Genomic DNA, 124,183 nt, shown 5'->3' on the forward strand with positions numbered 1-124,183 from the left:
TAGCAACGGCATTGAAGACGGATAGCAAAGAAAAGGTGAGCGAATCCCGCGACAAAGGTGTTGTGCGATAGCAGCCGCTGTGCTCCGTCATAATCAAGCGGCGGGACACCGGGTCTCGTACAAAGACACACTGCGGCGGAAGAAAACCTACAAGCCACGCCATACTGATAGCTCGGCGAGCGCAGTTCATCAATGGCATGAAGTTCAGTCGAGGAAGAGCACTAGCAACCGGGCAACAGTGTGGTCCCGGCTCGGTAAGGAACACGCCAACATTCATGGCGGTAGGCTCGGAGGAGGAAGCGTACGGGGGCGACTTCAACCACGCCCACGGGAAGGACATCTTCCCGTGCTGCTGAAAGCTAAAGCAGGGAGACGCTGCTTCAACTGCTTTGCACCGGACCACCAAATAGCGCAGTGTAGAGATCCTCCCAAGTGTCTCTTGTGCTTGAGGTTCGGCCACAAAGCAAGATCCTGCAAAGCTGCGCCTTCGAGGGAGACCAAGAGCAGGGGTAAGGAGCCGGCGAGTTCATCTGCCTCAGGTGAACAGAAGCAAGCGCAACAAGGACGGAAGGTGATGGATTTTCCTGAGTTCGTGTCAGGCGCGTCGGAGAACCGCCCGCGGTGGGTGGTGGCGTGCGCGGCGAGAACGTAGGACATCAGAGAGGCGGAGCGCCAACGCGAGATTAACGCTCTCGTCGGCGTACAGATTGATGCCAGGGTGCCGATAGGCGCCGGGCAGGTGGCCCGGGATGTTCGACAGCAGCTACACATCCCGGACCACGCTCTAGAAGCTCAGACCATGGGGCCAACAACGTTCCTCCTCCGCTTTGGATCGCCGGAACTGCGGAACTCCGTCCTGGCGATGCGCGCATTGCCGACGGGCAACACTGGGCTTCGCCTCATGCCATGGAGCAAGCGAGCTCGCGCCACAGTGGGCTCTCTGCGGTACAGAGCGCGCGTTTGCCTAGAGGGAGTGCCCAGCCACGCATGTCATCCTGACACGGTAAAGCAACTGTTCAACTCTCCTTCATTCATAGACGAGATTGATTATGAGGTGGTTCGTGATGTGGAGAGATCTTGCTTCAACCTCTGGGTATGGATGGCTGACCCCAACGGATTGACAAAACAAGCAATCCTCAAGATTGAAGAACCTTATGTGAGAGTAGGTCCATCCGGCTTGCCCATTGTGCGCAATGAGGCTGCGCGCACATTGGACTATAAACTGCTCATTCACCTGGATCGTGTGCTGGATTACGCCCCTCTCCCCAACAGCCCATCGCACGCAAGTTATGAGAGTGATATCAGCGGAATCCCTGATGAGGAACCGGAAGAGGAGTGGCCGGTGTGTCACCACTTTGCTTGGTACCCAGGCGTCCCGGATGGTGAGCGGCTGCCAATCATGGGCGACCGTGTTTCAGTGCACGCCAGGCTTGGGGGCACCGAGATCGCTCGCCGCCGGGAGGTGGAGGTTCAGGCAGTTTTGGAGGCCGGCCATTCCAACAGATGTCGCCCGCCACTTGGCGCGACGTGCCCGGAAGTCAAGGTCCTGCTGGTCAACGGCGAGGTGCAGCCGGCAGTCATGGTGGTCGCTGGCATGACTCCGGCGAAGGCCAATGGATGGGCAGCCAGCAGCCAACCCCACAGCATGGGCCGGGTGGTGACACTGTGGACACACTCTCGGTGAGCGCTGGGAAAGAAGTCCATCCGCCTTTACAAGATGCAGAAGACAGTTTCCTATTTGGTGAAACACTGTCGGGTCAGCATACAATGGACCCTATGCAAGATGAAGCAGCAGGGTCAGGCCGTGCAGCAGGTTGGGGGTGCTTGAGAGCCAAACAACTGTCGCACAGAAGAGATTGAGTATACACTTGCTCATAGATTTGAAACCCAGTGTCAGTACATGGACCCAATGGTCGTGGAAGTCAACAAGGTGCTACAGGATGAGAAAGTGAGGACAAATGTGGTGTAGAATAGCCCAGAACCTGACAAGAGCGAGGGAACGGTTGTAGTGCAGGAGGAGGCACCAATTTCAAATGGGCAGCCCGTTTTCGGACAGCCTACAGTGCTGGAGTTCCAAACTGTTGAAACTCAGATTACATATAAGCTGCAGATTAATTCAGAAAGGGAGGGGAGCTTGGAAGATGCAAATTGGGTGGTTGATGAAAATGGGCAGGAGCTACAGATGGATCCTCGTTTATCATCCCTACAAAATGAAAACCTGCAAGCAGACTGCCCACCGGTTCAGAGGAAACTTATATGTGCAAAGAAACTGCCAGAACCTTTGCTCCAGCAGCAGGTGGCCACAGAAGAAACCAGGGCTGACACTCAGAGCAAAGATAGTAAACTGAAGAGTAAACCTGCTCAAACACCATCCTCAAGGAAAAGTGCAAGAATTGCTAGCAAGGGAAAGTCAGACCTCACAATGGAGGAACAGGCCACTGCACTATTGATGAGGAAGTGTGGTTTCCTGCAGGAGAATAAGATGCCAGATTCTGAAACACAAGCCAAATTCAGTTCGAAGTTTGCTGAACCCCTTGAGTAGCAGACAGTTGGTAACTTCAGGGAGACCTTTGGCCTGAATGAGGGAGGTGGTGCTGATCTTTTGGGCACCATTGCAATTGATGCAGAAGCCTGAATCTGTGGTGAAACCTGGGATGTGGGGATGTTGTGTTATGTTGCTGTCATTGTGTTGGCTTCTCTGGCTCAGCCTGTGTTTGTGCAATCCTGTTGGTGTGTGCCTGTCTTTTATTTCGAGTTTGTGTTTGATCCCCACATTCCGGACTGAGTGTTTCAGTAGGTGTTCATCGTATCTGTGGGCTACTCTTCCTGATGTCTGTAACTGGAAGAGGGTTGTGTTGGAGATGTTGTAGTTTTTACTATGAATAGTCAAAATTGTGTTGTGTTAAATTGGAATGTAAGGGGGCTAAACAACCCAGTGAGGAGAGTGGTTAGAGACCTAGCTTATGACACAAGATGCTCCATAGCTTGTCTTCAAGAAACCAAACTTTAGAATGTTGATTTAGAGGTGATAAATGACACATTGGGCTATCAATTCCAGCAACACTTTGTGTTTCTGCCAGCCCAGCAAACTAGAGGTGGAGCCCTGTTGGCAGTGCATCAAGATTTTTACAGAACAGTTGACTCTATAATTGCAACCCGCACAGTGTCAGCAAAGATCCAGGCCACAACCACACTTGCAGAATGGTGGGTGACAGTGGTTTATGGTCCACTGGGAGACAGTGAGAAACTGCAATTCTTACGAGAGCTAAGGTAAATTAAGCAACAAATGTCTGATAATTGGCTACTCATTGGTGATTTCAACATGATCCTAGCTGCTGAAGATAAGAGCAATACCAACCTGAACAGAAGGTTAATGGGGGAATTCAGAACTCTGGTCAATGATCTGGAATTAAAAGAAGTAAAGAACTGAAGCTCAGAGGGAGGAAATTTACATGGTCCAATGACATCACACAAACAAGAATAGATAAGGCCCTTTGCATAGTAGAATGGGACATTATGCTTCCAAATTGTACCCTACAAGCTGCCTCATCATCAGTTTCAGATCACTGTCCACTACTGCTTGTGGGGAATTCCATAGTAAAAAAATACAGAGGTCTTCGTTTTGAATCTTTCTGGCCAAGACTACAGGGATTCAGGGAGGTGGTGATGGAAGTATGGGGAAGGCAAGTCCAAGTTCAGAACCCTTTTCTAAGGCTTCATATTAAGATGGAAAGATTGGGGAAAGCACACAGGAAATGGTCAAGAGGAAAAGTAGGCAACAACAGGTTACTGCTATGTGCTGCAAGCCTGCAAAACAGTTGGTAGCAATACTGGATGTGGTGCAAGACTTCAGACACCTGACTGAGCTAGAGGTGGCACTGAAAAGAGACTTAAAAGCAAGGATTCTAGGAATGACAGCCATTGAAAAAATTAGAGCCAAACAACAATCTAGGCTGGCACACATCAGAGCAGCAGAAGCACAAGCCAAGCTTTTCCATGTGCATTTAAATGGCAGAAGAAGAAAAATATTTATCCAATCCTTGGATACAGGAGACATGACCATACATCTTCATGAGGAAAAGGAGGAATATATCTTTCAACATTTCAGTAACCAATTTGGGCATGTCACACAAAGATCCCACATCTTAGATTGGGACCTCATTCAGTTAAATAGGCTCCAAGAGAATAATCTGGAAGATGATTTCACTGAGGAGGAAGTGTGGGATATGATAAAAAATATGGCATCTGAAAAGGAGCTCCAGGACCAGACGGATATATAGGAGTGTTCTTTAAATCTGCCTGGGACATTGTTAAACAGGATGTCATAACTACAATCTCATACTTCCATAGGCAACATGGACAACACTTTGGGCAGATAAATAAAGCTCATTCGGTTCTTATCCCAAAAACTGAAGATGCAAGGTGTCTGAGCAGCTACAGACCTATAAGTTTGACCCACAGTGTGACAGAAATCATATCCAAGCTTCTAGATAACAGATTGGCCCCACACTTGCAGTATTTGGTCTCAAGAACACAAAGTGCCTTCATAAAAAATAGAAGTATACAGGACAACTTCCTCTTCACCCAGAATCTTGTCAAACATCTACACAGAGCAAAAAAACCAACAATCTTCCTGAAGCTAGACATTAAGAAGGCCTTTGACAGTGTGAGGTGGGATTTCTTGATAGAAGTTCTGCAAGAAATGGGGTTTGGGCCGAGATGGAGAGCATGGGTGACAATCCTCCTCTCTACAACAACCACTTCAGTGTTACTGAATGGAGCAAGAGGGCCTTGGTTCAGGCATAAAATTGGTTTATGCTAAGGGTATCCTTTGAGTCCTTTGCTTTTCATCCTTGCAATAGAACCACTACACAAGATGTTGTCAATTGCAGAAGCAGAAGGCCTGTTGTCGCCAATACAACATAGTTCCACCACAGCAAGAATAAGCATGTATGTCGATGATGTTGCTCTTTTTCTGAAACCCAACAGTGCAGAAATGAAAGTAATAAGTGATGTGCTGCATGAATTTGGCATGGCTTCTGGGCTAGTGACGAATACGACCAAGAGTGCAGCATATCCCATTCGCTGTACTGGTCTGAACTTAGAAGAGGTGTTGCAGAATTTCCAATGCCCTATCAAATCTTTTCCCTGTACTTACTTGGGACTGCCTTTGCACACAAGAGCCCTCAGACGGGTGGATGTGCAACCTCTAATTGATAAAGTAGCAAAGAGGCTACCCTCATGGAAAGGCAGGCTGCTTAACAAGTCAGGAAGATTAACACTTGTCAATTCAGTTCTATCTGCAATCCCAACGTACTTCCTCATAGTCTTTGCTCCAAAAAAATGGACTATCAAGAGAATTGATAAAATTAGAAGAAGCTTCCTATGGAAGGGAGCCGATGATGTTAATGGTGGCCACTGCTTGTTGAGATGGACTAATATACAAAAGCCTAAGAAGCTTGGGGGGCTAGGAATTCTTGATCTTGAACGTTTCAGCAGAGCCTAAGACTCAGGTGGGTGTGGTACAAATGGGAAGAGCCTGATCGGCCATGGGTGGGAAATGAAGCGCCTGTGCATGAAACTAACTTGCAACTCTTTAGAGCCAATACACGAGTAAACGTTGGAAATGGCCAAACAACAGAATTTTGGAACTCTACATGGCTAAATGGTCAGGCACCTAGAGATATTGCCCCCAACCTCTATAAGCTCGCCTGGAGAAAGCACAGATCGGTTCAACAAGAGGTACAAGACCATAGTTGGACAAGGGGACTTTTGAGAATGAGCACAGCAACTGAAATGGCTGAATTTGTACAACTGTGAGACTTGGTGCAGCACATAACACTCACTGATTTGCCAGATGACATTGTGTGGAAATGGATAGTAGATGGGAATTACACCGCCAAAACTGCTTACCTGGCCCAATTCAAAGGATCGTATTGTTCTTTTCAAGCACATGATGTATGGAGGGTAGAAGTGGAAGGCAAACATAGGTTCTTTGCATGGCTGTTGCTTCAAAGGAAAATTCTGACTGCTGATAAACTTATGGCAAGAAATTGACCTTGCAATCCAGTTTGCCCATTATGTAACAATGAGTCTGAAACTACTACCCATATATGTGTTCACTGCCCTTTTGCATTGCTGGTCTGGAGCAAGGTTGCTAGCTGGACCGTTGGAATGATTTCTGTGCCAATGGCGAACATGAACCATCATGATTGGTGGTCATCTTCAATCAACACCGTCAGAAAAGAAAAGAGGAGGGGCAACGGCAGCAATATTAATTTACACAACTTGGAATCTCTGGAAGGAACGGAATCAAAGAATATTTGAAGGAATCCGGCGTTCACCGCCAGAAGTGTTCAACCTGATCAAGGAAGAGGTTGGTTTATGGCAAAGTGCTTGCGGCGCACCGAGCGTATAATAGTGTTTCTTTAGTGCAAACATGTGTCATGAGCTACGCGTTTTAATTGTTTTTCATGTAATCTAAATTATGTAAGACAAACAATCTCTCTTGTCTTATATATGGCAGTGCTCCTGCCCTTTTACGTTTCAAAAAAACCGTAGAACGAACATGGCAGAGGCAGGCTTCTAAACTCCCTTATGCCTGAATTTTTCAGAGATCTTCTGGCATTTCCCGATGACCGATGGCCGGACCCTGCTACTCCGCATCCCCGCAGCTGCGCGAAGGCCCTCTGCTCCACGGACGAGACGAAACAGTGTTGGCCCCGGACTCGATGACAGGCGGGCGGCGGCGGCACGCCAGTGCAATAAACAGGCCCCGACGATCTTCACAGCTAGCATGTGGGCAGGCTAGAAAAATTGTGCGCATGGACGGATCGGCGTTTCTTCCCTCAACCTCCGCGATTCTGTTCCATGCTCACAATATCACTAGATTCTTCCTGGAAGATCAGCAGAACAACACCACCGATCCACCTGCAAGGACGCAGCCAGGCTCCTCCGGATGGTGTACAGGACTACAGGTACACGCAGATGCAGCGATTGCAAGATACCAGAGGTACAGATCAAGGAAAGCAGGCACTGCAATTTTCATGCAGGACAACACAGACAATACAAGACAGGAAATCCTCATTCAGGCAGTACATATACAATGCCCGGTGCGTCAAGCACTTCTGCATGTTGGCGAATTCAGCCTCATCTCTGAAAACTGCCTATGATTTGGAATAACATCCTGAGTATTAAAAGAAAACCATCTTTGCAAGTTGGTTCAAGATACTACAAGAAAGGCCACATCAAGACACAAACTAGCTAGTAACTATACTTTGCAATACATTCATCATTAATGAAATCTTCTTCACGGTTGAACAATCGGTATGTGTTATGGTTTAGCGTACCACTTCACTATGATGAAAGTGAGACCATGATGTAAGGCATCTTAACAAATTCATCAAGGTTGTGTCGCTACTCGCTAGGGCCAATCATCAAAGGAACATTGTACAAGATATAACTGCCATTTTAGCATGTGAGCATGAACCACGAAGGAAAAGGTTAACAGTCAAAATTAAGTGTCCATATAGAATCTGTGTAACTCTCTGCCATTGCATATTCTGATGTTCCAGAGATGCAGATAAAAATAATGTAAGACTAATGTTAGGGTCTTACGGATATCAAGCAAAAGGCAAGTCTTATCAACCTTATAGACAAATGAAGTCACCGAGTGTCGAACTATTCATCAATTAAGCTTAACAATAGATATAACCTCTGAAACTGGCTTAAAAGCACAAGCTAACAATGCACCTCTAAGGGCAGCCACAATGTTGCAAGAAGTTAGCAGTAGGCAATAAATCTAAGCAAAGTTATAGGAAAAACAAACTGAATCCAATAATGAAGTAAAGAAGCACGTACCTGTATTCTGCACAGTGTTTTTATGACAGCAACCATCGGAGTTCCCTTTTAACAGCGAATTACAAGGAGTTCCCTTTTCATATGGTTCCTTAAAAATAAGTCTTGCTAACAAAAGATAATCTGGCTAAACGGAATTGGAACGGATGTCAAAAGTGTTGCTTTTGTGACTCAATGGAGTCCGTTGAACACTTGTTTTTATCATGTCCTTTGGCTTGCATTATTTGGCGTATAGTTTACTTCACTTATAATATACCACCCCCTTCCAATATTAAAAATATGTTCGGAAATTGGCTTAACGGGGTAGATAAGAAAAATAAGGCTAGGATACGTATTAGAGTGTCAGCTTTATGTTGGTCCATTTGGAACTGCAGGAATAACTTTATCTTTAACAAACAAACAGGTACTAATTTTTTGCAGCTTATTCGTATGGCGGTGCACTGGATACAATTATGGTCCCACCTCCTCCCGACGGATCAGCGGGAGCCTATGGTTACTGGATGCAAACCTGCTGACGGTTGCACAGTTCCAGGTTACTAGGTGGCAACACACTAGGAGAATTGCAAATGGATAGCTATTTGTTGCTTTTCATTTTTAGATGGTTGATTCATACCTCAACCTTAACTGATTCATGATTGTAATATTTGAAATCTTCTGAACTATGCAATAAAAAAGGCTGTGTGCATCAATTGATCCAGAGGCCAGGGTAATCCCCATTTTGAAGAAAAAAACAAGGATTGACAACTAGAACTAGGAAGTGTAGTTAGCTAAGTCCATTCCCCATTTCATCGATTTTGGAACTCTTGTGTTGCCATGAGTTGATCAGCCACGTTAACAAAAAGAAAATATGCTCACCAGCAAGGAAACAATGACAATGTACTACCTTGCTCTTCTTGTGCTTATGCACATCCGCCGAATCCTCATTTCCCTCATGCTTCCTCTTCTGATACAATTCGTGGGCATTGCCCGTCATAAGGTACATAGTTTGACAGGATGGATAAAGACTTGGAGCTATAACAATCAGTAAATGAACCCACCTTATCATGATGTTTCTTTGAATGATTGCCTGCAGAATCAAGATGCCCACTTTTATCTTTTTCTTATCCTTGTCCTTGTCTTTATCTTTGTCCTTACTCCGATCTTTATGCCAATGTTTATGCTTCTTATGCTCCTTGTCTTTATCCCGGTCTTTGTCTTTGTGCTTTTTATGTTTCTTCTCTTTGTCCTTGGACTCACTTTTCGGTTTACCTGAAATAGTAGGTATACCCTTTCGGACTTTTTTTTATTTTTAACCCTTTTTTATTTATTTTTAAAAATAACCTCACCCGGACTTTATTAGCGCGGCGTAACCCTTTTGGCCGTGCCAGACCGCCTGGCGCGGCAGGAACATGCTGCCGCGCCGCATGCACTGGCGCGGCGGTCCCTGCCACGCTGGCGCGGCGAGTCGCGGCGCCAGGTGGGCGCTGACGTGGGCGGGCGTTCGCCGCGCCAGCCCTCCTGGCGCGGCAGCGTTGACGCGCCAGCCCGCCTGGCGCGGCAGGGCCAGCACTAAATCCGCGCGCCGGCTCCCTTCCTCCTCCCTCCCTCCTTTCTTCCTCCTCCAGACACCCGAGACCGAGCTCCCTGCGCCGCCCCCCGCCGCCCCACCCTCAAATCCACCCAAAATCCGGCGTTTTCGGTGGGGGAAAGTAGTGGAAATCGATCCCTGCTTCGTGTGGAAGGTATTCCCCTACTTATTCTCATGTTTTACCGTTGCATTTGGTAGATCGGAGGATGTTTAGGTGACTTAGGGTTAGGTTGGTGATTTGAATTTTGAATGAAATGCAATGGTGTTTTGTGTTAGATGATACGTAGTTCATACGTAATTGAGTCTCTGCCCGCGATATTGACGTGTAGAACTTGTCGATTTAGGTATATATTCATTGAATCGTATAGTGCAATGTATATGTGTATTTTTTGTTTGCAATTTGTCCAATATATGTAATGTGTGTAGTTGATATGTTGAATATGTGCAATGTGTAGTGTATATGACATGGTGAAATGTTTGTATTTTGTAGATGGATCGTTTAGTTCGATTTTTTGATGGTGGTGTTGTGAAACAAAATGGGGAGTTAGAGAATATGAATGAGTCAATTGAATTCTTCGATGGTCCTCCAAGTTTTAGTGATTTAGTTGACCGTGTAATGAGGAAGTATGGATGTAGAGTGGATGAGATCAGTTTGAGAGGTCGTTTTGATTGTGGGAAAGCTAGAGCTCATTATGTTCTCATGAAGTTAGCATCCGATGCGAATTGGAAGCACTATAAGGATGTTGTGCATGAAGCTAATGTTGCATGTTTGGAGGTTATAGTCGAAATTGTTCGTATGCCTGGCCCAAATGTTGTCATGAGGGAGGAAGTGGCGGTAGTGAACCATAATGGTACCCAGGAGTCAGAAATGTTGCATCACGTGTTAGGTGAAACAGAACGTGATTTTGACTTGGCTATTGCCAATGATGATTTTCCCAATAACATTTTTGAGAGGGATGAAGCAAATATAGATGTTGATAATGTCTCTATGGGTTCCGAAGATTGTGAATTGGAGGAAGATGGGGTAGTAGGTGTGGAGGTAGAGGAGGAATCACTATTTGAGAGTGGTGGGTATGAATATGAGAACGTCGGGGTAGAAAATGAAGAGGATGGACCGCAATTTGACACCGCAACCGTGCATGATGTAGAAGGCATTCGTCGTATGGACGATTGTTTTTCTTACATCCAGTATGAGTTGCGGTTGTTAAAAGAACGAGATGTCGAACTGCCATCCGTTCCCAATGATAAGGATATAAGTATGGTTCACAAAGCAATATGTGAATCTAGTATGGTGAATACCGAAGGGACGTCCATTGGTGAGAGTCCAGTGATTAAGAAGGGGATGAAGTTCAATAGTCTTGAGGAGCTGAAGTTTTTCTTGGCTGACTATGCGGTGAGATTACATAGACCTTTTAGCGTAGTTCACTCTGACAAGAACTTAAGATACAATGTGATGTGCAAGCAAGGATGCCATTGGCGTGTATGGTCTCGGCTAATATCAAGCACCGGACAATGGAGAATTTCAAATGTTGTGCAACCGCATACTTGTCGGTCGTCACAGCCGAAGCGAGAGCATGTACAGTGCCCAGCAAAGTACCTTGGACGGCGTATCCTAGGCATTATCCGTAAAGACAACGAGACATCGGTGCCATCACTCGTGGAGTCCATCTTCATCTTTAGTGGGTATCGTGTGAAGTATTCGAAGGCTTGGCGGGCGAAGCAACATGCTGTTGCCCTGCTTTGGGGCGACTGGAAGGAGTCGTACGGCATGGTTCCTAGGGTACTCTCAGCTATGACCTACTACAATCCCGGAGTTAAATGGTGCATCGACTCATGTGGCATGATGCTTCCTGACAATGGAGTTTTGAAGCATATACTGCAAAGGGTATTTTGGTGCTTCCCTCAATGTAGTGAGGCATTTCAACATTGCCGTCCTGTGATACTTGTGGACGGTACATTCTTGACTGGCAAGTACAAGGGTACATTAATGATGGCAGTTGCTGTAGATCCAGAACAACAGCTTGTGCCTCTTGCTTTTGCCTTGGTCGAGAGTGAGAATAATGAGAGTTGGTTATGGTTTATGAAACTTCTTCGGGTACATGTTCTTGGACCTTCACGGATAGTGTGTATGATATCAGATAGGCATCATGGGCTCCTAAATTGTACGAAGGACCACATTGATGGTTTTCCACCGCTTGTGCATAGGTGGTGCACGAGGCACTTTGCTGCCAACATGTCGCGTCGGCAGAAGAGCAATCGTGTGATTAGGAAATTGAAATTATTATGCAAGGTTCATACAGAGAGAGAATTTTGTGAGAAGTTAGAAGATCTAGTGAAGGACTTGAACGACGACGCAAAAGAATGGTTGAAGGGTGAAATGGAGGACAAGGATAAATGGGCGCAGGCTTTCGATGAGGGAGGGATGCGTTGGGGTATTATGACCACGAACTACTCGGAATCACTCAACGGAGTTTTCAAAGGCATCCGAAGTAGGCCCGTCGCTGGAATTATTGAATACACATTCGAAAAATGCAACGCCTACTTTGTGAACCGATGGCGAAAGGCACGTGAAATGTTGGATCAAGGCTATAGAATTGGGCAAGTTGCAGATGATTATTTATCAGAGGCTGAGCTTAGATCCGTGCACCACTTAGCGGAACCGTACGGGCCAGAAAGGATGGTGTATTCTATAAGAAGTTACGGTACGACTAACATTGGGGGTGAGAGTCATGGAGGCCGACACTACAGAGTGGATCTGCACGAAGTTTCGTGCACCTGCAATGTTCCTTAATTGTTGCACCTTTCATGTTCACACTTCATTACAGCTTGCAAGGCAAGAGGTCTTAACTTTGAAAGCCCCTTGTACATGTCACCGTTGTACTCTAGGGAGCACACCATCAAAATATGGGAATCAAGCTTTCAACCTTACCTAGATCCTTCACAATGGCTGGCATATGTAGGGGCAGGGTACGTGCCTAACCCCAGTTTAATGAGAAATAAAGTAGGAAGGAGGCAGAAGAAGCGTTTCACAGGCGACATGGACGTGTCGGAAGGGAGGCTTTCTGCATATTATGATACTGGTGATTTTGATATTGACAAGTCGGAAAATCGTTGCTCCAAGTGCCACAAGATCATTAGGAATTGCACGTGTCGCAGTAGAAAATCAAAAGGCACTAAATCTAGAGCGAGCAGTAATAGGCCGCGTACTTCGAACAATTGGGTATGTGCGTTGCTTGTATTTTGCATGGCTATTATTTTATCTTTTTTATAGTAGTACATTATCATAGTTACCGTACTTATCATATAATGAAGCTTTTTACTAACGATCATTTTTGTTGTTTCTTTAGGATGGCGGCCCCGGGGTACCCTCTTCTTGAGGCTGCTTACGACTTGCAGCACCGTGCCCACCACCTCGCGGACCTAAATGAGGTATAACAATGGTTGCTAATTTTTGCTGATGAATGCATACCTTAGGATGAGAATTGCAAGATTTTCGTATGAAATGTTCTTATAAATTGAGGATGTGCCTATCGTTACTATTCGCTTGTGTACAGTGTAAACAATTTCATACTGCAAATGTCATTTGTATCATATTTGTGTTACTTACCACTTTAGTAGCCCGTTATTCACAATTGGATTGACTTCTCATTTTTTTAATAATCTTATAATGTTTTGCAGAATTTGACACCACTCAGGGCTAGGGTGCACTCACCACTTAGGTGGGATGAGCAGTACGCCCAGTACCTGCAGAGAGCAGGTTTCTTGGATATAGCTGTTCAGGTCGTGGGGGGTCTCCCTCCAATGGACGGACCGCTGTTGACCGCTATGGTCGACAGGTGGCGTCCGGAGACTCACACGTTCCACCTGCCCTTCGGAGAAATGACCATCACAATGCAGGATGCGGCTATGATACTCGGCCTTCCACTGGATGGGCAGCCAGTGACGGGTATTATACAGAATGAGAATTGGCATGATATGGTCGAGATGCATATTGGGATTAGGCCACCAGAGCCAGAGGGCGGAGATAGCTCGAAGAAGACGTCCGGTGTCAGCTCGGCATGGTTGAGGGAGCACTTCGATGTGTGTCCTCCGGGAGCAAATGACGAGGTCGTGCAGCGCTATGCTCGAGTGTGGCTATGGCACTTTGTCAGTACATTCCTCCTTCTAGATGCAGCTGGGAACACAGTTTCGTGGATGGTTCTCCCCATTCTAGGTTAGGTTTGGGAAAACATAGCCGTTTACAGTTGGGGCTCAGCGGCTCTTGCCTGGCTGTACAGACAGCTATGTGAGGCTTGCAGGCGCACAGCGAGAGATTCCAATGTTGGAGGGTGCACTTATATGCTCCAGATTTGGATTTGGGAGCGAATGCCCGTGGGTCGACCTTCTCGCCTCCGTGTCGATGTAAGTCACAACGGCTAATTCCTTTTTCTACTTTAATGTTCGAAAAACTATTGTATCATGTGACCAATTGGACTTACTTGCAATTTCAGCCATGGCATCGAGACGATGCTCGTCCCACGTTCTATCATGTGTGGAAGCATGTGCGGCCCGTTGTGGCAATCCGGATAGGCGCTACAGGGCCTACACAAACGAGTTTGATGTTCTCACGCAGCACCAGGTAATTTGCTCACCATAGTTTTTTAAGCTAACTTCCGTATAATGGTAGATGAAATAAGTATTGCGTGAACATTTTTGAAGGTGGAATGGAAACCGTATGAACGTGAGCAGCTTAGCCATATCGTCTTTTCACCGACGTGCTACAGAGACAGAGAGCTGTGGAGGTGCACGACCCCACTGATATTGTACTACGTGGTAGAGTTTCATATGCCGCATAGGGTGATGCGGCAGTTTGGGAGGATGCAACCGTGCCCTCCTTTTGAATTATCGACTTCGCAGCAGCTGCACAGGTACGCAGGAATAAATAACTATTGGAGGCTATTCAATTAACGCACTTAACAAGTTATACTAATACTTCACTAATTTCTGATACAGTATCGACCGCAGAAAGCGGTACAAGGAGAATGATTGGAGGTTGAAGCATGGCCAGTACCTCCTCCTGTGGCAGAACAAGCAAGGATGCGATCCTGAAGGTGGACCGTACTGGCGACCAAACAATGAGTACATACGATGGTACTGTACTTCGACGAGAACCAAAGTGAAACCATCTTGGACTAATGTGCCCATTGAGGATGCACCGTCTGAGGATGACGCTGACATAGCTGACGTGTACGACACGGTGACACGCTATGGGACACAGCCTGAGCGTGCACCTCTCCACGACTACATGGTAAGATTTCGGTTTGTAATTATAGTATCGTAACATTGATCACTCATGGAATGAAAACTCCTGCGTACAGGGACAGCAGCTTGCAAGGCTCTCAAACGAGGCGGGCGTGATTATGGAGCACGCCATCGGGGAAGGTGATGGTCTGCTTCGTGCTTTTGCAGAGGTAGAAGCCCAAACTAATTTCCACTTATACTCGTACTACCTTTGTAACCATCAATAACATAGTCGTGAATATATGCTGCTTACATGTGGCAGAGGGTTCGCAAAAGCTGCAGGCGAATGGCCATGAGGATGAACTGCATGACGTCCTCAGATGTGCACCACGGGGGCAATGGCCAGGGTACTTCTTCGGGATCACGTCGAACTCCATTGGCGACTACCCCCAGGGCTGCAACACCGTCCACTGCTGCAGGTCCTAGCAGGAGATCACGAGGCAAGGAACCCGCATCCCCTCAGGAAAGCGAGGACTCTGAAGGTGAGCAGTCTGAGGATGACGACCCTACATATGGTGAGGAACTGGAGATTTCTCACGATGCTCCACCTGTGACTCAGACGCAGGGAGAGTCCAGCCAGGTATATTCACAAGTTTCTCCAAATTCAATTATAGATTTTAATGTTCACTCCTGAAGTGTCATACAAATTTTATGCTTTGTGCCCAATTATTCCATAGGAACCTGCACCTCGTACCCGGTTGCCACGCCGGCGTCGTCGTTCCCGGGACCACACAGACGTTGGCAGCGCCAATGTGCTGCCCACGCATCCAAGGAGGGAGCGTCGCCCAAGAGATCCTTTTAGCCCTCCGGATGAGCGGCGGTCACGACACTGAACCTAGCATGTCTCAAGACTTTTGGAACCGTCACGTGTGTAAAAGACTAAGTTGGTTGTTAGGTTTATTCATGTCACGTTTGTAAAAGACTACGTTGGTTGTTAGGTTTTTTTCTGTCCGTACAATGTTATATATTTGCTCCATGATGTACTTGTATTTCGTGTATTTTTTCGTAAATGTTCAGAATAAAAATACGTTTCGGATTGTGCAGCGCGCTCCTGACGCCCCACCCCCCTTGCCCGAAACCTACTGAAAGGTTACTAAAATTGGCGCGGTAGAGGACCCCTGCCGCGCCAGGCGGCCTGGCGCGGCAAGGCCCTCCCCCGGCCGGAAACCTACTGAAAGTGTGTTTTAGTTGGCGCGACAGCTCACTCCTGCCGCGCCAGGCCGCCTGGCGCGGCAAGACCTTCCCCCGGCCGCAAACCTACTGAAAGTTCATTTCGTTTGGCGCGGCAGCGCACTCCTGCCGCGCCAGGCGTATTGGCACGGCAAGGCCCCACCAACCCCACTAACCGTACTGAAAGTTCGGTTCGTTTGGCGCGGCAAGCCCCCTCCCCTACTAATAAATATTATTCTCTATCATAACCATGGGCTTGCTGCGCCACTACGCCTGGCGAAGCAGAAATGCGCTGGTGGTAGGGGAGGGGGCTTGCCGCGCCAAACGAACCGAACTTTCAGTACGGTTAGTGGGGTTGGTGGGGCCTTGCCGTGCCAATACGCCTGGCGCGGCAGGAGTGCGCTGCCGCGCCAAACGAAATGAACTTTCAGTAGGTTTGCGGCCGGGGGAAGGTCTTGCCGCGCCAGGCGGCCTGGCGCGGCAGGAGTGAGCTGCCGCGCCAACTAAAACACACTTTCAGTAGGTTTCCGGCCGGGGGAGGGCCTTGCCGCGCCAGGCCGCCTGGCGCGGCAGGGGTCCTCTACCGCGCCAATTTTAGTAACCTTTCAGTAGGTTTCGGGCAAGGGGGGTGGGGCGTCAGGAGCGCGCTGCACAATCCGAAACGTATTTTTATTCTGAACATTTACGAAAAAATACACGAAATACAAGTACATCATGGAGCAAATATATAACATTGTACGGACAGAAAAAAACCTAACAACCAACGTAGTCTTTTACAAACGTGACATGAATAAACCTAACAACCAACTTAGTCTTTTACACACGTGACGGTTCCAAAAGTCTTGAGACATGCTAGGTTCAGTGTCGTGACCGCCGCTCATCCGGAGGGCTAAAAGGATCTCTTGGGCGACGCTCCCTCCTTGGATGCGTGGGCAGCACATTGGCGCTGCCAACGTCTGTGTGGTCCCGGGAACGACGACGCCGGCGTGGCAACCGGGTACGAGGTGCAGGTTCCTATGGAATAATTGGGCACAAAGCATAAAATTTGTATGACACTTCAGGAGTGAACATTAAAATCTATAATTGAATTTGGAGAAACTTGTGAATATACCTGGCTGGACTCTCCCTGCGTCTGAGTCACAGGTGGAGCATCGTGAGAAATCTCCAGTTCCTCACCATATGTAGGGTCGTCATCCTCAGACTGCTCACCTTCAGAGTCCTCGCTTTCCTGAGGGGATGCGGGTTCCTTGCCTCGTGATCTCCTGCTAGGACCTGCAGCAGTGGACGGTGTTGCAGCCCTGGGGGTAGTCGCCAATGGAGTTCGACGTGATCCCGAAGAAGTACCCTGGCCATTGCCCCCGTGGTGCACATCTGAGGACGTCATGCAGTTCATCCTCATGGCCATTCGCCTGCAGCTTTTGCGAACCCTCTGCCACATGTAAGCAGCATATATTCACGACTATGTTATTGATGGTTACAAAGGTAGTACGAGTATAAGTGGAAATTAGTTTGGGCTTCTACCTCTGCAAAAGCACGAAGCAGACCATCACCTTCCCCGATGGCGTGCTCCATAATCACGCCCGCCTCGTTTGAGAGCCTTGCAAGCTGCTGTCCCTGTACGCAGGAGTTTTCATTCCATGAGTGATCAATGTTACGATACTATAATTACAAACCGAAATCTTACCATGTAGTCGTGGAGAGGTGCACGCTCAGGCTGTGTCCCATAGCGTGTCACCGTGTCGTACACGTCAGCTATGTCAGCGTCATCCTCAGACGGTGCATCCTCAATGGGCACATTAGTCCAAGATGGTTTCACTTTGGTTCTCGTCGAAGTACAGTACCATCGTATGTACTCATTGTTTGGTCGCCAGTACGGTCCACCTTCAGGATCGCATCCTTGCTTGTTCTGCCACAGGAGGAGGTACTGGCCATGCTTCAACCTCCAATCATTCTCCTTGTACCGCTTTCTGCGGTCGATACTGTATCAGAAATTAGTGAAGTATTAGTATAACTTGTTAAGTGCGTTAATTGAATAGCCTCCAATAGTTATTTATTCCTGCGTACCTGTGCAGCTGCTGCGAAGTCGATAATTCAAAAGGAGGGCACGGTTGCATCCTCCCAAACTGCCGCATCACCCTATGCGGCATATGAAACTCTACCACGTAGTACAATATCAGTGGGGTCGTGCACCTCCACAGCTCTCTGTCTCTGTAGCACGTCGGTGAAAAGACGATATGGCTAAGCTGCTCACGTTCATACGGTTTCCATTCCACCTTCAAAAATGTTCACGCAATACTTATTTCATCTACCATTATACGGAAGTTAGCTTAAAAAACTATGGTGAGCAAATTACCTGGTGCTGCGTGAGAACATCAAACTCGTTTGTGTAGGCCCTGTAGCGCCTATCCGGATTGCCACAACGGGCCGCACATGCTTCCACACATGATAGAACGTGGGACGAGCATCGTCTCGATGCCATGGCTGAAATTGCAAGTAAGTCCAATTGGTCACATGATACAATAGTTTTTCGAACATTAAAGTAGAAAAAGGAATTAGCCGTTGTGACTTACATCGACACGGAGGCGAGAAGGTCGACCCACGGGCATTCGCTCCCAAATCCAAATCTGGAGCATATAAGTGCACCCTCCAACATTGGAATCTCTCGCTGTGCGCCTGCAAGCCTCACATAGCTGTCTGTACAGCCAGGCAAGAGCCGCTGAGCCCCAACTGTAAACGGCTATGTTTTCCCAAACCTGACCTAGAATGGGGAGAACCATCCACGAAACTGTGTTCCCAGCTGCATCTAGAAGGAGGAATGTACTGACAAAGTGCCATAGCCACACTCGAGCATAGCGCTGCACGACCTCGTCATTTGCTCCCGGAGGACACACATCGAAGTGCTCCCTCAACCATGCCGAGCTGACACCGGACGTCTTCTTCGAGCTATCTCCGCCCTCTGGCTCTGGCGGCCTAATCCCAATATGCATCTCGACCATATCACGCCAATTCTCATTCTGTATAATACCCGTCACTGGCTGCCCATCCAGTGGAAGGCCGAGTATCATAGCCGCATCCTGCATTGTGATGGTCATTTCTCCGAAGGGCAGGTGGAACGTGTGAGTCTCCGGACGCCACCTGTCGACCATAGCGGTCAACAGCGGTCCGTCCATTGGAGGGAGACCCCCCACGACCTGAACAGCTATATCCAAGAAACCTGCTCTCTGCAGGTACTAGGCGTACCGCTCATCCCACCTAAGTGGTGAGTGCACCCTAGCCCTGAGTGGTGTCAAATTCTGCAAAACATTATAAGATTATTAAAAAATGAGAAGTCAATCCAATTGTGAATAACGGGCTACTAAAGTGGTAAGTAACACAAATATGATACAAATGACATTTGCAGTATGAAATTGTTTACACTGTACACAAGCGAATAGTAACGATAGGCACATCCTCAATTTATAAGAACATTTCATACGAAAATCTTGCAATTCTCATCCTAAGGTATGCATTCATCAGCAAAAATTAGCAACCATTGTTATACCTCATTTAGGTCCGCGAGGTGGTGGGCACGGTGCTGCAAGTCGTAAGCAGCCTCAAGAAGAGGGTACCCCGGGGCCGCCATCCTAAAGAAACAACAAAAATGATCGTTAGTAAAAAGCTTCATTATATGATAAGTACGGTAACTATGATAATGTACTACTATAAAAAAGATAAAATAATAGCCATGCAAAATACAAGCAACGCACATACCCAATTGTTCGAAGTACGCGGCCTATTACTGCTCGCTCTAGATTTAGTGCCTTTTGATTTTCTACTGCGACACGTGCAATTCCTAATGATCTTGTGGCACTTGGAGCAACGATTTTCCGACTTGTCAATATCAAAATCACCAGTATCATAATATGCAGAAAGCCTCCCTTCCGACACGTCCATGTCGCCTGTGAAACGCTTCTTCTGCCTCCTTCCTACTTTATTTCTCATTAAACTGGGGTTAGGCACGTACCCTGCCCCTACATATGCCAGCCATTGTGAAGGATCTAGGTAAGGTTGAAAGCTTGATTCCCATATTTTGATGGTGTGCTCCCTAGAGTACAACGGTGACATGTACAAGGGGCTTTCAAAGTTAAGACCTCTTGCCTTGCAAGCTGTAATGAAGTGTGAACATGAAAGGTGCAACAATTAAGGAACATTGCAGGTGCACGAAACTTCGTGCAGATCCACTCTGTAGTGTCGGCCTCCATGACTCTCACCCCCAATGTTAGTCGTACCGTAACTTCTTATAGAATACACCATCCTTTCTGGCCCGTACGGTTCCGCTAAGTGGTGCACGGATCTAAGCTCAGCCTCTGATAAATAATCATCTGCAACTTGCCCAATTCTATAGCCTTGATCCAACATTTCACGTGCCTTTCGCCATCGGTTCACAAAGTAGGCGTTGCATTTTTCGAATGTGTATTCAATAATTCCAGCGACGGGCCTACTTCGGATGCCTTTGAAAACTCCGTTGAGTGATTCCGAGTAGTTCGTGGTCATAATACCCCAACGCATCCCTCCCTCATCGAAAGCCTGCGCCCATTTATCCTTGTCCTCCATTTCACCCTTCAACCATTCTTTTGCGTCGTCGTTCAAGTCCTTCACTAGATCTTCTAACTTCTCACAAAATTCTCTCTCTGTATGAACCTTGCATAATAATTTCAATTTCCTAATCACACGATTGCTCTTCTGCCGACGCGACATGTTGGCAGCAAAGTGCCTCGTGCACCACCTATGCACAAGCGGTGGAAAACCATCAATGTGGTCCTTCGCACAATTTAGGAGCCCATGATGCCTATCTGATATCATACACACTATCCGTGAAGGTCCAAGAACATGTACCCGAACAAGTTTCATAAACCATAACCAACTCTCATTATTCTCACTCTCGACCAAGGCAAAAGCAAGAGGCACAAGCTGTTGTTCTGGATCTACAGCAACTGCCATCATTAATGTACCCTTGTACTTGCCAGTCAAGAATGTACCGTCCACAAGTATCACAGGACGGCAATGTTGAAATGCCTCACTACATTGAGGGAAGCACCAAAATACCCTTTGCAGTATATGCTTCAAAACTCCATTGTCAGGAAGCATCATGCCACATGAGTCGATGCACCATTTAACTCCGGGATTGTAGTAGGTCATAGCTGAGAGTACCCTAGGAACCATGCCGTACGACTCCTTCCAGTCGCCCCAAAGCAGGGCAACAGCATGTTGCTTCGCCCGCCAAGCCTTCGAATACTTCACACGATACCCACTAAAGATGAAGATGGACTCCACGAGTGATGGCACCGATGTCTCGTTGTCTTTACGGATAATGCCTAGGATACGCCATCCAAGGTACTTTGCTGTGCACTATACATGCTCTCGCTTCGGCTGTGACGACCGACAAGTATGTGATTGCACAACATTTGAAATTCTTCATTGTCCGGTGCTTGATATGAGCCGAGACCATACACGCCAATGGCATCCTTGCTTGCACATCACATTGTATCTTAAGTTCTTGTCAGAGTGAACTACGCTAAAAGGTCTATGTAATCTCACCGCGTAGTCAGCCAAGAAAAACTTCAGCTCCTCAAGACTATTGAACTTCATCCCCTTCTTAATCACTGGACTCTCACCAATGGACGTCCCTTCGGTATTCACCATACTAGATTCACATATTGCTTTGTGAACCATACTTATATCCTTATCATTGGGAACGGATGGCAGTTCGACATCACGTTCTTTTAACAACCGCAACTCATACTGGGTGTAAGAAAAACAATCATCCATACGACGAATGCCTTCTACATCATGCACGGTTGCGGTGTCAAATTGCGGTCCATCCTCTTCATTTTCTACCCCGACATTCTCATATTCATGCCCACCACTCTCAAATAGTGATTCCTCCTCTACCTCCACACCTACTACCCCATCTTCCTCCAATTCACAATCTTCGGAACCCATAGAGACATTATCAACATCTATATTTGCTTCATCCCTCTCAAAAATGTTATTGGGAAAATCATCATTAGCAATAGCCAAGTCAAAATCACGTTCTGTTTCACCTAACACGTGATGCAACATTTCTGACTCCTGGGTACCATTATGGTTCACTACCGCCACTTCCTCCCTCATGACAACATTTGGGCTAGGCATACGAACAATTTCGACTATAACCTCCAAACATGCAACATTAGCTTCATGCACAACATCCTTATAGTGCTTCCAATTCGCATCGGATGCTAACTTCATGAGAACATAATGAGCTCTAGCTTTCCCACAATCAAAACGACCTCTCAAACTGATCTCATCCACTCTACATCCATACTTCCTCATTACACGGTCAACTAAATCACTAAAACTTGGAGGACCATCGAAGAATTCAATTGACTCATTCATATTCTCTAACTCCCCATTTTGTTTCACAACACCACCATCAAAAAATCGAACTAAACGATCCATCTACAAAATACAAACATTTCACCATGTCATATACACTACACATTGCACATATTCAACATATCAACTACACACATTACATATATTGGACAAATTGCAAACAAAAAATACACATATACATTGCACTATACGATTCAATGAATATATACCTAAATCGACAAGTTCTACACGTCAATATCGCGGGCAGAGACTCAATTACGTATGAACTACGTATCATCTAACACAAAACACCATTGCATTTCATTCAAAATTCAAATCACTAACCTAACCCTAAGTCACCTAAACATCCTCCGATCTACCAAATGCAACGGTAAAACACGAGAATAAGTAGGGGAATACCTTCCACACGAAGCAGGGATCGATTTCCACTACTTTCCCCCACCGAAAACGCCGGATTTTGGGTGGATTTGAGGGTGGGGTGGCGGGGGGCGGCGCAGGGAGCTCGGTCTCGGGTGTCTGGAGGAGGAAGAAAGGAGGGAGGGAGGAGGAAGGGAGCCGGCGCGCGGATTTAGTGCTGGCCCTGCCGCGCCAGGCGGGCTGGCGCGTCAACGCTGCCGCGCCCGGAGGGCTGGCACGGCGAACGCCCGCCCACGTCAGCGCCCACCTGGCGCCGCGACTCGCCGCGCCAGCGTGGCAGGGACCGCCGCGCCAGTGCATGCGGCGCGGCAGCATGTTCCTGCCGCGCCAGGCGGTCTGGCGCGGTCAAAAGGGTTACGCCGCGCTAATAAAGTCCGGGTGAGGTTATTTTTAAAAATAAATAAAAAAAGGGTTAAAAATAAAAAAAAAGTCCTCTCCTTTGCGAATTTCAGTGTCTCCCACAACATTGTGAAGATAATGTGTATCTGAGATTGCCGGTGGCAAAGGTTTCTTGCAAAAGAAATCATGGTGCGGGAAAGTATAACCAGCCAATTCTGGTCCATAATACCAGTCCCACAATCAGAATTTTCGGGATGGTGCCACTTGGTCGTGTGAAAGTGGTAATGACAACTGGGAGGCAGTTTGTGCCAGCTGAGGACAGGCATTTTTCCATTTTGTAATCTATGGTTAGAACTTAGGTCTTATCATATCGCTTATGCACGAGCTCAGGAGTCAGGAACCCAAAAAAAGGGCAACAACCCATATTAACAAATTTTTTTCTAATTCTTTCTTTGTCTACAACTACACATTTAGTTTTCTGAGTCTTACAAAAATCATACCTTTTCCAAACTTCTTTTCATCAGAATCCATCAGATTGGAGCTTGACCTACCTGAAGTGCATCTTCACCTGAAATTCAGATATGCAGAAATGTAACAACAAATGTGTAAAAAGGTAAATTGAAATGGTTCTGCAATGAACTAACATGATGTTCAATTTATCCCAGTTCCTAGAAACAGATATGGGCTGCCTATGATGATCAAGGCTGTATGCCTTGATCTTATGCTCGGATTAAGAAGGTAAGAACTGTTAGATGTACATGTACTGTTGGTATTTTACATTTTCTATTAGAGAGTTTTGTGTATATTTCCCCCTCCCTAGAGCTGTATATATATATGGACCTAGTGCACCTGTTATGAATACGAGTGCTATTCTTAACATGGTAGAGAGCCAAACTAGGGTTAGGTATCTTCTCAATCTACCCTAAGGTTCCTTTTTTTTCCAATGCACATTGCACTTGCGTGCTATTCTCCCCCGCCGGATCCCTCACTGCTCGTCCCTCGTCTCTGGGTTGGAAGCTGCCGGATCCGCCGCTTGTCTCCCTGGTGCCGCGCCTGGGACTCATCACCCGCCTGCGCCGCGCCTACGGCCACCGCCCGTCTGGCTATCCACCCGCCGGATCCGCCGGCCCGCTCGTTGTCGTCGTCGGCCCTTGCCGCCTGCTCGTCGTCGCCGGCCGCTCGTCGTCTCCGCCGGCTCCTTCAATCGCCGCCGCCGCCGGCGGCGGCTGCTCGTCGTCGCCTCCGGCCCCCGCCGGCCGCTTGTCACCTCTCCGCCGGTCCAGCTCTAGGACTCGCTCGCTCGGGATACGGCTCGGACTCCTCCGTGCGGTTGCGTGGTGGGATAAGGCTCGGTCTCTTTTGTGCGGTTGCCTGGTCCTCTGTGAAGGGATAAGGCACCTGTAATAAAAGGAAACAGAAAAAAGAAAAAAAAGCTCTACGTACTCTCTGCTGCTTCCTTCGTGCACTGCTTCTGTTTGTGCAGCGCACGGTTGGCTTTGACTACCGGTAGCGGAAAAAAAAACTTAGCGCCGGTATTCGTCTGCGCTCTCACCGTCGCTTGCTGCTGCTTCACTCTCACCGTCGCCATGGCTCCTTCTTCGGCTTCTTCATCTGGTGGTATCCCAGTGTTACGTTGTCCGGTGTTATTCAATGGCACCAACTATCGAGATTGGGTTCCTCGTCTACAGATTCATATGCGCGGTCTTCATCTTTAGGAGTTTCTTACTGGTGAGTTGCCTTGTCCACCTCGTCCTACTACTCCTACACACCCGGTGATTCCTGAGAAGCTAGTGATTTCAGAGAAGGCTTCGACTACAGAGATGGATTAGTTGCTTGCTGCTTATGATGCGGATGTGGCGAAGCTACTTGCTGACTATGATGATGGTCTTGCATCGTATGAGTCTCAGTTTACTGCATACCGGACATGGATTGATGAGGATGCTCGAGCTACTTCTATTCTTGTTGCTAGCATAGAGGATAGGGTTTCGACTGATATTGTTGAGCTTGATTTTGCACATCAGATGTGGGTTTTTCTTCCAAGCGTTATGAGCCCACTAGTCAATTTACTTTTCTTGCAGCCATCCGTCAGGAGCAACTTGTTCGCCAGGGTGATGGTACAGTTGATGATTTCTATGCTCAGATTTCTGCTATTTGGCGCCATCTTGACACTCTTGGTTCTCAGTTGTCACCTAGCACTTGTTAGTCCTGCCTGGGTCAGCAGCAGGCTATTGAGCTTCGCCGTACCTATGACTTCTTGACGCGTCTTTGGGATGAGTTTGAGCCACTTTGTGCACAGCTGCTTGCTCGCCATCCTTGTGTCTCCCTGATGGAGGCTCTTGCTGATGTTCGTAATGAGGAACTCGCCTTCTTGCTGCTGGATTGATGCGGTACTCTTCAGTTTTGGCCGCCAGCTCCTCCGCTCGTCCTGCTGTTCCTCCTATTGTGGTGCCTTGTTCTGAGAGTCGAGGGGGTGGAGGTCTTAAATGTGACCGGTGTGGCAAGGATAACCATGTGGAGGCATATTGTTACAGGAAGAAGAAGGCTCAGTCTCGTGAGGGTCAATCTCGCCACGGTGGACGTTCTTCACAGGGTACTAGTGCTACCGATGGTTCTGCTTGTTCTTTGCTAGGTACTAGTGGTACTGGTGGTTTTGGTTCTGGAGGTCCTCAGAGGAGTTCTGCTAGTTCTGAGACACAGGAGATCATCAGGTTGCTCAGTCACCTTGTTTCCTCTACGCCACCGACAGCTACGGGTTCTGTGACTCAGCCTTCTGCACCTATAGGTTCTGCTGCTGCTTCTCAGTCTTCTACTCTAGAACCACCTTCCACGTCTACTCCAGGTATTTGTCCATGGATTCTTGATTCTGGTGTTTCGTTTCATATGACTCCTTATTGCACCTGTCTTTCTTCCATACGTTCTCCACCTGATTCTCCCACTGTTCATAGAGCCAATGGTTCTTCTCTTCTTGTTGTCGGACATGGCACTCTCCTATCTTACTCTTTTCATGTTTCTGATGTTTCTTATGTTCTCGATCTGACCATGCAGCTCATGTCCGCTGGCCAGCTCACTGATCATGACTGTTGTGTTATTCTTGATCCTGATTTTTGTTATGTTCAGGATCGTCGCACGGGTCAGCTGGTTGGTATTGGCCCTCGTCGTCATGATTCTCATTGTTTTTGGGAGCTTGACTGGCTTCGTATTCCTTCTGCTGCGCCCGTCAATTAGTTGGCTCCGCTTTGGCTGCTTCGTCAACCTCGTCTTTCGATTAGTGGCATCATCACTTGGGTCATCTATGTGGCTCGTGTCTGTCTAGTTTGATTCGTCGTGGTCTTCTAGGGTTAGTTTCAGGTCATGAGTCTTTAGCTCAATGTTAGGGTTGTCGGTTGGGCAAACAGATTCAGCTTCCCTATCATTCTAGTGAGTCTGTGTCACAACGTCCTTTTGATCTTGTTCATTCGGATGTCTGGGGTCCTGCTCCCTTTGTTTCTAAAGGGTACCATCGCTACTATATTATATTCATAAATGATTTTTCTCATCATACATGGATTTATTTTATGAAACATCATAGTGAGGCCTTATCTATCTACAAGAATTTTACTTCTATGATCCGCACTCATTTTGACACTTATTTTTGTATTTTTTGTGTTGATTCTGCAGGTGAGTATCTTTTTGTAGCGCTTAGTCAGGTTCTCTCTGAGCAAGGCACTCTTGCTCAATTTTCTTGTCATGGCACCCATGCTCAGAATGGTGTGGCCGAGCGCAAGCATCGTCATCTTCTTGAGACTGCTCATGCTCTTATGCTTGCTTCTTTTGTTCCACCTCATTTTTGGGCTGAGGCTGTGTCTACAACCACTTATTTGACTAACATTCAACCTTCTTCTGCTCTTCGTGGTGAGATTCCTTCTGAGCGTCTTCTGAATAAGTCATCTGACTATTCCAGTTTTCATCTCTTTGGTTGTGTGTGCTATGTGCTTCTTGGACCGCATGAGCACACGAAACTGACTGCTCAATCTGCTGAGTGTGTTTTTCTCGACTATAGTTCTGAGCATAAGGGATATCGTTGTTGGGATCCCAGTTGGCCGTAGGATGCGGATTTCTCGAGATGTTGTATTTGATGAATCTTGTCCTTTTTATCCTCGTCCTTCTTTTGATGTTTCTCCTGCATCTTTGATTGATTCACTATCCTTCTTAATATTACCTGATACTTCTATTGCTATCACACCTTTATCACGTCAGGTACCTCCTCCAGTGGCTCCCCCTTTAGTCTCCTCACCTATCCATCATGCTGATGTGCTCTCTTCAGCGTCTACTCCTTTGGACTGTCCTATTGTGGCTCCTGATTTTTCTGTGAAGCCACCAGTGACACATGTCTATGCTCGTCGTATTCGGACTTCTGATGTGCCATCTTCTTCTGATGTGCCATCTTCTTCTGTTGTGCCGTCTTCTCCTATTGAGGCCTCTTTGTCAGAGGATTCCTCTCCTGAGCAACTTCTTCATCGTAGTCATTGTTTTCGTAGACGTCCTGATTATTATTCTCCTTCTACTTATGCTACTCCTGTCTTTCAGAGCCGGCATCTTATCGTGATGCTCTTCCTCATCCGGAATGGCAGCACGCTATGGCTGAGGAGATTGCCGCTCTTAAGCACACTCACACGTGGGATCTTGTTCCTCGTCCTGCACATGTGCGCCCTATTACATGTAAGTAGGTTTATAAGGTGAAGACCCGCTCTGATGGTTCTCTTGAGCGCTATAAGGCTCGTCTTGTTGCTCGTGGTTTTCAGTAGGAGCATGATAGAGACTATGATGAGACTTTTGCCCCTATTGCTCACATGACCACTGTTCGCACTCTTCTTGCTATGGCCTCTGTTCATGAGTGGTCCATCTCTCAGCTTGATGTCAAGAATGCCTTTCTTAATGGTGAGCTGCGTGAGGAGGTCTATATGCAGCAGCCGCCTAGGTATTCCATTCCTTAGGGTATGGTTTGCCATCTTCGTCGCTCGCTTTATGGCCTAAAACAGGCTCCTCATGCTTGGTTTCAGCGTTTTGCCTCTGTGGTCACTGTTGCTGATTTTTCTACTAGTGCTCATGATCCTGCACTTTTTGTCCACACTTCGCCACGTGGTCGGACTCTTCTCCTTCTTTATGTCGATGATATGATCATTACTGGAGATGATCCTCATTATATTGACTTTGTCAAGGCCCGTCTCAATGAGCAGTTTATTATGTCTGATCTTTGTCCTCTTCGTTTCTTTCTTGGGATTGAGGTTTCTTCTACATATGAGGGCTTCTATCTATCTCAAGAAAAGTATATTCAAGATCTTCTTGATCGAGCTTCTCTTACTGATCAGCGGATTGTTGACACTCCCATGGAACTTAATGTTCATCTTCGAGCCACTGATGGTGAGTCTCTTGAGGATCCCACTTGTTATCGACATATTGTTGGGAGTCTTGTTTATCTTGGTGTTACTCATCCTGATATCTCCTATGCTGTGCATATCCTGAGTCAGTTTGTTTCAGCTCCCACTCATCTTTAGTATAGTCATCTTCTTCATGTCTTACGTTATCTTCGTGGGACTCTTTCACGCCGTCTATTCTTTCCACGCTCTAGCTCCTTACATCTCCAAGCATATTGTGATGCTACATGGGCCAGTGATCCCTCTGATCGTCGATCTCTTTCTGCATATTGTGTTTTTCTTGGTAGTTCCCTTATTTCTTGAAGACTAAGAAGCAGGTAGCAGTTTCTCGTTCGAGTGCTGAGGCTGAGTTGCGTGCTATGGCGCTTGTGACGGCAGAGGTGACTTGGTTACAGTGGTTGCTTGAGGATTTTGGTGTTTCAGTTTCTGTGCCGACTCCTCTTTTGTCTGACAGGAGCTATCAGTATTGCCCATGATCCGGTAAAGCATGAGCTTACTAAGCATATTGGTGTGGATGTTTCTTATACACGATCACAGGTTCAGGATGGGATTATTGCTCTTCAGTATGTGCCTTCAGAGTTGCAGTTGGCTGATTTCTTTACAAAAGCATAGACCCGTGTTCAGCACAGATTTTATCTCTCCAAACTCAGTGTTCTTGACCCACCATGAGTTTGAGGGGGGTGTTAGATGTATATGTATTGTTGGTATTTTACCTTTTCTATTAGGGAATTTTGTGTATATTTCCTCCTCCGTGTACCTGTATATATATGTGAGCCTAGTGCCCCTGTTACGAATACAAATGCTATTCCTAACAAGAACTACTCCAGAGTTTATGCTGCATTTTATTTGGCTGGAGTTCGATCCCACAAATAAAGCGGAGGAGGTATGGTCTTACGGGGGTCTGCCTGTTGCCTGTGGACGCTTTAAGCATGGAGTCAGAGACAATCAAAGAAACTGGTATGTTCTCCCGAACTATATCGTTTTGAGAAAAGCAAGACAAGAAACTCCTATGAAATCTATCTAAGGAAAGATGAAGTTTGGGCTCTTTTTAAGGGATGGGATATTGGTTGGAGTTCAGATGCTGACAATCACAAATATCGGAGCCATCAGTATGAAGTGGTTCAAGTCCTCTCTGATCTCACCGCGAGCACTAGCATCATTGCCATGCCGCTTATGAAGATAAAAGGTTATGTTAGCTTATCTGTGCTGTCTAAAGAGGCAGCTCCATACGCGATACCTCAGGGAGACGCACTAAGGTTTTCCCATTGCGTCCCACATCATGTGATGAGCGGAACTGAAAAAGAAGGCGTTCCGGAAGGATCCCTTGATCTCGATCCTGCAGCTCTTCCCCTTGACTTAGAGGAGGCTTTTCCTTCTGTTATCCCAGAATGTAGTTCAGTAAGAAGTCAGCAAAGTGATGCCAAATATGTTGGTCTGTCCAGTAGAAATAGCGGCAAGGGATTCATGAATGTCGGGGAGGGGCAACATACAGCGTGCATGAATGCAGGGATCACTGCGAAGACACCAGAGGAAGAGAATAGCAAGCATAACTCTTGTGCTGCTGGAATTACAGATGTTGATGCCGATGATATTTGCCAAACAGAATATGCACGCGCTGATTCAGAATTCTATGATTTTTCACAAAAAAGTTTGCTTCAAAACTTTTCATGTGGGCAGATCTGGGCTCTCTATAGTGATGTGGATAAATTCCCCAATTACTATGGCTTCATACAGAAAGTTGATCTCAAGAATGATACGGTACAAGTTAGATGGCTTGATGTTTGCCCTCAGGAAGAAGAGGAGATAAGATTGCTTCAAGAAGAACGGCCTATTGGGTGTGAAACCTTTAGGCTTTACAGCACCCATGAGTTATGACTGTGACTTATACTGGCACAGATGCCTTTTCTCAACATGTAGAGGCCAGATCTACTGGAAAAAAAGTGAATATGAAATAATTCCTCATCTTGGTGAGATATGGGCTATTTTCAAGAATTGGAGGACTGGATGGACTGCAAGGGACTTTGAAAAATGTGAATATGAACTGGTGGAGATACTTGGCGATACTAATTCGTCCATACAAGCTCAGGTTTTGAGGAAGGTGGATGGTTACAGGACGGTATTTATGCCGTACAGGGCAGAGGGATCGTTGAAGACAATAAGGAAGGACGAGTACCCAAAGTTCTCTCTCCAGATTCCTTGCTTTCACCTGACACATGAAAAAGGTGGCAAGCTTCGAGGCTATCTGGAGCTTGATCCCTTGTCACTACCAGAGGAGTTCCACAATGTAAAAGAGATTGAACACGGTTGCCTATCTTGTCTCGTCGTGGTTGCACGTTTATATTGGAGCAAAGTCCCAACAGATTACAACGCAGGTTGTTACAGATAAGTTTGACCGGCATTTAAATACAACAAGATTTATCTCTAATCTAGCCGGCTAAACCAAACCACATAACAACCTTTATCTCTAAGATTACAATGTTTATATGATATTTCTAACAGCCCTCTCAATCTAAACTTCTCTTCCTTTTGAGATTTAGATTGCTCTTGAACGTCTCTAACAAACCACACGGCAAGGCCTTGGTGAACCCATCTGCAAGCTAATCTCTGGAAGCAACCAACCACACCTGTAACTGCTTATTCACCACATGCTCTCGGACAAAATGAAAATCAATTTCTATATGCTTTGCTCTTGCATGAAAAACTAGATTTGTAGACAAGTATGTAGCTCCCAGATTATCGCACCACAAACATGGCGCTTGTCTCAGTTGAACACCAAGTTCCTTTAGCAAAGACTCCAGCCAAATTAACTCCGCAGTTGCATTTGCCATAGACTTGTATTCAGCTTCTGTGCTTGATCTAGAAACGGTGGCTTGCTTCCTAGCACTCCAAGAAATTAAGTTTGGACCAAAAAACACTGCAAATCCTCCAGTAGATCTTATATCATCAATACTTCCTGCCCAATCAGCATCAGAGAAGGCACTGACCAAAGTGGAGGATGATGCCTGAAAATTCAGTCCAAGATCCAATGTGACCTTGACATACGAAGTATTCTTTTTACAGCAGTCCAGTGAACCATGGTCGGAGCATGTAGAAACTGGCACACTTTGTTTACAGAGAATGCCAGATCCGATCTAGTAAGAGTGAGATATTGCAGTGCGCCAACGATGCTTCTGTATCTTGTGCTGTCATCCGAACTTAATAGTTCCCCTTCATGTTTCGATAGCTTCTCACTAGCTGACAATGGCGTAGACGATAGTTTGCAATTTTCCATGCCGACTCGTGCCAAGATTTCCCTTGCATATTTTTCTTGTGTTAGCAGCAAAGTATTCTTTTCTCTTTTCACTTCAATACCCAGGAAATAACTGAGGTCCCCCAGATCGTTTAGAGCGAAGTCCTTTTTAAGATCAGCAAGCAATGATGTAACAGCTTCACTAGATGAACTCGTCACAATTATATCATCAACATAGATTAACATATAAATTATAATGCCTGACCTTTGATAAATGAATAGCGAAGTATCTGATTTAGATGCAAAAAATCCAAGTGCAATGAGTTTGGAACTTAACTTAGCATACCAAGCCCGCGGGGCTTGTTTCAAGCCATAGATAGCCTTGTCCAATTTACACACAAGATGCAAGCCTCCTTTTTCAAACCCTGGGGTTTGCCTCATATAAACTTCTTCTTCCAGAATACCATGAAGAAACGCATTCTGTACATCTAGCTATCTAAAACACCACCCTTTCAAAATAGCAATTGAAAGTACAAGTCTGACAGTTGCAATTTTAACCACTGGACTGAAAGTATCTTCATAATCAATACCATATCGCTGCCGAAAACCCTTTGCAACTAGTCTTGCTTTATATCTGTCTATAGTACCATCTGACTTCTTCTTGATTTTAAATACCCACTTGCAATCAATAATATTTTTGCCTTTTATCTCAGGAACTAAGTGCCAAGTCTGATTTCTAATGACAGCATCAAATTCATCTTGCATAGCTGCTTTCCATATAGGACCATTAAGAGCTTCATGAAAATTATGGGGTTCCCCAGAAGCTGTGAATAACCCATACCTGATCGTATCCTTGAACTGTTTTGGTTCAGTGATTCCACTCTGGAGCCGTGTTCGTCGTCTTGGCAGTGAACCAGGCGACACAGGAGCAGCCGACGCAGATCGATTAGATGGAGCACTAGTACCAGTAGCACCAGTACCAGCTTGATCAGGTGCAGCCGCACCAGAACCATGGGCCACAGAGGATCCTTCGCCAGCTGGTGTAGCAGAGGCTGGCGCAGGGGAATCCAGGCGTGGGCGGGAGAGTGTCCTGCGCAATTATGGCCCCTCCATGCGACGGACTCTGTGCGCCGGTTGTAGGTGCTGAGCCACACGCGGGACCACGCGGAGAAACAGATGCTGTCGGCGCCAGAGGAAATAGGGCAGGCGCGGCTGGCGGATTCTGCGCGCCGGGTAAAGCTTCCTCCTGAAAAACATTCTGCCCATTGCTAACATCCAATCGGTTAGTAGAATTAGTATTATTGTCAATGCAATCTACATCCCCCGGATTACGAATATGATCAGGTAGTAGGAGAATTTCTTTTCTTAGAAGGGTGCCTACATTAGGATGTAAGTGAGTAAACGAAAAGATCGATTCATCAAAAACAACATCTCGAGAAATATAGATTCGGCCGGTGGATGGATCTAAGCACTTAAAACCTTTATGCATAAAACTGTAACCAAGGAAAGTGCATTTGATGGACCAAAAAGCTAGCTTGCGAGTATTATAGGGCTGCAAATTAGGCCAGCAAACGCACCCAAAAATACGAAGAGAGTTATAATCAGGCTTTTCTTGGAGCAAGCATTTTGTAGGAGTATCGAAATTAAGAACTTTGCTAGGGAGCAAATTAATGAGCTAAGTGGCAGTCAAAAACGCTTGATCCTAAAATTTTAAAGGCATAGAAGCATGTGCGAGAAGGGCGAGGCCAACTTCAACAATATGACGATGCTTTCTCTCAATCAGGCCGTTTTGCTGGTGGGCATGAGGACATGAGACGCGGTGTGCGATACCAATTTGTTGAAAGAAGGAATTGAGCTTCGCATATTCACCTCCCCAGTCGGTTTGCATGGATACAATTTTCTTGTTGTGTTTTCGCTCCATGAGATTCTGAAATTCTTTGAACACTTGAAAGACATCATATTTCTTTTTCAGAACATAAATCCAAGTGAACCTACTATAATTATCAATAAAGCTCAGTAGGAATATCGACCAATAGATTTAGGTGTAGGCCCCCAAACATCAGAATGAATAAGATCAAGCGGAGCTTTTAACGAATTTATTGAACTAGAATATGGAAGTTGATGACTTTTAGCTATTTGACAAGAATCACAAACCGACTCAAAACTAGTACTGCCACAAGGAAGATTATTATGACTAAGCACACGTTGAACAATAGAATAAGCAGGATGGCCTAAGCGGCTATGCCACCTAGAAGCAGATGGTTTGATGGCGCCAAAAGCTCTCTTGCCGTCACCTTGTTTTGACGAGATGGATTCTAACGGATAAAGGCCCCCTTTGCATCTACCTTGATGAAGGATTTTCCTCATTTCCTGATCCTTGAAGAAAAAGAATTTTGGATGAAATTCAAGAAAGGCATTATTATCGGAAGCTAATTTATGGACGGAAACAAGATTTTTGTAAGTAGCAGGAATATGAAGGATATTATTTAGATGAAATTTTCTACCCGGGGTATGTAAAATTGAATGACCAATATTACTAATTTTCATACCTGTACCGTTAGCAGCCTGCACTTGATCTCGACCATTGTACTTGTCCTTGACGGTCAACTTGTCAAGCTCGCCAGTAATGTGGTCGGTTGCGCCACTGTCTGCATACCAGTTAGTATCATAACCATAGCTTGTAGCTGCAGCGCCGGCTACTTTTTCTTGTTCATCGTCGTCGTATCTGTACCAGCATCTTGGTGCTTCATGACCGGCTTTCTTGCAGATTTGACATATTACTTTTCTTGGGCTGAGTGCTGCTGCCATTGTTGTTCTGACCACCACGGTTTTGACCGCGGCCGCCGCTGGAGCGCCCACGGTTGCGCCCTCCAGTACCACGACTGTCGTTGCCGCGTCCCCGAAATCCTCCGCGGGAAGCTGAGTTTGCCGAAGATGTATATTGTCCTGCTTCATTATATGCTTCCAGGCGCATCTCATAGGACAACAGATGAGAGTACAGATCGGAGAGAGAGAGGGGATCGGCTCGGCCAAGCATCGAGGACACAAATAGATTATATTCAAAATCAAGACCATTAAGTATGTAAGATGCCATCTCACCATCATCAATAATGACTCCTACAGCCGCCAGCTCATCTTTGATAGCCACCATCTTGGTGTAGTATGCTGATGAAGTCATGCTACCCTTCTTGAGAGTAGATAGCCGCATGCGTAGATTTGTCACATGTGCTCTTGATTGTGCCGCAAACATTGTCTGCAGCGCACTCCATGCTCCAACAGAAGTCGTCTCTGACGCTACTTGTGCTAGCACTTCCTTGGTGATGGAGTTGAGGACATAACTCAGCAGTTGCTGATCCTTCGCCACCCATAGATCATATTTTGGGTTAGCGACCAATTCTTTCTTGCCGTCGGCCTTCACCAGTTCTGTAACACCCAAATTTTTAAAGAATTCAAATTCACTAAAATTTGCTCAAATTAGGATGTCATTTAAATTTCTAGACATTTAATTTCATTTTCTCCAAATTAAATTAATTCACCACAGGAGTTTATTGTGCATTCATGCTGGTGCCTAATTTTTGGTTGATTGTGTTTGAATCAAATTTGAATCTCAAATTCAAATTCAATTCTCAAAACCATTCCTTTTTCCCTTTTCTCTTTTTCCTCCTAGGCCGCATTCTTCTCCTCCTCCTTCTTTTCTTTCGGCCCAGCGAGCGCCACCTTTTCCCTCAGCCCACCCGCACACCAGCTCCTCTGGCCCGCTCCACCTTTTCGTCGGCCCGTCTTCCTTCCTCCGTGGCCCGTGAAGCCGCGCTGGCCCAACAGCCGCGCCAGCCCGCCTACCGCCCGCGGCCATCGACGGGTGGGCCCCGTCATCATCTCCTACCTCCGGTCGGGACTCTTCCCGCAACCCGCGCGCCGCCGCCGCCGCAACAACCTCACCCCCGCTCCGATTCCCTCGGGCGTTTAAATCCGGGGCCGCCCCTATCTCCAAGCGTGCCGCCCCTATTTAAGCCGCCGCCCCCCTCGCCTCAAACATCTCACAGCTGCGCCCCGAAACCCTAGCCCCGCGAGCTCCAGCGCCACCGCCACTACTCCGCCGCCAAGCACCGCCTTCCGGTGAGCCTCAATCACCGTGAACCGCCAAAACAGCATCGCCTTGTTTTTCTCGTGCTTCTGGTGTTTTCCGCGCGCGAAACCGAGCCCCGGAGCGCCGAATCGACCAACTCCGATGGCCCGCTGCCGCTCGCCTTCTGTTCCGCCGCCGCCGCGCTATTGACAGCGGTCGCGATCGTCGGATCCAGATCGGACGGCCCGCAGCGAGTCAACCGGATCGCGTACCGGTCAACCGCGCCGCGCCGCTGCTCTTTTGCACCTAAGCCCTCTCCTTTCCACAAATCAACCCGCGGTCCAATCTAGTTCAAAATATTTGTGTTTTGGTCCTGTTTTCTTTCGGTTTAGACCCTGAGTTTTTCTAAAAATCAACCCACGGTCCATTTTGGAGTTTTTGCGTGCTGAACCTTATACGTGTAATTATGATTAAGTCCTTGGTTTTTCGCAGTTTAACCCTAGAAGTTTTGTTTTTCTCTCAGAAAAGCCCTTGGATCTTGTTTTAATCATATCTTTTGCATCTTAACTCCGTTTTTCGCGTTCTTTATATCCACGTGTTCGTTTTAAAGCGTAGATTAATCTTTCAAACACGTTTTCTCTGTTTAATTATGATTGGTGTACTGTTTCTTACTTTTTGCCCATGTTTGCTTGTATGTGCTCGTGTGACGCGTGTAGACGTTCAGCAGTTTGAGGGATTTAAAGATCATGCCTTCAAGGAGTACGAACAGCAGGAGCAAGGTCAAGAAGGCAAGTCGTGTCCTTGATCACTACTTTCCGTCCTATACACCTTTACTTTCTCGTACTCAACTATTATGCTATGCACATGTTAAGATTAAATTGATGGGTCCCAATTAAGATTCGCCTAGATTGAAACTATCTTTGCCTTGACCAACTGGATTTACCTTTTATCTTGGGTAGCTCATGCTTAGTGCTTACTTGGTATATGGTGGTTTAACTAAACTCAATGTTTAATCTTGCTTTATTTTCGTTATACCTTTCACTAAAACAAGATCATGTATGTTTAATCGGAACATGGAGCGACCACCCAGGAAAACAGTGCTACCACAAGACTAAATGGCTCTGGTCTTGGCTGAATAATTAGAAACCTTAGTCTGGGGTGATCTTACTCGTGATGAGGCAAGAGGGGGGACTGAGTCGTTGCATCATTGGCCTGTGATAGGTTGTGCACGCCATACACCGAAACCTTAGCGGGTTACCACTGACTAATGAATCTTTGTAAAGGCCTCGTAACGTCCCTATGCAATCACACCTCGGAAGTGTGGTATGGTGCCTTGCAAACACCGCATGGTTGGGTCCACAGTTCTTTTGAACTTTTACGCGACTTGTGGGTAAAGATGTGCCACCTCTGCAGAGTGTAAAATTGATCGATCAGCCGTGCTCACGGTTAAGAGCGGCCTGGACCCTCACATGATAATATTATCGAAAGATGGATTTAATTTGTTGTCATTTTATGCATATGTTGTTTACTTTATTTATGCTTATGTTTAATTGCGGGTGGTATAAACTTATACATAGTTAATTGCTAAATAAAGCTTGACCAACTTAATTAAAAGCTGATGCTAATTAAGCCTTGGCCATACCTTGATTTGCCTTACACTACACTATTCCCCACGACTTGTTGAGTACCAACCATAAGTGTACTCACCGTTGCAAAACTGTTGTTCAGACCAAGATAATCCGGTGGAGTACTTTGACGACTTTGAGGAGTTCTAGGCGTATGGTTCTTCAGTAAGCTACCTGTGATGTCGTCGTAGTCTTTGGAGTTCCACTGCGTAATAATTAGACTTTGTGATTTATTGAGACTTTCGGTCATGTAATAATGGTTAATACTCTCTTTATTTCGTTATGGCACTGTCTTTGCTATTCACTATTGTCATACATATGTGTAACTTGATCCTAGCGCAAATGTATTGAAAGCACTCGGTTTTATCCTTAAAATCAGGTGTGACAAGTTCCATGATCTTGGCCGGCTCCTTGACAGATCCGTCTAGGATTCCCATCAACTACGCACCACGCACAGCAGGCAAGAACTGAGCCTTCCATAAGACGTAATTCTCCCGTGTAAGCTTTTCAGCTACACGAGCTCCCGAGCGGCGCTGCCGTAGATGAAACAGACGATGACGCCATGGACGTGTGCCAGGTACAGTGCGAGCTGCATCAAGGCGTTCACAGGCGCTGGCGCACTGTTCCTGCAGCAGGAGCAACACCAGGCGACAGAAACTTGGACGTGTTGCTGGCGTGCTGCCCCCTGTGACAGAAGCAGCGCTAGACGACGGATACTTGGACGTTGGCGAGCCTGCGCTGTATGCGCCTGGACGTGCGCCACGAGAAGATGGTGCAGATAGATGTAATCCATGGAAGGAGTGCTCTGATTATCATGTAAAAGAGATTGAACACGGTTGCCCATCTTGACTCGCCGTGGTTGCACATTTATATAGGGGTGAAGTCCCAACAAATTACAGCGTAGGTTACACATAAGTTTGGCCGGCATTTAAATACAACAAGATTTATCTCTAATCTAGCCGGCTAAACCAAACCACATAACAACCTTTATCTCTAAGATTACAATGCTTATATGATATTTCTAACACTCAATGTGGCATAGCCTCATCTGCTGTGAATCTGAAGCCTTTTCTTGTGGTGATGTTTCTGGAACCAAGGTTCTGTGAACGTTGAACTGTCACACCTCTCTTCGAGTGACACATTAGCTGTCTGGATTTCAGCATCTGTAGCACTAACGTTATGGTGGACTAGATTTTGCAGGAGGCGTTAACTTGGACTCCTTTGCTGAATGGCTAACCAGCAGCTGAAGTTCTAGTACCTTTTGAGCTGGTGTTTGTAGGTAGCACTAGCTGTATATACAGTATATCTAGTGTGTTAGTCCTGATGTAAAAACTGCCACTCTTCCTTTTTCTCGTAGTGCATTCGACATGCTAGTACTGTGTCTGAACTGCAGGTGGCTAACCTGATGAATATTCCTGTTGGCCTCCCTTTCCTGGAACTGAAACATGATGACCAGCAAAGCCAGGTTAGGCTGATCTGATCTATCAGTGTGATGGTTGTGCCGGTGGTGCGGTCCAGGACTACAGGTCCTCAGCCCGAGTGTTATCATCAGTCACCCTTTTGGTTTCTTCTTGTTTTTCTTTTGCGCCTTTTGGTACAGCCATATATATTGTTTTGCGGATGTATGATACAGGGCATTCCTTGGTGGATTGAGCATTTAGGTAATTACTTCTGGTCTTCATCCTGCTGGCTGCTCCAATGGAGAATGATTGACAGGGCTCAGTTATCTGAGTTCTCATGTTGAGGACTGATTCCATGGTCTCTTGCAGGAGATCCTACTGTGTCATGCTCCAGTGGCGATGTTTGTAGTTGTCTGGATTGCACGAGATGATTATATCTGTTCACCAACTGTTGTGTTTGCCCATCCTTCACAGTTTGCTCCAGAACATTGATGCAGTGCATTGTTCAGGTATCGCGGCACGTGAAGAAATCCAGCCTTGGAAGGACAATTTCCACGGGTTTTATGTCAACCTGACCAAAATTTTCATGAATTTTGAAGCAATTTGGTTCTCGTTGATTCGTCCATAGAAATAAATTTGCCAAGAGGAATAAACTTGCAGTTGCAAGCTGCACCTGTTTCTCAGACTCTTCAACTGCCAAGAGATCACACCAAATCCCACCCAATTGGCCAAAAGAAATTCACAACCCCAGCCAGGGCAAGCATTTCGTCAGAATAACACACATGCAGCTGGCACTGGCAGCATGTATAGTGCAGTACCTTGATGTCAATCAGATAAAACCCCTCCTTGGCTGGACATGCTTGGATTAAAAAAAAGGAGGAAGGAACTTCAGTGTTTGGATATACATGCGCCTATGGTTCCTCTTCTGGTTTCTGAATGTCATCTAGTTTATTGCATTGATCGCATGTATCACAGTTTTTCATCTCCTGAAGAAGATAAAGAGTTTCGAGGGGGCACCGTGCTTTCATCTGGATGACTGGATGGATCTTTTCACAGAATGATGGCTTACCATTTTAGCAAGGAATACAGCCTCCGATGCCTCCTGAGCATACGCAGTCTCTGAAACTGAGAATTTATAAATGCAGGGGAACTAACATTAGATGTGCTGATATAAAGACACTATATATATGCTCTTGATACTTTTGTTCACAGGATTAATTTGTGATAAATAACAGTTGCCGCTTGCGGACCAGGAGAAGAATGGTGACACGTAGTGATAAGATGGGTGCAGGCGAGAAACAGAGCACTTGTACAGTTGTACTTGGGTTGTGGCAGGGTGTCGGCGTTCAGCTTGCCCAACAGCAAAGCACAGCACATACGTTACCTTAAATTATGTAGCTCAGAAAACACAAAAGAATCTCCTCAAAGTGAAAGGCATCTCGTTTCCATCATGATCAGTATGCTTTGCTCGTTTGGTATGCAAAAGCATATATTCCCTGCTTGGTGCTCAGGTTAGGTTTACTTCTCTCCCAACATTCGGTGCTCAATTTCCTGTGTGTTTTCTTCCTGGCAGTATTCGGATTATACGGGTGCATGCATTCTGTCATCCAGAAACACATTCATCCTGCAAGAAAAAAAGAAGAAGCGGATAGTAGCACGGAGAGATGGCTCATGAAAAGCTCATGGTGAAGATGGCGTTGGCCAGCCTACGATGGGTGGCATCGCCAATTGCCAACAAGCTCCTCGCCGACGCCTCAGCCTACCTTGGCATGGACATGCCGCGTGAGCTCCAAGAACTGGAGAGCACCATCCTGCCCCAGTTCGAGCTGGTGATCGAGGCGGCGGAGAAGAGCCCTTACAGGGGCAAGCTGGAGAAATGGCTCCAGGACCTCAAAGCGGCCTTCTACAACGCCGAGGACGTGCTGGATGAGCACGAGTACAACAACCTCAAGCGCAACGCGAAGCAGAGCAAGTGGGCTGCCATGGCCTGCGGCGGCTCATGGCCGCCGGGCAGGCTTGCCAACTTGCACCCAGGGAACAGAAGGCTTCTTCGTCAGGTCAATGAGCTGAAGGACATCCTGGTGAAGGCCAAGAGCTTCCGCCAGCAGCTTGGCGTCTTGCCGGCTGTGGGAGATAGTTCACAGTCACAGGGAACTGCAACTGCAACAACATCATTTCCCACATCCAAGGTGTTGGGCCGCGACATGGAGCGCGATCACATAATACAATTTCTTTTAAATGATGAGGCTTCTTCTGGGTCTGGTTCAGCAAGGATCTCAAGTTTGGCCATTGTTGGGCTTGGAGGCATGGGTAAATCCACCTTGGCACAATATGTTTACAATGACAAGAGGGTAGAGGAATACTTTGGTAAAAGGATGTGGGTTTGCATCTCACGCAAACTCGATGTCCGTCGCCATACACGGGAGATTATCGAGTCCGCAGAAAAGGGGGAGTGCCCAATTGTGGATAACCTTGATACTCTCCAGTACAAGTTAAGGGACATTCTGCAGAAATCAGAGAGATTCCTGCTTGTATTGGATGATGTGTGGTTTGATGAATCCAACGTGGAAAGGGACTGGGAGCAACTTCTAGCTCCCCTAGCTTCTAAGCAGAGGGGAAGCAAAATTCTGGTGACTTCTCGGCGCAATGTATTCCCAGCTGCTCTTTGCTGCCAAGAGGTGTTTGATTTACAAGACATGGAAGATTCTGCATTCTTGACACTCCTCAGAGAGCATGCCTTCTCTGGTGCTGAAATCAGAGACGCGCAGTTGCGTATGAACCTTGAAGAGATTGCAAAGAAGATAGCTAGAAGGCTTGGACAATCTCCCTTGGCAGCAAAAACTGTGGGTTCACAGTTGAGTAGGAAAAAGGATGTTACTACATGGACAGCTGCTCTAAGGAGTGACAACTTAAGTGAGCCTATGACAGCTCTGCTGTGGAGTTACGAGAAGTTAGATCCTCGTCTGCAGAGGTGCTTCCTGTATTGCAGCTTATTTCCAAAAGGGCACAAGTATGAAGATCTGGAGTTGGTTCACCTCTGGACAGCAGAGGGTTTTATCGATTTGAGTAGCCAGAGCAGAAGAATGGAAGATATTGGCAGAAATTACCTGAATGAGTTGATCGCTTGTTCATTCTTGCAACCAGGTTCTGATAGATTTGGTTTTGGATGTTATATCATGCATGACCTCTTACATGATTTGGCAGAAAAACTCTCCAGAGATGATTGCTTCAGATTAGAAGATGATGATATGGCAGAAATACCCTGCACCGTTCGGCATCTCTCAGTCCATGTTAAGAGCATGAAGCAGCATAAGCAAAGTATCTGCAAGCTACGCCATCTGCGCACTGTTATCTGTATTGGTCGTCTGGTGGATGATGCAGATGATGTTTTCCATCAGGTACTGCAGAATCTGAAGAGGCTACGTGTTCTCTATATGTGCTTTTACAACAAAGAAAAATTACCTGAATCTGTTGGTGAGTTGAAGCACCTTCGGTATTTGAACGTCATTCAAACCACAATATCAGAATTTCCTGCATCTTTGTGCACTCTTTACCACTTGCAGATCCTTCTGTTCAGTTACAGAGTTCAGAGTTTGCCTAAGAAACTATGCAATTTAAGTAAGTTACTAAGTTTTGAACCATATGGTGAAGCATTCTACGGGAAGAGACCTTATGCAGAGCTGCCTCAAATTCCTTACATAGGCAAGCTAACTTCGCTGCAAAATCTTGATGAATTCCGTGTGCAAAAGCAGAAAGGATGTGAGCCGCGACAGCTGAGGGACATGAATGGGCTTGGTGGCACGTTATCTATTACACATCTCGAGAATGTCACTAGAAAGGATGAAGCTGCAGAGATGATGCTGCATAAGAAAAGGTATCTTAAACATTTGGATCTTATCTGGAGCAGTGAGAGTGACTCGCATGCTGAGGATAGTTTACATCTGGACATTCTAGAAGGTCTGAGGCCACCGGCTCAATTGGAGGGCCTTGCAATCGAGGGTTACAAATCTCACAGATACCCAAGCTGGTTACTGGAGGGTTCATATTTTGACAATTTGAAATTCTTTCGACTTTATGATTGCACTGCGTTAGAAGGTCTACCACTCAACACCGAGGTCTTTAGGCATTGCTCCAAACTGGTGATCTGGGACGTACCAAACCTGAAGACATTACCTTGTCTGCCAGAAGGCATGGCATTTGTATCAATTGAAGGATGCCCGCTGCTTATGTTTATCTCCAGCAACGAGATGAGAGAACATGATAAGAGAGAAAAGATTGTGATGCCAGAGCAATTGGTGTCTCAGCTTTGTTTAATCTGGGAGGTTGATTCAGGATCATATCCAGTGATTAAGAGCAACATTCATAAAGAACATTCATCTTTGAAGCAACTGACACCATTGGTGGATGCTGATATATCCCAACATCTTCAGACCATCAGCAGGACCCTTGAACAAGAAAAAGATGAAGTATATGATAAAGAAACAATCATCAAGGCATGGTTATGTTGCCACGAGCAGAGAATAAAACTCTTGTATGGGACTAATATTGGGCAACAGTTGCTTCTGCCATCAACTCTGGATGACCTTAGTCTTTCTTCATGCAGTATTACAAATGGCGCTTTAGGAGTTTGCCTAGGCAGCCTCACTTCACTAAGAGAACTGTCACTAACAAGGATAATGACTTTAACTGCACTTCCATCAGAAGAGGTCTTCCAACATTTGACAAGACTTGACGACTTGCGGATTGATTCTTGCTGGTGTCTCAGATCATTAGGGGGATTGCGAGCGGCTACCGTTGTTACCAAAGTTTCTATTGATTGCTGCCCTTCCTTAGAGCTGACATGCGGAGCAGAATCTATGCCGTTGTCTCTTGAGACGCTTAGCATAGATGGCTTTGTGCTTGCAGCTGATTTCTTAAGCAATGGATTGACACATCTGAAACATCTGCACATGTATAGGTGTAGAAGCTCTGCATCTTTGTCAATTGGCCATCTAACCTCCCTCAAATCATTTTCGTTACATAATGTTCCGGATTTATGCATGCTTGAAGGATTGTCTTCGCTGCAACTTCAGGATGTAGAGTTGATAGATGTCCCGAAGCTGTCTGCGGGATTCATCTCGCAGTGCTGCGTCCAGAAATCACTCCGTGTTAGCAGATCTGATATCCTCAACCACTTGCTCTCAGCTGAAGGCTGTACAGGTCCAGAGCAGGTCCAAATCCAAAGTTGCAACGAGACATCTATTTTTTTTGAGGCATCTGCAAATTTTACGTCTGTCAAGGAGCTGGTAATTTTTGAATGCAGAATTCAGGCACTGCCAAAAAATATGAAGGACCTCTCCTGTATGGAGAAGCTTGAAATTGCGGAGTGCCCAAACATATCATCCTTACCGGATCTGCCAAGTTCCCTCAAGCAAATAACCATATACAATTGTAAACTCTTGTCGAAGGACTGCCGAGAACCTGACGGAATAAGCTGGCCAAAGATCGCCCATATCCCTTGGAGGTACATCAATTGAATTGCGCTTCGGATCCCTGAGGAGAAACAAAGGTGAAGCTTCTACTGGTATACAACTTGAGGATTCTTTTTTTTTTACAATCATACATCATTTGCTCCATTGATCCGTTTGCTTTGGATGTTCAATCTTATTTACGATTCAATGTTTTCCTCCGCTAAGGTACTGGAGAAGATGGAGCATTATACGCTTGTGACAGCTCAACCGCGAACTGCTTCATGCCCGTGGCCCATTTCAACTTCTGTTTTGATACCGACACATTGCGCCTCGACTGGTTGCTCCCTTCTACTGCCTTAGCTTCTGCTGCTGTGTGTTGTAAAATAAACTGCCAAGCCAATATGGAAATGGAAATGCTTGTTGTACCATTGAAACCTGTAAATACTATGGCTAGCATGTAAACTATGGTATTGTACCTGTAAAAAGAACATGTAAATGTTTGTTCCATTAATTTGGTTGCTTTATACTATATGTAAAAACAAATGGGATTGGTTATGCAAAATTCCTTTTTTTTACCTGTCTCCATCTCAGTCAAATTCATGAAACATTTTACCTCAAATAGATGGCTAGATCCACGAATTTCTAAAAGAATTAATTAGACTTAATAGATTCGTATCGCGAATTAGCCTCCATCTGTGCAATTGATTTTGTAATTAGTCTATGTTTAATACTCCTAATTAGTATCTACATTCGATGTGATAGGGACTAAATTTTAGTCCGTGGAACCAAACACCCAAGAATCCTGAAACCTGCCTGCTCTCAGAGATTCAGAGTTCAGACAACGCAAGAGAGCAGAGTTTATGAAGAAACGAACAAGATGCCAAATTCCTGCCTCCATGTCAATCAAATTCCTGAAACATTTTTAGTCAATCTAGCTAAATTTTTAGTCAATGAAGTTAATTTTGATTAACTAAGGTTTAATTAATTGTCGTTTCAGTCCAGGAGCTACGTGCAGTTCAGGAGGGAGTCAGGGAGTTCTGATGCAAAATTGACAATACATGGTTTGTATTGAATAAGTTGCTTTGCTTATTGAGCGTGTCAGCTTACAGTTGAAGTCGCAGTGTGTGATCTTTTTTGATAATTTACTGTTATTGTATCGCTGCGATCTCCACATTTCTCTAGAAATGCATCTCCAGTAATGACCTGAACCAAAAAAATTCAGCATAAAGTAACTTCATGTCTGAAATTAGGCTTCTAATTTTCTCTTGGAAACCCAATGCTTAGTTCTGGTTACTTTTACTTTTGCCTATATAATTAACATCCAAAAGTTAGTGTCCTTTATCGAATACCATTCCTCCTTGTTCTTGAGCTTCTATTATACTATTGTTTTGGCAGCAGAAAATCTATTTAAACTGTTGGACATTTTAGAGGCTGCATATGGAACAGCATAGGCCTTTTGCTTTTGTTAATAGCACTGGGTACAGTGATAAACTATTTTGTATTATGTAGCTAGGATCAGCTAAAAGCATGCCCAGGCTTGACTACTTTTAAATTGGTACAGAAATGCTATTGGTAGATACTACGTACGCTTTACATTTACAGGATTAGCTATGAATGTGATTCAATTTTGCAGATCTTGTCCACGTTTTTTTTGGTTTCAGGCTCTCAGTGGAGTATCATAGTGTGTTCACCTTTCCATTTTTTTCAGTTAAGGCTGGCTTTGACATGGTTGTGATAATGATTTTATTCTTATTGCTGTTTAAGAATAATCAGTGTTTTACTCTATGGAGAAAACAATGACAATCTGGCAATGCTGTCACCCACATGCTGCCTTCTTCTAGCTCCAAAAGTGACACATCCTAGCTAATAACCGAAGGTTCTTTTGCCAGGATGGATTGTGTATTTGGATTTGTGTTAATGAGTTTGTAAATTCTGTGTGTCGCAATGTAAACCTATTGAGTGTATAGTTCAGATGCGCAAAATTTATGCCATGATCATCTTGACTGGTGTACAATCACAGATGTGCATAACTCGTACTAGTAGCAGTAGAAAATCGATGTAGTATTATTCCATGTTATGGGTGCACCCACACAAAATGATTGCAATCTTCACCACCCTTTGGTTCATCCGGAAAGCGAGGAATGAAGGACCAAAGATTCAACAAGAAGACCTGGACCTCCACACACTATCACTAGATTCTCCCTTGAAGATCAGCAAAACAACACCACCAATCCACCTACAAGGACGCAACCAGCAACGCCCATACACAACCAGGCTCCTCCGGATGGTGTACGGGTACACGCAGATGCAGCGAGAGCAAGATACCAGAGGTAACAGATCGAGGAAAGCAGGCATTGGAATTTTCATGCAGGACAACACAGACAATACAAGACAGGAAATCCTCATTCAGGCAATACATCGACAATGCCCGGTGCGCCAAGCACCACTGCATGCTCAATGGGGCGAATTCAGCCTCATCTCTGAAAACTGCCTATGATTTGGATTAACATCCTGAGTATTAAAAGAAAACCATCTTTGCAAGTTGGTTCGAGATACTACAAGAAAGGCAGCATCAAGACACAAACTAGCTAGTAACTATACTTTGCAATACATTCATCATTAATGAAATCTTCTTCACGGTTAAACAAAAGAGCATTGGGCTCATCTTCCACTTAGATCAGCCCGAAGCACACTTGATGGCCAACATTAGCTACTGGTTAAACAGAAAATCATCATTCTACTCTCTACGAATCAAGATCGGCGCGAATAACACATAAATGGTTTCATTCCATGCTATGAACTACTATCTGTGGACCGCACACTCAATCTCCATCCACCACTACTCAAATGTACTCATGCTACATCTGGAGTTCAATCAGAAGCCTAATTTTGAAGAGTGCATTAGCCCTACCAATCGGGGAAAAAAATCTCATCACAAGTCCTTTCAAGCGTTCCTACATCCACTTGTTCTTCAGGGAGGAACAGAGTCACAATGCTACAATGGATTAGTCGCCTATTAACAAATTCAAATTTCCCTCAGAATGGACGCCGCAAGACGGCCTCATTATGGTGTTCTTATCAAACAGGTTCAGTTCATGATACCTGCACCATGCAAATAAGCATAAAAGTTAGCATATTCTTCAGAATACAGTGATTTACAGTGTATTTCAAAAAGTACCCGTTACCGGTGACTTGCAATGGACATGTTTTTTATGCATACACAAGTTACAAGTGCGGTGCAAAGCATTTTCTTAGACATATTTTACTATGATCCATAGCAATTGGTATGTGTTATGGTTTAGCGTACCGCTTCACTATGATGAAAGTCAGACCATGATGTAAGGCATCTTAGCAAATTCATCAAGGTTGTGTCGCTACTCGCTAGGGCCAATCATCAAAGGAACATAGTACAAGATATAACTGCCATTTTAGCATGTGAGCGTGAACCACGAAGGAAAAGGTTAAAAGTCAAAATTAAGTGTCCATAAAGAATCTGTGTAACTCTCTGCCATTGCATATTCAGATGTTCCAGAGATGCAGATAAAAATAATGTGAGACTGATGTTAGGATCTTATGGATATCAAGCAAAAGGCAAGTCTTATCAACCTCATGGACAAATAAAGTCACCGAGTGTCGAACTATTCATCAATTAAGCTTAACAATAGATATAACCTCTGAAACTGGCTTAAAAGCACAAGCTAACAATGCACCTCTAAGGGCAGCCAAAATGTTGCACAAAGTTAGCATTAGGCAATAAATGCAACACTGTTTGAAAGCAACATGCATTGTAGGATTGCACCATAGAAAAAGATTCCTTAAGGTGCGTCGTAAGCTTAAGGCTGAACATAAGCAATAAAAAAATATATTTTCTCTCTCTTCTTCTCTCCCTCTCCCTCCATCTCGTGCGCGGCTGTTGTATTCGCGCCACTACCGGGAGCTCGCCGCGTTTGCCCTTGCACCATGGCGAGCTCAATGGAGAGCTGTTCTTGCCGAGAACTCGATGCCCATGCGGGGACGAGGACTTACCCGACGACACGAGCTTTGGAAGGGCTTGCGACCTTCGAGCTCCACGATACCCAAGGGCAGACAAGGCGGAACGCGGAGCTGGCCAAGCAAACCTCTTCGCAAGCGCCTAGCGCGTACCCAGCTCGGCCATGCCCACGCCCATGGCACTACCAGTCTCTGCTCTACTCGCTCCCTCCTCTGAATCTCCTCCACCGAGCAGAGAGAAGAAAGTGGTGCTCGATTCAGCAGGAGGGCAACTCGGTCCGATAGTTGAAGCTCCGATTCCAGCAAACAATATAGCTATGTGTCTTGTTGTGGAGAGAGGATCTAGAGGATTTGGCTTCTGATGGAGGGGAACGAGCATCAGAGCGTGCAAGAGGGACAGGGGGGGACGATGGGAGAGGATAGGGACGGTTGGGAAGGTTGCTGTTTTTTTATTGTAGCATGGGTCCCGCGTTAAGACTCACACATTGTGTCACGGGCATCAACTATTGCCGATTTTGTCTGGGACCCACCTTAAGGTGCAGTTGGGCCATTACCATTGCCCTTGCCCTAACTGAAACATTTGTATCTTCATGTTTTAACCAATAAGCATAAAGCACCCAAAAGTAAGATAAAGCTATGCAACCGAATTATCCTTGAACATACAAAATCAAAGCAAAGTTATAGGAAAAACAAACTGAATCCAATAATGAAGTAAAGAAGCACGTACCAGTATTCTGCACAGTGTTTTTATGACAGGAACCATCGGAGTTCCCTTTTAACAGCAAATTACAAGGATTGACAACTAGAACTAGGAAGTGTAGTTAGCTAAGTCCATTCCCCATTTCATCGGTTTTGGAACTCTTGTGCTGCCATGAGTTGATCAGCCACATTAATAAAAAGAAAATATGCTCACCAGCAAGGAAACAATGACAATGTACTACCTTGCTCTTCTTGTGCTTATGCACATCCGCTGAATCCTCATTTCCCTCATGCTTCCTCTTCTGATACAATTCGTGGACATTGCCCATCATAAGGTACATAGTTTGACAGGATGGATAAAGACTTGGAGCTATAACAATCAGAAAATGAACCCACCTTATCATGATGTTTCTTTGAATGATCGCCTGCAGAATCATGATGCCCACTTTTATCCTTTTTCTTATCCTTGTCCTTGTCTTTATCTTTGTCCTTACTCCGATCTTTATGCCGATGTTTATGCTTCTTATGCTCCTTGTCTTTATCCCGGTCTTTGTCTTTGTGCTTTTTATGTTTCTTCTCTTTGTCCTTGGACTCACTTTTCGGTTTACCCGAAATAGTAGGTATACCCTTTTCAGCCTGTTGATATGATAAATGTTGTAAACAGTACAACGAGCAAATCCAATAACATAATATGGGAACTGGGATGATAGAAAGGATCTTACAGAGGGCAAATCTACTGGAGCTGTTTCTCGAAGCTGGAATGCTTGCCCCAGTATTTCCATATCAAAGGGCTGAATAAAAGCAGGCTTATCCCTCATATATGCATTCTGAACAAGTTGATCCAGCTCCATCCCTTCTCCTTTGCGAATTTCAGTGTCTCCCACAACATTGTGAAGATAATGTGTATCTGAGATTGCCGGTGGCAAAGGTTTCTTGCAAAAGAAATCATGGTGCGGCAGCAGTTTGTAGTGGTTGATTAAATCAACAGCACCAGTGAGCTCCCTAGGCCCTGAAATGCAGAAATCATATTATTTGAATGTGTGCATAGCAGACAAACAGGGTTCGAAAAAAGATAGATGTATAAAACCATGTAACAAACTTCTTTTTTTCCAAACGTGCAAGAGAACTGCACATCACTATATTAAGAATAAAGCAGTCTAAGAAGACTCAAACATGCACAGTAGGGCCAAGTTTATGTAGCAAAATTCATTCTAGATTACAACAAACACTAGATGCATTATTAAGGTTCAGAGAGCAGCTTCCTGTGTGCCACATCACAAGATACATACTGTCCAACAGAACATACTGTTAAACTACGAATAAGCCAAAAACAAGTAAAAAGTTTTGCATTTTAACTTCATGTCTTTTTACCAGGTATACCAACCTAGACTGGTAAAAAAGACATCAGCCCAAAAGTTTTGCATTTAAATTCTAAGCATATGACTACTAGGATTTCAGATTCATTACTGATAAATTGGAGATTCGAAATCCAAAACTTTTGCATTTAAATTATATGAATTAAAGAATAATTCTATGTTTCCATCAAATAAATTTATTGTGGTCCATAATACCAGCCCCACAATCAGAATTTTCAGGTGGTGCCACTTGGTCCGTATAAAAGTGGTAATGGCAACTGGGAGGCAGTTTGTTGCTTTGTGCCAGCGGAGTATAAGTATAACCAGCCAATTCTGGTCCATAATACCAGTTCCACAATCAGAATTTTCAGGATGGTGCCACTTGGTCGTGTGAAAGTGGTAATGACAACTGGGAGGCAGTTTGTGCCAGCTGAGGACAGGCATTTTTCCATTTTGTAATCTATGGTTAGAATTTAGGTCTTATCATATCGCTTATGCACGAGCTCAGGAGTCAGGAACCCAAAAAAAGGGCAACAACCCATATTAATGATTTTTTTTTCTAATTCTTTCTTTGTCTACAACTACACATTTAGTTTTCTGAGTCTTACAAAAATCATACCTTTTCCAAACTTCTTTTCATCAGAATCCATCAGATTGGAGCTTGATCTACCTGAAGTGCATCTTCACCTGAAATTTAGATAAGCAGAAATGTAACAACAAATGTGTAACAAGGTAAATTGAAATGGTTCTGCAATGAATTAACATGATATTCAATTTATCCCAGTTCCTAGAAACTGACACTACTATATATCTACATATTCAACCACACAAACATGTTTGATCCCATGATTATGAAAACATCAACAGACATGCATGACGACCTATGATATCATCGTAAAGAATTGGACCGGTTTCTTCTCTTCTTTCCAATGCTTAACTTACATGTCATGTGTAAAGTACTTTTTTTTTTGCAAGCGACATTTTATGTTGAGAAAACTCTTTAATTGGTTCGATGCAGTACCAAGGTAAGGTCGTTCCATATGTTCTAAATCGAGCTCAACAAGTGAAGAATTCTGCCTAGGGTTAGTACTAAGTATTTTCTTTTCCCTTTTTTGCATGTTCATAAAGGTTAGCCAAGATTGACATAGCAAAATGAGAGTAAAAGAGAAACTTAGCAAGGGTGTATATCACCTCTATGTTAGGATACAGAATTCTTATGTGATATAATGCCTAGCTGACCCAAGCTGTGAACTAAGCAGTGCTAAAGTTTAACTCAAATTGGTTCCAAAGTCCAGCAATACAAACTTGGAAGTTTAGAAAGGTTCATGTAATGAAAAAATAGCAGTTTGATACTTGCCCAATTATCAAAACAGAGGCAGCAGTCTCTGCTCTCCAACCCCATCTGGGGATTAGGGTGTTACATGAGACATTTGGACTGGAGAAAAGCTTGAAGAAAAAAACTGAAGCAGATGAGTTTCAGTGAGGGGCTTTTGTCTCCACTTGTATCACCATCCACATTGTGCTAGTCTGCTAGAGGCATCTCAGAAAGATAGGGAAAGCCATAGGCAGAAGACTGCCAATCATAGAATCAATCTCATGTACAGTTACCAGTGCTAAAGCACGCAAAAACTGCCAGTACCACAAATGGCAAAACAGAGCACTACAGAGACAGGACCAGCATACCACTATGCTAGTTCCCTATATGACGCCTCTGACAAGATAAGTAGGTACCAGGCTTGCACGCCTGAATAAACAGCATGAGTAAGGCATTGACAGGCCTATTCCGTATGCCAATGCTCCGAACAGTGCAACCATACATTATTACCAGCAGAATCCAGCATAGGCAACCAATGATAACAGAACATCAACCATCACTAGAAGCCCTGAATGATACCCCTGAACTCAATTACTACAGAAACAGACCCGGTAACCGGGAACGAATCTAGGATTTGGGGGAATTCAGTTGAGCCACCAAATTCTGGAAAACAAACTGCGTCTAAAGTGACCCTGCTTGCTAAACAAAAAAGACCTAATCAAACTAAGTACGGATGGAATGCGCTAGTAGGTGTTGTGAAAACTCTTTAATTGGTTCCATGCAGTACCAAGGTAAGGGCGCTCCATATGTTACAAATGGAGCACACCAAGTGACGAATTCTGCCCAGGGTTAGTATTTTCTTTTCATTTTTTGGATGATCATGAAGTAACAGAGCCAAGATTGATATAGCAAAATCAGAGTAAAAGAGAAACTTAGCATGGCTGCGTAGCATCTCTATGTTAGGATACAGAATTCTTGTGTGATATAATGCCTAGCTGACCCAAGCTGTTAACTAAGAAGTTCTAAAGTTTGACTCAAATTAGCTCCAAATTCCAGCAAAATAAACTGAAGTTCAGAAAGGTTCATGTAACCACAAAATAGCAGCTTGATACTTGCTCAATTACTACAGGGCCAGCAGTTTCTGCTCTATTTTTTTTCATCTTGGGATTAGGGTGTTACATGAGGCATGTTATGGTACAGCATTTGGACTGGAGAAAAGCATTAAGGAAAAAAAACTGAAGCAGATGAATTTCAGTGAGGCCGTGAGGGGCTTCTGTTTCCAGTTATATCACCATCCCCATTGCGCTAGTCTGCTGAATGCATCTCTCAAAGATAGGGAAAACACTAGGCAGAAGAGTGCCAATCACACAATCAATCTCATGCGCAATCACCAGCGCTGAAGGGCAAAAAATTGCCCCAAGTACCACAATGGGCAAAACAGAGCACTCCACACAGGACCAGCATGCCACTATGCTAATTCATATATATGATGCCTCTGACAATGGCGCCGCCGGCCGCGCCACCCACAAGCCACCCTCAAGTAGCTCGACCCCGCCGTCCGCCCTTCCTGCCGGTAGCCGTCCGCCGCCCGCGGCGCCCACGCCGCCTCACCTCGCCACCCTCGATCCGCCGCCGCCGCGGGACGCTCCTCTAAGCCCGCCCGCCGGCCATGGAGCCCTCCCCCGACGACCCCGAACCAGAAACCCTAACCCAGCCACCACCATGCCTCAATCCGAGAGAGGAACGAGGAGCAGGAGCAGGAGGAGGAGGAGGAGGACCCACCTCGTCGCCGGCCGTCTACCACCACCCACCAGGACGGGCACGAATCGTCGGAGGAGAGAGGAGAGAGCTGTTCTTTGAGCACGGACGCCGGAGGCCGGACGGAGAAGGCGTCTCTGGCTGTGGAGAAGAACTCTGGCCGGTAGGGCCGTAGGGGAGGGGATTTGCGCCTGTAAGATGGACGAGAGGGTGCGCCTGCGCCGTGCGGAAACGTAAATGCCTTCGGGTTTAGAGTTTACGTTTTCACAATGAATTAATAAAGACGCTCCCGAACTAGGGCAGTCCCAACTCAGGATTTCCAGGAACACCGTCTATACTGCCATATCAAAAGACATCATGTTTAAAAAAAGTATTAATGTACAGTTCCGTACGAGATACCGTAATAAATTTTTACTCATCTCTCCTCTCACTCTCATCATCATCCCCTTTTCTCTTCTCGTGTACTCCAGCAAACGTCCCCTAGCTGCACCATCCGATGTGCATCCAATGATGCGCAACGCCCCAGGGCATGGGAGCATGTGATGCTACGGGAGCACTAGAACTATTCTCGTTAGGGCAAGGTCTCGCATGATAAGCAAAACCACCAAAGAGGTTTTCTTTCTGTAAAGCTGATTGGTTTAGCAATCACAACTTCAGTCGCCATGAACGGATATAGCAAATTTTGTATCCATGTACATAGTATATGGAGATATATCAAAAGTGGACTTAGGGGGTGTTTGGATACCCCGTGCTAAACTTTAGCACCTGTCACATCGGATTTTCGGATGCTAATTAGGAGGACTAAACCTAGTTTAATTATAAAACTAATTGCACAGATGGAGTCTAATTCGTGAGACGAATCTATTAAGGCTAACTAATCCATCATTAGCAAATGGTTACTGTAGCACCACATTGTTAAATCATGGACTAATTAGGCTTAATAGATTCGTCTCGCGAATTAGACTCCATCTGTGCAATTAGTTTTGTAATTAAACTATGTTTAATACTCCTAATTAGTATCCAAACATCCGATGTGACAGGTGCTAAAGTTTAGCACGGGGTATCCAAACACCCCCTTACATTTGAGAGATGTTGTACTCAATTGTCCAAGAAAACTGCACGAGACACCAAAACACATCAATGTTGTTTTTCATGTACCGTCTCTTCTAGATTCGATTGTTGTCTCCACATTTCTTCGCATTTCTTCGCACTTTTTAAAAAGTTAGATGGTTTGCACCAGATACGTTTCTTTTTAAAAATACTTTACAAGGATGATTTCCCGACCATAACTACCAATTTCCCGACTACCTCTCTAGCTTATCAATCTAGCAAAGTCAATAAACCCTTTATTCCCTTGATGGAGCGGAGAAACTACTTTCATGACTACCTCTTTCTATTTTTTTCAAAACAGTTCTAACGCGAATGCTCAGTTAGTGAGGACACAAACTATTTATATACACATACTCCCTCGTCCCAAATTATAGGTCGTTTTAGCTTTTTTTTATTCATAGATTTTGCTATACACCTATGTATATATTATATCTGGATGCATAGTAAAAATTATGGATTTAGAAAATTCAAAACGACCTATAATTTGGGACTTTGCTATACACCTATGTATATATTATATCTGGATGCATAGTAAAAATTATGGATTTAGAAAATTCAAAACGACCTATAATTTGGGACGGAAGGAGTACATGTTATTTTTATTTTTAGGCATTTTATTAAGTGAGTGGCTTGGTACTGAAAATATTCTAGGTAGAGGCGTATGATAATGAAAATCACTTTATTAATATTTTGTGGTTTAAATAGAGTATCTTTGGTTTCACCTACTCAAAGTGGTTGAACCTATTAAAAAACGATTTATTACTCATTATGGTAGCACGGTTATTTTGTTAAAGTTATGTCGTTTCTACGGTCATGTCACGAGGTGCGTAAATAGTCAATCAAAATGCATGACTTTTACTCTTAGAAAATTGATTTTTTTCAAAGTCAGGCCTGGTTTGGTTCTAGTGACTTATTTTTAGCACCCGTCGCATCGAATGTTTAGATACTAATTAGAAGTATTCAATGTAAACATTTACAAAACTCATTACATAAGTAGAGGCTAAACGGCGAGACGAATCTATTAAGCCTAATTAGTCCATGATTTGACAATGTGTTGCTACAGTAACATTTGCTAATGATGGATTAATTAGACTTAATAGATTCGTCTCGCCGTTTAGCCTCCACTTATGTAATGGGTTTTGTAAATAATCTACGTTTAATACTCCTAATTAGTATGTAAACATTCGATGTGACACATGCTAAAAATAAGCAAAGGGAACCAAACGCCCTCTCAATCACTAGCACAGCAGCTTAAGATCTATGATCAACGGTAAATGAAGGAGATAGGCCCTTACTTTCGTTTCTATTGACATTTGTATGTCCTAAGTTTTTTTTTTTTTTTTTGCAAGCAGCAACATGCAGCGCAGGACATTCTACCGTAGTTAAGCAGCTGCTCTTTAGGATGGTTTTCTTACATCATCTTCAGAAATTGCATTAAGATTCGTGCACTACTGAATGAATGCATAGATATCAATGCCGAAGCACACGCACATAAGATGCGCATATAGGGAAACAGTTTCTCATTCCATTCATGCCGTCATGCTGACTTACTGTCCACCAATAGTGGATACAGATTTGCAGTTTTACAAATGAACTTGCCCCTGTACAAGCAGCCAACGTGGATTCCATTACTCCTCCCTCATCTTTGCATCCACCTCAATGAAGGTGAAGCAGTTGATCACACCCACACACCTATAAATCTCCACACCTATAAATCTCATAAAGATCAAAGAATTGAACATGAGATGTCAAAATGGTTTCTAGGGTTAGTGGATCGGATGGAGCTGAAGCCAAAGGATGCAGTGGAGATCCTGAAATTCTCCTGTTGTACATGATCGTGGGACAAAGGATACCACATGGATAGCCATCTGATTCCACCTGCACCCCTGGAGCGTCGCGTTATCTGTAGTTACAGCACTGTGCTCGGCCGGCTGACAGTTTATCCCAGAGGCATAGCATCTGCCTGGGAGACTGGTAATGTGCCGTGAAGTAGTTATCCACGCAGCCGAACTGGCAGAACCTCCAGCTGTGGATGTACTGCACCGGTGCAGTGGCATTGTAGTCCTCCACCCACATTCCCATGCTCACGTCCTCCATCTTGAACAGCTGCCAGTAGATGATCGCCACTGGGAGGTGTTAGTGGTAGGCGCAGGGCGGAAACAGATGCATTGCAATTCAGAGTAAACCTCACCCTTAAGGAGTGGTTTGCATGCCGGGATGCGATATCTCTTGCAATGTCGATTGAGAGGACATAACCAGGTCCATTGGCGTACGGGGGATACACCGCTTCAGGCCATTCCTGTAGGCATACACTTAAGAGCATATATATGTGTGTAAAAAATTGCAAAACTATGATGTTAACATTGGTGCTAAGGTACCTCATAGGTCACGGCCCATTTGCCCCTTCTTAGAGGCCTGTGCAGGAGATTCAAGTTGCCCAGATAAAGAGGTAAGGTTCTGTTGTAGGTAGTGATTTGTTGCAATACTATATCAAGCCGCACAAAGGTGTCATCATCGCACTTCATGATATAATCCGCAGTAACATTTTGCACCTATATAAAAAAATGGCTGTCACCAGTTGCCGATGCTAGAGGACACATTGGCAATAGCTATTTAACACGAATGTAGGATGACTAACCCCATATTGACAGATCGCAACTGTTTTCAGAACCACCAGCTCATACCGGTCGATAAATGGCAGAATGACTATGTCTCCAAAATATTCTGCTTCCTTCTTTAGTGCTGCGTTTATCTCCTTCCTATGGCTCTACAGAAGAAAACAGGTCAAAGGCTCATCATGTCACTGCTATATCAAGATCCGAATTAGCATAGCCCACACAATGCAAGCATAAGGGATTGGACCATTGTGAAATCATGAGAACTAATCTTACCAGTGCGACAAAGAACCGAGCAACCACATTTCCCAATTGGATCGCTGGAAACTGCATCCAGGTTTTCCTAATAGCCATGCGCTCAGCAAAATGGTTTGTAGCAGAGAGAATGCCAACGAAAAGCTGAATTGGTTCCACTGGAACAGGGCGAGCCTTCCACTTTTCAGACATTTCCAAGACTTGTTGTAGAGAAAAACTAGGATGGGCCCTCGGAAGTGCTGTTGCATACACAGAGTGAACATCTATGCCCCCTGTTACGGCTAAACCTGTAGCATCTTCAAGAGCAAATCCCTGATAAACATTTACAATAAAAAGGAAGCACCCAGTGATTTCTTTGCCAGAACCTCATAGTATCTCTGTGATGCAATAAATTCTTTGGCAATGGAACTGAAATTTACCATCCTATGAGGAAACGAGGCAACATGGCGGCCTCCCACATTGATATGGTATCCTTCAACACCAGCTTGGATAGTGAGAACAAACATCTTGCCCTCTGAAAATGGGAATGGCCATGTCATTTCTGGTTTCTTTGCTCGGCCGATAAACCTGTTGAACCATGAGCTTGTCTTTGTTTCTTTTGATTCAACTATGTCCCGTCTCTGCCATTTCTCACATTTTCTGAATCCATCAACTGCAAAGTCAACAGACTGCAAGGATAAGTACAAACGAAGTAGCCATAACATAGCAGCAGATAACATGACTCGTGAAAATGAAAAAATTGGAATGCATGGCCACTGGTTAATACACATATTGATTCAGCACCTTTGCAGCCTTGCACCAAAGTTTCCATTTTTCAGCCAAAGCCTCCACCGCAAGCAAGAATAGACGCACAAGCCAATTGCCTTAACAGGTGAAAAATTCACAAGTTTTCTGCCTGGAATGATAGGAAACACTGAAGTAGGTGTCTTGACGGCATATTGTTCCATTCAGTTCAGGCTACAAGCTTCTTGACATTTCCCAATAACAGGGTGCTTGCATTTGCATTGTGCAATTAACCATGCCAAGGTTGCTACTTGCATTGTTGTCGTTAATCCGAATTTCGAAACAAAGGATGTTGGAGCGCGTTTCTTACCCTGAGCGTCATCTCTCGAGGGGGTGCCGTCGCAGCGCTGCGCCCTGCCCCACTGCATCCTGAAGCAGGTGTTCATCTCGAGCACTGGCCGGCCGCTCCAGTCCCCGCGCAGCCGCGGGTTGAGGTGCAGTATCCTGGGCGGCTCCTCGCCGTCTGCGGCGCGCAGCCCGCGGAGCTCCACCGCGAACTGCGCCACCATCACGGTCCCGTTGCCCGCGCCGCTCCGCTCCAGCGCCTCGACGTACTCCGGCCGCGCCGCCCGCGGCGTGCCCACCACCGTCACCGCCGACCCGGCCGCCAGCCCGCACGGCAGGAACGCCGCCGCCTCCCCGCCGCCCCCGAGCGCCAGCGAGCCGGGGCACTCCCCCGCGTCGCGGGAGGCGATGGAGTCGACGTCGCCGGCGAACGCGGACGCCTCCTCCCACGCCTTGGCCCCCAGCGCCCACGCCTCGGCGGCCGTGCGCTCTAGCTCCGTGAAGTTCCCCAGCTGGCCCCACCGCCTCCGCCGCCCCCCGCCGGACTCCTGCCGCCGGAGGATCTCGCCGGTGATGCGGCCGTACCCGGACACGGCCGCCGCGGGGCGCGCGCGGGCCCGGGGAGACGCCGGCTGCTCGACCCTCCCCCGCAGCGGCTCGCCCGCGCCCGCTCCCGCGGCGGACAGGCGGCTGACGGCACCCGCGGGCCCAGCGCCGCCGAAGCCGGCGAGCTTGACTGACACGAAGAGTAGGTACGCGAACGCCGCCGCGGCGAGGAGGGGAGCCAGGCGCCGGCGCGCGCGCAGCCGGCTGCCGCCGACGAACACCTCGGAGCTGCGTGCGCGCTTCATGGCTCCGGGGGCGGCGCCGGGTCGCCGGCGAGGAGCGGGTGGGAGTGTTCCCGGACCCGCTAGCGGGCCCGGATCCGAAACGGCGGTGGCGCTTGGCGGGTCTGGGAGGATCCGGGAGGGGGGTGGGACGGACGGGAAGGGAAAGGGAGGGCAGGTGGTTATGCGATAACCATTGCCAACTAGGGCGTTGATGCTGACCTGATTTCAAAAAAGAAAAAAAAAAGGCGTTGATGCTGACCTGGCGGTTACTTAAGACCGTGTCTCGCGGGTGGGGTTTCTAGTGCAGGTTTACGTTAATTAATCACGTGAGTTTAGAGTTAGACGGGTGTTCACTTCGAGTTAATTTGGGCTTTTATTACTGAATTGAGTTTGTGGTTGCCGCACGGCAATCAATTACGATTTAGTTAATAGTCGTCTTCGTTAGATTGTGCACTCGTGTATTTGCTAAGTATATTGTTTAGAAATGATTAGGCGTTTAATTTCTGAAGATATGAATGCGAAAAAAGACCATAATGTAACACTAACGTTCTACTTACATCTTTAAGTACGTGTTGTCCTAATAAGGGAGTACGTGTTGTCCTAACAAGGGAGTGAATTTGATGGCATGCGAACAAAGATATATCGAGTAATAGTTTTTTCTCTTTTATTTTAAAAAAATTGTGATGGCTCGCTTTTGCAATGCATGTTTCGGCAGTACATTTACGGGTGACGAAGTTGGTAGAACGTTTTTTTATAAAGAATATATATATTATATATTGCATAATGCAGGGTTACAAAAGGTTAAGAGGACCTTCAAAGAAGGTGTTGAAAACAAACCAAGTTCGCATCGGGCACGTACACGAGACATGTATTCAACACCAAGGAGTAAAGAAAACATGTATCGCCGAACAGGTCACTGTAGTCAACGTCACCAACACCGGTGAGCAAACCGTTGTAGATCGGCGTGGACAACTTGGGGTGAAAGGGCCTCGCTTGTAGCGTAGGTTAAGGTAGGCCCAGGAACCTTCCATGGAAGACATCTCCGACGAGGTTGTATGTTGAAGGAGCTTGACGTCAGGGTGTAGTAGATGGGCTCAATGGAATCCCGCGGTGACCGACGGAGAGCACGACTGGTGACGATGTTGTCGAAGTTGACGTAGGTCCTGGAGCGCTTGTATGTGTAGTAGCTCCGCTGCACGAGGATGGGTGGCGTTGGAGAGATGGCATGACTGACTTAGGCGAGCTGAAGTCAGCTGCATCGCCAGCAATGGTGGGAAGTCCAGATCCATAGCAAGGACGATAAGGTGGGCGCGAGGCGGATCTAGGCCTGGGCGTGGAGGAGCAGCCTTCCCTCCCTTGAGCAGCTTCTTGCCGAGTCTCGGTGAGGAAGAAGGCTCCAACGGGCAGGGCGACACGGATGGAGGGGGAACAGTATGGAGATGGAGAGGGGATGCGCTGGGATTTATTTTATTGGCACTCACCTCTACCTTTTGGAGCTTCGTGGTACGTGTCGTGGAAACCAGCGACGACAACGAGCGCCACCATAGCGCCGGCAGCTAGGAAGAAGAGGGAGGAAATGCTCATATGAGCAACAGCTGAAAAAAAAAATAAACTAGCCTTGGTTTGCTACCAAAATGTTGGCATGCTAAAGTTTTGGCAAACCAACATTTTGACCACTATTTGGTTTGGTACACAAATTTGCCACATCTCCCATTTATTATACCAAAATATTGGCAAGTTTTTACCCAACTTTTGGCTTGCCAAAATCCTGGAATGCTAAAATTTTGGCTTCAAACCAATCAAGCTCTAGAAACCTATAAACTGTAGCTAGTAAAGGCTTTGGGGCCTCGGGGTGTCTCCTCTCCTTCCGGCCGCCGGCGAGAACGCCGGAGACGGGAGAGGCCACCGAGCGGCACTAGATATTGATGCTCGCTTGGGAAGGAGAAGGGTCCGGCTTTTTTCAAGTTCAAGGAACGTTGATGAACTACGAACATGCCTCAACGGCAGTCAACACCCAACACCAACAAAAATTTCAGCTCAGTGCTGAGCATCGCCGCGGGGTCTTCTCTAGTCAAACGAACGGAAGCGTAAACAACGGAGCCAGTGGGCCCGGGGTGACTGCTGCTGCCAGAAAGACGCGGCCGTCGTCGTCGCTCGCTCCCTCCCTATCAGACCCTGCCAAATAGCAGCTGGCCACGTGTCCCCGGTCGTCACAACACACTGCGCACACGGGCACCGCACATACTGTGAGGCAGTGAGTGGGTCTCATCGTCATCATAATGCCGCCCGTACCTGGGCCGGCCCAACACGGGCTCCTCCTCCCAGCAGCCCACCCAGCAGTATGCAGGCAGTAGCAGCAGTCAGTCCACCTACCCGATGCCCCCGCGGCCCACGCCCGACACGTCACCGCGTCCGGCACTGCACTCCTGTGCCGTCAGCTTCGCAAAAGCCGCCGCAGGTCGCAGGCGCTCCCCGTAGACCCGCCGGCCGCTGCGCGCCGGCCGGGACCCACCGGCGGCCGGCACGCGTGCGTGCTCTGCTCTGCTCGCTCTCGCTCACTGGGCGGCGTCACTGGGCACCGCCGCACGGCGGCCGACGGGGAGCGGCTGCACGCCTGCACTGCACCGGCCAGCCAGGGCCAGACGACGACCCGTCCCGTCGCGCATCGGACGGCGGCTGCTGCGCGGCGCAGCGTCGGGTCCCGTCGTGTCGGCACCGCCGTGTCCCGTCCCCTCGCCCCCGGCTTTCCACGCCCGCCCAGCGACGCGAAGCCCACGCGGTGGCGGGTTGGCATGGTGGGGCCGGCTGGTCAGCGGATGGGAGGAGGCCGGGTAGGCGCGCGGCGAGGTGGGCGCGGCCAGCGAGGCGGGGGGCGGCGGCGTCGGAGCTGGGAGTTCGAGACGAGTCGTCGGGGCGGCGCAGCGCAGCGCACGCAGAAGCGAGCCGAGCCAGACAGACAGGTGGGCCCGGGGGGGGAGTATGCGCGGATGGGAATGAGACGTCTGGGCGGAGGCTTTTATTACGGTCGGTAAGTCGGTAGTTTCAGCAGCGGGTTGCGGGGCCCGTGCCGGTGAAAGTACTCCGTAAAACAGTCAACGCCCCGGCGTGCACTCCACCAGGAGGCGCAGCAGCTCTGCGTGCCCTTGGTCGCCGGCGTCACGGCACGGGCCAGATCGGAGCTCGCCAGCACGGCGACCGGAGAAAGAGTCGACGACGACGACGACGGCAGCAGCTCTGTCGCAGCACTTGCTGTACCGCCACGTAGCACTTGGTCTTCGCTGCGTGCTGCCACGGCTACGGGGTGGCTACCCCTACTGCTGCTACTACTCCAGTAAGTACAAAACTTATTCCTGTAGGACGAAATACTCGTATACAAGTACAAGTACTCGTACAAAGCTTTGGACGGCATGGCTGGGCTTCTGGCTTTACCTGTACTGCACGAGTCGCTTGCTGCCACGCTGGAGGGCAACGCCACCCGTCGATCCCCCGTCGGACGGCCCGGATCAGCCCACCACACGCGCGGCACACGGGTGGCTCGCCATCATCCCAGTGGCCAGTGGGAACGAATCCTCGTACGACGGGAGAGGACCACGGCGCACAGCGAAAATGACTGTGCTGCCCTTCCGCGCACGTGCTCCCGTCGGCTCAGGGCCTTTTGGGCCGTCCGCGCTCCGGAGCGGGCCCGGCACCGGCAGGGGCAAATACTGTGAAATAGGCGACAACGCGAGGGTGTAATGGTCATTTCTTACTTGATTAGTGTTGCCGTCACGAACCGTGTCCCCCTTGTTTCTCTCTGTGCGCGTGGACTCGTACCTGGTTTATTATGCACTTTGTTTTCCCGCGAAAGTTGTTTTTTTATAGATTTATTAATAAGCAATTTGGATTTTTTGTGGGAAATAAGCAATTTTAAATTGGATCAGTGCAAATTGTGTAGAAACAAATAGATACTGTTCTCTCTAAATCGATATTTTATACTGTCTACCAAAAGGATTTGCAAACGTGACATCTGATATTCTAATAGCTGCTTATCTCGAAGATTACTTTTACAAGAAGTTTTCTATCTACATCTGCAGTATGTAATGCCCCCATACGTTGATCAAACAGTTGATCGCGGACATGCGCATGTTTTCAAAGATGTTTTCGTTGGCACTTACTCCTACTTAAATTAGACAACCAGCATTCTATCTAATATACCACATTTGACATCTGATAAGTAGAGCAGCTGGTCTAAATTTCCAATGCCAATCACTCAGTTATTCCATACTCAAGCATATTTAATTATTGCTAAATGACGTGTAGAGCAAACGATTAGTTTATAAATAAATTTAGTGCCTTGTTTTAAACATCATATATTTAAAAGTTATATGAATATTTCACTTGTCAAAATTTGTTGGCCCATATTTTAATATTTACTTGCGGTTGACAGTCACCACTCATCACGGCTAAGAGGGAAAAAACCCACCGTACTAAAAGCGTATAAGCATCCACTTGCAACAGCGGATTCTCTCTAAAATAATCCTCATAGATCCAGTTTTTCTAAGCATAAACCCAGTCAAAACCTTCAAACCCACAGAACAAATTAAATAACCCTTTTCTAAAGAGGATAAAGCGGAAGATATAAATCTACCCTTTTTCCAGATATTTTTTTACTGTTTCCGAGAAGCTCCCCTCTTCCTATTCTTGGCTTCCCCATAAACCGAAAGAAAAAGGCGGAAAGAAAGAAGCACCGCACCCACACCACTCCACTCCCCCCTCCCCCTCCCCGTCCTCGATCCAGCCATGGCGGCCTAGGCCCCCTAGGGTTCCCCGTCAGCCCACACCCAGGCGCCTCACGCCGCTCCCTCTGCTCCAGCCCGGTGGTCGCGCCGCCCGATTCGGCCGCCGGTGGCGAATGGGAGGCCGCGCGGTGCTCGGAGACTGGCGTGACCGCGCGCTGCCGGCGAGGCCGGGGGTTCCCTGAGCTCGGCGGCGGGTTCCCGTGCTCTCGGGGGCGCTCGCGGCGGTGGTGCGGCGCTGCCTGAGGCGGGAGTTTAGGGCGCGGGGCTTGGTCCGGAGGGCCCCGCGCGTGCATTGGGGATTTTAGGCGGCGAGCTGCGGTGGTCTCCCGGTGGAGCGAATTCGTGGGGCTGAAGCTCGGGGAGGAGTGGCCTGCGGCTGCTTCGTGATCTGATGAGCTCGGGGCCGGCGGCGTGCCTCGGTTTCTCCGCGTGTTTGCTCCGTCGGCTGTCGGAAACCCAGCTCCTTGGATCAGGCCGTGCTTGTTTCGGCGCTTTCCGTCGGTTCTTTGGGGAAAGGTTGGAGCTTTGAGGCGGTGCTTGGCGGGAGAGCTCAGCTGTGGGTTCCGGGGCGATGAGGTAAGCAATGCCTCGTGCTTGCCGTGACAGTCCGGGGTTCGGGTAGTGGTTTTCTTCAAACGGAGGTGGCTGCTGCTCCGAGGGAAAGTGGGAGGAGACAGCAGCAGCCTGCAGCAGAGGAAGTGATGTTCTGGGCGCAAGGGAAGCAGGTTGGCGTTGTTGTTGGGAGCATGGTGAGGTGCTGAGGAGGACAGTCGGTCGTCCTCCGGTGCGGTGGAGCTAGGTGTTCTTGTTCCGGGTCGTATTGGTGGTGGAGATGAATCTCTCCCCGTCCAAGATGCCGGAGCCCTCGCCGGAAAGTGATGGTATATCCCGGATCACCCTTTTGGTATCGATTCAGTCCAGAATTTCTCAGCTTGCGTTACTGTCTGCATTGTTTAGTGGATTGTGCAGTGTGTCATTGTGCATTGTGGGTTGATGTTTCCATACAAATTAGCAAAATTGTATGTGCATTATTACATTACATTCATTCATCTTCTTTGCTGATTTGCACAAAAGAAAAAGTTCTTGCATTGCTCGGCTTCACATGTTCTAGTATTATTGACATACACTGAACCTCCACTTGTCTGTAGCCAAGTACAAATAGTAGCTTCACATGAACTCTGCTTTCTGGTTGCTTGCTGTTCCGCTCATGTGTGTTTGGCATTTTGCAGGGGAACAAAGGTGTCTGAACTCCGAGCTATGGCATGCATGCGCTGGGCCCCTTGTGTCCTTGCCTATGGTTGGGAGCCGGGTCGTCTACTTTCCTCAGGGCCATAGTGAGCAGGTCGGTCACTTAGTTTGTGCAGCAGTATCTTGGAATAAACTAGGCATGGCCGAGTTTGTTGACTTCAGGTTTTGCAAACAAGGAATAAAAAGCTTAACTTGTGCTGGTGCCTTTCCGGTTCTTCTGGTTGTATACCAATGGATTCTAAACATAACAGCACCAAAGGTTCCACTGAAAAACTAGTTTGCCCAACTATATCCATAAAAATATTATTATTCAAATAATCAACTTTTTTTAAAGATTGATTCCCTTTGAAGTCATTTTTAAGTAAATTTAGTTTTCTACATTAAATCATTTGTAGAGAATCACTTGTGCTTGTGCCTTTGTGCTTAAGAGGTTCTTTCGTACTTTTATTTTCATGCAGGTTGCTGCATCAACTAATAAAGAAGTTGATGCTCAGATCCCGAACTACCCAAATCTACCTCCGCAGTTAATCTGCCAGCTTCATAATGTCACCATGCATGTGAGTTTGAACTTAATGGATCATCATGTAGTGTTTTAAGAAGGATTATGAAATAATTTATTTGTGCTAATGCAGGCTGATGCAGAGACTGAAGAAGTTTATGCCCAGATGACACTGCAACCATTGAGTCCGGTATTTTACCAATGTCCACTTAGCTTTAATTCGTAATCTGAATTCTCATAAAAGGTTCATTCAGAAGGTATTACAATGGCTATTCATTCATCAAGTGATTCCATGGGCAGGAAGAGCAAAAGGAACCTTTTCTTCCGATTGAATTGGGTGCTGGTAGCAAGCAGCCAACTAATTACTTCTGCAAGACATTGACTGCAAGTGATACAAGTACTCATGGTGGATTCTCTGTTCCGCGCCGAGCAGCTGAGAAAGTCTTCCCCCCACTGGTTTGTCTTTTGAAGACTTTAACTAGAAATTTAATTGCTTTAAGCTTGATATAAGAAATGATTTTGTGGTGTTCTTTTGGAAAAACTAATTTATTTGAGCATCTGCAGGATTTTTCACAACAACCTCCAGTGCAGGAGCTGATTGCAAGAGATCTGCATGACAACGAGTGGAAATTTCGCCACATTTTTCGTGGTATGTACTTAAACTATGGTAGATGATGCAGAGATGGTTATGGTTGATTATGAACAAGGGAATGGAACTTTAATTGTCAATAAGAAAGTGTGAATATGTGTACTGTGCAGGAGTAGCTTCCACTAGTTACGTATATCAAGGTTCCATCTTTTTGCCATCAAGACTAGTGTGATTTGGCTTAGGTAGTTAGGTTAGTATAGTTTATCTGGAAAATGTTGTGTTGATAATGTTTCCTTACCTCCTTTAGCTGTCTTGTAAAGTTGTTGGTACTTCAACTTATATTTCGGGATGTCTTGGCAATTCTTTTTGTATCTTAATTGTGAAATGTTTTGGCCCTGCATGTGTTGTGCAGGTCAGCCAAAAAGGCATCTCCTGACGACGGGCTGGAGTGTATTTGTAAGTGCGAAAAGACTAGTAGCAGGGGATTCTATCATATTTATCTGGTATTTTTCTACTCTTATTTTTTAACTGAACCCCATCCTTCTACTTTTTAAAGTCTCAGAGGTTGCACATGTTGCTGATATGGTAAGACCTTTTTGCTTTTTAATCAGGAACGACAATAACCAACTTCTTTTGGGAATTCGTCGTGCAAATCGTCCACAGACTGTTATGCCCTCGTCTGTGCTATCAAGCGATAGCATGCATATTGGTCTTCTTGCAGCAGCAGCTCATGCTGCAGCCACAAACAGTCGTTTCACTATTTTCTATAATCCTCGGTATGAATACTATGATCATACCATATTATACTTGCTTACCTTGCTTCTGCAATTAATTAACATGGTCATCTTTTGTCAGGGCTAGCCCTTCTGAGTTTGTCATTCCACTGGCTAAGTATGTGAAAGCTGTTTACCACACACGTGTGTCTGTTGGAATGCGATTCCGTATGCTTTTTGAGACAGAGGAATCAAGTGTCAGACGGTGAGTTGAAACTGTGTTCACAGCATGAAAAGTTGAAAATAATGCACACCTTATGGTTGCTTCTTTTTTCAGATACATGGGTACGATCACAGGCATAAGTGATCTGGACTCAGAGCGATGGCCAAACTCACACTGGCGTTCTGTGAAGGTGAATTCATTTGAAAACTGTCATTGGAAAGCATTGTATCTTATTTAGTTCAACTTTCTCTGCCAAATCTTCTGTCACATGCTTTATGTATCCCTTTGTGAGAACATTTTTGCATTTTAATGATGGTTTCTTCCCCTTTGGGTGTGTGATAATGTAGGTTGGTTGGGATGAGTCTACAGCTGGTGATAAGCAACCAAGGGTTTCACTCTGGGAGATTGAGCCATTGACAACCTTTCCGATGTACCCTACTGCTTTTCCTTTAAGACTTAAGCGCCCGTGGGCTTCGGGACTGCCCATGTTCAATGGTAGACTGATTGTTGACCAGAACACCAGTATTCATTGTAACAGTTTTTTTCAGTCTTTTCTCTAACTAATTTCTCTTTATATATGCAGGCGGGAGGAGTGATGAGTTTGCTCGTTATTCTTCTCTCATGTGGCTTCGAGATGGAAACAGAGGGGCCCAGTCTTTGAACTTCCAGGGATTTGGAGTGTCACCATGGCTTCAGCCGAGAATAGATTATCCATTGCTGGGTCTGAAGCCAGATACTTACCAGCAGATGGCTGCTGCCGCACTGGAAGAAATTAGAGGTGGGGATCATTTGAAGCAGACATCTTCTCTATTGCCAGTCCAACAGGCTCAAAATTTGAATGGTGGATTAGATCCTCTGTATGGAAATCCTGTTCTACAGCAGATGCAGTTCCAATCTCAGCAGCCACCCCTGCAAGCTGTGCAGCAAGGTTATGGCCAGAACACAGGCAACTCTGGGTTCCTTCAAAGTCAGCTACAGCAGCTGCAGCTGCAAAAGCAGCAGGAGTCAGCACCACAGCAGCAGCAGCAAACACAGCAAGTTCTGCAACAACAATCTCATCAGGATATGCAACAGCACCTCTCATCTAATTGTCATGATATTACCAATGTAGCTTCTAGCATGTCTGAGGCTGGATCTGCTTCTCAATCACAGTCTTCTTTGCTTCCTGTGTCCTCGTTCTACCAGCAGAACATGTTTGAAGGAAACAGCAGCCCAGGTTTGCATCTGCAAAACAGTTTTCAGAACTTTTCGAGCCAAGAAGCCTCAAACCTTCTTAATCTGCCTCGAAGTGGCCAATTAATGGCATCAGAGGGATGGCCTTCAAAAAGGTTGGCTGTGGAACCCCTTGCTAATCTTGAAGCTCAATCTGTGCAGCACAAGCTTGAGAAAGTGAGTCACCAGAGTAATGTGTCTCACATTTCTGGCACATTGGCACCACTATCAGCAAGAGATGGTTCTAGTGCCCAGGCACTTGGTACAAATGTTCAGAGTCACCTGCTTTCTTCATCATTTGCAATCCATGATGGCATGACAACTGTCAGGAGTGGTGGTGTTGGCAGTGGAACTGATGCGATAACCATAGCTTCATTAAGATATAGTGATGTGAATTTGCTACCTGAAAACTCCTTAGCAACTTCCAGTTGTTTGGGTGAATCAGGAACCTTCAATTCTCTTGATGATGTTTGTGGCGTGAACCCATCACAAGGTGGAACCTTTGTGAAGGTATGTATTTCCTACTTGCTGTATATTCCTTTAAACTGATAAGAGAGCTTGTGAAGTTGGTAGCTGCAATAGACTTCACTTTATGGAGTCAAAAGACCATTTTTAGTGGGTTGATGGTAGCCAAGCAGTCAATTACATGTTAAAGTTCTGTACTTTAGAATGCGCATTAGATGCTTGGATTAACAATCACATCCTTTTGATGACTTCTGTTGCCTTTTTATTTCCACCCTAGGTTTACAAATCAGGGTCCCTCGGGAGATCGCTCGATATCACCAGATTCAGCAGCTACTACGAGTTACGTAGCGAGCTCGAGCGATTATTTGGTCTTGAAGGCCAACTGGAGGACCCTGTAAGATCAGGCTGGCAGCTTGTATTCGTCGACCGGGAAAATGATATTCTTCTCGTCGGCGACGACCCGTGGCAGTACGTACATCCAGAACTATGCTCCTCTTCTGTTCTGTCTGAATTTTCACTCAACTAACAATGATCGTCGGATGCACAATTTCCAGGGAGTTTGTGAATAGCGTGTGGTGCATAAAGATCCTCTCGCCACAAGACGTGCAGCAGATGGTCCGTGGCGGGGACGACCTTCTGTCTACACCTGGAGCAACGATGCTACAGAGCAGTGTGGCTTGCGATGACTATTCTGCAGGCCACAGCATGCAGAACCTCACCGGCAGCATTGCACCTGTGGTTCCCCTAGACTACTGAGATGAAGACCGGAATCCAAACCAAACCAGCAATTCGGCATCGCAGGATTGCCATCCGCTAGTCACCGCATTTCCTGTGGTCTTCTCTCTAGTCCCGTTCGCTCGCGAGGAATAACCTAGTCGTTAGTATAGCTAGATATGATCCATTGTATCACTATGGTAATGGACATGTTTTATGATAGCTGGTGTAGCTATGCGATAGCCCTAGCCTAAGCTCTAGATGGCAGGCAAGAATTGCTCTATGGAAGTATGAATGCAGGCACTCACTGTAGAGGTGACCTAGCCCTGTAGCTATATACATATATCATATCTAAAACTGATGGTTCCATGTGGAGCCTAAACCATTCAAACCTGTCGCCTTCCTCAATTTTCCCCCTCAAATTGCGGTAGTTTTATATTGCTGCATGTCAACCAAGTCAAAATTTTGCCCTGTTTATAGCTCAGCAGTGTGTGACCTGTTATTCTGCCTGGATTCATGCCAATTTGCATCATTGCATGGTTTATGGAGAGTGGTGGTCATGTGCTAGGGCTAAAATCATAGTTCCATAGAATCAGGGTGTAGTATAGGAGACAGGTACCCTTTTTATGTGGGGTCATTTAGCTTCTTGTTAGATCCATGTGGTGCCATTTGTTTGGATGCGGGGTACTAAACTTTAGGAGAGGTCACATCGGATGTTCGGATGCTAATTAGGAGGACTAAACATGAGCTAATTATAAAACTAACTGCAGAACCCCTATACTAATTCGTGAGACGAATCTATTAAGCCTAATTAATCCATCATTAGCAAATGGTTACTGTAGCACCACATTGTCAAATCATGGACTAATTAGGCTTAATAGATTTGTCTCGCGAATTAGACTCCATCTGTGTAATTAGTTTTGTAATTAGACTATATTTAATACTCCTAATTAGGATCCAAACATCTGATGTGATGGGTACTAAAATTTATAGGGGAGTATCCAAACACCTCCTAAGAATGTTGGACTCAAACTGTTGAAGGGAGAATCTCTGAAATTTCCCTGCAGCTGAAGCAGAGCAATTTATTGGATGATGATTTTACTATTGCTTGGATTGAAAACTTTTGGGTCACGTGGATACCAATTAGAAAAACTAAATATGAAGTAATTATAAAACAATTACCGTGGCTAATTCGCGAGACAAATCTACGAAGCCTAATTAATTCATGACTAACACATATTTACTGTAGCATCACATGATCAAATTATGTATTAATTAGGATTAATAGATTCATCTCGCAAATTAACCTTCATTTATGCAATTGATTTTATAATTAACATATATTTAATACTCTAAGAATTAGAATATAAACATTCAAGGTGACAGTACACCTTTAGTCATGAACAGGCCCTAACAACATCTACGGCAACAAGCGCCACATTTCTCACAGCTCGCATCATCTCTTCAGCAGGATGACGGGAGCTTAGTACTGAACTTAATTTAGTTGGGTATTGGAGCTCGCCGGAGGGCGGCGGAGAGTCCGGCGAAGCAGCGCGGCGGCCGGCGGGACGACGACAGGGCGGCGAAGCGCTAGGTCCCATTCAACTGCTCCATGGTATTGGGCCTCCCTTGCTTAATCTCAACCGTCGGTTGAGGATTGAACGGCTCACAGCTACCTGAAATACCGTCCACCCCCTGGCCGCGGCGAGCGGAGACCAAGTGGCCAACGCCTCCCGCCGGCAGCTGCGACGTGGCGAGGGAAGCCATGGAGAGGAGCAGAGAGCCTTCTCGTCCCTACCAGCAGCGGCGTCAGCGGCAGGCACCTCGCAGAGGTAGTGGATGGTGCCGGTGGTGACCGGTGAGGTCGGAGGAGCAGAGCGAACGGTGGGCGTCGCCGCGTCGGGTGTCGCTCGGGAGGAGGGGCCGACCCCGCCACGCTTGGTGCGCTGCGTTCACGCGGCGAGCGAGGTAGGAGGCGGTGCAGATCATGGCGCCGGAGGGCGGCGGCGAGGCTGGCGAAGCAGAGCGGCGGGACGACGAGAGGGCGGTGGAGCGCCCGGTGCTTTCAACGGCCCGTTTGTTAAATCACAACCGTCGGCTGAGAATCAAACGGCTCGCAGGTACCTGGGGGTGGACGGTAAATGGAATACCGTCCACCCCCGTGGTGGCGGCGAGGGCCGAGGGGAGGCCAACGCCGCCCGCCGGCCAGCCGCGAGGCGGCGAGGGAAGCCATGGGAAGGAGCCGAGAGCCTCCCCACCCCTATCAGCAGCGGCGCCGCGCGACAGACGCCTCACAATCCCGGAGCAGCGTCAGCCTGTGTGCAAGCCAGGTAGGAGGAGGTGCAGCGCACGGCGTCAGCCTGTGTGCACGCCGGCCTGTGCAGGGGAAGCCATGAGCCCACCGCCATCGCAAGTCCAAGTCCAAATCCTTGTGGAAGCCTTGATGGTAGCTTTTCCAGGAATTACAAGTTGGGCATCAGATCAGGTTGACAGTAAGCACTAAGCAGAGTTTCGGATAGAACAGTTATTGTTGGCCTGGTCTCAGAGATTGCTGCAAATTGAGTGACAAGCGTAGCAACTGAACAATTCCTGAAACCTGCCTGCTCTCAGAGATTCAGAGTTCAGACAACGCAAGAGCAGAGTTTATGAAGAAGCGAACAAGATGCGAGAGGGATGTTGATTCAGAATTTACTCTAAATTCTCTTGGCATCCTTGTGTACAACAAACTGGGCGAGGGGTTTCTCTTTGCTTCTGTAATGCTGAGCAGTCAAAACAAGAGACTGTCTTAACACATCAGGTCTAGATGAGCTAGCTGCAGCACCAAGTTCAGCAAGAGCATGTCACAACTCACAACTCACAGGGCAGTTGGCAATGGCATCCACACCACAACAAATAGCTCAATTGTGCAGAAGCACACAGCATGTGACAGATTTGACGATGGTTTCATGTACAAAGCTGATGCCATGATGCTGTCCCGTCCCCAAGCATTCATCTGACAGAGAGTTCGGGACCTTCAGGGTTCAGTTATCTGCACCAACGGGAGGAAGCCCGGCGCCGATCACAGGAACCATGCGCAGCACCGCCGGAGCCGGCACGGCTCACGGCCGGTCTTGCGGATGCGCTCCACCTCCCGCGCCAGCCGGGCCGCCTGCCGGCTCCGGCGAGCCTCCACCCTCGCCTGCTTGCCCTCCGCCTTGTGGCTCAGGGCGGACAGCCTCTTGGCCAGGTCCTGCTTCGCCCGGGCTTTCATCTGCTCAGCCTGCGCCTGAAACACAAGGTGGTTGCGCAATTCAGTCTGTCAGGGCCATCGATGTTACACTGAACAATGCAGCACTTTTCTTTTGTGATCACTTGTTGGTGAATAATGCAACAATATCGGTCATTTAGACAATGAAAAAGTTCAGAAACCGAAACACTGAAACTGACCTCAGCCTGCCTCAATTTGGCTTCAAATTTGGATTTCTGGCAACTCTCCCATTCCTGTATCTCCCCCTCCTTCCTCTTGTATCTGCAGCATCAGACACGATAGACGATTCAGAAGTCAATTATAGAAGCAGAACAGTTCACGAACTATTCCCAATTTACGAACATCGACTTATTTTCGGAAAAACATCGATTTAAGCGTTTTCGATGAAATTCCCAATTCCCAATTTTTTTTTCAAAAAACAAAAATGGCACACCTTGAGGCGAGTTTACACTTCTTGGACTCTTCCCAGGCGTTGGCGCGCGCTTCGAACTCCTTCCTCTTGATATCCTCGTCGATGTCTACGGTGCTCTCCTCCGGCGACGCGGCGGCATGGGCGGCGAGAAGGCCTTCCTCTTTGCTGGCCCAGGACGCGATGTTCATCTTGCCCAGCTGCAGCCCGAGCGCGGCGATCTCCCGCCGCGTCCTGAGCCGGAGCTCCCGCTCCGACGCGGAGGAGGACGCCGACGCGCTGCCGCCACCCCTCGGGCTGGACGGCACCGAGCAGAGCGGGCTGAGCGACGGCGTGGCGGCGCCGGCGGGGGTGCCGCTCCGCGACTGCTCCTGGCTCGCTATCGGCGTCATCTCCGTCCCGACGTCCCGCATCGACACCGACACCGACGCCGCCGCGCCCGCCGACGAGAAACGGAGCCTCTTGTGGGGCGGCTTGCTCGCCGGCCCGCTCACCGACGACGGCGACGAGGACTTGGACGACAGCTCGGTCATCGCGCTGACGGCGCCACCGCCGCCGCCGCCGCGGGAGCTCTGGCTGTCGCAACAAGCGCCGGCGCCAGCCTTCGACGCCGCGGACTCCGGCGCGACGCGGCCGCCGCCGGTGGTGCCGTGCGGCGACGCGGCGGCGGCAGGCTTCTTGGAGAAGATGGGGTTGGAGTGCACGACGTGCCGCCCCGCGATCCACTTCTCCGCGTCGTTCCACTTGGACGGCACCTGCCGGAAGAACGGCCCGGACACGGCCACCGCGGGCGGCGGTGGCGGCTGTAGGGCCGCCCTCTCCTCCTTGTAGAACTCGAAGTTGCCGCCGGCGCCGCCGTTCTCGATCCCGCTGTCGCAGCCGCTGCCACTCCCGCCGCCGCCGCTGCGCGCTGCCCTGCCGTGGCTGGCGTTGGAGCGCGACCGGGACGAATCCGACCGGTCCTTTGGGTACTCTGCAGGCGATCCAGTAGCTCATGTAAATCAGAAATTCAGAATGAATTGCACAACGCTGATGATTGCAAAGATGAATATTTTTTAACCATAAGAGAAACGCACCTTCGTCGAGCTCTTGAGGCAGGAGGCTGTTCTTGGGGTGGTCTGCCTCGTCGTCGTGTTCGAGCCTCGACGGCGACGCCCGCGGCGACTTGCGAGTGGCCTCGTCCTTGTTGCCGCCATGGGAGCCCAGCAGCTTCATCCTGAGCTTGGTTGGAGATACGACACCCATCTGCATCCAGGATCGATCGCACAAGACCAAGGATTTTAACACCAGGAGGGATGGGTAAAAATTTTGGTTTCCAAGGAATAATCACGCCACTAGAACACAGCACTACCAATTCTTTACGTGGTCAAACGCGCAGTTACCGAGGCATTGGAAGCGATTTGATCAGAGAGAATCAAGGAAAGCTGTAAAACGTAGTAGTATTCAATTGCTACTAATAAGTACTAAATGTCATTTTAAATAGCTGCTAAATTTGCGGCTTGCTGCTGCAAATAACACTATCAGCTGGATTATACTGCTACAGTACAGCAAGAGCTGTTTGACCCAACCTCAACCACAACAAAAATGATCACTGCAAGTTTCAAGTGAACCACTGAAGGAATTTAACTGAAGAAAGAACGGATAAGTTTGAAGCACAAGTATCACCGCCATACTATCAAATCACCTAGTAATCTTACAGTGTGCAAGCAGAGCCAGGCGAAATGATGAGAGCATGGAACCAATGGTGAGCTGCTGATGGTTCGTGCGTTACCTGGACTTTGTGTATCCTCTCATACCCCATTGCCACCCGGTCAGTAGTTAGCGCGCCTCTCCGACTCTCCTCGTCTTCTCCCAGTGAGAGCTCTGAGCTCCAGCAGCGAAATGGAGGTGGTGGAGGAGGAGGAGCGCCAGCGAGAGGTTGCGGGCGAGGTCCTTGCTCAAGGGAAGGGAAGCTCCCCAAATGGAGAGTGACTGGGCGTGGAAGAGAGTTTTATATTCAGAGGAGGGAGGGAAACGGAGAGAGACACACAGAGCACGAGCACGTCGCCATCGGAGACGACGCCGGGGCTCGCCGGGCGTGCGGGATCGAGTGCGGGGCCACCACGGGGCCCGCTCCTCGGTGTGCCTCCGTTCCCCTTTGCTCGGGCCGTGTGGCGGGAGAACGAGTACACGACTGCACGAGCGTTTCGATGGGTTATTACGAAGATTCAGTCGAAATTCGACAGAGATCATGAGTCCAAACCGTCAAATTCGACCGAGATCATGAGTCCAAATCCTGCGTTTAAATTTTGCTATGCTTGTTCATCCTGTTCCTTGTTCGATGCGCACCCATTGCATCGTCGTTCCCGAGGAGCGTCACAGATTCAGGCTCACCTCCACACGGAACCAACCCATCCACGTTCGTTCAAAACAAAATCAATTCAAACCGGCAAATTCCTGCGGCTTCTTTACGGCCTGTCCCTCCTCGGATTTCAAGCTCTTCACACTGCCCCGCTGCCAGTTCCACAGTAGCCTACTCCTACTATTACTATCAGGCTATCGCCATGGATGTTACGTGCGGTCAAGGCCCTGCCTCACTGCCTCCTCCTGTACTTCACACGTTGCGTTGCATAGAAACCTTTTTCTTTTCTGTTCTTTCCTTTTCTTTTTACTGCTCCATCTGCCGCCATGGATTCGACAGGTCCAGTACGTGCTAGTTCACCGTACCACTATTCCAAACAGTCCATGATATTTCGGTGATATGATGTGCAGAGTCCTGTGATCGCAAGTCACGGCAACAGTTTCTTCAGTCAATGAATATTGCTCCCCGTCGATCTCCATTCAAAAGAATTCACCTCATGACTGCTGCTTGCACGACATCTTGACTTTTGAGTTCGAAGGACACAGGTAGAGTGGTAGATAAAGCAAGATTGCTAAATTCACTACAAGTTGCAAGAACAACACCTGATTTTTTTTAAAAAAAAACATGTTTCAAACTCTCAATCTTTCCCTCCTACCCACCCTACCCTATCCAGCACCACACCCCATGCACGCTTGCACGCATTGCATGCAGGCCCAAGAAAAAGCCACGAGGAAAGGGAAGGGAGAGAAGGCTCCAAAGCCCAAACCCCAACAACAGGAGACGAGAGCAAGAACCCTAAAAAACAATGGAGCCACAACACAAATCCAGCTTTGTTAATTCGTTTTGCTCCTCCTCAGAGGACACAACAAACACAATGCAAGGCCACACCTCTCCTTGGATTTGCCAAAGTTATCAGCTCAGCTCATGTCCTCACCACACACCCCTGCCTGCATCTGTCCACCAAACCCATTTTCTGTCTCCTGGACATTTTTTTCTACTGTGGATTGTAGTATGTAGGCCTCACACACACAGAGGCCCCTGTGCATGGTGTCTTGTCCTGACGTTTCTAGTTAGCCTCACCAATGTGTAGTTTAGCCTCACAGTTGTTTAGTTTAGGTTTTTGAGGTCACATTGCCCTATGCTTGATGTCATCCTTATGCAGATGCCCCTGTAATCTAAGGCCTTGTTTAGTTCCCAATTTAGGAGTGGCAAAATTGGCATTTTGCCATAAATGCGCAACTGTAGCGTTTCGTTTGTATTTGTGAATTATTGTCCAAATATTGACTAATTAGGCTCAAAAGATTCGTCTCGCAAAATACATCAAAATCGTGCAATTAGTTTTTGATTTCGTCTACATTTAGTACTCCATGCATGTACCACAAGTTTGATGTGATGGGGAATCTTCTTTTTGCATAGTGTCAAAGTTGGGAGTTTGGAGGGAACTAAACATGACCTAACACTGATCGTCTGCTTTTGCAATCCAACTCCAAGGATGACAAGATTCCACCAGCAAGCTCTGCTTTCAACTTGGAGTTGTTGATTTGCCAAGGGAATTCCAATTTGTCCCTGTCTCATCTCTCACGCGTTGCTAAATTTTGGCGCCAACTGCACATTTCAAATGGCAGGACCCCACTAGGGCGTGCAAGTGCTTCTTCTCCTATGCCACTAGCTAGAAGCATAGAAAGACCATTTTCTACAGGGTGTAGATCTTAGGATGCTATTGCAACGCTTTTAAGGATGCTATGTATGATCATTCCAAAGCTGCCATGCCCTAATATATGAGGTGTGTCCTTTGATGCTAATGCTAGATTGACAGTAATAACAAATGTTTGGATGTGATCATGACTTTTGGTGCAGCAGCAGTGCAGGGTAGCTACTACTAGCTAGGGTTCTTTCTGCGGCTTTGCTTGCAATCCAAGAGAAAGGCCTGCAAAAGGTGTACCAGCACCTCTCATTGTGGCACACCACACATGTTGGAAACCCCACTCAATCTAGCTGCAATGTTGCAGGGTTGCATTGCGGCAACAAATGTGATGTGAGGTGGCTGGTGGCGGCAGCAGAGGCAGCAGCAGCAATACTGCAATAGGACCAGGATTCAAGGCTGATAGTTTTTTGCCCTTTTTGAATGTTGAATGGAGTGGATTGGATTCTTGCAGTGGCTGAAGAAGACACAAGAAAGTTTGTGTCCAAGGACTCCATATGCAAAGCATGAAGGCAGGCAAAGAACAAGAGCCGTGAATGTTTAGCAGTAGTAGTGGACAAGTGGTAAGTGGTAGCATGAGGAGCAGTAGAAAGTTGCTGGTAGCTTTTTTTCTATCAGTGTTGGAGGTTTGGAACTGACGATAAAAACTTTGGTTACTGCTCGCTGTGCTGATTCAGACGTCAGAACTAGTTCCAGGTAAACAGACGTCGACGGCAACCATCAGTCACTGACTCATTGTATAGAGAGGGAAAAAAAACTTTTTTTAGCTGCCAGAACTAAAGAACAAACCCACTGACGATAGGAAGACACTCACGGTCACGGGCCAAGATCTTGTGACCTGAAAACGTGACGCCGGCCAGGCCAGGCTCTTTCCGGTCAATGCTCTGCATCATCATCATCATCAGCTCTGCGTTGATGCGCTTCACGAAGAGGCATATGCTGACATGTTCCATCCATGTTTCTTTCATGTGCCTGCAACACCGAGAAGAGAAGAAACTCCATCCATCCATGGCGACCTGTGAATCGCAGAAGGAAGAAAGGGAGAGCGAAGAGCAAGCCAGAAGAGAAAAGGCCACCCAATCCAAGGACGAACACGAGGCTGGCATGGCTACAGTGGATGCAGCAAGTCAAGACATATGGATCTCTCGGAAGTGACGCGTCCTTGTCGTCTGCATCGGCGGCGTAGTAGGTTAGGCTTTGCTAGCCGTAGTAGGTTGCTGCAGCGGCACACCTCCTCCTGACTAGTAGCTCTGGCCTGGCAGCATCTTGACCACCATAGTTGAAGAGGGTGTGCTGCAGTAGAATCGATCAGCAACAGGCTTCGACTTTTGACTGCGACTTTTTGAATGTGGATGGACTGGATCAGCAAAGAGGGCCTCTGGGTCTCCTCCGTTAAAACCGATGATGATCCATCTTCATCATCACCATTCATGAATCATTCTTTTTCAAAAAAAAGAAAACATTCACGAATCATGACAGAGTAGCTCCAAGGTTTTGCTGTGGTGAGCAATGGATACTCTTGTGTGGAATGGGCCACAATTTGAATTCCATTTGATGCAGAAAGAAACCACATTCTGTACTAATAATAGCAGCATTACCCAGATTACCAACCGAAAGGCATCAAATATGCATGTAGCTGCAACAAATATTATGTCGCATCAGCAGTAGCAAAATTCCCATGCCTCAGACTTAGCTGGACGTTGGTCACAGCAAAACCTGCACGCTGCAGCAATCAAATGCCCTCAGCAAAGAGTAGTGAAATTACGTCCGTCTGTAGCAAGTTTGAGCAACAAGGAATAGTCTTAGTCCTTTATCTGACTTGCAACCAATGTATAAAATAGTGGGCTATGGCATTTAGCGTAGAGCTGTGCTCAACCGTTATAGCCCGCTAATTAGTACAACGTTATTGTAGCGGCAGCTAGCATCAACCGCTATAGCCTCGCTATAGCCCGCTATTTCTTACGCAATGGAATTAAGGAGGACTTTGAGAGAGGGAGCTCTTATCCACGTTTTGGTTTGTGGGTTTGGGAGTGAACATTATAATTTAAGCCATCTTTCACTTAAAACTACACTTCACATTAATTCAATTACCAACAATATAAACCTGATAAGAGAGATTCATGAGAGTTAGTCCCTAAACTTCCCATGAATAGCACAAAACAAAAGACTTTTAAGTCGTACTCCAAACTCATATTCCATCTAACCAAATACCCTCAACCAAACGCACCATGTACGTCAAATTGTCCATCGATCTTCTCCTGCATGAACAATATCGCAACACAAGCAAAGCTAAATTTCAGGCATCAATTAAGGGGGTGTTTGGATACCCCATGCTAAAGTTTAGCACATGTCTCATCGGATGTTTGGATGCTAATTAGGAGTATTAAACATAGACTAATTACAAAACTAATTGCACAGATGGAGTCTAATTCGCGAGACGAATCTATTAAGCCTAATTAGTCCATGATTTGACAATGTAGTACTACAGTAACCATTTGCTAATGATGGATTAATTAGGCTTAATAGATTCGTCTCGCGAAATAGCATAGGGGTTTTGCAATTAGTTTTATAATTAGCTCATGTTTAGTCCTCCTAATTAGCATCCGAACATCCGATGTGACACTGCTAAAGTTTAGCACATAGTATCCAAACACCCCCTAAGTTTACTAACATGCGATATAATTTGTTGAACGACGATGCTGTTTCAAGTAAATCTGACCGTGGAGAGTAGTCGCTTTGCCATGCCAGCTAGCTAGGGCATGCCTTCAAGAGCTGAGGCCATGGCAGCGTGTAGGTGAAAGTCCAGTTCGTCCGACGATAAGCCTCCTTGGGCGCCACCTGCAGCTTCTTCGTGTCCATGTCGATGGAGAAGAGCAACTTCCTCTCGTCACGGTCCCCTGCCGACAAGACGGCGGTTCCAGTGCCGACGGCGATAACGTACTCCTCGGTCCGCTCCAGTCTCTCTTCCGGGCAGCCGGCTAGAAGCCCGCGTGCAACCTCAGACAGCTTGGGGATGTTGTGCTCCAGCACCCACTCGCCGCCGCTGCAGCCACGGACGCGGCGGAAGAACTCCAGCTCCTCGCCGTGCACGTGGATGATCCACGTCGACGGCGGCGATGTGGGATTGGCGCCGGCGCCATGGACGACGGTGAACGAAGATCTGCGGGGAGCCTTCGACTTGTCAATGCCGATGGGCAAGTGGACCTCGGAGACTTCCAGTCTGGCGTTGTCAAGGACTCTGACCTTGCCGGCAACCGAGTCCAGGTAGATGGATCCATCGACCCGGCCGGCGACGTGCCCCAAGTAGTTGCTGCCTGCCGACGGCGGCCGCCTCAGGAAGCGCCAGCCATCGCCGCCATCGGCGGCGGAGAACACGCAGACCTGGGGTGGTGCTCCGTCTCCGTGGAAGCAATAATACAGCACCCTGAAGTTCGATATGGACATGTTGCCGTCGCCGTCGCCGTCGAGCAACGCGACGACGAAGCCGGCCCGCTTTCCCGGCGGATGGGGGATCCCTTGCCCCCTTGGTACCGGCGTGTCAGTGGGTCGCAGACGATGAGGTTTGGCGGGGAGTTCTGACTGTCCCAGAGGACGAAGAGGCCGCCGTGGCAGTCAGCCACCACCCAATCAGTGGTGGTGATGATGCGCCGGGGGAGGAAGTCGAGGGCGAAGCGGCCGCAGTCGATGGGCGGCGCCAGCGGCCATGGTGAGGGCACGAACGCGATCGGGCGGACGCTGCGGTTGTGGTAGTGCCCGACGACGACGGGCGGGTGTAGGGAGCCGGCGAGGCGGAGGAAGGCGCGGCCGCCGTCGGCGCTGGCGACGGCGCGGCGGAACTGCCGGCAGGCGCACGCCGCGCGGAGGAGCCAGAGCGGGGAGTCGAGGCCGAGGAGGATCTGCCTGAGAATGTCGTCCGGGACGTCGTGGATGGTCCTCGGCTTCTCCGTCCCCGCCTTCCTTCGCCGTTGCCGCGGCCGCGGCTCCATGGGCGCACTCGAGGATCGGAAGCCCTAACGGCGAGCGAGGGATCGGAGAAGTGGCGGCCAACGATGCAGACCGCAGACGCGACGAGCTTTTGGCCCAGCCTGTCCCGTTGTAATTGTACACAGTCACAAGGCGACGAGCTTTTGGCCCCGACGAGGGATGGGCCGGGGAAGAAGCCGATCGGAAAAGAAGCATCGTGGAATAAACGAACTTGACTGGACCCACCTATCAGTGATGGAAATCGCAACAAATCAATCCGTCAATGCGATTAGTTGAGCAGAAACCTTGCTTAATAGGTAAGATATATACCTCGTACAAACCGAACTATTCTTGTTTTTTAAGAACTGCCTAGTGCCTGGTTAGGTAGCATCGAAGAAGGAAAATTACGTGTCAAAAAAAATAGCTATCTCTAACCACTTATGTAAAATGGATTGGTATTTGGCAGCACTTCACTCCACCAACTCTACCACATTGTAGCTCTACTCCACCAACTCAAAACAAATATCAGAGCTGTCAACATGTTTGGCAAAATGCATAGATTCAGCTCCGGAAACAGAAGGTTTTGCTGTATAAAGTCCATTATACCCATGTGAATGGGTCCTGCTTGTCAATCTCCTTTAGTTCTCCCCTTCTTCTCCTCTGCTGGTAGGAAATGAAGGCTAGAAGCAATTGCGCAACTAGTCCATTGAACTCTACTTCCTGGGTGTCAGGGCGGCACGGCGAGCAGGGGCGGGTGCGCGTGGTGGGCAAGGGCGGGCGGTATGGCGAGCAGGGGCGGCGCGGTGGGTAGGGGTGGCATGGCGAGCAGGGGCGGGCGCGCGTGGTGGGCAAGGGCGGGTGGTGTGGCGAGCAGGGGCGGCACGGTGGGCAGGGGCGGGCGCGCGTGGTGGGCAAGGACGGGCGGCGCGGCGGGCAGGGGCGGCGTGACGAGCAGGGGTGGGCGCGCGTGGTGAGCAAGGGCGGGCGGTGTGGCGAGCAGGGGTGGCGCGGCGGGCAGGAGCAGGCTGCGCGGTGAGCAAGGTCGGCGCACTCGAGGATCGGAAGTCCTAACGGCCAGCGAGGGATCGGAGAAGTGGCGGCCAACAATGCAGACCGCAGACGCGACGAGCTTTTGGCCCCGCCTGTCCCGTTATAATTGTACACGGTCACAAGGCGACGAGCTTTGGGCCCCGACGAGGGATGGGCCGGGGAAGAAGCAGATCGGAAAAGAAGCATCGTGGAATAAACGAACTCGACTGGGCCCACCTATCAGTGATGGAAATCGCAACAAATCAATCCGTCAATGCGATTAGTTGGACAAACCAGAAAATTAAGAGCAGAAACCTTGCTTAATAGGTAAGATATATACCTCGTACAAACCAAACTATTCTTTTTTTTTAAGAACTGCCTAGTGCCTAGCTAGGTAGCATCGAAGAAGGAAAATTACGTGTCCACAGCTTATGTAAAATGTAAAATGGATTGCTACCCTAAAAAATGATACTTAGGGCCTGTTTTGCAGTACTCCATTCTAATTTTTTGAGCTCCATACCACCAACTCCACCACATTGCAGCTCCACTCCACCAACTCCAAAAAAATACCAGAGCTGTCCACATGTTTGGTAAAATGCACAGATCCAGCTCCGGAAACAAAAGGTCTTGCTGTGTAAAGTTCAATATACCCATGTGAATGGGTCCTGCTTGTCAGTCTCCTTTAGTTCTCCCCTTCTTCTCTTTTGCTCGTAGGGAAACGAAGGCCAGGAGCAGTCGCGCAACTAGTCCATTGAACTCTACTTCCTGGGTGTCAGGGCGGCACGACGAGTAGGGGTGGGCGGCGAGCAAAGGTGGCGAGGCGGGCAGGGGCGGGTGGCACGACGAGCAGGGGCGGCGCGGCGGGCAGGGGCGGGCGGCGCGGTAGGCATGGCCGGCCGCAGTGGAAGGCATGGGCGGTGCGGTGGACAAAGGTAGGTGGTGTGGCGAGCAGGGGTGGTGCAGCGGGCAGGGCGGGCGGCGAGCAGGGGCGGCGCAGCGGGAAGGGGTGGGCGGCGCGGCGAGCAGGGGCAGGCGGCGCGGTGGGCACGGCCGGCCACGGTGGAAGGCAGGGGCAGCGCGGTGGGCACGAGTGGGTGGCGCGGTGAGCAGGGTCGACGCGGCGAGCAGGGGCGGCGCGGCGCGGCGGGCAGGGGTGAGCGGCGCGGTGGGTACGGCCAACCGCGGTGGAAGGCAGGGGCGGCGGGGCGGGCAGGGTGGGAGGGGGTGATGGGAGGATTCTTTTTGTTTCGCGAATCGGTAAGTTGTGTAACGAGTGGTAATGGTGGGCAAATACCCACCAACTCCACGAGGAGGTCTGAAAAGGGGATTTTTGGAGCACCTCTTAAGGTACTTCACGAAAAACATGGATCTACCCCCTGCTCCACCTTTTTTTCTGGAGCCGGAGTTACTGGAGCTAGATGCGTTTGGTTGTGAAATTTTTGGAGTTGGTGGAGTGGAGCAATTTTTCGTGGAGAGGAGTGCTCCCAAACAGGCCCTTAAAAACTATCAGGATACCCAAACAGCTAAAAAATTGCTCCAATAGCATACCTGTATGGATTTCTATCCCTATTTTTTTAGTATATCACCTAAATTTCTCTCTCTTATATGCAAATATACCAAATCCAAACACTAGATTGCTTAAATCTCCATTTACTGGTGGGAGCCTCCAATCGTTTTTTCGCTCTGTTCTTTCCCCTTCGTCCCTCGTGACGCCACAGTCTGCTCTTCCTTTATTCCTGCGCCGCCACCGCCCTCCCCACCTCTGGCTACCACACCTCTGGCTGCCAGGGCCTCCCTGGAAGGGGACGGCCCCCTTCCCACAGCCCCTCCTCCGCCTACCACCTACCCCATCCCATCTCCGACCGCCCCCACTGCCCCCAAGCGGAAGGCGCATGGCGCTTTCGCCGCAGCCATCGACGCAAGGGCTCCGGCACATCCACGGGTGGCACGGGGAAGCGGGAAGAAGAAGAGCGGTGCGGTTGGCGCTGCGGGTAGAGGAGCGGCATCGCCATTGCGAGATAGGCCACCCGAAGCTCACCGCCCACTGCCCGGAGACCATGGATTCGGAACTCAACAAGTTGATTTAGAGTTTGATTTGCTTGATTTGGAGCTTGATTTGTTGATCCCTGCCAACCTTACACCTCCTTGATTCATCAATCCTGCGCTTCAGCGGGGGTGCAGCGGTGCCCCGGCGCGACCGCCGCGCTGCCATCTATGTCGCCTAGGTGAGCTCGAGCGCCAACAATTTGGGGGTAGTTGACATAGGGGCCGAGGTCGATGAGAAGGAGGAGGAAGGATGTGAGGATACGCAGAGGAAGAACGATGAGAGATCGAACGAGACGATGTAGGAGGGGACTTCTTATCGTGCACACAGGGGCGGATCTACATGGGGAGCTCTACATGCCCCTGCCCCCTACATGCCCCCCCCCAAAATATTTTTTAGCTTCTTGGGCTGCCCTCGCCATTGCATGGACATGGTCTTTTGCTGGAAGATCCTTCTTGAAACATGTAATTTTTTTATAGTTTTTCTGTGTCTTGGCTTTTTTACGAACCCCCTGGAAACATGTAACTCTTTATACCTATCCAAGTTTTATCCAAGTTTAGGTATGCTGTTGGAGAGTTGGATAAAATTTTCATGAAAATTTTCTCTCCTATACCTAAAACTGATTTTAGGTCAGCAATTTTTCGTATGTTGTTGGAGATGCTCTTAGGAATCGAAAGGAAAAAAAAAGGGAGTTGGGACTCTGTTGTTCCTCTTTGCGAGTTTTGACACTCTGTTCAAATCCTCTAAACCGTCAGCATAAAGAGAGTTGGGACTCTTGATACACCACCGTCGAGCCGAGGAGCATCCATGACGTCCTGGACGATCTGCTCAGGCAGATCCTCCTCCGCCTCGACTCCCCGCTTTGGCTCCTCCGCGCGGCTAGCGCCTGCCGACAGTTCCGCTGCGCCGTCGCCAGCGCCGACGGCGGCCGCGCCTTCCTCCGCCTCGCCGGCTCCCTCCACCCGCCCGTCGTCATCAGGCACTACCACAACCGCTGGCACCACAACTGCAGCAGCAGCGTCCGCCCGATCGCGTTCGTGCCCTCGCCATCATCGCCGCTGGCGCCGCCCATCGACGGTGGTCGCTTCGCCCTCGACTTCCTCCACTGGCGCATCACCACCACCACGCACTAGTAGAGAATTGGATTTCGATGCGCCCCCTTTTATCCCGGTTTAAAGTTGGTCCGGGACAAAAGGTTCACCAACCGAGACTAAAGCTCGGTCACTGGTGGGGGGCTCACCAACCGGGACCTTTTATCTCGGTTGCTAAGGCTAGTGGGAAAAAAAGACCATGAGAGGCCTTTTATCCCGGTTTGAAACACCAACCGGGATAAAAGACCCCCCCTTTTATCCGGTCGGTAACACCAACCGGGATAAAAGGGTCGAGAGCTTTTTATCCCGGTTTGTAATACCAACCGGGATAAAAGGGGGTCTTTTATCCCGGTTGGTATTACAAACCGGGATAAAAGGGTCCCCAACGAGGTGACTGAAACAGGACTAAATCCCTCGAACCCTTTTATCCCGGTTTGTAATACCAATCGGGATAAAAGGGGGTCTTTTATCCCGGTTTGTAATACCAACCGGGATAAAAGGGGGTCTTTTATCCCGGTTGGTGTTTCCAACCGGGATAAAAGGGTCCCCCACAAGTTAATACAAAAGGATAGCATCCTCTATATAGTTAGATGTGGTGTGTAGGTGGGATGGCAAGGAAGCTATATGCGAGGCTGGAGGTTGTGGGTTCGAATCCCACGTAGCGCGCACGCGCATACTTCACGTGAAAAATCGCGTGACTTGTGACTTGCGACGTTTGGGGTCTCCTGGGAGCTCGGGATTTTTTTTTTGCAGCGCATTCTCTACTGGTGACGGATTGGGAGGTGGCTGACTGCCACGGCGGCCTCGTCGTCCTCTGCGACAGACAGAACTCCCCGCCAAACCTCAGCGTCTGCGACCCACTGACACGCCGGTACCAAGGGATCCCCCATCCGCCGGGAAAGCGGGCCGGCTTCGTCGTCGCGTTGCTCGACGGCGACGGTAAGATCTCCATATCGAACTTCAGGGTGCTGTATTATTGCTTCCACGGCGTCTGCGTGTTCTCCGCCGCCGATGGCGGCGACGGCTGGCGCTTCCTGAGGCCGCCGTCGGCAGGCAGCAACTACATGGGGCACGTCGCCGGTCGGGTCGATGGATCCATCTACCTGGACTCGCTTACCGGCAACGTCAGAGTCCTTGACAACGTCAGCCTGGAACTCTCCGAGGTCTGCTTGCCCTTCGGCATTGACAAGTCGAAGGCTCCCTGGAGATCTGCGTTCACCGTCGTCCATGGCGCCGGCGCCAATCCCACATGGCCGCCGTCGACATGGATCATCCACGTGCACGGCGAGGAGCTGGAGTTCTTCCGCCGCGTCCGTGGCGGCATCGGCGGCGAGTGGGTGCTGGAGCACAGCATCCCCAAGCTGTCTGAGGTTGCACGCGGGCTTCAAGCCGGCTGCCCGGAGAAGAGACTGGAGCGGACCGTGGTGCACGTTATCGCCGTCGGCACTGGGATCGCCGTCTTGTCAGCAAGGAACCATTGCACGTGGAGGTGGCTCTTCTCTGTCAACATGGACACGAAGGAGTTGCAGGTGGTGCGCCAGCAGAAGGCTTATGGTGGGACGGAGGAGCGGACTTTTACCTACACGCTACCATGGCCTCAGTTCTTGCGGGCCTGCCCTAGCTAGGTAGCAGGGCAAAGCGTTGGGGACCCCAGGGTCAAATTTACTTGAAACAGCGTCTACTTAATTATCTACCATTTTTGTTGAACGATTTTATTTCATGAGCTAGTTAACTTGTTTGGTCCATGTTACAAATCCAAAAGTATGCTTTTCACTACTAGAAAATCCGCTTTTAGTACCGGATCAGAATACAAAATTATACCTTTCACTCCTTTGTGTTCTCCATGAAGGCTTTCCCTGCAAGCGAATCGAAGAACACAAGCAAAAAAGTGTAACCACGCAATCTGAAATTGTAGATGCATATGAAATAAATCTAACTAAGAATTTGAAGCTCTCAATTTGAAAGGACTAATCGACACAGTCGAGAAGAATAAGAATAGGATCCTGGATCATAGTAAAAGGATTTGTCGCCACATTTACAATGAATCGATTTCAGTTTCTTAATGGAAAACTAGAACTAAACCAAACCCGCATTTCTAAGGCGGTGCTATTGAATGTTGGATGTTGCCTTTCTCATAACTGAAAAGTGGTTTGCTAAGTTTGAATGGAGTGGATTGGATTCTTGCAATGGCTGGAGAAGACACAAGAAAGTTTGTGTACAAGGACTCCATATGCAAAGCATGAAGGCAGGCAAAGAACAAGAGCCATGAATGTTTAGCAATACTAGTGGACAAGTGGTAAGTGGTAGCATGAGGAGCTTTTTTTTTTTTCCACGAACTAAAGTTTAGTCCTTGTCACATCGAATGCTTAGTAAACATGAGCTAATTATAAAACCAATTGCACAGATAGGGGCTAATTCGTGAGACGAATCTATTAAGCCTAATTAGTCTATGATTTGACAATGTGATGCTACAGTAAATATGTGCTAATCATGAATTAATTAGGCTTAATAGATTCGTCTCGTGAATTAGCCTCCATCTATGTAATTAGTTTTGTAATTAGTCTATGTTTAATATATTCAATGTGACAGGACCAGCAATTGGTTTGGAACTGACGATAAAAACTTTGGTTACTGCTCGCTGTGCTGAATCAGAAGTCAAAACTAGGCCTTGTTTAGTTGGCCAAATTGGGAGGTGCTAAATTACTGTGCTGGCACTGTAGCACACTGTAGCGTTTCGTTTGTATTTGTGAATTATTGTCCAAACATTGACTAATTAGGCTCAAAAGATTCGTCTCGCAAAGTACAACAAAACTGTGCAATTAGTTTTTAATTTCATCTACATTTAGTACTCCATGCATGTACCGCAAGTTTGATGTGATGGGGAATCTTCTTTTTGCATAATACTAAAGTTGGGAGTTGGGGGTGATGTAAACAAGGGCCTAGTTCCAGGTAAACAGACGTCTGACGGCAACCATCAGTCACTGACTCTCATTGTATAGAGAGAAAAAAAAACTTATTTTTAGCTGCCAAACGATATGAAGACACTACTCACGGTCACGGGCCAAGATCTTGTGACCTGAAAACGCGACGCCGGCCAGGCCAGGCTCTTTCCGGTCAACGTTCCTGCATCATCATCATCATCAACTCTGCGCTAGCTGATGCATGCGCTTCACGAAGAGGCATATGCTGACATGCTCCATCCATGTTTCTTTCATGTGCCCTGCAACACAGAGAATAGAAGAAACTCCATCCATCCATGGCGACCTGTGAATCGCAGAAGGAAGAAAGGGAGAGCGAAGAGCAAGCCAGAAGAGAAAAGGCCACCCAATCCAAGGACGAACACGAGGCTGCCATGGCTACAGTGGATGCAGCAAGTCAAGAAGAAGACATATGGATCTCTCGGAGGTGACGACGCGTCCTTGTCCTGCGTAGGTTAGGCTTTGCTAGCCGTAGTAGCTAGGTTGCTGCAGCGGCACACCTCCTCCTGACTAGCTCTGGCCTGGCAGGATCTTGACCGCCATTGTTGAAGAGGGTGTGCTGCAGTGGAATCGATCAGCAACAGGCTTCGACTTTTGACTGCGACTTTTTGAATGGATGGACTGGATTCAAAGAGGGCCTCTGGGTCTCCGTTAAAACCGATGATGATCCATCTTCATCGTCACCATTCATGAATCATTCTTTTTCAAAAAAAAAGAAAGCATTCACGAATCATGACAGATGAGTAGCTCCAAGGTTTTGCTGTGGTCTGCAATGGATGAATTTTTTTTATTTTTAACTTTTTTTTTAAATATATTTTTAAAAATAACCTCAGCGGAAGTTTATTTGTGGCGGGTGACCCTTTTGCCCGCGCTAGACCGCCAGACGCGGCAGAGGCGCCGGGCCAGGCAGGCGCTGACGTGGGCAGGCGTTCGACGCGCCAGCCCGCCTGGCGCGGCAGAGCCCCCCTACACACGTGCCGGCTCCTTCCTCCCTCCCTCCTTTCTTCTTCCTCCAGAACACCCGCGCCCGAGCTTCTTGCCGCCGCCGCCCGCTGCCCCACCCCAAATCCACCCAAAATCCGGCGATTTCGGTGGGGGAAAGTTTAGGATTAGTCAACGCTTTGTGTGGAAGGTATCCCCTACTCTTTCCCTTGGTTTAGTGTTGCATTTGGTAGATCGGAGGATGTTTAGGTGACATAGGGTTAGGTTGATGATTTCAATTTTGAATGAAATGCAATATTGTTATGTGTTAGATGATGCGTAATTCAGACATAACAGAGTCTCTGCCCGTGATATTGACGTGTAGAAATTGTTGAATGCTTCGATTTAGGTATATATTCATCCAATTGTGTAGTGTATATGACATGTGTATTTTTTTGTTTGCAATATATCCAATTAATATGTCCAATATGTTTAGTTTACAATATAGTTTATATGGTGAAGTGTTTGTATTATGCAGATGGATTGTTTAATTTGTATGTTTGATGGTGGGATTGTGTAAGTTGGCATGAAATTGTGTAGTGTACATGACATAGTGTACATGACGTTTTTTTTGCAATATGTTCAATTAATTTGTGTCATATTTTTGTTCCTTAATATAGTTGCTATAGCTGATATGGTTAAGTGTTTGTATTTTATAGATGGAGTGTTTGTATTTTGTCGAATTGATGTATATAGTTAGATGAATTACATGTTTAAAGTTTATTTGTGTATTAATTTACTGGCACTTGATGTGTAGGTGAGATGATGTTGTTCGGTTGTGAATACAAGCGGCGTAGGTGGTATGTGCGTTACGTCGGCGAGTCCAATGCTGGTGCTCCCGTAACTCCTGCCCTTCCGGTACCTCTTTGTAGATGTGGCGTGGAAGCATAGGTGAGCCGGAAGAGCCTTCTATGTGTGCAAGTGGATTTTTGATCCAATTCTTGCCGCGCCTTGTGATTTCTTTCAGTGGATAGATGGACCCGACAAATATGATCCTAGAATCCACCTATTCCCATACCATAGCACAGAGCTTAAACCATACCATCAGTTTAGGTGTTGGGTTCCTCCTCCACCAAACCCACCTAGAATGATCGAGGAGGAGAAGCAGGAGGCTGCTTATAGGCGTGTGAGGGATCCTCCCAGTGCATGTGGCGCAGCAGAGGCTTCTTGCCGAGTCTGGTAGTCTGGCCCGAGCAAAGGGTCACCCGCTGCAAATAAACTTCTGCTGAAGTTATTTTTAAAAATGTATTTAAAAAGGTTAAAAATAAAATAAAAATTCGCAATGGATACTCTTGTGTGGAACGGGCCACAATTTGAATTCCATTTGATGCGGAAAGAAACCACACATTCTGTACTAATAATAGCAGCATTGCCCAGATTACCAACTGAAAGGCATCACTACCGGAATCCGGATATTTGTCGAGTGCATTACCTCAGGTACTCGGCAAAGAGCTTCTTTGCCGAGTGTTGTCAAAAAAACACTCGGGAATCAAACTCTTTGCCGAGTGTTTAAAAAAAACACTCGGCAAACGAATGTTTGCCAAGTGTTTTTTTAACACTCAGCAAAGAGTATTTTTTAAATAAGAAAAATAAGGAAAAGGAAAAAAATGATAAAAAAGTTTGCCGAGTATCCCAGATCTGGCACTCGGCAAAGCACCAGATCGGCACACTCGACAAAAAATTTCGCATAAATCAACACCCCCCGCTTCCTCTCTCTTCCCTGCCGCCCCCTCCCCTCCCTTCTTCCCCAACTCCCCCCTCCCCTCCCTTCTTCCCTGGCGCAGCCCCTCCCCTCCCGCTTCCCGGCGCCACCTCCCCACCGGCGAGATCCAGCGGCCGGTGCCGCCCCCTCCCTCCCTCCCCCACTAGCGAGATCTGGGCGGTGGCAGCCCCTCCTTCTCCCTCCTCCTCCCTCTCCGGCCGCCCCCTCCCCACCGGCGAGTTTCGACGGTTGGGGCCGCCCCCTCCCTCCCTCCCTCCCCCACAGACGAGATCTGGCGACCGGGGCCGCCCCCTCCCTCCCTCCCCCACCGGCGAGATTCGGCGGCAGGGGCCGCCGAATCCCTCCCTCCCTCCCTCCCCTAACGGCGAGATCCAGGGAGGGGGCCCGACGGCAGAGGGGACGGTGGCACGGGCCAGAGGCGAGCTGCAGCCCCCTGGCCGAGAGCAGTGGCGCGGTGGCGGGAGGCGTGGTGGCGGAGGTGGATGCGGCATGGTGTGGGCGGTGGTGGCATGCTTGGTGGAGGTGGCGTGGTGCGGGCGGCGGCGGCATGCTTGGTGGAGGTGGCGTGGTGGTGGTGGTGGCGTGGCGGTGGCAGGCGCGGGCGAGGCGGTGGTGGCGGGGTGGCGATGAGCTCACCGGCGATGGTGGCGGTGCTGTTAGTGGAGGTGGCGTGCAGTGGCGTGGTTGGTGGAGGTGGTGTGCATCATTGTTTTTTTATTTTTTTTGAAAAAAATGTTTGCCGAGTGTTTTTTGGGCATTCGGCAAAGTCTTTGCCGAGTGCCCGACAAAAAACACTGGGCAAAGAGTGTTTGCCGTCAAATTTTTTACCGAGTATAACACTTGGCAAACGCTTTACCGAGTGCTTTTGGGCAATCGGCAAAGCTCCTGAATCCCGTAGTGCATCAAATATGCATGTGGCTGCAACAAATATTATGGGCCTGTTTGGCTCCCACATGCTAAACTTTAGCACCTATCACATCGGATGTTTGCATACTAATTAGGAGTATTAAACATAGTCTAATTATAAAACTAATTACATAGATGGAGTCTAATTCATGAGACAGATCTATTAAGCCTAATTAGTCCATGATTTGACAATGTGGTGCTACTGTAACCATTTGCTAATGATGGATTAATTAGCCTTAATAGATTCGTCTCGCGAATTAGACTCCATCTATGTAATTAGTTTTATAATTAGCTCATGCTTAGTCCTTCTAATTAGCATCCGAACATCAGATGTGACACATCTAAAGTGTAGCACCTGGTACCCAAACACCCCCTATGTCGCATAGCAGTAGCAAAATTGACTGATTATACACTAGTGAGCCCAACCCAAAATTCCCATGCCTCAGACTTAGCCCGTTTGGTTCCCATGGCTAAACTTTAGCCACTGTCATATCGAATGTTTAGATACTAATTAGGAGTATTAAACATAGACTATTTACAAAATCCATTGCACAGATGGAGGTTAAACGGCGAGACGAATCTATTAAGCCTAATTAGTTCATGATTTGACAATGTGCTGCTACAGTAACCAATTGCTAATGATGGATTAATTAGGCTTAATAGATTCGTCTCGCTGTTTAGCCGCCATCTGTGTAATTAGTTTTATAATTAACTCATATTTAATTCTTCTAATTAGCCTCCGAATATTCGATGTGACTAAACTTTAGCTCCAGGATCCAAACACCTCCAGCAACACCTACACGCTGCAGCAATCAAATGCATGCCCTCAAAGAGTAGTGAAATTATGTCCTTCTGTAGCAAGTTTGAGCAACAAGAAATAGTCTTAGTACTTTATTTAACTTGCAACCAATGTACAAAATAGCGGGCTATGAGATTTAGCGTAGAGCTGTGCTCAACCGCTATAGCCCGCTAATTAGTACAATGCTGTTGTAGTGATAGCTAGCATCAACCGTTATAACCTCACTATACCCCGCTATTTCGTACATTGCTTGCAACGGAATTAAGGAGGACTCTGAGAGAGGGAACTCTTATCCACGTTTTGGTTTGTGGGTTTGGAAGTGAAGATTATAACTTAAGCCATCTTTCACTTAAAACTACAGTTCACATTAAATTACCTCCAATATCTCTACCTAATATTAAAATGTGGTTGTTTCTTCCAATCGTCATGATTGTTTTGCAAAAACAGTCCCTCAACTTTTTTGTAATCAACCCGCAGTCTTTGGAATAGTTCTGGATGATTTTGCAAAAAGTACTCCAATCTTTACTGCAATTGACCCGAGGTCCAGCCTTTCTTCCTGTTCTTTTGTCCCGCCCACACAGCGCGCTTGCTGGCGGCGGCGCAGGACGTGCGCCACCATTCCGTCGCCCGTGTGGCCAACCCTCCCCGTGCTCACCACGCACTACTGCTGCTCGCCTTGGCGGGCAGCTGCTCCCTCAGGCTGCACGCCCTACCCGCCTCCTGGACCTAAGGGGTGAAGGAGAAAGGAGGAAGAGGAAAGGAAACAAGGAGTCGAGTGCCTCCTTGCAGTCAACCAAGTACAGCCATGTGCCAGCGAGGGCATGGCGCTAGGGGGGGGGGCGCAGTGATAGTCAGCAGGCAACGCAAGCAGGGGCGGAGGCTGGGACCTCACGCCCTCCTCTCAATGATGTCCATCCCCTTTAGGTTCTAAGGCATCCACATCTAGCAATTGGGGGTTCAATTTTGCACTTGATTGGAACGATTTGGAGTGGATTATAGAAGGGAGGTGGATAGAAGCGACAAGAAAAGGAGGACGCACTACTGCTCATGGCGGTCAGAGGTGCTGTGGCCTAGCACTTGAAGCGGGAATGAGGCTAGGCACGAGGAGGACAAGTGCTTGCTTGGGCGATGTTGAGGACGACAAGATGCGCAACGCCTGGGTGACGACGAGAATGGGGCAAGATGCAGGTGGCACCGATGGATGAAGAGGCAACGAGTAGTTGGATGACGATGAGTACGAGAGAAATTGAATGAATGGATGGAGCAGAGGTTAATCGTTGAATTTTTTTATTTCCATGTGTGGGTCCGACATAATAAACATATGGCATCAAACCAACCAGAAATGTCTTCTACTACACTTGCAAAGAGAGGACTACTAGGGATAAAATAATACATGATGTTCAGTGGTACAAAAGACTATATTGTTCTAATCTGTTTCATCAACCAACAATTGAGCACCCATGTCAAAATTATCATGTGGGATAACTCTCACCACGGTGTGCCATGCTTGAGCTTTTGGATCTTGGACATAAAAGACTTTCTGCACTTGTGAAGAGAAAATAAAAGGATCATGCTCTAATTTTCATCCTGTGTGTATCTTTTGAGAAAAATTCATAAGGGTGAATCCAAACTCATCTTGTCGTAACCCAGCTTGATGATGAACATCATACCATTCACCTTTGAAAAGCACTACCTTGTACTCTACATATGACAATTCAATTATATCTCACAATCTACCATAATAATTCACACCATCATGTGAGATGTTCACTATGCCACTATTTTGTGTCAAGCATGCAGCCTCACGGCTCATAGTGTGGAACCTGAAACCATTAATACTGTATCCACTACATCTCACACCACATCTGCTAGGTTTTGCAGCCAATGCTCCAACCTTTGCCGTGATGCTTGTTACATCCCCTAGGATAATCTGTTTGTATAAGGATTTATATTAGATCCATTCCATCTATTAATGGTATGGCTAAAATGCATCAATTTAAGATTTCCACATCTTTTGCTCCAACCAATCAGGAAAGTGTTCATCGATCAACTGCTCTATGGAACAAGATGTCAAATTAGATGATGGACCCATTTTGCTTTTCACCTCTTCCAAGAATTCTCTACAACAATCGAATCAGTGTCATGTCATCAAATTACTACAAAAATAAACATAACATGAAGCACTATATGAACAAACTTGCGTAAGTCCTCAAGTTCATCACAATATCGCAAGACATATCGATGCGCCTGAACAAGAAGATGCTTGTCAAGGTTGACAACGGTATGCTTTCCAATTGGTTCACCAGCACTATCAAACAAGTACATGCCTTTTTTTCATCAGAAGGTTCAGGATTTCTAGATGGCTTAGTAAAATGTGTAGTTCCTTCTAAAAATCTCAAACAAAAGTCCAGGCACTCCTCCATGCAATATCCTTCAGCAATTGAACCTTCTGGGTGAGCTCTATTCTTCACAAGTGCCTTTAGCTGAACAAAAAATCTATATGCAATTATGGACATATGTAAGTTGCAAAAATTATTGAACAATTATTGACAATGCAAATTAAATGTAGTTGCATACCTCTCCATGGGGTACATCCACCGGTACTGAACAAGGCCACCAAGTTTAACTTCTTCTACCAAATGCATGCTCACAGTAAAGAATGATGGCAGGAAAGTTCTCTCCATATCATATAGTGTCATCACAATACTCTAATCCACATCTATCACCTTGGAGCACAACATCTTGAAAAAATTAGATAATTCAACCACTATCCTCCATCTTTGCTAGGGTAACAGGATCGGAGCGTCACTGAAAGAATGTCATGTAGTAAAACATGATTGTCATGACTCTTTAGTCCACTCAATGTAAAGTCTTTCATGTTCACACACCTAGACATGTTTGATGCATATCCAGCAGGAGTCCTAAGGTTTTTAATTACTGAGTAAAGGATCTCCTTTTTCTCTCTAGACATGGTAAAAGGTGCATCAAGAAGCGACTGCTTTCCTTCATTATCTACAACATGATGAAGATCCTCTCGAATTCCAAGTTCAACTAAATCTAGTCATGCATTAAGGTCATCCTTTGTTTTATGACAAATAGCCAACAAAGTTGAGATAAAGTTGTCACTCACATTTTTCTCTAAGTGCATTACGTCTAGATTGTGTCTTAATCTATTGTGTTCCCAATATGGTAGCTTGAAGAAAATTGACCTCTTTTTCAACCAATCTTTAGGATTCTTCTCCTTAGCACCACTCCCATCTGACTCCTTATTTTGTCCTTTATTTTACGCTTGCGTTTCGTAGCACTTTCAGCCGCCACTTCCTTATTCTTGCCTATCTTGTTGTCCTTCTTTGCTGTGCACACCTTTTTCACTAGAACAAACTCTTTCCCTTCTAACATTTTAAGAACAATAGTGGCACTCATTGTTTTAGGTGCAAGTTCAGTCTCTATCGAGCCATCAAACTGCATCCTTTGCCTTCGGTATCTATGATTTTCTAGCAGCCATCGACAATGACCCATATGGCACGACTTTTTACCATTCTTCAGGCGAACTGATTTTGTCGCTGGACCACAAGAAGGACATGCATATGTACCACATGTGCTCCATCCATATAGGTAATCTAATGTTGGAAAATCATTTATGTCCACAATAGTGCAGCTCGGAGAGAGAATTCCTTTTTTTGAAGAGGCATCAAATGTTTCAACTCCATCCCACAACAGTAAAAGCTCATCAATCAGGGGCTGCAAATATATGTCCACATCATTACCTGGACAATCTGGTCCAGGGATGATCATTGACAACATAAAAGATGTTTGCTTCATGCAGATCCAAGGTGGTAGGTTGTAAGGAACGAGCATTACATGCCATGTACTGTGCTTTAAATTCTGATTCCCAAAGGGGTTAAATCTATCACTTGCAAGACCAAGGAGAACATTACGAGCATCTTCTGCAAATTCATGATGCCTAGCATTAAAGTCTTTCCAAGCTTCATCATATGCTGGATGTCGTAGTTTTCCATCTTTCGTACGGCCCTCCTCATGCCATCGCATATCATCTGAAGTTTTGGTAGTTGAAAATAACCTTTAGATCCTAGGTATCAATGGAAAATACCGCAACACTTTTGCTGGTTTCCTTTTCCCCTTAGGTTTAGCTGATGAGCATTCTCCTTAACATCTTTCCAACAAGAGCTCTCACACACATGGCAAACATCCTTTTTGGCATGTTCACCTCGAAATAGCATGCAATCTTTGGGACATGCATGGATTTTCACATAATCAAGACCTAATCCACGAATGATCTTCTTCGCTTCATAACATGTCTTATGTAGATTTGCTTCAGGAGGTAGTGTAGAAGATAGTAGTCCCAATAGTGCTCCAAAAGATTCTTGTGACCAACCATTTAAGTACTTCAAGTGATATAAGTGTCAGGCATGCACCCCAGACCCACGAGTAAACCTTGAACAGCCCACTAAGGGATGTACTCGGATACGATCAAGACAAGGGGATAGGCTTATCCCACTCGGACTAGTCAAGTAGGAGTATGGAAACTACTCGGACCCAACCGAGTAGAACTCTATAATTGTACTCGACTAGGACTGGAACTTGTAACCCTGCCCTCCCGTGTATATAAGGGCGGGCAGGGACCCCCCTCAAATAGAACAACTCCAAGTACATCTACAATCAATACAAACAAACATATAGGACGTAGGGTATTACGCGATCTAGCGGCCCGAACCTGTCTAAATCGTGTTCCTTGCGTCACCATTGACTCCTTGATTCTCGACGGCTCTTACCGCATAAAAGACCACCTAGGGTACCCCCTAGGCGGGTTGCCGGTCTAAAACACCGACAATAAGTGCACCAAAAATGACAGCCTTGAGTATTTACAACTAGGGTATAACCTTACGTGTGCATCCTTCAAGAACCTTCCATATATACCCTGATCCCTCCTCAAATCATCACCTTGAGCTGGATTCACAAAATCCTCTGGGGCATTATGTTCCATATCTACAAATCCTGACTGAAAATCATTTGCTTCACCTTGAGGCAAACCCGCGGCCCTACCAAATGCAGCATGTAGCAGTTCTTGCATGCTATCCAATTCTCCATCCCGACGACCTTGTACTATACCCGAAGCAGGCAACGAACTGATATTTGGCATATCAACAAATGCAATTGATGGTCTGTCATAATTCTCACCATGATGAACCCAAGTAGTATAACCTTGAAGAATACCGTCACACCTCAGATGTGTCTTAACTTCATCACGACTTTGGGTTATTCTATTCTTGCACTTTTTACACGGACACAATATCTCGCTATCATGTGGAAGGTCCCGGTAAGCAAAAGCCAAAAATTCTTCAACACCGTCTTCATATGCGGTCTCCCATCTTGATTTTTTCATCCAACTTCGATCCATCACCCTATGTAAGGAGCTGTTAAATTTAAATAAAACATATCAGCTGCTTTAATTTGCAGTAATATGAAATTCATGTACATGCTTTAGTTTTGAAATACTGTGGTATTGCTTGCAATTTTTTACAAGTTCCATCAGCATGCTAAATATGAGAGAACATAAGCAACAAGTAATCCTAAACGTCAAGATTTTAAGCCTATTATTGACATAGCAATGCTTCCTAGAGTACAGACCCACTATGCTCAGTCTATTAATAGCCCTAATGTTGTCAGAATTATGAGATCAGTCTTGCAGACACTGAATACAAAAAATTTCAGTATATTGCCACATTGCCAATAATATGCATGCATTGAACCGGAGTTCCATCTTTATGCAAGACAAAATGTATGCAGAGTAATTTGAGTAATATGTAGGGTATATACTGAAGTGTAGTATTTTAGTCTACAAGAAAATGCTAGTGACTATTCCGAAGCCTACAGCTTTGTTGCAATGGCCAAAGTCGTCGACAAGCAAATGCCAGCAAATTAACCTACATACTTGTGGCCATTGGCCAAGCTCGAGAAGAAAATGCAGGAAACTAATCTACAAATATCACCATCGGATTTTATTTGTGCACAACAAAGGGATAATTAAAAAGATAATATAATTTATATCAGTACTACTTATGGCCACTGAACTTCGTCAAATTTGTTGTTCCAGAGACAAAAATGTTAGCATCAAATTTCACTTGTGCTGCTTTGTCTACTTGTTCTTCAGCTTCTTCCAGAGCAAGGACAACTGAAGCCTGCCTTTGTGTGTGTACAAAACAAGGAAAAGAAATGGAAAGTACTCTAAAGTTCAACTTCCTTGCACTTTCCTACAGCTTTCATGTGCTTTCAAATAGCACTACAACAGTGAGTACTACTACATATAACAATTTGCGCAAAAACATGCTGGAAATAATTCTACACTCGTGTGCAAATTGCAATGGCATAGAAAAAACACTGCAATAGTGTGGCCAGAGGAGAAATGCACGTCCAACAAGCAGATGCAGAAAATATTCAACACAAATATTCCTTGCAAGAAATTATTCTGCCCTACTATCAAAGTTTTAATCTTTCAAAAACTATCAAATTTTTTTGTTTTGTTCTGTCGACTGTCTCCTTGTTTTATAGCCCTTTTCAGAACAAGGACAACTGAACCCTCTCGTTCTTGTATGTGTCAAAAGAAGAAAAGGAAAAGGAACACAATGTGATCGAGTATATACTGCACGTCATAATAGGCTTTTAATCCTAAACGTCAAGATGTTAAGCAGTAAAAGTCCCAGGCTCCTAATTACCTGAATTTTGCACCAGTGGCTCCAGGGGCGGTTTTGCAGGCAGCTTCCAGGGGCGGCGCCCGCGGCTTCCAGGGGCAGCGTCGCAGGCGGCTTGCAGGGGTGGAGGCGCAGGCGGGAGCTTGCAGGGGCGAAGCCGGTGGGGGCTACCAGGGGCGGCGCCGGCGGGGCCTCGCAGGGGCGGCGGCGCCGACGTGAGCTTGCAGGGGCGGAGGCGGCGGGACCTGGGGCTAACAGGGCGGCGGCGGGGGCTTCCAGGGGCGGCGGCGCAAGTGGATTCTAGGGGTAGCGGCGCACATGTCTGGGACGGAAGGCCGGATAGATTTGCCAATTAGGGCTGCAGGTGCCTGGGTGGGTTTGGTTCAGTCAAAAGTAATTTTATTTAGACTCTTGATAGATATACATTGCTAGCTCAATGGTAAGCCTGCAAGACTCATATTGGCAGCCGCACACTAGTAGAGAATTGGCTTTCGATGCGTCCCCTTTTGTCCCGGTTTAAAGTTAGCCCGGGACAAAAGGTTCACCAACCGGGACTAAAGCTCGGTCACTGGTGGGGGGCTCACCAACCGGGACCTTTTATCCCGGTTGCAAAGGCTAGTGGGAAAAAAAGACCATGAGAGGCCTTTTATCCCGGTTTGAAACACCAACCGGGATAAAAGACCCCCCTTTTATCCTGGTTGGTAACACCAACCGGGATAAAAGGGTCGAGAGCCTTTTATCCCGGTTTGTAATACCAACCGGGATAAAAGTGGGTCATTTATCCCGGTTGGTGTTTCAAACCGGGATAAAAGGATCCCCAACGAGGTGACTGAAACAGGACTAAATCCCTCGAACCCTTTTATCCCGGTTTGTAATACCAACCAGGATAAAATGGGGTCTTTTATCCCGGTTGGTGTTTCCAACCGGGATAAAAGGGTCCTCCACAAGTTAATACAAAAGGATAGCATCCCCTATATAGTCAAATGTGGTGTGTAGGTGGGATGGCAAGGAAGCTATGCGCGAGGCTGAAGGTTGTGGGTTCGAATCCCACGCAGCGTGCACGCGCATATTTCGCGTGAAAAATCGCGTGACTTGTGACTTGTGCGTGTGGGGGGCCTCCTAGGAGCTCGGGATTTCGGGGACAAAAGACCCCCCCCCCCCCCGTTTATCCCGGATGGATTTTTGGGAGATTTGCACCCTACCAACCGGGACTAAAGTCAATTCTCTACTAGTGGCAGTTTGATTCGTAGGAGCCATGATTTTTTCCTTATTTTCCTTTTTTAAATTCTGTTGTACACTTTATTCCTGTAAAATTAAGATTGTACTTTCTTTCTTATTTTGCTTTTTTTTAAATTCTGTTGTACACTTTATTCCTGGGAAATTAAGATTGTCCTTTCTTTCGCCTCTAATTTATTTTCTATTTTATTTATATTATATAGTAGATTCCTGTATCCGACGAGCTATTCTGAATGAATCAGATCTGTTTCTTTCTTATGACGTTGTTGAACAAATTGTGGATCAGGTACAGCGCATCCAGATGAAATGTTACTTTCTGTTTATTTCCTTCACAAAAAGTTGTTGCAGGTTTCATGTCCAGATTTATGCTAACTTCAGTTTTGACAGACATTCCAGCAAGCAGACCATTATTTTCCCTTTTTTAAAAAAATTTTGTTGTACACTTTCATCATGTAATGCAGAAACACGCTATTTGTACTTTGTTTGCTCACAATCAAGGATGTTTTTGTGTAGTAGCAGTTAGGAAACTTGTTAGTGGTCTCTCATCTATCTACTATTGCAATTTACTTTATAACAACCTCTGGTCTGACACCTGCTTTTGTTTCTGTTGGAGCATGTCTAATTGATAGGATATGTTTGGAAGGATTTCATTCCTTTTTCTTTCAACACTTGCCTTTTGCTTTCCTCTAAATCGATCAAGCTTGAAATGCTTTGTATCAATAATTTTCTCATGTTATATTGTTGCAAAGTGTATGCTAATGTTTTCGTCCAGTTTGTCTTATCTAGGTCCCTATCCAATTTTATTTTTTCAATAGTGAAGGCTCAATAGCAAACGACAACTATAATATATTGTAATTGTTTATTTGTTTTGCCCGTGGGTGCCTATTGATGGTTATTTGATATACTTTACGACTTGTCTACATGCTATTCACGATTGAAAGCATGTCAAACTTTGTATCAGTTCGATATGTTTTTTCTAATCAAGTAAGAAAGCATTTTTTACCTGGCTATAGACAATTATTTGATACGCTTTACAATGTGTCCAGGGGGTAATGACACTTTAAAGCGTGTCAAACTTTGTATCAATTTGATACATTTTTTTAATCAAGTCAGAAAGCATCTTTATCTGGCTATAGACAATTGTTTGATATATTTTACAACGTGTCTAGGTGATAATGATGCTTTAAAGCGTGTCAGACTCTGTATCAATTCGATACGTTTTTCTAATCAAGCCAGAAAACATCTTTACCTAGCTATAGACAATTGTTTGATACACTTTACAATATGTTTAGGGGATAATGATGCATTAAAGCATGTCAAACTTTGTATCAATACGATACGTTTTTCTAATCAAGTCAGAAAGCATCTTTACCTGGCTATAGACAATTGTTTGATACGCTTTACAACATGTTTAAAGGATAATGATGCTTTAAAGCGTGTCTAACTCTGTGTCATTTTGAGACGACTTCAATAGCGTGTTAAAAAATGTCTTTATATGACTAAAAACACTGTAAGCTTGTCTAATATCGTAGCAGTCAGACATGTTTTTGAAATCATGTCAAAAAGTATCTTTACGTGCTGATCTAGTACTAGTATAGCGTAGCTACAGGAGGGCTTTAGGTTGTGCTCCTGGACAAGGTCGACATGGTGATGACAAGGCTCGTGTGGTTGTCCAGCGACACCTCGACGAGCTGGGCTCCCTGTGCATTGAAGGACAGCAGCCTTTGGAGCTTGTCTAATATCAAGTCTGATCTCCGGTAGTCCGGTCACATCAGGACATAGGCAGGGTGGTCCTGAACCAGGTTTGCCGTCATCCTGTCTCCCAATGAAGCCCGTGCCACCCACGACTAAAACTCTGCACTTCTCCATCTCTTCAAGATGTATTTCTGTGGCTCAGGGGGGAGGTAAATTCTGCTTCGTTTTTCAGTGGTTGCAGGAGTCCAATTGCTGTGTTGCTGCATGATCACCGAGGCCTCATGTGGTCAGCACCTTAATTGTTGGGGCATAGCAATGGCAGCACCGTGTTTCCATGCTATGACGTAACACGAATGACCTTTCCATTTTCTTTGTCAAATGGCTGGGGTTCATTTTCATGTGAAATTGCATTTCTTTGTTATCTAGGTGGAAGCTATGTGTGCAATCAAGTTATCTGATCAAAGATGATGCCATCATTCACATTTTATTGCAAGTCTTCTCGAACACCAACTTATTGCAAGTCTAATAATAGGTATTGTATTTATTTGCTACTCGATTTACATCTTTTTGCAAATCAGTTGTACACCCTTTGCAAACAGTTGACTGAATCTTAGTGAGTATGCTACCTGGAGACCATTGTGCAGTAGTATCAGTTAGAGGAAACAACAATTGTACTATAGCATATTGCAATTGGTCGGCCGTCGTCCTGAGGTGAGATCAATACTATTCCATCTCCCGAGCCATGTAACTTGTGTGACCCTTCAAATTAGGTTTCACCGGTGTACGTCATGAGTGATTTGTTTCTATTTTCCTGTGCAGCTATGAAATCTGCCCTAAGGCCCTAGTTCGACCGCATGCCCATATTGCAATTCCATCAACAACTTCATTGTTAGAACTTGTAGTGGTATGTGTCAGGGCATGCTGCAGGACCAATATCCATAAGCAAGGTACATATTTGGACTTCTACGTGCAAAATGTAGGTTAAGTTTTTGGAATGCAGGACAAGAACTACCCACCATATTGATTGTAAGTGTCTATATCCCATTATGGAGAGCTTGATTACATATTGGAGTATTATGCCATAGTGCAGGATGTAACACTAACACCATATATTTCCAGCCATGGTGCCCATGGTTTTTGAATTTCTTATATGATCAGATAGGTCATAGAAAACTTTACAAATTACAGATATCTTTTCATATATTCATCCATGCGGGTGTACTCAACCTCCGGGTACAGAAGAGTAGCTTCTGCTCCGTCCTCCCCAATGTCAAAGTTTGTCAGGCAACCTTCATAGAAAATATGATAAAAGTGTCCCACTGCGATTTGGCCGCCAATATCCATATCTGCTTTAACATGTTCAACACACGATGTATATTTAACCGGGAAAGAAGAGAAGAGGTATAAAATGAGATTTTCAAATGAGGATTATGTGACAAATACAAAGGCCAACACACTCAAACTTTTATAGTGGCGGTGCTACATCATAGCTATAAGCTTATATCCAGCTTAGCCTTGTAAAGTGATATCTGGTACCCATCTTAAAGAAAAGGAACCACACTAGGTTAGTATGTTTTTGGAGGGTTATTATGCGTTTAGACGACTCTATTTTGCAACTGGAATATAATACCCTTATACCTTAATTTCTCTCACTCAGTAATCCTTAATTTGATCATTTGATGTGATCCTTGTACCATTTTTTTTATGTTACTGCAAATTAGATGCTTCATCCTTGATAATGACTCGAAACACACATTTGTTTCTTACCTTTCATTGAAGCCAAGAACTCGTCAACCGGAATGTAAATTTTCTCGATGACATTTCCAGAGAGCTTTTCCCATTTCGCGATCAGCTCATTTTGAGTGAGGATGTTTTCTGGTGGTCTTAGGTAAACTGTCTTGTTCAAGGTGCGAGGGTCATCAAGGGATTTGATTGTATAAGATGCCACATCATCTTCATCCACAAATATTACTGCACAGCATATTAGGACTATATATAGTTAGAAGTGGGCAACTAAAAAACATATCGTTCTGTCGAAACTCGAAACAAAATTAGTGCGGCTGTATATATATAAACATTTTGAGAATACAAATATGTGCTCTGTGGCTCTACTTCTCATCAGCCAACAAAACACAACGAGACGAATGCAACATACATCAGCCAATATGGAAATCAATACATGATTCATAAGAAACTACTCCCTCCATCCCAAATTAATCAATACCATATGGGCTTATCTATTCTAGACTCGAGTGTTTGGGAGCAACTGAGAACACGATTTTTTTGTCCATACGATCAAGATCGGACAGCTCTCCTTCCTTCTTCAACCTAGACAATTTCCTGTTTTCTCTTCCATCTGTTCAGCTCCCAACTACCATGGTCGACAGACCTGCTGGTTGCTGCTCTTTGCCTTGCGCTCACCCCCACCCCGCCCGCCTTCCTCATCTCCGGTGGCTCCCCGTGCACCGAATATGCCGTTGCCGCCCACCGCCGTGCTAACCTAGCTTCGCCGGGCTATAACTGTGATGCCCTCGCCCTATCCTTACCCAACCACCTTCCTCCACTGCCCCGGCTGGCGGCGTCCCCACCGCCTCGCCTCGCCACCCCCGCGCCCACCACCACCACCGGTCCGGCCTACCGCCAGCTATGCCCGGGAGGCAAGGAAACCACACCCTCAAAACCCAAACTGCGAACCCCTGAGTGCTAATTGGACGAATCGGAGTTGATTGGTGTGCAAATCAGACGGCAGAAAAATCGAGTATTGGTGATGTTTGTAACACTCGAGTGTTCCTTAGATTTCCCGATACCAGATTCATAACAAAATGCTCCATCCGTCCTAAATTGTAAGTCGTTTTAATACTTCTAAATTTGTAGCTTTTGCTATTCATCTAGATATATATACTATGTCTATGTATATAGTAAAAAGAAAAAATAGCCAAAATCATCCCCTAACTTTGCACAAGAGGTCAAGTTCGTTCTTGAACTTTCAAAAGGGTCAATGTAGTCCTTTAACTTTTTTTTGTCTAACCCATCCTTGTGCTGACGTGGCACTGCATGATGGCATGAGACAAATGTGAAATGTCTCTTTTACCCTTAGCTCTTACATAATGATATGTGGGACCTACATATCAGGATTTTTCTTTTTTCTTTTACTCGCATCCCACTCCAGCTGTGGCGCGGGGGTGTCGGTGGCCAAGATGACAGAGAGCGGTGGTGGCTAGCAGAGTAGCGACTTGGAGGGGTCGGCCACCGGCGCCAACGAGAGGAAGATGAGAAGCAAAAGAAGCTCTCGGTACCAAGGGCAAAACGGACATTGCACTATCATCTCATGCATCACATCAGCGCAGGGATGTGTTTGACCCGAAAAATGAGAGTTGAGGGACTAAATTTGATCCTTTTGAAAGTTTAGGGATGAACTTAACCCATTGTGGAAAGTTCAGGGACGATCTTGGCTATTTCGCCTAGTAAAAACTATAAATTTAGAAATACTAAAATGAACTATAATTTAGGATAATTTGGGACGTAATTTGGAATTCAAGAAGTATATTTGTTTACCTTTGACATTGCCATCTCCATATACACGAACCTCGTCCTTGGGAGGCAGAAGAGTACCCATTTGAGCGAGGTTTGGACAAAAGTATGCGGCAAAGCAATTGGCAGAAATGTAGGTGTGGGGAATTTTGGCTGCTTCTATTGCCCTCCGTAGCTCCATCTTCTCGTCGAATATAGCCCTTCCTGGTTCAAGAGCATGCCCCATCCTGGATGGGTCCATGCCGAATTCCGACGGTATGAAACGCTGCATCCACAATTTCAGTATGATTATTGTTCACTGCCTGCAGGTCACCATTGTCCTCTGTTTCTACGACGTTAGGACTCAAAAAAAAAGAGGAGAGGTGGTGGTGAATAACCTTGATGTTCCCGGCCTCCTTGATCGCCTCGACGAGCTTGTGCTGCAGCAGGATGGTCTGGCTGCGGTGTGTCCCGGACAAGGCCGACACGACCACGTCCACCTGCCTCACGGCGGCGACGAGCCCCGCGCGGTCGTCGAGCGACGCCTCCACGAGGCGCGCGCCCTGGGCCTTGAAGGACAGCAGGGCCTGGAGCTTGCCGACGTCGAGGCCTATCTCCGGCCGCATCAGGACGAACGTCGGGTAGCCCTGCGCCAGGCTCGCCGCGACGATCCGCCTGCCCACGAAGCCCGTGCTGCCGCCCACGACTAGAACCTTGCTCTTCTCCATCGCCGGAAGGAGCCTTCGTTCCTGGTTCCGCGATCGTTTGCTTTGGCTTCGGTTTTCTGCGGATTGCAGCTAGCGCAGCAGGCTAAACGTCCATTGTGTTGAAATTTTGGCACTTTGGCAGGCCTGACGTGGACAGCAAAGAAAGTGTTCGGCTTATTGCTTCATTTCATGAGCAAGTGGCACTTTTTTCCCTGCGAGTTGCATAAATTGCACTTTCTCCGTGTGATGTGGTAGATCAAACTTCCTTTTCCATCTTTTTGCAAGGGACCGCGCTGTCGCGCGACCTGGCGGCCGGTCGCGCACCCCTCTCATGCTATAGTAGAGGCACTACAGGAAGCAAGACTTGCATGCAGGGATGTCGCTATCTACATGACATCATCACTGATGTCAGCGAGTTAAATTATCTTCCATCAAACATCTGCTTTTAAATCCGTTTGCACCATCGTATTTCTTGTGACACGATCTAAAAATAAGATCCATCTTCAATATGTTTTGAAACTATTTTTTTGCAAATGTCAACTTATATTGTATCCATGCAATAACTTATATTCAAACGGTATAGCACTTTATAATGTATGTTTTAGAACTAGCAATTTATCTTGTTTGTTCAGTAGAAATTTGTATAAAGATATATGTTGGTGTTTTATACTTGGCAACCTACCGAGGGGTATCCCGATGTAGTAGATTGGTTGATGGGGGATCGCCGAACGTAGAACTCGAAGGTAAAAGCGAGGACTCAAGATACCGATTTATACAGGTTCGGACCGTCAGAGTAGTGTAATATCCTACGTCTTGTTTGGGGTGTTGTATATTGCGCCTTGTGCTTGGATGTTGTTTGGTGTTGAGGATTTGGTGCTCTATTGTGGTTCTATGAGATCTTTGCCTACTGATCCAGGGACCCCAGCCCTCCTTTATATACTCAGGGGGCGGGATTACTAGTCGGTTACAAGGAGTCCTAGTAGGATTATAAGGTATAAGTCCTAGTAGGATTACAGAGGAATCCTAGTAGGAGTCCATCTTCTTTCTTCCTTCCGGGTACTGGGGATCTATCCCCGACAAGCCCCCGAGCGCTTCGTAGTCGAATGCAGCAGTCTTCGAGTACTTTTCGGATCCTCGCCGAGTAGTTTAGTGCTTCTCGAGTATTTTGTCTGGCTGAATCTTCAAAGTTCCTTAAAGCTGCCATGAGACTATGGTGTGATTAAGCCCTTGATCATCTTGATTTTGTAATTTTCATTTTTGGAATGTAATATGAAGGGCGGCTAAAGTCGCACTCCATATGGAGTAGCTCCCGAGCCTTAGGTCGAATCGAAGAATTAGGCTGAGGGTTACTAAAATCTTGAATCTTCTTTCTCCGTCTTGAAAAAAACAACTGTTGGGTGTAGCTAATCAGCCCCTAAACGTTGGAATGATTTTAGTTTTCACGCTAGTCATCTTTCGAGTAGTCATTTGGATTCCAGCCCTCGAGCTTATGCGCCAGGTGAGTCGTAGGAGCCACATCGAGTAGTTATTTGGTGCTTAGTGTGACATCCCTAGTAATTAAGAGACTAAATCAAAAAAACATCAAAGTGGTTAATGAATAAATCGAAGCTAACTCTAAACGACTAAGTGTTAAACACCTTTGTACTAAAGTACTTGGAAAGCAAATAAAAACAAATTTTATATAAGAATGTAATTTTTGGCCAACATAAAAGTGGTAGATCTTTTCAAATGGAGCAACTTTTATAATTGAGCATCATGAGCATCATTTGTGCCATATTGAGCATCCTAGCCATGCATTGTTTAAGTTCACATAATTGTTGTTTATTGTTCAAATTAGAACTTGTGATGCAACTTTGATTTCTGCTATGCAACTGTGCCTCCTATTATTTTATTTAAATACTAGATGCAAACAGATGATTTTACAATATTTTTACTTAATTTTTCAATGATGTTTCCTTGTGTTAAAAATTCATTAAAGTTTCAGTTTTGGCTGTTTTCTTTTGTCAATTGTGTGAAAACCTGAGCAGATCTTGAGGTGATTCTTGTGGCACCATGTTCTTTGCGATTTTATCTTTAAAATAAGTATTTTTGGGAGATTTTTAGTTGCCTATAGCTGGGTCATTTGAGTGGGGAAAGTTAAACACGTTTTAAGCTCACCGGACCCACTTGACAGTGTCTTTTTCCACCTCTCTCCACGCCTGCACGCTCCTGGTTGGGAAAAACCGGTGCTCGCCCGTTGGCCAGCACCGGCGGTGCTCGTCGCCGATTGGCCATCGTGGCCAGCACCACGTTCCTCCCTCGCCTATAAAGCCCGAGCGTTGGCCCTCCCCAAACCCTACTGCTTCTTTTCCACCATTGACAGTACCACCACCTCCAAGCTCGCCTCTGTTTGCTGGCAAAATAGTTCCTGGCCAATTACTCATGCTCAAGCCTCCTCGCGACGCTGCGCATCCGTTTTGCCACTTACCCACCGCCCTCCCTCGCCGGGCAGGCACTCCCGCCGGCGAAGTCCTCCGCCCCCATCTTTTTCCATGGGGCTCCTGTTGCGCCGCCCGTTTCCTGTCGCCGACCCTTAACCCTTGGCCTTGGGGTGCAGCCCCGACGCTACCCCCCCTCCACCCGGCGCGCTTGCCATCAGCCCCCAGGGCCATGGCCGGCCAAAGCCGAGCCCCTGCCTGTCTCTGTGTTGCGTGGGTGTGCTGTGTTAGGGAGGAACAAGAAAACATGTAGGGGTTATGGGGAAGATTCTAGGGACCTTTGTGCGAAGAATCTTTCGATCTGAGGGTTATTTTGCAAGTCGACCTCGGTTTTGATTTATTTCCTAGATTTAAATAGCTGCAAACTTGGAAAATGCATAGAAATATGTAGAAAAATGATAAAAATGTGAATCTTATTTTGTTGAGTTCCTGATGACATCTAGTTTATTTCAGAATTGTTTTTGTGTATGTTACTATCTTGTATCTAGTGCTATGATTTATTTTATCTAAAAGATATTAAATGCTTTATAAATCATATGGTGATCTAAAAATTGTGAAACTAATTTTGTTAGTTTCCATTTAACATGCATGTTTCAAATCTGCAACTTGTGTTAGTAGAATCTATGGTGTTAGTAGAATCTATGGTTCATCGCCCGTGCACCGATGAACCAATGAACCAATGCATGCGGATGAAGTCCTTTGAGCATAGTATATGTGCACATTATATACTTATTTCACAAATTTGTACGTCATATATAACACTTACAAATCTGTTAGAAAATATCTTAATTACAAGTATGCCATATATGTTCTGATGTGATGGCATGAAAATGATTGTTACTGCGGATCGAAGCAAGGCTTTTAAGGGCTTACTCATTGAACAAGCAACCTGGTTATACCATTGTGTTGTCCTTGTAAAATTGGATCAAGTTTTCAGCACATCTAGATGAACCGTACCATCTGACATGTTCTAACCAATGTGACACGTCAATCAATAAAACCAATTGTACAAAGTTTCAAATTGGCTGACGTAGGCCTATTGACTTCCCCTATAGGAACTCAAGGCTTCACACAAGAGAGATGCTAATTAACTGCTTCTCGCAAGCAACACACCGGACCCACTTAACAGTGTCTTTTTCCACCTCTCTCCACGCCTGCACGCTCTTGGTTGGGCAAAACCGGTGGTGCTCGCCCGTTGGCCCGCACCGGCGGTGCTCGTCGCCGATTGGCCATCGTGGCCAGCGCCACGCTGCTCCCGTGCCTGTAAAGCCCGAGCGTTGCCCCTCCCCAAACCCTACTGCTTCGTTTCAACCATTGACAGTACCACCACCTCCAAGCTCGCCTCTGTTTGCTGGCAAAATAGTTCCGGGCCGATTACTCATGCTCAAGCCTCCTCGCGATGCTGCGCATCCGTTTTGCCACTTACCCGCTGCCCTCCCTCGCCAGGCAGGTGCTCCCGCCGGTGAAGTCCTTCGCCCCCATCTTTTTCCGTGGGGCTCCTGTTGCGCCGCCCGTTTCCTGTCGCCGACCCTTAACCCTTGGCCTTGGGGTGCAGCCCCGACGCTACCCCCCCTCCACCCCGCGCGCTTGCCATCAGCCCCCAGGGCCATGGCCGGCCAAAGCCGAGCCCCTGCCTGTCTCTGTGTTGCGTGGGTGTGCTGTGTTAGGGAGGAACAAGAAAACATGTAGGGGTTATGGGGAAGATTCTAGGGACCTTTGTACGAAGAATCTTTAGATCTGAGGGTTATTTTGCAAGTCGACCTCGGTTTTGATTTATTTCCTAGATTTAAATAGCTGCAAACTTGGAAAATGCATAGAAATGTGTAGAAAAATGATAAAAATGTGAATCTTGTTTTGTTGAGTTCCTGATGACATCTAGTTTATTTCAGAATTGTTTTTGTGTATGTTACTATCTTGTATCTAGTGCTATGATTTATTTTATCTAAAAGACATTAAATGCTTTATAAATCATATGGTGATCTAAAAATTGTGAAACTAATTTTGTTAGTTTCCATTTAACATGTATGTTTCAAATCTGCAACTTGTGTTAGTAGAATCTATGGTTTATCACCCGTGCACTGATGAACCAATGCATGCGCATGAAGTCCTTTGAGCATATTATATGTGCACATTATATACTTATATCACAAATTTGTACGTCACATATAACACTTACAAATTTGTTAGAAAATATCTTAATTACAAGTATGCCATATATGTTCTGATGTGATGGCATGAAAATGATTGTTACTGCGGATCGAAGCAAGGCTTTTCAGGGCTTACTCATTGAACAAGCAACATGGTTATACCATTGTGTTGTCCTTGTAAAGTTGGATCAAGTTTTCCGCACATCTAGATGAACCGTATCATCTGACATGTTCTAACCAATGTGACACGTCAATCAATAAAACCATTTCTACAAAGTTTCAAATTGGCTGACGTAGGCCTATTGACTTCCCCTATAGGAACTCAAGGCTTCACACAAGAGAGATGCTAATTAACTGTTTCTCGCAAGCAACTAACATGAGCTAAACGCTAATAAGATTTTGGGTGAATTGACTTCAATTTGATTCAGTACTCTACCTATAAATATGTATGCTCCCACCCACGCTTCTCAGCAACTCACCACGTACACAATCAGGACCAATGGCTACCTCGTCGACCATCCTCTTCTCTCTTCCCGCTCCTCGCCGCCTTTGCGGCGGGCACCAGCGCCGCCACCTTCAACAACTGCGGCTTCACGGTGTGGCCAGCGGCCACCCCCGTCGGCGGGGGCACGCACAGCTCAAACTTCTACTGATGAACCACTGCATGCGGATGGAGTCCCTGGATACACAATTTTGCTGTCACCTGTGACAGAGCAGAGTCACCCATGCACAAGACTTGAAGCTGGAACAAAGAAGGCAAAACAATACACAGATGTCACTGTGATGTATGGAATGGTTGCTTAGCTGCTAACGGTGAACCCCAAGATTTATATGAAGCTCTTACTAATAGTAGTTGGAAGTTAGCTATGGATGAGGAATATAGTGCTTTGCAAACTAATAAAACTTGGCACTTGGTTCCACCAATAAAGGGCAGAAATCTCATAGACTGTAAGTGAGTATATAAGGTCAAAAGGAAATCTGATGGCAGCATATACAGCTATAAACCTCACTTGGTAGCAAAAGGCTTCAAACAAAGATATGGAATAGATTATAAAGACACCTTTAGTCCTGTTGTTAAGGCAGCTAAGGCAGCTACTATCAGAGTTGTTCTATCTATAGCAGTATCCAGAGGATGGTGTCTCAGGCAGCTAGATGTAAACAATATGTTTTTACATGGTGTTCTTGAGGAGGATGTCTATATGAGACAGCCACCAGGGTATGAAGACAAAGACTTGCCGCATTATGTTTGCAAGTTGGACAAAGCAATATATGGTTTGAAACAAGCCCCTAGAGCATGGTATTCGAGGTTAAGTGAAAAATTACAGCAACTTGGTTTCAATCCCACTAAGGCCGACACTTCGTTGTTCTTCTTTAACAAGGGTGATATTACCATATTTTTGCTGATTTATGTTGATGACATTATTGTTGCCAGCTCTTCTCAGAATGTAGTAACAACACTTTTGAAGGATCTCAAGTCTGATTTTTCTCTAAAGGGCTTGGGAACTCCACTACTTCCTCGGGACAAAAGTGAAACAGGTATGCAATGGTATTCATCCGTCACAAAGCAAATATGCACCGCTGTCCACTTCTGAGAAATTGACGCTAGAAGAAGGAGAACCACTTGGTCATGAAGATGCAACACGTTACAGGAGTATTGTTGGTGCATTACAACATGTGACCTTGACTCGTTCGGACTTGGCTTTTGCAGTAAACAAGGTCTGTTAGTTTTTGCATTCTCCCACAACAACTCACTAGTCTGCAGTAAAAAGGATACTAAGATATCTGAAGTTTACAATATATGTTGGAATAAAAATAAGGAAATCTCCCTCTATGCTTGTAAGTGCTTTATCTGATGCAGACTGGGCAGGTGATGTTGATGATAGGAGATCAACTGGGGGGTTTGTTGTGTATCTCGGAAATAATCTAGTATCATGGAGTGCAAGAAAACAAACCACAGTGTCTAGATCTAGTACAGAGGTTGAGTACAAGGCATTAGCAAATGCAATAACAGAAGTGATGTGGATTCAAACTTTGCTCAAGGAACTAGGTGTCTCCACTCCTCCAGCAGCAAGACTTTGGTGTGACAACATTGGGGCTACCTATTTGACAGCAAATCCTATCTTTCATGCTCGTACAAAGCATATTGAGGTTGACTTTCACTTTGTCAGGGAACGTGTTGCTCGGAGATTGTTAGAGGTTCGGATTATCTCTACTCATGACCAAGTTGCTGATGGGAGATTGTTAGAGGTTTCGATTATCTCTACTCATGACCAAGCTGCCGATGGGTCTTACAAATAAGAAGCTAGAACAGTTTATATACAGGATATCCTGTAACAGTTGTAACCGGGTTGGATTGTAGCCGATTCATCTAGGACTCTTTGTTGTAGATAGAGGATAGAGTTGTTGTAACAAACTAGCTAGATATCTCTAGATGAATTAGCCTCAGCAACTACCTGAGATCACAATCTTGTAAACCACGCAAGCGGTGCTTCCCTTCCTATATAAACAAAGGTACGCGGCCTCTACGGAGGTGAGAACACTTCCATAATTATCCTGGTTGCTTACACTTGCAATACATGCGCGACCGCGGGATCAATCCACAGCAGCAGGCTCATGCTCCAGTGCCTGTCTACCCTCCTCAGCAGTGATCTGCATGAGCTGGTCCTTTAACCCAAGTGTGGATTCCATGAATGCCACGTATAGGCTTATGGCCTATCTAGTTACGCTTGGCGCATCGACCGGAGTTGAATCTAGGCCCCTTGTCGTTCCAGCATTGTATACTGAATTACGTTTAGGGTCCGTTTAGATGTAGACATTGGAGACCTTGGTATTGAATTGAGTTCAATACCAAATCTGAACCCTTGTTTCCAGCATTGTATACTGAATTACATTTACTTCTTTCCTCCAGGTTGAACACATCGCTATATAAGTTTCTAACAGAGATACCAACTGATTCCACCCAAGCACCACGCCAAGGCTAGAGCAACTCCAACAGATTCTTTCTCCCTTTGCCCTTTGGGCGTGTTTGGCAGCCTAGACTGCCTCAGCCAGGTCGTGAGCTAGGCTCAAGCCAGCCCAGCCAGGCCCATGAGCTGGGGTGAGATGGTGTTTGTTAGATGGCAGTTTGGTAGACTGCGTGCGCAGGGAGAGGTGCCCTCACCACGCGCATGCGTGGGTGAAGGTTACCCCATGCAGCTGAGCTCAAAAATGCACAGAAGTACAGAACAAAGGATCAAGACTTAAAATTGAATTAAGATACAACTACTTAATTAGGGAGGTCAAATGTGGTCGAAATTTACATCGAAAAGAATTTACATCGAGTTCTCATGGTAATTAGGACTTTCTTGCATGACTAAAGGGCTCTGGCCAATTCAGGGCTAACACCCAATCGACAAACAAATCTTCTACTTTTATCTCTAAACCCTAGCTTTTTCAACCCCTTTGCTTTCCTCCTTCGTCTCAACGGTAGTTGAGGAAGCTCTGAGTGGCCTGACCAATCTCAGAGCAACCCTAGGTGCACCATCTCCGATGGGGTCCCTCCCAAGGTGGCGTTCTTAGGTTTTCGCAATGCCCAGCAGCAGACCGGTCTGACCGGCTTGCCTGATCGGTCTGACCGGCTAGGTGCAGAGGCGCCGACGAGGTGATTGCTGAACGCGCGCGCGAGCTAGAGCATTCATGTGTTGAACAGAAAAGCGTCAACACATTTTGGTGACTCTGCTGGGGACAAACGATCTGGTTTTACAACCGTTCCGGAAAGCCCTAGCAAGATAGGATCTACTATGGACATCGACAAAGACAACATCATCACGGCCTCCGTGGAAGATCTCAGCAAGGAGGAGGAGCAGAACCTTGCTATGCTCCATGAATACGTCAAGACGCAATATCTCATGGGCGTTAAGAAGGATCGTGAAGACAAGACGACGAGAACGCAAGACTTCGAGTTGCCTGCGATCAAGATGAAGGATAGCATGGTTGAGGAAGTACACAATGTAAGTAATCTCCCCTTCAACCAGGCTGCCATTAATGATGAGCTGTGTAAAAGCCTTGCTGATCAGAATAGGATCACTAATACATTGATGGCTCGAGTAGATCAACTTGTGGGGAATAGATCTGTTTCTTATAATAAAAATGATTTTCCGCGAGTCGACTCGCGTGGGGCTGCACAAATAGGTTCATCGGCAAATACGGGGGCCATCGAGAACCCTGCCTGTGGCATGCTGTTGAACTTTTACTCGGGACAAATGCCGCCTTGGATCCAACCGCAATAGCCGAGCATGGCTGGAGCGGTCAAACCGGTCCAGGCGACGGATCAGACTGGTCAGGCCTTTCAGGCCGGCCCGCTAACCATCGTCCCCAAAATGCCCATGCTGATCGCTGTCGTGCCTAGCTCGGTCTCTCCTAACCTTTGCGAGATTACAAAATTCAGAGAGGAGGTGTTGCCTTTGATGCAAAGCAAATACGGCATAGATACTGAAAGTTCAAAATTATATCAAAAGCCGTATCAAGCCAATTTTGATTATGTTCCTTACCCTGTCGGTTGGCACATGCCCGACTTTGTTAAATTCAGTGGCGAGGACAACCGGACCACTTGGGAACATATTAGTCAATATCTGGCTCAATTAGGTGAGGCGGGTTATTACAATGCTTTGCGAGTCCGTTTATTTTCTTTGTCATTAACGGGAACCGCTTTCGCCTAGTACTCATCCTTAGCTCTCGGCTCTATTGATTCATGGGAACAATTAGAGCAAAAATTTCATGATCATTTTTATACCGGGAACTTTCAATTGAAGTTGACAGATTTGACATTGGTTAGGAAAGGAAAAGAAGAATCTATCTTTGATTACATAAGATGATTCAAAGAAACAAAAAACCAGTGTTTTAATTTGTCACTTACCGATAGTGATTTGGCCGATCTTGCACTTAAGGGTTTAAAATCCTCCATTAGAGATCGGCTAGAAGGTTTTGAGCTTCACACCATTGCACAAGTGCTAATGAAGGCCTCAACAATGGAACTTAGAATTGCTAAGGAAAAAGATAGCTTCAAGCCTTGTCGGTCCAATATGCATGCCATCGAGTCTGATTCTGATAGTACGAACAACAATGATAATGAAATTTACATTACTGAATTTGTGTGGCCTTCCAAAGCTAAATCTTACTCAACGAGGTCCTGTCCAAGTCCAAGGCTCGCTACCCTCAGATCCAGAAGCTCATCTACGCAATCCTTATCACGAAGAGGAAGTTGCGCCACTACTTCACCTCCCACCCGGTGACGGTCGTTTCGTCGTTCCCCCTCAGCGAAGTGATTCGGAACTAGGACGCCACGGGATAGATCGCGAAGTGGGCACTCGAGCTTATGGATCAGGGCATCACTTACGCCCCCAGGACAGCCATCAAGTCCCAGGTACTCGCCGACTTTGTCGCAGAATGGACAGAGATCCATACGCCATCAGCACCAGAGAAGCAGGAGTACTGGACGATGTACTTCGACGGGTCGTTGATGAAGGCTCGCGCCGGAGCGGGTCTGGTCTTCGTCTCTCCTCTCGGCGTGCGCATGAGGTACATGATCCGCCTCCACTTTCCTGCATCTAACAATGTCGCTGAGTACGAGGCTCTCCTCAACGGGCTTCGCATCACCATCGAGCTGGGCATCCGGCGACTCGACATCCGACGCGACTCCCAACTAGTCCTCGAACAAGTCACGAAGGAGTGGAGCTACCATGACCCCAAGATGGCGGCGTACTGCAACGAGGTCCGCAAACTCGAAGACAAGTTCGACGGGCTGGAACTCAACCATGTCGCAAGATGTTTCAACGAGGCAGCTAACGAACTGGAGAAGGCGGCATCCGGCCGAAAGCCTGTCCCTGACGGCGTCTTCATCAGCGACCAGTACAAGCCCTCCATCAACTACAAGGAGCCAGGAGGGGTTGGCGACACGCCACCTGTCCTGGACTCGGGCGCCGACCCGGGAAAGGACGGCAGCGCGCCACCTGTCCCGGACTCGGGCGCCGAACCGGGAGGGGTCGGCGACACGCCACCTATCCTGGACTCCGAGGCCGACCCCCTTGACTCCGAGGTCATGGAGATCGACACAAACCTGGCAGCGGGGTCCGACCCCCCATCTGACTGGAGAGCCCCATACCTCGACTACCTCGTCCGCGAGACACTACCGATGAACAAGACGGAGGCACGCCGCACTAAATCCTTCATCATCATCGACCAGGAGCTCTACAAGCCGAGCCACACCGGCATCCTCCAGCGTTGCATCCCGATCAAGCAGGGAAAGGTATTGATACAGGACATCCGCGTCGGGGCCTGCGGCCACCACGCCGCGCCAAGAACCCTCGTCGGGAACACCTTCCGGCAGGGCTTCTACTGGCCGACAGCAGTAGTCGACGCCACCCACGTGGTGCGTACCTGCGAGGGATACCAATTCTTCGTGCGCCAAACCCATCTGCCCGCATAGACGCTCCAGACCATCCCCATCACGTGGCCATTCGCAGTCTGGGGACTGGACCTAGTCGGACCTTTTAAGAAGGCGCCCGGGGGCTTCACCCACTTGCTTGTCGCCGTCGACAAGTTCTCAAAGTGGATCGAGGTGCGGCCCGTCGCGCAGATCAAGTCAGAGCAGGTGGTACAATTCTTCACCGACATCATCCACCGTTTCGGAGTCCCCAACTCCATCATCATGGACAACGGCACGCAATTCACCAGGAAGAAGTTCCTCCAATTCTGCGACGACCACCACATCCGAGTGGACTGGTCGGCCATGGCACACCCCCGCACGAACGGGTAGGTCGAGCGGGCCAACGGTATGATACTCCAGGGTCTCAAGCCACGGATCTTCGACCGCCTCAAAAAGTTCGGCGGCAGGTGGGTTGCAAAGCTCCCCACGGTCCTATGGAGTCTAAGGACGACCCCCAGCAGGACGACTGGCTTCACCCCGTTCTTCATGATCTACGGGTCCAAGGAAATCCTCCCCACCGACCTGGAGTACGGGTCACCGAGGGTCAAGGCGTACGATGAACAAGGGAACCAGGCATCGATCGAGGACGCGCAAGACCAGTTCGACGAAGCACGCGACGTGGCCCTGCTACACTTGGCCAAGTACCAGCAAGCCTTACGACAGTACCACAGCCGCAAGGTACGAGGCTGAGCTTTCAACATCGGCGACCTGGTGCTTCGCCTCGTCCAAGACAACAGAGGCTGCCACAAGCTGACCCCTCCGTGGGAAGGCCCCTTCATCGTCGCCCAAGTACTACAGCCAGGCACATACAAGCTGGCGACACCCGATGGACAGATCTTCTCCAATGCTTGGAACATATAGCAGCTAAGATGCTTCTACCCTTAGTTATTGTTTCCAAGTTTGTACATACATACTTCTGTAACTTTTTAGTTCATGGAAAAAGATAATTTTGAGTCGATCTCGTTTGAGTCTCGTCCCGAGCTCAGGGATATCCGACCCTGGCTCTACCCAGGGTTGCATATCCCTCGGGGGCTATCAGGGGCTCCGGCCCAAGTCACTCAACGCCTTCTCAAAACATCTTTTCTTTCCGAACCGACCCTCTTCCTAAACGTTTGGGCGTGAAAAGGAAAGAGTGCACGAACGACGCTCAAACAAGACTGATCGGACTGCGAAAAAACCTACGCCCTAGCGGCTACGGTGTCTTCGCTCATCAGCGCTTACTGACGCGCCCAACCCGCGCTCTAAACTTTCCAAACCCAAAAAACAAGAAAGAGGATCGAAAACATTTTTCGACAAAGTTATAGAAAAGGCCTCCGCAGCCATCACAAAAACAAGTTCAAAGTTAACTAATATATTTACATTCTGGGGCGTCTAAGCCCGCTAACTCGTCCTTGGGTCTTCGGGCGGAACGGCTTCATCCTCCAGAAGCTTCGCCAGGGCCTCCGCTAGGTTGAGCACCGACGCATCGATCTCGTCCAGCTCGGCCTCAGAGTAGCTGGAGGCATACCCCCCGCTCATCCCGACGACGTTGATGTCGGAGTAGTGGGAGCCGAAGACGCCGAAGGCTCACCTCACGCCAATGTGGAGCGCCTCCCGAGCGATCTCGCGGGCCCGCCGGTACGTCCCAAGGACACGAGCCGCCAACGAACTCATCCCCTTCCCCTGGACCATGCCGAGGCCGTCGCAGACAACGCGGACCGCGTCCCGCAGGTTGCTGTGCTCGGCGCGCTCCGCATCGAGGACCTCCCTCAGCCGGGCGAGTTCGTCTGTGAGGCCCATCCACAAACATCTGCCAAGTCAGAAACCATCACAACACCACAAAAGCAAAGGGACAGCAAAATCCCTACCCTCAGACTGAGGCTTCAGCTGATGCTCCCGGTCGAGCCCCTCGGTCACGGCGGTCTGAAGCCCATGCACTTGCACGTGGAGCTGACTGACCTCCGCACCGAGCTCGGCTGATATCTTCTCAGCCTCAGCCTTTTGGGTCGCCTCGAAGTCCCGCTCCTGCCAAGCCTTCTGCCGCTCGCGCCGGATACGCTCGACGGTTTTTTGGAGGGCCTCATGGTCCCCCTTCAGCCGTGCGAGCTCCTCGGCATCAAGGCGGGCCTTCTCGGCAGCAGCCTGGAACTCCTCGAGATCGAGGCGAGCCTTCTCGACGATGGCCTGGAACTTGTCCTTCGACCACCGCGCGTCCTCCCGTGCCGCCTGCTCGCGCCTGCGCAGGTCGTCCATGACTTGCTAAGCGGCGGCGACCTGCGTGGTCAGCTCCCCGGTCCACTGCCTCTCCGTGGAGAAGCAATCCCAGAGCCTCCGCTCGAGCCGGAGGAAATCGGACTTTCCCCGGCTGCACTCCTGGAGGGCCTACAAAACAATTCATACTCAGCAACAGAGAGACGAGAGGAAAGCAATCGCCGAGGAGAACACCCTACCTGGCCACCGGGGACGACGACGCCGTCCAGCTCCCCATCACCGAAGACAGGGCAGCGCGGACGTTTGCAAGCCTGCCCTACACCGCCTACCACTTACCCCACTCCCTGGCGTCATCCAGCACGAAGAAAGGACTCTACAGGTCATCACGGGACATCCAGCGCAGGGTAGTCCCACTCCACGCCTTGGGAACAGGATTAACCGAGCCAAGGGTGGAGGCCGCTCCAGCCGACCCCGGCCCCGCCGTCCCCGACGCTACCGCCGGGACAGGCGCCATCGCCCCTGATGCCGTCGGCCTCGTCGACGGCCCCGGCACATGCGTCGTCGTCTCTGTCAAAGTCGTTGCGACCGTCGTCGACACTGACGCGCATCCTGCTCCATCTGCCGCCGCCACTGTCTCCGTCGCGGCTGCCGGAGTGGGCGTTCCTGTTCCCGCCACCGCCGCAGCCTTCGTCGCGGCCGCTGAGGTAGGCGTCCCCACCTCCGTCATGGCTGCGGGGCAAGCACCCCCGCCTCCGCCGCCGCCACCTTCGTCGCGGCCGCCGGGGCAGGTACCCCCACCTCCACCGCCGCCGATGTCCCCGTCGTGGCCGCCGGGGCGGACTTTCCCTCCTCCGTCGCCACCGCCGTCTCCGTCGCGGTCACTGGGGCAACTGCCCCTATCTCCGCCATCGCCGTCGGAGCTGCAGGCTCCTCCTTCGCCTCGTCGTCGAGGTCTCTCACCTCGCCGGCCGGAGGGACCCCAGGGGCAACGCCCTATCCTGCAGGGTCAGTCGCGGAGGCAGAAGGCAGAGCAGGGGTCGGACCCTGCCCCATTCCCGGCTGCGATGCCCTTCCTCCTCCTCCTCCTCCTCCTCCTCCTCTTCCTCCTCCTCGTCTTCCTCCTCTTCCTCCTCATCGTCGTCGTCATCGTCGTCCGACACGACCTGGCCCTGCCGCCGCCGTTGGAGCTCCTTGGCGGCCTTCTTTTTCTTCGTCAACGTCTCTTTGTCCTTACGCCTCTTCTGCTTCTCGGAGGGGAGGCAGTTCTACTATCGCCGCTCAGCGTCCTCTAGCACCGGCGGGCGCGAGTCGACGACATTGGTCATGTGGCCCTGCAGAAACAAAAACTCCACGTCAGAACAACGAACCGAGAAACATAGGAAAAAAGAACAAGAGCGCGAAATCCTCACCAGCTCGACGAAATTCTCGTCCGGGCGCATTGGAGGGTGACCGGGCAATGGGTAATCGGCAACCTTGCCATCCAGCGCCTCCCGAACTTGCCGCCGGATCTCGGTGTTGGCAAGCGCGCCCGTCGCAAGGACGGTGCCCTCGATCGGCACATCGGGAACCATGTTGGCGAGCGAGCGAATCCGAAGCATCAACGGCGCCACCCTCCGAGCATGGTACGCCCCGATAACTCCGGCCCCGGTTAGGCCTTTTCCTTTCAAGTGCTCGATGGCCTGAAGCAAACCGGCGATCCGCTTCTTCTCCTTCTCCACCGGGCCGTACGACCATAGCTCCGGCGCCGCCTCGATGACGCGGCCAGTGAACGCCGGTAGGGGGGAATTAGCATAGTTCTTCACGTAGAACCACTATTGATGCCACCCCTTGTGGGACGCCGCGGTCTTCATCGCCATATATTCCTTGCCGCGGGTCTGGCAGAGGTGGATGGCGGCGCACCCTATCGGCACCGGGATTGCCCACTGCTGGCTCCCCTTCTGGTATAGGCTGACCGTGAAGAAGTACTTCCAGAGCGAGAAGTTGGGCTCGATGCCAAGGAACCCCTCGCACAGCGCAACGAACACCGCGATGTGTTGGATCCCATTGGGATTAAGGTGTTGTAGCTCGAGCCCGTAGTAGTGCAGCAGCCCGCGGAAGAAGTGGCTCGGCGGGGTCGCGAACCCCCTCTCATGGAAGTGGGCGAACGAGACGACGTAGCCAGCGGGCGGGCTCGGCACCTCCTCCCTCTCGGGGAACCGCCATTCGCCCCTCTCGGTCCTCTCGCAGAGGAGGCCTTTCCTCATGAGGCCGTTGGCGCGTGAGGTCCCAAAGTTCGAGCGTGACCAGGACTCCTTCGCTAAGGGGTGGAAAGCTCGACGGCGGAGGGTGAGGGAAGCTGCTGCGCTAGGCAGAGGAAGGCAGACGGCACGAAGGAAAGCAGAGGATGCGCGAGCAGGCGAAAGGATTTGGGAGCAGTTGCAGGTGGAACCAGCGAGGCAGACCCCCCATCTTATAGGCGGGTGCGTGGGAAGAGAAACGGGCGGCCCTGTCGTAGTTAATGCAGCACCAGGTACGCCCCATCATGCCCGCCTTTTTGGGAATTTGTGCGCACGACCTGCTGTAGGAAAACATCCCCTCCTTCCTCGTTTCACGGACCGGCTCCTTCCGCCACTTCACCTCCCAGAGAGCGAGTGCGCACGACCTTCTCCACGTCCGACCCAAGGCCCACCAATAGGTAAAAAGGGATACGGGGCTGAAAATGCTCCTACGGCCCATTACGGTCCAGGGGTTCGAAGGCTGGCCCACTAAGGGTTCAACAGCCACCCCAGGATAACCCTGAGCGAGGGGTGAGAAGGGACGAGTGCGCTAGCGGCCATCACCCAGGTGCACGACAGCCTAGGGCATCCCGACCTCACGTTCGAGTCCGAACCGGCAACAAAGTTCAAGGTTTTTCCCCGAAGAAAGGCAACGAGCCCCCGAATCCGATCGAACGGATTCGGGAACTATATGAACTGGCTGGCCGAAATCTGGGGTACGCCACAAGCTTGGCCTGAGCCGGACCCTCCCCCCCAAAACGGGGACCGGGACCCTACTCGAATCAACCCATTTGTAGCTCAACAAGCACCACGGTTCGTCCAGCGAGGATAGCGTGGCACGGCTTGCCCCCTCCGTCTTAGCGAACGGACGCTTGAGGGGTAACGTTCAAAAGTCGATCTAGCCTCCCGACCGGTCTCCTGTAACGCGCGGGGGCTCGGGGGCTAGCTCCGCAACCAATGACCACGCGAATGGTCACGATTCGATGTCTCCAGGACACCTCGCCTGATCGACCTCTCCGGCCAAGCCGAGCAAACAACACTCCCTATCTCTGATTAACTGCAGCTTGCATGACGAGCAGAGATCCCTGACGAACGACGAAAACAACCTCTGGAGGAGCATCCTTGCTCCACCACAGGCTCGGGGGCTACTGTTGGAGGAAATATCAACGACCTCCTAATGCCCCTTAAAACAACAATCATAAAGGCCCAGGCCCACTTGCGGTGATGCGATTGCCACCGGCCCGGCATGGGAAGGGAACATCCAGCTCCGTCTTGCCCGACCCAAGGTCCTAGGGTTGGACACTCCCGACCCCTCGATGGCAAAACTCCGCCTCGCCCAACCCACGGTCCCAGTGTCGGATGCGCCCGACCCCTCGTTGCAAGATTCCGCCTCACCCGACCCCGGGCGTAGGGGTCGGACTCATCCGGGCCCACAAGACAAGGGTCCGCCTTGGGCACAGACCGGCTGACGAGGGCATGGATCTCGTGGGCCCCTCACCGATCTTGCCATAAATGCGCCGCGGCACTGGCGCGCAGAAAGGCGCCCGCGCCCCTCGACGTGATCGCCACAAGTACCCGGGCGGACCACTGTAACCACGACCGCACATGCTACAGTGGCCGTGGCTCCCCCTAATTCATCATAAGGCACTCATGGCATGCGCCGCCCGGCACAGGAGGGAGCTCCGCCCGTTCTCGCGCCCCGCGTATCCGACGACAGAGACGCGACGTCCGTGTCCCACAGACCGTAAGCAGAACAACATGGATCAGCCGTCTCCCCCAACATGCACAGTTGCCATGACCGAACACCATCATCATGCTTGGCGGCAACAGCCTCTAGGAAGATCGTCGACAGAAGACAGCTGCCCTCCTCCGGTGGACGCGCTGACAGGGGCCGAAGGTCGGAGCAGGAGGCG

General features: G+C 47.5%; 8 protein-coding genes, 1 non-coding gene and 2 pseudogenes across 10 annotated transcripts; 4 read left to right on the forward strand and 7 right to left on the reverse strand.

Annotated features, from left to right (window-relative positions):
• The first annotated feature begins 13,434 nt into the window (after positions 1–13,434).
• Positions 13,435–15,742, forward strand: LOC117847915 (uncharacterized). Its single transcript, XM_072292914.1, has 7 exons — positions 13,435–13,825; positions 13,915–14,042; positions 14,123–14,331; positions 14,417–14,711; positions 14,782–14,874; positions 14,967–15,284; positions 15,382–15,742. The coding sequence occupies exons 2-7, from the start codon at positions 13,917–13,919 to the stop codon at positions 15,535–15,537; spliced, it is 1,197 nt and encodes a 398-aa protein (XP_072149015.1). The 5' UTR covers positions 13,435–13,825; positions 13,915–13,916; the 3' UTR covers positions 15,538–15,742.
• A 785-nt stretch (positions 15,743–16,527) lies between these two features.
• Positions 16,528–24,513, reverse strand: LOC117847914 (uncharacterized). Its single transcript, XM_072292913.1, has 9 exons — positions 23,548–24,513; positions 19,416–19,497; positions 18,445–19,167; positions 18,228–18,355; positions 17,939–18,147; positions 17,559–17,853; positions 17,396–17,488; positions 16,986–17,303; positions 16,528–16,888 (listed from the first exon to the last, which is right to left on the reverse strand). The coding sequence occupies exons 4-9, from the start codon at positions 18,351–18,353 to the stop codon at positions 16,733–16,735; spliced, it is 1,197 nt and encodes a 398-aa protein (XP_072149014.1). The 5' UTR covers positions 18,354–18,355; positions 18,445–19,167; positions 19,416–19,497; positions 23,548–24,513; the 3' UTR covers positions 16,528–16,732.
• Positions 23,302–30,847, forward strand: LOC117849395 (uncharacterized; annotated as a pseudogene).
• A 3,816-nt stretch (positions 30,848–34,663) lies between these two features.
• On the reverse strand, positions 34,664–34,805 carry LOC117851132 (small nucleolar RNA Z247). Its single transcript, XR_004639491.1, has one exon. It is a non-coding gene; the product is annotated as a small nucleolar RNA Z247 (small nucleolar RNA).
• Positions 34,806–39,848: 5,043 nt separating this feature from the next.
• Positions 39,849–44,808, forward strand: LOC117847908 (disease resistance protein RGA2). Of its 2 annotated transcripts, none has more exons than XM_034729212.2 (2): positions 39,849–44,344; positions 44,457–44,808. In XM_034729212.2, exon 1 carries the CDS (start codon positions 40,446–40,448, stop codon positions 44,295–44,297), a length of 3,852 nt encoding a protein of 1,283 aa, XP_034585103.1. In that variant the 5' UTR covers positions 39,849–40,445; the 3' UTR covers positions 44,298–44,344; positions 44,457–44,808. The 2 variants fall into 2 exon arrangements, with proteins under 2 accessions (XP_034585103.1, XP_034585101.1); XM_034729210.2 differs by having other exon boundaries at positions 39,849–44,329.
• Positions 44,809–46,816: 2,008 nt separating this feature from the next.
• Positions 46,817–53,529, reverse strand: LOC117847913 (mediator of RNA polymerase II transcription subunit 19a). The gene is made up of 7 exons (XM_034729216.2): positions 53,373–53,529; positions 50,895–50,962; positions 49,643–49,929; positions 49,317–49,556; positions 49,163–49,222; positions 48,949–49,087; positions 46,817–47,333 (listed from the first exon to the last, which is right to left on the reverse strand). Exons 2-6 carry the CDS (start codon positions 50,923–50,925, stop codon positions 49,043–49,045), a joined length of 663 nt encoding a protein of 220 aa, XP_034585107.1. The 5' UTR covers positions 50,926–50,962; positions 53,373–53,529; the 3' UTR covers positions 46,817–47,333; positions 48,949–49,042.
• A 2,434-nt stretch (positions 53,530–55,963) lies between these two features.
• LOC117850699 (hydroxyproline O-galactosyltransferase GALT2) lies at positions 55,964–59,375 on the reverse strand. Its single transcript, XM_034732558.2, has 7 exons — positions 58,422–59,375; positions 57,748–57,980; positions 57,350–57,640; positions 57,097–57,225; positions 56,837–57,010; positions 56,650–56,757; positions 55,964–56,564 (listed from the first exon to the last, which is right to left on the reverse strand). Exons 1-7 carry the CDS (start codon positions 59,245–59,247, stop codon positions 56,358–56,360), a joined length of 1,968 nt encoding a protein of 655 aa, XP_034588449.1. The 5' UTR covers positions 59,248–59,375; the 3' UTR covers positions 55,964–56,357.
• Positions 59,376–64,842: 5,467 nt separating this feature from the next.
• LOC117848790 (auxin response factor 25) lies at positions 64,843–70,075 on the forward strand. Its single transcript, XM_034730327.2, has 14 exons — positions 64,843–64,885; positions 65,234–65,346; positions 65,711–65,809; positions 65,885–65,941; positions 66,052–66,207; positions 66,316–66,400; positions 66,753–66,843; positions 66,952–67,116; positions 67,196–67,318; positions 67,391–67,466; positions 67,624–67,771; positions 67,860–68,998; positions 69,231–69,421; positions 69,508–70,075. Exons 1-14 carry the CDS (start codon positions 64,858–64,860, stop codon positions 69,707–69,709), a joined length of 2,673 nt encoding a protein of 890 aa, XP_034586218.2. The 5' UTR covers positions 64,843–64,857; the 3' UTR covers positions 69,710–70,075.
• A 2,485-nt stretch (positions 70,076–72,560) lies between these two features.
• Positions 72,561–75,837, reverse strand: LOC117847646 (uncharacterized). The gene is made up of 5 exons (XM_034728887.2): positions 75,095–75,837; positions 74,400–74,568; positions 73,348–74,296; positions 73,094–73,175; positions 72,561–72,932 (listed from the first exon to the last, which is right to left on the reverse strand). The coding sequence occupies exons 1-5, from the start codon at positions 75,122–75,124 to the stop codon at positions 72,726–72,728; spliced, it is 1,437 nt and encodes a 478-aa protein (XP_034584778.1). The 5' UTR covers positions 75,125–75,837; the 3' UTR covers positions 72,561–72,725.
• An 18,469-nt stretch (positions 75,838–94,306) lies between these two features.
• On the reverse strand, positions 94,307–98,216 carry LOC140222133 (uncharacterized; annotated as a pseudogene).
• A 5,300-nt stretch (positions 98,217–103,516) lies between these two features.
• Positions 103,517–106,954, reverse strand: LOC117847104 (isoflavone reductase homolog). Its single transcript, XM_034728263.2, has 4 exons — positions 106,430–106,954; positions 106,077–106,317; positions 104,289–104,492; positions 103,517–103,867 (listed from the first exon to the last, which is right to left on the reverse strand). Exons 1-4 carry the CDS (start codon positions 106,757–106,759, stop codon positions 103,704–103,706), a joined length of 939 nt encoding a protein of 312 aa, XP_034584154.1. The 5' UTR covers positions 106,760–106,954; the 3' UTR covers positions 103,517–103,703.
• Between the last annotated feature and the right edge of the window lie 17,229 nt (positions 106,955–124,183).

The sequence above is a fragment of the Setaria viridis genome, chromosome 3 (genome assembly GCF_005286985.2).
Source record: "Setaria viridis chromosome 3, Setaria_viridis_v4.0, whole genome shotgun sequence".
In the NCBI taxonomy this organism is placed as follows: Eukaryota; Viridiplantae; Streptophyta; class Magnoliopsida; order Poales; family Poaceae; genus Setaria; species Setaria viridis.

What these genes read in the sequence shown, in the direction of transcription:
- LOC117847915 (XM_072292914.1), top strand. Translation starts at nt 13,917, where the DNA reads ATGGCATCGAGACGATGCTCGTCCCACGTTCTATCATGTGTGGAAGCA. An exon ending in ATGTTCTCACGCAGCACCAG is followed by an intron (nt 14,043 to 14,122) that starts GTAATTTGCTCA and finishes ACATTTTTGAAG; the next exon opens with GTGGAATGGAAACCGTATGA. An exon ending in CGCAGGGAGAGTCCAGCCAG is followed by an intron (nt 15,285 to 15,381) that starts GTATATTCACAA and finishes ATTATTCCATAG; the next exon opens with GAACCTGCACCTCGTACCCG.
- LOC117847914 (XM_072292913.1), bottom strand. Translation starts at nt 18,353, where the DNA reads ATGGCATCGAGACGATGCTCGTCCCACGTTCTATCATGTGTGGAAGCA. An exon ending in ACTTCGCAGCAGCTGCACAG is followed by an intron (nt 17,854 to 17,938) that starts GTACGCAGGAAT and finishes TTTCTGATACAG; the next exon opens with TATCGACCGCAGAAAGCGGT. An exon ending in CACCTCTCCACGACTACATG is followed by an intron (nt 17,489 to 17,558) that starts GTAAGATTTCGG and finishes TCCTGCGTACAG; the next exon opens with GGACAGCAGCTTGCAAGGCT.
- LOC117847908 (XM_034729212.2), top strand. Translation starts at nt 40,446, where the DNA reads ATGGCTCATGAAAAGCTCATGGTGAAGATGGCGTTGGCCAGCCTACGA.
- LOC117847913 (XM_034729216.2), bottom strand. Translation starts at nt 50,925, where the DNA reads ATGGATTCTGATGAAAAGAAGTTTGGAAAAG. An exon ending in TGAAAAGAAGTTTGGAAAAG is followed by an intron (nt 49,930 to 50,894) that starts GTATGATTTTTG and finishes TCTGCATTTCAG; the next exon opens with GGCCTAGGGAGCTCACTGGT. An exon ending in CTCCAGTAGATTTGCCCTCT is followed by an intron (nt 49,557 to 49,642) that starts GTAAGATCCTTT and finishes TCATATCAACAG; the next exon opens with GCTGAAAAGGGTATACCTAC.
- LOC117850699 (XM_034732558.2), bottom strand. Translation starts at nt 59,247, where the DNA reads ATGAAGCGCGCACGCAGCTCCGAGGTGTTCGTCGGCGGCAGCCGGCTG. An exon ending in CTCGAGAGATGACGCTCAGG is followed by an intron (nt 57,981 to 58,421) that starts GTAAGAAACGCG and finishes TTGACTTTGCAG; the next exon opens with TTGATGGATTCAGAAAATGT. An exon ending in AATGGGCCGTGACCTATGAG is followed by an intron (nt 56,758 to 56,836) that starts GTACCTTAGCAC and finishes GTATGCCTACAG; the next exon opens with GAATGGCCTGAAGCGGTGTA.
- LOC117848790 (XM_034730327.2), top strand. Translation starts at nt 64,858, where the DNA reads ATGCCGGAGCCCTCGCCGGAAAGTGATG. An exon ending in GAGGAATCAAGTGTCAGACG is followed by an intron (nt 67,319 to 67,390) that starts GTGAGTTGAAAC and finishes TTCTTTTTTCAG; the next exon opens with ATACATGGGTACGATCACAG. An exon ending in CACACTGGCGTTCTGTGAAG is followed by an intron (nt 67,467 to 67,623) that starts GTGAATTCATTT and finishes GTGATAATGTAG; the next exon opens with GTTGGTTGGGATGAGTCTAC.
- LOC117847646 (XM_034728887.2), bottom strand. Translation starts at nt 75,124, where the DNA reads ATGGGGTATGAGAGGATACACAAAGTCCAG. An exon ending in AGAGGATACACAAAGTCCAG is followed by an intron (nt 74,569 to 75,094) that starts GTAACGCACGAA and finishes TCCTGGATGCAG; the next exon opens with ATGGGTGTCGTATCTCCAAC. An exon ending in CCAAATTGAGGCAGGCTGAG is followed by an intron (nt 72,933 to 73,093) that starts GTCAGTTTCAGT and finishes CTTGTGTTTCAG; the next exon opens with GCGCAGGCTGAGCAGATGAA.
- LOC117847104 (XM_034728263.2), bottom strand. Translation starts at nt 106,759, where the DNA reads ATGGAGAAGAGCAAGGTTCTAGTCGTGGGCGGCAGCACGGGCTTCGTG. An exon ending in AGGAGGCCGGGAACATCAAG is followed by an intron (nt 106,318 to 106,429) that starts GTTATTCACCAC and finishes TTGTGGATGCAG; the next exon opens with CGTTTCATACCGTCGGAATT. An exon ending in TGGAGATGGCAATGTCAAAG is followed by an intron (nt 104,493 to 106,076) that starts GTAAACAAATAT and finishes TATGCTGTGCAG; the next exon opens with TAATATTTGTGGATGAAGAT.